This window comes from Miscanthus floridulus, chromosome 16 (assembly GCF_019320115.1).
Source record: "Miscanthus floridulus cultivar M001 chromosome 16, ASM1932011v1, whole genome shotgun sequence".
NCBI classification, from domain to species: Eukaryota; Viridiplantae; Streptophyta; class Magnoliopsida; order Poales; family Poaceae; genus Miscanthus; species Miscanthus floridulus.
In genome coordinates, this window is record NC_089595.1 from 14644021 (window position 1) to 14747946 (window position 103926).

Sequence of the window (103926 nt, forward strand, 5' to 3'; positions counted from 1 at the left end):
GGTGACTCGCTGTCGACGGAGAATGGTAATACTTCCTCCGTTGCTGTAAAGAGCGTCATTTTCACTCATTGAGAATTTAAAGTCAGTAATCGGTATTTATGGGATTCTCTTTTCAACTTTGATCAAATACTTTAAATAAGTATTTATGGGATTCTCTCTTCAACTTTGATCAAATATATATTATATAAGAACAATATTAATATTTATGGTGCCTAATTAGTACAATCAAGCTTAAGAAAGTTTATCGGCATGAATTCTACTGTGGCACTCTTTTTTTTTTGGCTTGCCACTACCAAAGATTGTTGCTGAGACTATGTTTTGCAAACTATATGGTAGCTAATACAGTAATCCCCTCTCTCTCGAAAAAAAAAACAGGTGACATGTGGATGCCTAATTCCTCTCTTTTATATGGGTTGAGTTCATAATTTTAATATTTTACTTGGAGTTGAGTTCAAAACCTTTTTCCTTGCATAGTTCGTATTCTACTTGAAAGTTCTTTAGATTCATAACCTAAAGTTATTTTTTGGTGGCCAACCTTAGATATAAGGACAAGGGCTCAAAACCGAGGCGAAGGATTCTGTCCCGCTTCTTGTGTTTTTATATTCATAACCTAAAGTCACATGATTCAAGTTCAAAGTTTTTATATCAAATTTAATAAAGACCTAAAATTCTGGGTCAATAAAAGTATTAAGCTCGATGTTAAAAAGAATATAAATATTGGAGTTTTAAGTTCAAAGCTCTCTTAATCCAAAATCGGATTCAAGTTGTTGATTTTGAGTTTAAACTTGCCTTTTCATACCTTTTGTTGAAGACCAGGTGAGTCAACAATGTGTTGTCCATTTGAAACATTTGAAATTAGGTCTTGTGAGTTCAATATCTTTTTACTTTGTAACATATTCTATATTATTTTTATTTTAGGAAAGCATTGTCCTATATCTCTTTCTATTAATATCTGTATATCTCTTTGAACTCATAATACCTATAGCTAGGTGTATATCTCTTTCACTTAATGATACCTATATACCTAGCTCTCATCTCTTTCAATATATTACCTATATATCATTTGATGTGAAAATGGTATCTATATCTAACTTTCTATCTATTTCAATTAGTTATATCCAAAACAATATCTTTGTCTAACTGTCGGTGCAGAAAGTGACCAACACGTAAATATTTATAGTTTTGTCGTACGTTGTGATCGGAGGTGGCCTAACACTCAATGACACAGGATTTATACTGGTTCAGGCAACATGCCCTACGTCCAGTTTGAGTCGGTCGGTGACTTTATTCCTGAGCCCAAGTGCTCGAAGTTTGCAGTGGGGTTACAAACGAGAAGGAGAAAGATAGGGGGTACAAGAGGTACGGTTGGACTCTGGTCAGAGGGGCTGAGAGCGACGGGAGCTCCGCTATGTGCTATGTGTTCGAGCGTGTGCTCGAGGTTTGAACCTGGTGGCTCTATTATTGTGTCCTAGTGAACTTGATCGATCTAAATTAACTTATCTGTTGGAAGAGAGCGCACCCCTTTTATAGATGAAGGGGATGGCCTTACAAGTGAGAGGGAGAGAGTATGTTCGCTGCTAAGTCTTGTTGCCCACGCCGACGGGTATAAGATGATGGTAGGCGCCCATAATACTGTCGAATGTCAGATGCACGTGGGAGGTTGCGTCGTCTTCTACAGGTATGGCAGATGTCGGCACCTGCTATACTATTGATGCCCAGAGGCATGTGAGGGGTTTTACCATGTTCGCCTAGTAAGGTAAATGCCGGTGCCCACAACACTGTTGATGCCCAAAGGCATGTGGGGGGAGCCTTACCATATTTATCTGGTATGGGAGTTTGATGGCGCCCATAACACTGTAGGGGAAAATATCAGCGCCTACAACACTGCTTGTGTTCTGTCATGCCAGGGAGGTCGTAGGGTACTGTCCTGCAGATATACAGGGTATGATCCTTGGTATTGCGGTTGACTTGAGTGCGCTGCCTTACTTTCTCTGTCTGTTTTCTGGTCCTTACCGAGCGGGCGTCCCTAGTCGGTTGGTCCCAGTCGACTCTGATTGCGCTAGTTGGAGTGGAGTTGTAAGCAGGGGTTCGGCGCATCCCGTGTCGGAGAAGCGGGTTGAAGTCAGAAGTGGTGTTTGGCCAGGCCTTCCTGTTGGAGAGGTCGTTCGGAGGCGGGCTGGAGGCTGAAGCGAGCGCTCCGGTTGGAGAGGTGGGCCGAAGTCAGAAGCGGGCGTCATTCCTCCTCGGCTAGGCCTTCCGGTCGGAGATTGGATCGTCCTTTTGGCCTATCGTCTAGGTATTTGGGTTGGCCCATGAGTTGCGCGTTGCTCGCAACATCGTCTGTTGGGCCGAGCCTTTGTTGGGAAGCTAGTCCACGAGGAACCCTGGGTTTATGAACCCAATAGGAGCCCCCGGGCGATTCGGGTAGAATCGTCTGGGGTTTTTTGTCTCGACGGCGGGTGCGCGCAAGTGCACCCGCGGGTGTAGCCCCCGAGCCCCCGGGCGATTCGGGCAGAATTGTCTGGGGGTTTTCGTGTTGTCAGCGAGGAAAGTTTTCATTTTGTCAGTGGGTGCGCGCGAGCGCACCCGCGGGTGTAGCCCCCGGGCGATTTGGGTAGAATCATCTGGGGGTTTTGTCAGCGGGCGTGTGTGCGTGTATTTTAGTTGAGGCGAAGTCGGTGGTTTAGTTCAGGGATCGAGCGAGTCAGAGCTCGCGGATCCTGGCCTCGATGCAGCCCGCGTAGCCGAGGCAGTTAGTTTAGGGATCAGACGAGACGAAGCTCGTGGATCCTGGCATCGGTGTGCATCGTGGGATCGGGGCGAGTTGGAGTCGTGGATCCTAGCGTCGGTGCAGCCCGTGCAGCCGAGGCAGTTAGTTTAGGGATTGGATGAGACGGAGCTCGTGGATCCTGGCGTCGGTGCGCGCCATGGGATCGGGCGAGTGAAAGGTCCTTGTTTGGTTTTGGTAATTGAGTGACAACTTAGGTGGACTAATTGTGTTTATGTGAGATACACAGGTGATTAGTCCACAGGTACATGTGTGTGAGCAAGATATGCCATGAAGGTGAAAATGGCTTGGAGATGTTGCAAAGCTCACACATGTGATGATGAAGGAGCTTAAATGCACATGAGACATGACATTGAGTCGTGTGATCAAGGCGGAGAAGATCAAGACAAGACTTGGCTTGATGGACCGGTTGCAAGCGTGAAGGGCAAGTCGAAGGCTTTGGAGTGATGTACCGCGTGGCGGTGAAGCTTGAGCAAGACTTGGCGCCGATGGACGATGGCAACGGTGAAGAGCAAGTAGAGTCAAGATCGATGAACCTATATGATCATGTGATGATATGAAGTGGGTCATATCATTGTTGATTGTGTTGGTGCATGTGTTGCATCGACATTGAAGGAGATGGAATGGAATACGCAAGGCAAAGGTATAACCTAGGGCATTTCATTTCACCGGTCATAGGTGTGTAGAGAAGTTTATGACCGGGTTTAGGATAGATGGCCGTACTATCAAGAGGGGCAAACTTGTTTGCATATCGGTCATCTAGTGCCACTCGAGTGATCTAACTTTGCATTGTCGCTAGGATCGAGTGGCGTGGCAAGTTGAGTGGCTAACATCCTTTGGGAAATGATTGTGAAAATGCTAACACACATACACATGGTGGTGTACACTTGATGGTGTTGGCACATTTACAAAGGCGGTGGTGTTTGTAGGGGTGAGATGGGTTTGGGTCCCTCTCTCCCTCCCGCCGAGCTTGTGAGGCGGGATTCGGCGCTTTCGGGAAAATGGAATGTCTATTTTCTATTGCGCCGGATGCAAGTTCTTGGTGGTTAGCACACTTGAGCAAGGGTGAAGAGAATGGAGAAGATGCTGGCGTCGGTCAACTGACCGGACGCTGGATCTGAATGCACCGGACGCTGGCAGGCTGCGTCCGGTCGCGCTGACGTACAGTGTAGCAGTAGCTGGAGAGTGACCGGACGCTAGCTGCGTCCGATCGCGTTCGACCGGACGCGTCTGGTCATGCTCGGGAGCTTACTAGAAACGACCGGACGCTGGGGGTTCAACGTCCGGTCAGTAGAAGCTGGAGCGTCCGGTCAGGTCAAGTGACCGTTGGAACCGGGACACGTGGTCATCTACGAGCGACCGGACGCTGAGGTCCAGCGTCCGGTCAACACGACCGGAGCGTCCGGTCGGCTCGACCATTGCCCAGTGAAGGGGTAACGGCTAGTTTAGCCTTTGGGGCTATAAATAGAAGTGGCCTTCGGCCATGGCTGGTGTGGAGCACCTCAAGGGACTTAGTGTCCATGCTTGTGAGTGCTTGGGAGCCCTCCATCACACACATACTTGATAGTGATCATTCGATTGTGTGAGTGAGTGATTCTAGTGTGATTGCATCGTGAGGTTGCATCGAGTGGCACTAGGTGATCGAGTTGCAAGCCGGTGGTGCTTGTTACTCTTGGAGGTTGCCACCTCCTAGATGGCTTGGTGGTGGTCTCCGTCGAAGCGCGCAAGAAGCTTGTGCGGCGCTCCGGAGAAGTGCTTGTGAGGGGCATTGTGCTCGCCCCGCGGGAGCCATGAAGAGCAACTCTAGTAAAGCGTGTCATTGAGCTACCCTCACTCAAGGGGTAGGTTCTTGCGGCGCCCGACGTGCGGGCTTAGCGGGTGATGCTAATTAGCCGCCGAACCACCAAGTGAGCGGTCGACACAACGGGGACTAGCGTGTTGGCAAACACGTGAACCTCGGGAGAAAAATCATCGTGTCAACCTTGTTCTTCCCGTTGGTTTGCATCCCCGTTACACAAGCTTGCAATTACTTTTATACATATTAAGCTTGTGTAGTTGCTCTTGTAATTAGATAGCTTGTGTAGCTTGCTAATTACCTTCTTGCTTGTGTAGCATAGAAGTTGCTCCCTTGCGTGGCTAATTTGGTTTTAGTAACCTTGTTAGTCACATTGCTTAGTTTGTGTAGCTAAGTATTTGCGCTCTCTAATTAGGCATTGGTTGCCTTGTTATTAAGCATTGCTAGTGAGCATCGTTAGCTTTGTGCTTTTGCTTACTAGCATGTGTAGGAGCTCCCTTGTCGCTTAAAGTACTAGTGGCCTAGGTTTGTGTAACCTTGCTCCTAGAATTGTTTAGGAGAGCTCTAGCTAGCCCGGCACCTTTGTTGCATAATTGTTATCTTTGCAAGGTGCTAGTGAACATATATAGTGGGGTATAGTCTTGGCTAGACCGATAGTTTTAATTCCGCATTTGTATCGGTTAGCCGACGTAATTAAGTTTTAGAAAAGACTATTCACCCCCCCCCCCTCTAGTCGCCATCTCGACCCTTCAAAGGGCCCCACGACCAACTTTCCTGCCTCTTTGGCCTTTCACCGGTGAACACTGAGAACGGTGCCTCCACCGAGTTCCTGATATAGAACCACTCCCCATGCCACCCCCGGTGGAGTCATAAGGGATGTACGCGGGATACAAGCCCCCTGTGCTCAGTTTCTTCTACAGGGTGAAGCCCCCCACTGGCACGGCCTTGGGCGGATTCCCCATCGACAAAGTTCACCCAGAGAACAGCCGCCGAAAGAAGTCCACGTGCGGCTCCATCCTGAGGAAGGCCTCGTAGACGGTGATGAAGCCGGTGATATGCATCACTCTAGTCAGATTGAGGTGCTGCAACTCCAGACCCCACTCATTGAGGAGCCCACATAGGAACCAGTGCGTGGAGTATCCTAACCCACGCTCATGGAAGGCGAGGAAGGAAACCACCTCGTCGGGCTGAGGTTGCAGGAAATCCTAACTCTCGGGAGCCCTCCAGTGCGCCACCTCCTTTGGCGGCAGAAGCCCCTTCATGGCGAAGGCCTCCAGCACTAACTCCCTCATAGTGGATGACCTCTAGCCCAACATTTCGCTTTGGGTCCATGAATGGATTCGTGAGTTTTCTCCTTGTTGACACCGTTTTTTGCACATGTCAAAATGATCAGAGTGGGCTAATCGGCAGGAGGAAAGTTACTGTATACGCTGATAGCCGATGAAAATTAGCTTGTAAAGATGGTTGCCGATGAATGGTGGTGATCGATGGAAAGGTTGATTTAGACTCGGGCGTTACCGATAAGGTTGAAGATGTTATTGTCGATGCCGATGAAGGAAGGCTTGAAGACTACTGCCGATGAAACAGGAAGTATGCCGATGCAAAGGAGGTCGGTGAGATTTCCATCGTAATTGAGGCGGACAGGGAAATAGATAGGAGTTGATTTCCTTTTCTATATTTGTTAGAGTATGATTCATATAAGAGTCACGTGTTTCCTTAGATATGGACTTGGTGTCCTAGTTGTATTTGGTTATGTCTCTTTAGATCAGGGTATAAATATAGATTAAGGGGCAATGTAATAGATAATCAATCAATATCAAAACCAATTTTTACTCCTATTTGCATCTACTTACTTTTCGGCGACTTCGTCAATTTGCATATTTTTCCTTTTTACGAGTTCTCATTGATTCAGCGAGTTGCATAGCTTCAGTGCGACCTTCGGCGATTCTCGAGTTCCACATGAGTACCTCTTGGCCATGACTTCCGGGCGTATCGCTGTTGTCAGGACCAAAGTGCTTGTATCTTCATCCTTGTCGATTAACAGGTTAAATCGACTGGCACGCTTTGGATATCGATTCGGGTATTAGCTCTTTGTGTTTGTAGATCCACTTTTGCATCAACACATCTTTTGGCATGCCCGGTGGGACAAATCAATCCGATCAATATGTTCAATTCTGAGATCGATTCAGGGAACATTATCGTGGTATCAGAAGAAGATCTCAAGGAAGAGCAGAGGCAGGCTATGGAAAAGGCTGTAGAAGAATACAGGCAGCTTTGTCTGAAATCGTTTAGCCTGAACAAGAGTGGACAAGTCATCCAGAAGCAAGATTTGCCGTTGCCTCAGTAGGTTACCTTTGACTCCAATCTTGGTAAACTTCAAGAGATGGTTAATTCTGTAGTAATTATGCAGTAAATCATGCTTTGATTAATCATTCCAATGTGCTGTCCAATACTATTCATAATGCTGTGGTTCGAACTCTCAAAGAAGGACAAGCGTCACCGCATTACGTTGGGCCTGCCTATCACCAACCAGAGCCAGCATCTGTTAATACTCCATCGGCTCCCTCGGCCATTGTAGGTACAGAAGTTACTTCTCCTCCAGTATCGGCAGGCTTACCTGATATTCAATCTACACCGATACGATCAGATCCGGTGCTACCAGGAGGATGAGTTCAGCTTAATACAGATCTAGCGGCATCAGCTATGTTAGGCCCTGTGTCTCAGAATAGCCAGATTCCTACTAATTGGTGGGGATATGGTATGCCTTCGGAGTCATCTGCTTTCAATCCTAGGTTACCTCAAGTGTTAGATGCAGTAGAAAAAGCTCCTATACCATTGGTTGTTTCACCGATGGCTCAAGTGCCTCAATATGCCACAGCAACTACTGTGCAACTAACTCCAGGAGGTTTCCAGATGCCTTTGGTTCAAACACCCAATTCAAGTTCATCGGCAAGCTTACTGCCGATGCAGCAGAAAGCCCCTGTTATGAGTCAAACTGGGGTTCAGTTCATGCCTCAAGCTGGTTATAATTATCCAACAATGTCAGCAAATTACCAGCCATCGGTAAGTTTTGCACCGATAAGTTCTAATAATGGTTGGTCAGGATAGTTACCTGTTCAACATATAGTTCAGCAAAATTAGCAGATTGCAGGGATTCAACAAGGTCATGTGCAAGCTGGTTTCCAGAATCAAGCATCGGCAGCTCAGCCGATGAATCCTTTCCAACAGGTTAATGGACCACAAGTAACGGCAAATATGCCGATTGCTGGAGATCGTGGGCCACAAAGATATGTGGAGGGATATTAGCAGGCACCTCCCGTAGAAATTTAGCCAGTTCGTCAGTAGGAGGCTGATGCTTTTTGGGCCGATAAGATAGCAGAAATTATGAAGGATCAGTTTAGGATAAAGCCCAAGGTCAATACTTATTCTTATCGGACTCCATACCCTCCTGTATATGATTTAATTCCTCTCCCAAATTGGTACAAGGTACCAGATTTCACTAAATTCTCTGGGCAAGATGATACATCAACAATGGAACACGTCAATCGCTTCATTATTCAATGTGGAGAGGCAGCTAGCAGAGATGAATTAAGAGTTCGATTATTTTCATCATCTTTGTTTGGATCGGCATTTACATGGTTCATTTCATTACCACCAAATTCTATTATTACTTGGGTTGATCTAGAAAAATAGTTTCATAAGTATTTTTTTGCTGGAATCCATGAAAAGAAGCTTACCGATTTAGTAAAATTGAAACAGCGTAATGATGAATCGGTAGAAAGCTTTGTGCAAAGGCTACGAGATGTAAAAAATAAGTGCTATAGCCTGGTGCTGGATGATCGGTAGCTTGCCGATCTGGCTTTCCAAGGGTTATTGCCACATCTTAAAGACAGATATGCTTCTCAGGAGTTTGAAAGCCTCAGTCATCTTGTGCAAAGGATCTCTGATCAAGATACTAGGATTTTTGAACCTAAAAAGAATTGGAGTAAAAAAGTATCATTTGTTGAAGAAGTAGGAGATTCTGATTCTGATGAAGAACCAGTTATCGGCTTAGCTGAGTGGGTTAAGAATAAAAAGCCGATATCTTGTCCCTTTGGTCAGAAAGAACCAGAAAAGTTTATCTTTGATATCACCAAGGCCGACAAGATATTTGATCTTCTGCTTCAAGAGGACCAAATTAAGCTGTCACCTAATCATGTGATCCCATCTGTAGAGGAGTTGAAGAAGATCTTGTACTACAAATGGCACAATACAACTTCACACAGTTCAAATGAGTGCAAGGTATTCAGGCAACAGTTACAGTCGGCTATTGAATCTGGGAGAATTAAGTTTGGTGCTTCCAAGGCCCAGAAGCCGATGAAAATTGATCAATGCCCTTTTCTAGCAAATATGTTGGAGGCCAAAGGGAAGACCAAGGTATTGACGTTAGAGGCTGCTGAGAAAAACGCATCAGTGGATCCCCAACATCTAATAACTACCGATGATGCAAAAAGTAAGGGTTTGCTGGGAGAAAGCAGTAGTTCCAAAAACCCTCCTCGACCTGGCATTGTGATTACCCATCGAAGGCAGCAGGAGGGTTGGCGTCAGCGTAAGGACCGATATCAACAACAGCAAGAAGAGAGACGTCGGGAAGAATGGTATCGGCATAAAAATCATTGGAGGTGCCCGTTTTTCATCTATTGTTGGGAAGAAGGTATTAAATTGCCAACTGTTGAAAATTGCCCTGAGTGCAATGGTTATTATGGGGTCAATCGGTCAGAAAGGAGGTTTCAACCTAGCAATCAGGGTTTATTTATCAATGAGCCGATCAGAGGCAGAGCATCAGTGCATGATCGGCTGAGGGGCAGACTTAGTGTACATGAAAGGCTTGGTAAACACGCTGGATATTTTCTAAGGAATCAAGAGGAGCTTGAGGAGATGGCAAACGCAAGAGTTCCTGATGAAGAAATATTCTACAGGGACCCTAATATACGCCGTGTGGAATCAACTGGGACCTGTTATCAGTCGGTTTGGAAGACCAAGTTTCCTCGATGGTGCCCGAAGGGTCTGACAAAGACACAGAAAAGAAGGATGCAATGTGAGCATCAGGAGGATTTATACCGAGAGGAAAATTCCTCCTATGAGAGGTCTGGTCATTAGCAGTGGCAAGTAAAACATAAAAATAAGGGTCCATCGGCGGATGTTAATATGGTATTCATGTTGCCGATGGAGTTTTTGGCACTATCTAATAATGAGGAAGAAGTTGTTCTCTCTGATCAAGTAGCTCAGTTGACACTAGATACAATGATGGCTGTTTTTGAGAAACCTACTGATGACGAGAAACAGCATCTTAAGGCTTTGTTTGTGAAAGGCAGAGTTGATGGGCAGCCTGTATCTAAGATACTTATCGACGGAGGGGCTGCGATTAATATTATGCCTTATGTGATGTATCAGAAACTTGGTAAGAGAGATCAAGACTTGACCAAAACCGATATGATGCTGAAGGATTTTGAAGGCAATGTGTCACCGGCTAAAGGGGCAGTATGCGTTGAATTGACCATCGGTAGCAAAACCTTGCCGACGACGTTCTTTGTTATTAATGGCAAGGGTGCATATAATCTGCTTCTAGGGAGGGATTGGATTCATGCTAATTGTTGTGTTCCTTCTATAATGCATCAATGCCTCATACAGTGGATTAGGGATAAGATTGAGGTTGTTCCTGGTGATTCTTCTTATATCATCGCATCGGCAGAATCAGATACTTATGAGCGAACTAAATGCATATCAGGAGAAGTTTGGGAAAAAGAATTCCTTAGAGTGGCTGATTATGAAATTCCACCGATCCAAGCAGTCGGTTCTGAAGAAGAGTTTTAATGGATAGGTTTGCCGATGATGGAAAATTAGGTCAAGGGTTCACATTGGCAGATGATTTAGTAGAAGTAGATATTGGTGATGGCGATAGGCCAAGACCTACTTTTATTAGTGCTAAGTTAGATTCCAAGTGTAAGCAGCAAATAACTGATTTGTTAAAAGAGTATAAAGATTGTTTTGCTTGGGATTATACTGAGATGCCTGGATTAGACCGATCGATAGTTGAACATCGGTTACCTGTCAAATCTGGATTTCAGCCACATCAGCAGTCAGCGCGCCGATGCAACCCTAATATACTTCCTGACATTAAGGCCGAAATAACTAAATTAATTGAGGCAAAGTTTATTCGGCAGTGTCGATATGCAGAGTGGATCTCTAATGTGGTTCCTGTTTATAAGAAAAATGGAAAACTTCGTGTTTGTATTGATTTCAGGAATCTTAACAAAGCCATACCGATGGATGGCTATCCAATGCCGATTGCTGATTTGTTGATTGATGCTGCAGCCGGATATCAAATTATCAGCTTCATGGATGGTAATGTAGGTTACAATCAAATATTCATGGCTGAAGAAGATATTCCCAAGACTGCTTTCAGATGTCTAGGTCATGTATGGTTGTTTGAGTGGATAGTCATGACATTTGGTTTGAAAAATGCCGGTGCTACTTATTAAAGAGCTATGAACTTTATTTTTCATGAATACATCGTCACATTAGTGGAGATCTATATTGATGATATAGTGATTAAGTCTGGAGGTATCATAAAACATCTAGCTGATCTACGAAAGATACTGGAGTGCACAAGGAAGCATGGATTGAAGATGAATCTTAATAAGTGTGCATTTGGTGTATCAGCAGATCAATTTTTGGGTTTTATGGTGCATCAGCGGGGCATCAAAATCAGTAGGAAGTCTATTGATGCAATTAGCAAGGTGGTTGCTCCTGCCAATAAAACTGAATTGCAATCTTTGATCGATAAGATTAATTTCATTAGAAGATTCATATCTAATCTGTCGGGTAAGATCAAGGCTTTCAGTCCATTACTTAAATTAAAAGCCGATCAGGAATTTGTATGAGGAGCTGAGCAGCAGTTAGCCCTAGATGAAATTAAGAGATATTTAACAAATCCTCCAGTGCTAGTTCGACCTCAACACGGGAAACCTTTCAGGTTGTATTTGTCAATTGATGATACCGTTATTGGTTCAGCTCTTATTCAAGAATTTGAAGGGAAAAAACATGTTATTTATTATTTGAGCAGAAGATTAGTGGATACTGAGACAAGGTATTCGGCCATCGAAAAATTATGTCTGTGTTTATACTTTTCTTGTGTCAAATTAAGACATTATTTGTTATCTGCCGAATGTACGGTCATATGCAAAGACGACGTAGTCAAGTATATGCTGTCGATGCTGATATTAAGTGGTAGAATCGGCAAGTGGATGTTAGCATTATCAGAATTTGAACTACGTTACGAATCGACTAAGGCAGTTAAGGGGCAAGTTATGGCTAATTTTGTCACTCAGCATTGTAATATAGTGGACTCTCTGGAGGTTGCTCCTTGGACACTTTTCTTCAATGGGTCCACGTGTGGTGAAGGAGCAGGTATCGGGATTGTGTTGATTTCACCTCAAGGAAGGAAGTATGAGTTTTCATTGCCGATTGTTGCTACATCGACAAACAATCAGGCTAAATACCAAGCCTTAATAAAAGGGTTAGAATTGCTGAAGGAGATACGTGCCGATGCTGTTGAAATCTTTGGTGATTCTATGCTAGTTATAAATCAATTGGCTAGGATTTATGAATGCCGAAGTAAAGTTTTAATTTCGTATTATGAAAGATGTTTGCAATTGTTGAAAGGGTTTAGAGATTTTCGTCTTGAACATATTTCTCGACTGCATAATGAAGAGGCTAATCGACTAGCTCAGCATGCTTCAGGGTATCAGCCTATTCAGGAAGTGCTAACATCGGCGGTCGATACCGATGGCTGGAGAAAGGAGATTGTCAATTATTTAAAGGATCCATATAAAAAGGTTGAAAGACATATAAGGTTCCAAGCTACCAAGTATGTGCTCCTCGATGATGAATTATATTATCGAACTATAGATGGAGTTTTACTCAGATGTGTTAGCAGTGATGAATCAAAAAGCTTGATGGGTGAAATTCATGAAGGAGTGTGTGGAGCGCATCAATCGGCTTTCAAGATGAAGTGGATGATCAGAAGGAATGGATACTATTGGCCGACTATTCTTGAAGATTGTTTTAAGTATTTTAAGGGATGTCAGGGGTGTCAAAAGTTTGGTAATATTCAAAGAGCGCCTGCATCGGCTATGAACCCTATAATTAAACCTTGGCCGTTCCGGGGATGGGCTATCGATCTCATCGGTCAGATTTATCCACCATCGAGCAAAGGACATACATTTATTCTGGTTGCTACCGATTATTTCATAAAATGGGTTGAGGCAATTCCTTTAAAAAAGGTGACATCGGCTAATATGATCGATTTTGTGAAAGAGCATATTGTTTACCGATTTGGTATTCCTCAAACCATCACTACCGATTAGGGTATTATGTTTACATCAGGAGAATTTGATGAGTTTGCTGTAGGTATGGGAATTAAAGTTTTAAATTCTTCTCCATATTATGCTCAAGCTAATGGTCAGGCTGAGGCTTCTAACAAAGGGATCATCAAACTCATTAAGCGCAAAATTAAAGAAAATCCTAAGAGGTGGCTTGCAGTATTAAATGAAGCCTTGTGGTCATATCGGATGTCATGTCATGGTGCAACCAAAGTAACGCCTTATCAGTTAGTATATGGGCACGACACAGTATTACCTTGGGAAATTAAAATTGGCTCTAGGCGAATACGTTCTCAAAATCAGTTGACAGCCGGTGATTATGATACTCTTATGAAGGATGAGTTGGAAGATGTGGCGGGTCATCGGTTAAGAACTTTAGTTAGCATCGAAGAAAATAAGAAAAGAGTAGCCAGATGGTATGACAAGAAGGTGAAGGTAAAGGAGTTTGCCGATGGAGATCTGGTCTGAAAATTGATTTTACCGATTGGGACTAAAAGTTCAAAGTTTGGAAAGTGGTCTCCTGATTGGGAAGGTCCATATCGGATAAATCAGTCTGTTCCTAGTAACGCGTATATTCTAGAAACCCTCGAAGGGGTTGTGTTTCCTAGAGCATTAAATGAAAAATATTTAAAGAAATATTATCCTAGTATCTGGATAGATGTATAAAAGTATAAGTGCCGATAACAGTTCTATCGGATAGAATTATACAAGGATGTCAATGTCTCATAAAGTGCCGATGCAATAGACAAGATTTACAAGTTTAACAAGGATTGGATAGCCAATATCACACGCAGGCAAATCTAGTCGGCTTCCTTCATTTCTTTGATGTCTTCATCGGCAGCACCCTCCACAGACTTGAGTTTTTTCTTCATGGCCAAGGCTTTGCGAGCCTGGATGTCTCTTTCTTGCTGAAGGGCCTTGATGGCATTGGGTAGCTGGCTTTCTTCTTGTTGAGCATGAGTTAAGGCTGCCTCGACTTCTTTCAATTCAGCCAATAGAGCCATCTTCTTTGCCGATAAATCTAAGATTTTCTGCTTAAGTTCAGCGCCCAAAGTCTGCAAGTTGCCAATGCCCTTGTGCTTCTCATCGGCAATTTGTTTCAGTTGTAGCATCTCTTCTTTGAGTTGAGCCTGAGCTGCTCTATCGGCAATGTGTTGAGCAGCCCGTTGATATTGCAGTTGGCGGCTTTCTAAATGGGCTGCTGGGAAGAGTACTTCTTCAACATCAGCAGGGACCTAGCCACAGATTGTTTTGAAAATTGCCTTTGCGGGGTCCGAGTCATCTACTAGTTGGGCGGTATCCTGCTGTAACAAGTTCAGGAGAGCTTCCAACTTGGACTTAATTTCTGCCGATATTATTCCCAGTGCAAGGGAAGAACTTGTTTCCTCTCCATCATCGTCAGAAATGTCAATGGCAAAGGAAAATAGGCTGTTTGGGGAGTCTTGTTTCTGAGGAAAAGAAAAAGAGGTCAGTTAAGGATAAGTATGAATATTATAAATCGACTAGGTCAATCGGCTTACCTGTTTTAAGGCAATTTCCTGTACTTGGCTGGAGGAGGAAGCAGCCTGGAGTATGCCGTGTGGAGGATCGGCTGAGCTTGCCGATGGGATATCCTCTGTGGCCTTATCGGTGGTTGGCTCTTGGGGTATGATGACCGATGGTATGTCCTGTACAGGAGGATTAACTGCTTGCTCAGTTGCATCGACTGATTCTGGCCGGATTGTAGACATTGGGGCAGATGTGGGGATCGGCATGGACTTCTGTCATTTTGGCTATGCCTTGGCATCTGTTAAGGCTTTGCGCTTTGCTTGGGCCTCAGCAATGGTTGGCTGGGGGGCATCGGCACTTGTTGGTTGTGGAGCTTGGACATCTGATACGCTTACCGATGTACCCATTTGTTGCTGCAAAACAAGTATAAGGTATGATATTTAACAGATAAAATGTAAAATCAAAGGAATACCTCTGAAGGTTTGTCAGAAGTAGTGGTGCTTGATGTCGGAGGAATTGCCGATGACGATCCAGCAGCGGCTCTTACACCCTAATGATTAATGTTAATACAGTTTGTGATCGGCATGAGTAGAAATAAGCGGGGTTGTTACCTTGAATGCCTTGATCAGGGTTGTAGCAGCAGCCAATGGAGTGGCCCTAGCTGTAGCCAATTTGGACTTGGAGGTGATGGTCTTGGCATGGGTCTTCTCGTGAGTCAAAGCAGCTAAGGTGGGGGCATTATAACCGATCGGTGATATCAGGGAAACAGGCCGAAGATCGAAGGGTTTTCCACTTTTGCTCATAGATGGTGCTGGGTTGTTAACCTATCACGAGAAAGTTAGTTACCGATATATGAAAGGAAAAAGCAGAAGGGAGTTAAAGAAACTTACTGCGTCATCGGGAATGACGTATTCAGGGCCGATCATGTGCCGATATGTGTGAGCAGATGTTGCAAACAGTTGTTCCCTCCACTCTCACCACCATTGCTTATATGATTCGGTGATGAAAGATACTGGCGTCCAGATGGATATATCGACATCTATAATATCGGCATCGGGGGAGAGTCGCACTACCCTGCTCCAATCTGTTCCGCAGGTGATTGTTTCTTTGGGTTTGATCACATCGGCAAAACAAAGTTTGATTGGCAGTTGCCCAAAAGCCAATTGATGGGATACTGCCGATGGGTTGTAAAATTCATACGTGATATTGGTATTTTTCCCGCTACTGAATGTGTTTACTAGGATTGCCCTGGGAGTAATGATGGTCATCATGAGTTCATTATCCTAATTCAGAGTGTCATTGGCAAAGTTGAAAAGAAGGGGGAATCTGTTTTCTTCGTCAATATAAGGTACCCAGGCCCTATGATCACGAGAAGGACCATTGTAGAAGCTTTGAAAGAATCTGCCGATCTGGTCTTCATTGGCCTCTGTTCCAGGGAGGATAATTATGGCTTCACCAAAATTGAGGGGTGAGTGTGTTGCCGATTCCTCGTCCCCAAGCACGTGGTCTTCAGCAATTTCTCTTGGGAATTGTTGGGCAAAGAAGTCCCATTGCAAACGTTTGTGCATATGGGCATTCAGCCACATGTTGATAAACCACCACGGGCCTCCTAAGTTGCCGATGGGTTCGCCAAGCAAAAGTTTCTGAGACACTTGATGAAGAAGATGATAAGTGGAGCTCAGAAGGTATCGGCCAAGAGGGAACCTTACACCATTGGCCAAGAGTTTAGCCGCGGAGAGGAAGGCGTTGGTTGGTCCTACTGATCGACCACAGAAGATAAATTTTTCTAACCACATATTCAAGAATGTGGCATGTTCCCTCTGGTTAACTGTCCCGGTCTTCTGGCATTCTTGAATGTATCCCGTCCAACCGCTGATGTTGTGGGTATTCACCCTATGTTCAGATTTTCTGCCATAGATGGAGCCTTCATCGGTAGTTGAAATGTATTCACCCTATGTTCAGATTTTCTGCCATAGATGGAGCCTTCATCGGTAGTTGAAATATCCAAGCTAGTGAGCATGTAGACATCGGCAAGTGTGGGAGTAGCTGGGCCATGTCCAAATATAAAAGTGTTTGTTGTGTCTGACTAGAAGTAAGCAGCTGCAATCATCATTGACTCGTTCTTTTGCATATCGGCAATAGATAGTCTAATGCATTGGTCTAGCTTCCGTTCTGCCCAGTGTACCTGCATCGACCTATTGACCCTCAAGTACCAATCTTTCCACCCTTTGGTGGTTTTGGGCCAAGATCGGAATGTATCTTTCCATAAATTCAGAGAGAAATTTTGGGCTCTAAAAGGGATTCTGTTAACCTTTGCATTAATCAGATCAGTTGGATCTGGGTTGCCCATTGGTCCTAGGCATTGGACATGCGGCTGATCGGTTGGAATAACTAATTTGTTGCGCAGTTCCTAAGTTTAGAGGATCTAAAGAACAAAAGAAAAGAAAAAAAATTACCAACTGTATGAACTCGCAAAGACCAGAGGAATCGAGGTAAAAGGTAACAGAAGTGGTACGAACCGCAGGGACGTCAAAGTTGATTGCCATTATCTTGAGGTAGATGGGGGCACGAGCCGAAGACTCGAGGTTGACGCTGGAGAAAAGTTCTTGTTGGTTGAGGTCACACAGTTGTTCGTCGGAGTCGCCGTCGGAAAGAAAGAATGTCAAAGATTGGAGTCTGAGGGTAGAAGACGAGCGTTCTAGAGAAATCTATTTATAAGCCGCTTGGAGTAGGGGTATTTTGGACTTATCTCTATGTCGCGCGCATGTAGGTCAATGTGGTTCAGATGGATATGGTAACTATTCGCATGATAATCAAGGGATTATACAGATGATTTGATGGCAAGTAATCATGACTTGGAAGAGATATCGGTACAGGATATTTTAATTCTGAAAGTGGCGGCATTATTATGTTAGGATCTTGCCGATGGATTATTGTTTCGGTATCTTAACCATAATCAAGGCAAGAGTGGTTGGCAATTGTGCGATATTTACTGAGGTGCATGAATCAGGATTAGATTTGATTAGATTTGATAACAGATCAAGTTTTGGCTTAAAGGATGAGTTACGGTAATTGGGCGAAGGCCAACGTTATCTGGAGTAAATTTCAGAGCATTAATGGTTTTATACTCCGAAATTGGGGGGCATGTGTTGACACCATTTTTTGCACGTGTCAAAATGATCAGAGTGGGCTAATCGGCAGGAGGAAAGTTACTGTATACGTTGACAGCCGATGAAAATTAGCTTGTAAAGATGGTTGCCGATGAATGGTGGTGATCGATGGAAAGGTTGATTTAGACTCGGGCGTTGCCGATAAGGTTGAAGATGTTATTGTCGATGCCGATGAAGGAAGGCTTGAAGACTACTACCGATGAAACAGGAAGTATGCCGATGGAAAGGAGGTCGGTGAGATTTCCATCGTAATTGAGGCAGACAGGGAAATAGATAGGAATTGATTTCCTTTTCTATATTTGTTAGAGTATGATTCATGTAAGAGTCACGTGTTTCCTTAGATATGGACTTGGTGTCCTAGTTGTATTTGGTTGCGTCTCTTTAGATCAAGGTATAAATATAGATTGAGGGGTAATGTAATAGATAATCAATCAATATCAAAACCAATTTTTACTCCTATTTGCATCTACTTACTTTTCGGCGACTTCGTCAATTTGCATATTTTTCCTTTTTACGAGTTCTCATTGATTCGGCGAGTTGCATAGCTTCAGTGCGACCTTCGGCGATTCTCGAGTTCCGCGTGAGTACCTCTTGGCCGTGACTTCCGGGCGTATCGCTGTTGTCAGGACCAAAGTGCTCGTATCTTCATCCTTATCGATTAACAGGTCAAATCGACTAGCACGCTTTGGATATCGATTCGGATATTAGCCCTTTGTGTTTGCAGATCCACTTTTGCATCAACACTCCTCTCCCTCGCTCTCTCCATTTTCTCTCCTAGGAACTGCCGCGGCACTCAGACACTCTTGGTGAGAAGGAAGAAAGAGAAGAGATGGTAGATGAGGAATAGGCGAAGGAACTGGGCGAAAGCCCTCTCCCTTCAACTACTTAAAAGGGCACAACAGTTAGGGAAGGCGCGGCGATCAGGGAAAAGCGAAACAACGGGGGCAAAAAACCCTCTCCCTTCCCCATTTAATGCAGATGGGATACAATGGGATGCACCCTGACCGATGAGACGCACTCTGCCCAATGGAACGATGCCTGGTCAGACAGGACGTGGCTTGGGTATGGCCCACCACTACCGCACTCCGGGCGTAAGAAGCAAAGCGCCACCACACACAGGCGGCTCTCCGCCTCCCTAGGCGAGACTTGGAAAAACCCAAACAACGGGATCTCCGCTAGGAGAGACAATCGGGCTTCCTAAGTTGATCGAACAGCTTAGGAAAACACCGAGAGATAGGTAAGGAGCAAAGGAATGCCCCATGTAGGCCATGCTGACTCCATCACGAATGACGAGCATGGGTCTCGGTCGGACATTTTCGATTAGAGCTCTTCAAACCCCATCACTCGAGTCGTCAAGGTAACACTACCGACCCCCACTCTTTCTTTATATAATCATACGTCCATACACACATTCATTCCATACGCCCACACCCCCCAGATGATTCGAGCCCTGAATCATCCGGGGGCTCGGGAACTAAGGCATCGCACGTGCAGCGAAATGCATCACAATGCTCCGTGTTGCGTCACGAAGTGGCAGTTGCCTCATTCAACATGAGCAATGACCAATTGGGGTTCGAAGGCCAGCCCACAAAGGGCTTGAGGCCACCTCACGTCAAATAGAGCCAGGGGAGAAAACGTAGATAAGCCTCATGCGGCCCTCGCCCAGTCTGCCCCAAAGCGGACAAGGTCATCTCAACCTTCTCGTTCGATCCTAAACCTCTCACCAAACCTACAGAATCTCCATCGAGGGGAGGCCAGTGGGCCACCCAGGTCGGTCTCTAGAACGACCAAGCATCTATTGGGTTATAGGTAAAGGAACAATGGAATGTCACAAGAGGGCTATGCCGACCCCATCATGAACGACGGACCTAGATTCCGCTCGATCATACCCGTTAGCGAGCTCACCAAGCGCATCACTCGAGCCCGAGCGATCGAGGCAAGCGACAAAGCTCAGCCCCTCCGATTGCGAGAAATCGAGGACGGGGTAATGCACAAAACTCAAACTGACCCCTACCAAGCCCAACGGGGTTCGGGGGCTCAAGATCCCTAAACTAAACTACCTCGGCTGCATGGGTTGCACCGAGGCCAGGATCTGCGAGCTCCGTCTCATCTGATCCCTAAACTAACTGCCTCGGCTATGCGGGCTGCACCGACGCTAGGATCCACAACTCTGACTCGCATGATCCCACAGCATGCATCGACGCTAGGATCCGTGAGCTCCGTCTTGTCCGATCCCTAAACTAACTGCCTCAGCTACGCGGGCTGCACCGACGCCAGGATCTATGACTCCGACTCGCCCGATCCCACGGCGTGCACCGACGCCAGGATCCACGACCTCCGTCTCATTCGATCCCTAAACTAACTGTCTCGACTGCGTGGGCTGGACCGACGCCAGGATCCATGACTCTGACTCGCCCAATCCCACGGCGCACACCAATGTCAGGATCCATGAGCTCCGTCTCATCCGATCCCTAAACTAACTGACTAACAGCCTCGGCTGCGTGGGCTGCACCGACGCCAGGATCCACGACTCCGACTCGCCCGATCCCACGGCGCGCACCAATGCCAAGATCCACGAGCTCCGTCTTGTTCAATCCCTAAACTAGCTGACTAACTACCTCGGCTGTGCAGGCTGCACTGAGGCTAGGATCCACGAGCTCTGATGCGCCCGATCCCTAAACTAACTGCCTCGGCTACGCGGGCTGCACCGACGCCAGGATCCACGACTCCGACTCGCCTAATCCCATGGCGCGCACCAACGCCAGAATCCATGAGCTCCGTCTTGTTCGATCCCTAAACTAACTGCCTCAGCTGCGAGGGATGCACCGATACTAGGATCCACGACTCTGACTCGCCTGATCCCACGGCGCGCACCGACACCAGGATCCACAAGCTCTGTCTCGCTCGATCCCTAAACTAACTACCTCGGCTACGTGGGCTACACTATCGGTCTAGCCAAGACTATACCCCACTATATATGTTCACTAGCACCTTGCAAAGATAACAATTATGCAACAAAGGTGCCGGGCTAGCTAGAGCTCTCCTAAACAATTCTAGGAGCAAGGTTACACAAACCTAGGCCACTAGTACTTTAAGCGACAAGGGAGCTCCTACACATGCTAGTAAGCAAAAGCACAAAGCTAACGATGCTCACTAGCAATGCTTAATAACAAGGCAACCAATGCCTAATTAGAGAGCGCAAATACTTAGCTACACAAACTAAGCAATGTGACTAACAAGGTTACTAAAACCAAATTAGCCACGCAAGGGAGCAACTTCTATGCTACACAAGCAAGAAGGTAATTAGCAAGCTACACAAGCTATCTAATTACAAGAGCAACTACACAAGCTTAATATGTATAAAAGTAATTGCAAGCTTGTGTAACGGGGATGCAAACCAACGGGAAGAACAAGGTTGACACGATGATTTTTCTCCCGAGGTTCACGTGTTTGCCAACACGCTAGTCCCCGTTGTGTCGACCGCTCACTTGGTGGTTCGGCGGCTAATTAGCATCACCCGCTAAGCCCGCACGTCGGGCGCCGCAAGAACCTACCCCTTGAGTGAGGGTAGCTCAATGACACGCTTTACTAGAGTTGCTCTTCATGGCTCCCGCGGGGCGAGCACAATGCCCCTCACAAGCACTTCTCCGGAGCGCCGCACAAGCTTCTTGCGCGCTTCGACGGAGACCACCACCAAGCCATCTAGGAGGTGGCAACCTCCAAGAGTAACAAGCACCACCGGCTTGCAACTCGATCACCTAGTGCCACTCGATGCAACCTCACGATGCAATCACACTAGAATCACTCACTCACACAATCGAATGATCACTATCAAGTATGTGTGTGATGGAGGGCTCCCAAGCACTCACAAGCATGGACACTAAGTCCCTTGAGGTGCTCCACACCAGCCATGGCCGAAGGCCACTTCTATTTATAGCCCCAAAGGCTAAACTAGCCGTTACCCCTTCACTGGGCAATGGTCGAGCCGACCGGACGCTCCGGTCGTGTTGACCGGACGCTGGACCTCAGCGTCCGGTCGCTCGTAGATGACCACGTGTCCCGGTTCCAACGGTCACTTGACCTGACCGGACGCTCCAGCTTCTACTGACCGGACGTTGAACCCCCAGCGTCCGGTCGTTTCTAGTAAGCTCCCGAGCATGACCAGACGCGTCCGGTCGAACGCGATCGGACGCAGCTAGCGTCCGGTCACTCTCCAGCTACTGCTACACTGTACGTCAGCGCGACCGGACGCAGCCTGCCAGCGTCCGGTGCATTCAGATCCAGCGTCCGGTCAGTTGACCGACGCCAGCATCTTCTCCATTCTCTTCACCCTTGCTCAAGTGTGCTAACCACCAAGAACTTGCATCCGGCGCAATAGAAAATAGACATTCCATTTTCCCGAAAGCGCCGAATCCCGCCTCACAAGCTCGGCGGGAGGGAGAGAGGGACCCAAACCCATCTCACCCCTACAAACACCACCGCCTTTGTAAATGTGCCAACACCATCAAGTGTACACCACCATGTGTATGTGTGTTAGCATTTTCACAATCATTTCCCAAAGGATGTTAGCCACTCAACTTGCCACGCCACTCGATCCTAGCGACAATGCAAAGTTAGATCACTCGAGTGGCACTAGATGACCGATATGCAAACAAGTTTGCCCCTCTTGATAGTACGGCCATCTATCCTAAACCCGGTCATAAACTTCTCTACACACCTATGACCGGTGAAATGAAATGCCCTAGGTTATACCTTTGCCTTGCGTATTCCATTCCATCTCCTTCAATGTCGATGCAACACATGCACCAACACAATCAACAATGATATGACCCACTTCATATCATCACATGATCATATAGGTTCATCGATCTTGACTCTACTTGCTCTTCACCGTTGCCATCGTCCATCGGCGCCAAGTCTTGCTCAAGCTTCACCGCCACGCGGTACATCACTCCAAAGCCTTCGACTTGCCCTTCACGCTTGCAACCGGTCCATCAAGCCAAGTCTTGTCTTGATCTTCTCCGCCTTGATCACACGACTCAATGTCATGTCTCATGTGCATTTAAGCTCCTTCATCATCACATGTGTGAGCTTTGCAACATCTCCAAGCCATTTTCACCTTCATGGCATATCTTGCTCACACACATGTACCTGTGGACTAATCACCTGTGTATCTCACATAAACACAATTAGTCCACCTAAGTTGTCACTCAATTACCAAAACCAAACAAGGACCTTTCACTCGCCCGATCCCATGGCGCGCACCGACGCCAGGATCCACGAGCTCCGTCTCATCCAATCCCTAAACTAACTGCCTCGGCTGCACGGGCTGCACCGACGCTAGGATCCACGACTCCAACTCGCCCCGATCCCACGATGCACACCGATGCCAGGATCCACGAGCTTCGTCTCGTCTGATCCCTAAACTAACTGCCTCGGCTACGCGGGCTGCATCGAGGCCAGGATCCGCGAGCTCTGACTCGCTCGATCCCTGAACTAAACCACCGACTTCGCCTCAACTAAAATACACGCACACACGCCCGCTGACAAAACCCCCAGATGATTCTACCCAAATCGCCCGGGGGCTACACCCGCGGGTGCGCTCGCGCGCACCCACTGACAAAATGAAAACTTTCCTCGCTGACAACACGAAAACCCCCAGACAATTCTGCCCGAATCGCCCGGGGGCTCGGGGGCTACACCCGCGGGTGCACTTGCGCGCACCCGCCGTCGAGACAAAAAACCCCAGACGATTCTACCCGAATCGCCCGGGGGCTCCTATTGGGTTCATAAACCCAGGGTTCCTCGTGGACTAGCTTCCCAACAAAGGCTCGGCCCAACAGACGATGTTGCGAGCAACGCGCAACTCATGGGCCAACCCAAATACCTAGACGATAGGCCAAAAGGACGATCCAATCTCCGACCGGAAGGCCTAGCCGAGGAGGAATGACGCCCGCTTCTGACTTCGGCCCACCTCTCCAACCGGAGCGCTCGCTTCAGCCTCCAGCCCGCCTCCGAACGACCTCTCCAACAGGAAGGCCTGGCCAAACACCACTTCTGACTTCAACCCGCTTCTCCGACACGGGATGCGCCGAACCCCTGCTTACAACTCCACTCCAACTAGCGCAATCAGAGTCGACTGGGACCAACCGACTAGGGACGCCCGCTCGGTAAGGACCAGAAAACAGACAGAGAAAGTAAGGCAGCGCACTCAAGTCAACCGCAATACCAAGGATCATACCCTGTATATCTGCAGGACAGTACCCTACGACCTCCCTGGCATGACAGAACACAAGCAGTGTTGTAGGCGCTGATATTTTCCCCTACAGTGTTATGGGCGCCATCAAACTCCCATACCAGATAAATATGGTAAGGCTCCCCCCACATGCCTTTGGGCATCAACAGTGTTGTGGGCACCGGCATTTACCTTACTAGGCGAACATGGTAAAACCCCTCACATGCCTCTGGGCATCAATAGTATAGCAGGTGCCGACATCTGCCATACCTGTAGAAGACGACGCAACCTCCCACGTGCATCTGACATTCGACAGTATTATGGGCGCCTACCATCATCTTATACCCGTCGGCGTGGGCAACAAGACTTAGCAGCGAACATACTCTCTCCCTCTCACTTGTAAGGCCATCCCCTTCATCTATAAAAGGGGTGCGCTCTCTTCCAACAGATAAGTTAATTTAGATCGATCAAGTTCACTAGGACACAATAATAGAGCCACCAGGTTCAAACCTCGAGCACACGCTCGAACACATAGCACATAGCGGAGCTCCCGTCGCTCTCAGCCCCTCTGACCAGAGTCCAACCGTACCTCTTGTACCCCCTATCTTTCTCCTTCTCGTTTGTAACCCCACTGCAAACTTCGAGCACTTGGGCTCAGGAATAAAGTCACCGACCGACTCAAACTGGACGTAGGGCATGTTGCCTGAACCAGTATAAATCCTGTGTCATTGAGTGTTAGGCCACCTCCGATCACAACGTACGACAAAACTATAAATATTTACGTGTTGGTCACTTTCTGCACCGACAGTTAGACAAAGATATTGTTTTGGATATAACTAATTGAAATAGATAGAAAGTTAGATATAGATACCATTTTCACATCAAATGATATATAGGTAATATATTGAAAGAGATGAGAGCTAGGTATATAGGTATCATTAAGTGAAAGAGATATACACCTAGCTATAGGTATTATGAGTTCAAAGAGATATACAGATATTAATAGAAAGAGATATAGGACAATGCTTTCCTAAAATAAAAATAATATAGAATATGTTACAAAGTAAAAAGATATTGAACTCACAAGACCTAATTTCAAATGTTTCAAATGGACAACACATTGTTGACTCACCTGGTCTTCAACAAAAGGTATGAAAAGGCAAGTTTAAACTCAAAATCAACAACTTGAATCCGATTTTGGATTAAGAGAGCTTTGAACTTAAAACTCCAATATTTATATTCTTTTTAACATCGAGCTTAATACTTTTATTGACCCAGAATTTTAGGTCTTTATTAAATTTGATATAAAAACTTTGAACTTGAATCATGTGACTTTAGGTTATGAATATAAAAACACAAGAAGCGGGACAGAATCCTTCGCCTACATACACAGAACCGCCAGAAGGATGAAAGTTGAACTTTTTGGAGGGCTAAAGTTATCCGGTGACGTGTGATGATGTAGGCAGAGCAGTGTTGCTGGAGGTGACCGGACGCTGGTGCTGCGTCCGATCGTGACCGACCAAATGCATCCGGTCATGTCTGGTACCTTACTAGAAACGACCGGACGCTGGGGTTGCTGCGTCTGGTTAGTTCAAGCTGGAGCGTCCGGTCGTTAGATGACCGTTGAGATCGGATGAACAGCGTTTGAAGAATGGGACACATGGCGTGCATCTCACGACCGGACGCTGAGGTCCAGCGTTCGGTCGATCGGACTAGAGCGTCCGGTCGTCCTGAGTTTTGCCTAGTGAAGGGGTAACGGCTCTATTTATTCGTGGGGTTATAAATAGAAGTCATGGTCGGCCTTGGGCCGGGAGCTGAGCACACTAGAGCCTTGGTGGCTTGTATAGTAGTGCTTGGGAGCCCTCCATCTCACATACACTTGATAGTGATCATTTGATTGTGTGAGAGAGCGATTCTAGTGCGATTGCATTGTGAGGTTGCATCGAGTGGCACTAGATGATCAAGTGGCAAGCCAGTGGTGCTTGTTACTCTTAGAGGTTGCCACCTCCTAGATGGCTTGGTGGTGGTCTCCGTTGAAGCCCGCAAGAAGCTTGTGCGGTGCTCCGGAGAAGAGCTTTGTGAGGGGACATTGTGTTCGCCCCGCGGGAGCCGCGAAGAGCAACTCTAGTTGAGCGTGTCATTGAGCTACCTTCATTTTTGGGGTAGGTTCTTGCGGTGCCCGACGTACAGGCTTGGCGGGTGATGCCATTTAGTCGCCGAACCACCAAGTGAGCGGTCGACACAACGGGGACGTAGCGTGTTGGCAAACACGTGAACCTCAGGAGAAAAATCATCGTGTCAACCTTGTTCTTCCCGTTGATTTGCATCCTCGTTACACAAGCTTGTAATTACTTTCATATACATTGTGCTTGTGTAGTTGCTCTTGTAACTAGTTAGCTTGTGTAGCTTACTAGTTACCTTTTTGCTAGTGTAGCATAGAAGTAGCTCCCTTACGTGGCTAATTAGGTTTGTGTAACCTTGTTAGTCACTTTGCTTAGTTTGTGTAGCTAAGTATTTGCGCTCTCTAATTTGGCATTGGTTGCCTTGTTATTGAGCATTAGGTGGCTTTGTGCTTTTGCTTACTAGCATGTGTAGGAGCTCCCTTGTTGCTTAAAGTACTAGTGCCATAGGTTTGTGTGACCTTGCTTCTAGAATTGGTTAGGTGAGCTCTAGCTAGCCCGGCATCTTTGTGGCTTAATTGGTATCTTTGGAAAGTGCTAGAGAACATAGATAGAGGGGTGTAGTCTTGGCTAGACCGATAGTTTTAATTCCACACTTATTTTGGTTAGCCGACGCGATTAATTTTAGAAAGGACTATTCACCCCCCCTCTAGTCCGCCATCTCGACCTTACAGCGTCCCCGGTAGGTTGGTCCCAGTCGGCTCTGATTGCACTAGTTGGAGAGGAGTTGTAAGCAGGGGTTCGGCGCATCCCCGGTCGGAGAAGCGGGTCGGAGTCGGAAGTGGTGTTTGGCTAGGCCTTCCGGTCGGAGAGGCCATCCGGAGGCGGGCTGGAGACCGAAGCGAGTGCTCTGGTCGGAGAGGTGGGCCGAAGTCGGAAGCGGGTGTCGTTCCTCCTCGGCCAGGCCTTCCGGTCGGAGATTGGATCGTCCTTCTGGCCTGTCGTCTAGGTATTTGGGTCGGCCCATGAGCTGCGCATTGCTCGCAACGTCGTTTGTTGGGCCGAGCCTTTTTGGGAAGCTGGTCCATGAGGGCCCCCGGGTTTATGAACCCGACACTAACTTTCTATCTTTTTTCAGTTAATAATATTTCAATCAATAATACCAAAATTTGTTTTTTTTACTAGAGTCGTTGACTCCTAGTTGAACCTTTGCCTTTCTTAATGTTATCTATATCTCTTATAAAGATAAACCCCACTAACAATTTATCTTATCATGCAAGGTGCCCACATAAGCATCCACTAGAATATCCCACTAGCACATTCAGCTATCTTGACATGCAAAAGTGTCGACATCAACATTCACTATCATATACAACTAACACATGCCATTATGTCTTCATTCAAGCTATTCACATTAGCAAACCACATCATTTACTAACATATATTTAGTTGTCCACATCAGAATGCTAAAAATCATCCACTAACATGTATTATAATATTTATTCAATCATATTAGTAAATATAAGTAGTATAATTTCACCCGCGATTCCCGCAGCGGCACGCATGGTGTTGTTTATTTAAATTTCAATCCCTAGTCCAAGTGATCGCGATGTGTATAGGCGTAGAGGTTATTAATTGTAGGAGATAGAAAGATTGGTTTTCAAGAAGAAAGATTTGGTTATTTAAATTTCAATCCCTAGTCCAAGTGATCGCGATGTGTATAGGAGTAGAGGTTATTAATTAATTGTAGGAGATAGAAAGATTGGTTCTCAAGAAGAAAGATTTGGTGTAAGTTACTACAAGAGATATAAAAGAGACATTTTCAAAAAAAAAAGGAAGGAAATGAAATGAAAAGACAAAATGTCAAACAAGCCCTAAGATGCCAAATAAACCCTTCATTATATCTACTCTTGACAATTAATAAAGTCTATACCTAAGCATATCTGCGTGACATCTTTCTATCAATGACAACCGATGGCACCAGATTCCCTAATCCCTACCACGAGCACGCCTCCATTTCGCCTATAAATACGCAGTACCCTCGAGTCCACGCTCCACGAACAGCGCCGCAGAAGATCCGTGGCCGCACCACAGTGGCAGCGAGCGGTCTTCTCCCTCGGATGCTCTCTCCTCGTCACGAACTCGCCGTGAGGGAGAAGAGAGTCTCTGAGCACCGGGTCCCATCTCCGCCCTGGGCTTTCGCGCCTCGTGCTCGTGCTCCACCCGAGCCTTTTCGAACTCGCTCACCCACGCGCCCGTGCCGGCGTGCCCCACCACCCCCTCGCACGCGCCCGCCGCGGCAGCAGCACTCTCACTGACACCATGCCCCGCCTCGCCCTGTGGCCCATGTGCAGGGAGGTGGACCTGGCGACCCTCACGGGGCCCGCGCCTCCCGCGCCCACCGCACTTTCACGTGGGCCCCCGACCACCCCGGTGCCCCACGGTTCAAAATCTGAATTCGTCAGGGGAGGCGAACAAAGGTCTCCAGCAGCAGAGCCTGGAGGAGGAGGAGGAGGAGAGAGGAGAGCGGAGGCGGAGGCGGAAGCAATGCTGCGCGGCGGCGGGTCGCGTGCCCCGGCGAAGCCACGGCGCCCCCACTCCCACTCCCGACAGCGGGCACCGCCCCCGCCCACCCCGTCGCGCCGAGGTGAGCGACCACGGGCCGAGCTTGCCTCTCCGTTTCCGCATTTATTTTCCGTATCTAACCGGAGAGGCTCTTTTTGGTTTGGTTTTCTCCGTGCCGTGATTGCGCAGCGAGCGGGCCTGCCGCTTCGGCTTCCCCCGAGTCCAAGGAGCCGGCGGCGTTGGAGGCTCCGGTGGTGTCTTCCGTGGAGGAGACATCGGTGAGTAGACCACCACCACCAGTCCCCAATCTCTTCCTGTTAAAAAAAACTTTTCAGTTTCCGCCAAGGTTTTTGATTAGTACAGCTGCGCCTCATATTGTAGGCACTTGTTAATTATGTTTCGTGGGTTTTGAGAAAATAGAATATTTAATTATTTATACTTGGACTAGAGTTTCTCCGAGATTCACATCTCTTGCTAGTCATCGTTTTGGCACGATTGTCTACCTCGATTCCTAGTAACTACAACTGCTACATGATTGCATCAGTTCACTTTTGAGTTCAAGCGGGGGTTCAAAAGGGCAAAGAAGGCAATGCTGCCGCAGCCGGTGGATGCGCCGAGAGGTGAAGACAATTCAAGAGAGGTACATGATGTAGCACGCTGCTGTCCACGAATGCATTTCGACGCAGTTAAATATGTCTGATTAGTGAACTGCGTGCTGAAAGCCTTGTCCGTGCTCTCTTTCTCTGTTTTGCAGGGCCTCTCCAGCAAGCCGAACACTGTTCCTGCGAAGAAAGACGTGCCGAAGCAAGTGGAGTTCACCCATTGCTCGCCTGGTATTGTTGCTAGGCTGATGGGTCTCGACACTGTACCTCACCCCAAGAAAGCTCTTGACCGGTGCCAGAGTGACACCCTGGGCTAACCTGCAGCGACACTTGTCTGGAGTTGTGCGAGATGTGGACAGTGTCTCGTCTGGGGATCAGGCATGTAACGTCAGTTCTGATGAGCTGCCAGCACTGAAGGATGTTTTTGAGGTAACAGAGATGGAGAACATGGCGACGCATGAAGCTGCCGCAGCCTGGAAATCAGGAGCCATATCTGACAAACATTGAGGCTGATCTGGAATTTGTCAGGCAAAAGTTCTTGGATGCCAAGCGGCTTGCCACTGGTGAAGGGAATATGAATTCGAAGGAGTTCAGCGAAGCACTTGATGTACTCCACTCCAAAAGGGATGTTTTCCTTGAAATCCTTCAGGAGAACAGGACTGCAGTGTCAGGATTCTCAGGACACATCCTTAGCCACAGTGGGTTGCAGTGCTCTTCTCATACAAGCAATGCTGCTGCTGCACAATCATTTGAGGAAGAAATCCCTTGTGGCATGGAAGGTGTGTGTGACGGGATGCATGACATACCAAAGGAGTTTGAGAAACCCATTCCTAGCATGCTGCTCAGAGAAACTTCAGTTACACCAGTGGCGCCGTTGGCATCCAAATGAGGGCAAGAGTAAAGGCTCATGCCGTCGCTCTCAAATCGTTGTTCTGAAGCCAAACCTTCAAAGGAAAAGTTTCACACCTGTTCCTATCAAGCCAAGAAGCACCACAATATAAACAGAGGAGTGGGACAGGACATTTGAATCGTCCACACCATAGTAAACAATTTTCTGTGCCACGAAACAATGAAGTTCTTGAAGGAGAAAGGGGTTCTGCACTACAGAAGGTTAGAAAACAAACACCTAAAAGCAGTAGCAGGAGGAGACCATCCCAGGAGAAATATACCTTGAAGTGGATACTGAGAAGGCAAAAGTTAGTTCTACCTCTCATGATGACACCATGCCCTTTTATTCAAGCATTCATTCTGCTGGACCATCAGTAAGTAGAAAGGCCAGAAAGCACCTCTCAGAACGATGGCAAGTGGCCTGCCAATCTGGTTCAGAAAATTTAATTCCTAAAGGCATAAAAACACTAGGTGAAATGCTCGGACTGTCTGATAGAGATGCACCAAGAGAAAGCTCCCACAGGGGAGGATCAGATCCAAACTTCAATCCCTATAATGTGAGGGAGGTGCCAAGCAGCCCTCTTGGCATTAGCAGTAAAGATGGGTGGAAGACAGGGATTTACTGTGAAGATGATTCAAGAGCTGGTATATCAAGGAATTTTCCCAGGTCCAAATCTCTTCCAGCCTCATCTACCACTTCTGCAAAATTGTCAGGCAGGAGGCAGTCTGCACCAACCCGTAGGTTGCCCATTCTGAAAGATATATTGAATTCACCCACTGATGAATCTGAAAATGCACATATCAGGAAGAGATCACCAATCAGAAATGCAAAACAGAAAAATGGAAAATCAACTGTCCATCTAGGAAAGGAAAATATGCTACCTGAAAAAGAGATTCATGTAACTTCAGAAAAAGCTAGGCACAGCATCTGCATTTCTGATATTTCTCGGGCAAGCAATATACATACTGAAAAGTGCCCTGATGATGTTATCAGAACTGAGGATCAGGAACAATCTGATTCTGCTCTTAAACACGATTACACGGAAAAAACACAAGGTTTTATGGGATGCACATACCAGACACTAGCAACATCATCTCCAGAGACAAAAGAAGTTTTATCAATTCAGAATCAGGAGAGCATAGAATTGAAGGTATGTTCCAACAGTGTTATCATCAAGCAGTTTTACATTTACCTTGTCAATGTTAGTTGGTCAACATGCACAAACAGGTTTTCTGCCAAGAAAGAAACGCGCAAGACTTGAGTTGGTGGTTTAGGCGTTAGGGGGTGGACGGTCAAATTATTTTGCTGTTCTAAATAAAAATTGTAATAGTTATTTATTTTTAGCTGTACAATTTCTGAATCTGCTAATCACACCATCTCAATTTCTCAAGTCATTTTAGTTTTGTTATGAAAATTTTTAGCTCCAATGGAATAATTGCATTCTGATCATTAAGATTTAACATACATCTGGTTCTAGGAGGAAAGGAAACCATCAGTGGAGATTGATGATCACGTTGGCACTCAAACAACAGAATCAGCAAGTATTGCAAGTTCTGAAAGTTGTGACTGCTCAAGTCCAACTGCTTTATCGCAACACAGTTCTGGTGAAGAGACTTATTCTGGAATTTTTAAAAGCATCAATGTTGGTATTCAAGGTTAGTATATCATAGGAACTAAAATTTCCTTCACTTAATATGGTTAATATTACTGAATGCTATTCTTGCCCTTCTAAAAAACTGCAGAACTCAGAGAGCAACTAAAGATGCTGAAGATGGAAGACCAAGATGACATTTGTGAAGACTATTCTGGTACTTTGTCAAGCGACGAGTTTGACAATATGAACATCTCAACGTATCGAGCCATGGAAGAGCGGTTATCTATGTTTACGAATGAGGAGGACAGGGATTTCTCTTATGTACAGGACATGCTTGCTAGCGTGTGTGACTTGCCAGATCACCTAGAAGATTGGCAAGTGAGCTCAGATGTGTTCCTGTGTCTTGAAAACAAGTTTAACAAGCTGGTTCTGTGGTCGAAATCAGACAGGAAACTTCTGTTTGATCTTGTCAACTCCATCTTGGCTGACATGACCATTCCAGACAACGGTTTGCATGCAAAGATCATGATGAAGTGCTGGTCTGAAATAGATCACGGACAGTTAGCTGAAAATGTCTGGCAAATGGTGCAGAAGCAAAGTAACAATGGACACTTCTTTTTGGAGGATGTTCAGCCTTTGCCATTGGACGATCGTTCTGAGTTGGAACTGGTCGGAATGAATATTGCCAGGATGATCCATGATGACATCATAAGAGATTGTATCATCGAGTTCATGTCGCAGGAGAACTACCTTGTTACCAACTAATGTTTAGGGCTGTAGTGGTTAAGCTAGACTGTTAGTCAGATGAGTCACATAACCTTCTGCAAATCACTGGTTTGCGAAATGGTTTCTACTATATAAGGTGTGGTAGGCTGGTGGTACCATTTGATTGGCCTGGATGTGTAACCTTGTATAATGTATGGACCTATGGTTAAAATACATCTCGTCTTGTTGCAGTGCCTCCTTTTCAAGCAATGCATACTTTTGCTGCATTGCAAATGGATCATGGTGCAAACAGTGTTGCGATTGCGATAGTGATAACTTCAGCATGTTGCATGGAAGGGATCTTGGATTGTGATCTGTATTCAAACTTTGACAAGGAATTGATCATGGGTATGGAACCAAATGCTTGTTGGATTATCTCTCTTGATACTCTGTTTCGTTGCAGGTTATGTGTGGTGCAGCGCTTTCAGTTGCGATGCTGTCTAGTGGATATTCTTTTAGTATTTTGTTCTCTGGGAGGAGCTCTTTCAAGCGACTCTTGCTCTGAGTTGCTTCAATTGTTCCTTTGGTCAGTTCTGACCAATTAACAAGCTGCTAATTGTCATTACGCATTACGTAATATGCTAGATGACCATGACGGAATGAAAGGAGCAGTTGTGTTGATTGCCTCGCCGGAGACGAGGAATTTCAGGAGTGAGGTACGTAATCTTCTTCCAAGCTAGGCCTCGATTAAATACAGGGTGTAAAGTTTTAGGGTGTCACATAGAATGTCGCATAGGGTGTTCGGATATTAATAAAAAAATAAATTACAGAATCCGTAGATAATCCGCGAGACGAATTTATTAAGTCTAATTAAGTCATCATTAGCACATGTGTTACTGTAGCACCACATTATCAAATCATGGATTAATTAGGCTTAAAAGATTCGTCTCGCAAATTAGTCGCAAACTGTGTAATTAGTTATTTTTTAATCTATATTTAATACTCCATGCATGTGTCACACATTCGATGGGATATTGAGCTAAATTTTAGGGGAAAGAAACTAAACAAGGCTGTAGGTGAGTTCTGATAGGGACTTTGCACTGCTTGGAATGTTGGGGGGCCCTCCTGTGTCGCCTTGCGGTTGACTTGACCATGACCAAGGTATAGACTGCATGCGTTGGAATCTTGGGAAACTTCACTGATAGTCCTGCTAGTAGCCTAGTAGGCACTAACTATTATACCAGCGCTGCATGGGCCAGCTGGTGGTTGACTTGACCCTTGATGGGAGACTAGAACTAACTGCTGTCCTAATCAAGATTCAAGAATCCTCCCCGTCCATGGAGTTAACACCCTGTGCATTGTGCAACCTTTTTCTCTTTCTTCCTATATATGCACTTCTTCTCCTAACAGTAGGGCATCAGCATACTCCTTTCCATCACAAGACAAACCACAGCTAAGACTCCTTCCATCTGCAACGACCGTGGCTTTCTCTTCTCCATGCCCGATGCCTCCTCTCCTCTACACAATACTCGGTGGCCTCCTGCTCTTATCTTCCCTGTAGCACGCTCCTTTGCATTCCGTCATCGTTGCCGCGGCGGCGAATGGCGACACTCTCGCGGCCGGCCAGACACTTGCTGCCGGTGACAAGCTCGTCTCAAGAAACAGCAAGTTTGCGCTCGGCTTCTTCCAGTTCCAGCCACCAGTACCGTCGTCCAGCATCAGTAAGTCCACTGATGTCACCACCAGCTCCTCTCCCGTCTGGTACCTTGGCATATGGTTCAACAAGATCCCAGTTTTCACCCCTGTCCTGGGTTGCCAACAGGGAGAAGCCCATCACTGACCCTGAGCTCAAGCTAACTCAGCTCAAGATCTCACAAGATGGCAGTCTTGCCATCGCCTCTTACACAATGCCACTACTGAATCCATTATCTGGTCCCACAACCCACTTCTTCATCAATAGGTCGACAGAAACCAGCACAAACACTACTAGTGCCGTTCTCAGGAACAATGGAAACCTTGCCCTCATAGCACATAACAACCCATCTTCTGATTCCAACGAAGTACAACCATTGTGGCGGAGCTTTGACCATCCAACAGATGTTGGAATTCCTGGTGCCAAGTTGGGTTGGAACAAGGTCACTGGTTTTAAATGGCAGTACATCTCAAAGAAGAACCTGATAGATCCCGGTCTTGGCTCATACAGCCTTGAAATAGGCAGCAATGGGATCCTGCGCCTCGGGCGCCGTAACCCCCCTCTTGTAGCAACTTGGTCTTGGCCATCCGGAAAACTAGCTACACTTCTACCTGTGCTCAGTGGCCTGCTAGAATCGGATCCATGGACCAAAGGCTTGTTTTAACCCACATACATCGACAACGATTGAAGAGGAGTACTTCACGTACACCTCACTGAATGAGTCGTCTTCCTCATTCGTCTCATTAGACATCTCCGGTCAGGTTAAGCTCAATGTTTGGTCAGAATCAAGTCAGTCTTGAAAGACCATATATTCCCAGCCTGCTGATTTCTGCACTACGTATGCTATCTGTGGACCTTTCACGGTCTGCAATGGCAATTTGGGTCCAAACTTCTGTGGCTGTATGGAGACCTCCCAAAAGTCGCCTCAGGACTGGGAGCTTGGTGATCAAACTGGAGGGTGTGTCAGGAACACTCCTTTAGATTGCACAACTAGTGACAAGAACACAACAAGGTCAACAGATGTAACGAGGATATGTAACTCGAGCTATGGTATGAAACATGTCTGATGAAGAACTTGCCATGTTTTTATTGTTGTTACTGGCTGTGCATTCTAGGGGGGATACTTCTGACGCACCCTCCAGTTGGATTTCCGGCTTCCCAGTCAAGAGGTGAATTGGGGAGAGAAGCTCTCCATACAGCTACAAAATAATGGGCTTGCATTGCCATCACAGACCGTGAAAGGTCCACATACAGCAGGCAGACTGCAGGGATCAGCAGGTTGGGCATATACTGTTTGCCAGGAATGTTTTCCTGTGACCAAATATTCAGCTTAATCTGGCCAGAGACATCTATTGAGACGAATGTGGAAGACGACTCATCCAGTGATTCATACGTGAAGTACTCCTCATGGTTGTTGACATATTTGGGTACGAGCAAACCTTTGGTCCGTGCATCCGAGTCTAGCAGCCCATTGAATGTATGTACAAGTGTATACGCCAATTTTCCAGATGACCAAGACAAATACACTACAAAAGGGGGCTTCCGGCGCCTATGGGACAACACCCCATTGGAGTCTAGTTCAAGGATGTATGAGCCAAGGCCTGGATCAATGAGGTTCTTCTTTGAGATGAACCGGCGGTTTAGACCAGTGACCTTGTTCCAGCCTAACTTGGCGCCAGGAAGCCCAACATCTGTTGGGTAGTCAAAGCTCTGCCACAAGGATGTTCCATTAGATGATGAGCTTCCTGCCACTATGAGGGCAAGGTTTTCCATTGTCCATGAGAACGGCAGCGGCAGCAGCGGCGGCGGTACTAGTAGTGTTTGTGCTGGTTTCTGCTGTCGACCTATTGACGACAAAGTGAGCAGTGGACCAAAGTATGGACTCAGCAGTGCTGGCATTATTGTTTAAGATGGCGATGATGAGATTGCCATCCCTTGAGATTTTTAGCTCAGGATACGTGATGGGCTTCTCCCTATTAGCAATCCAGACAGGGGTAAAGACCGGGATCTTGTTGAACCATATGCCAAGATACCAGCCAAGGGAGGACAAGGGGGACTTACTGAAGCTGGTCCCTGGAGCTGGCTGGAACTGGAAGAAGCCAAGTGCAAACTTGCCATTTCTTGATATGAGCTTCTCGCCAACGACAAGCGTCTGGCCTACCGAGAGACTATCACTAACCATGTGCCATTGCGGCAGGAGGGGTGTGCAGGGAAGAGGAGAGAAGGAGCCCACAGATTAGCATGTAGAGGGAAGCCATCAGATCAGGCATGGAGAAGCAGAAGAGAATGGTGCCGGCCTGAAGTGCAGATGGGACTTGGGAGGGAGAGAGGAGTGTCAGTCTATGAATAGCTGTTGATGGATTACGCAGGAGTGCAGCATTGTGTGCTGCTCTGCTGTTTAGAGACGGAAGAAGAGCATTGCATATATATAGAGAGAAAGGTGTTGAGCGGAATTCACATGCATGCACAGAAGATTTACATATGAACCCTTAGCGACGCTAAGAAAGAATGTATTCAGAGTTTCAGACTGTTGGTCACACAAAAAAAAATCGTAGTTCAGACTTCAACTGCTGATTAGGACACTAGTACGTATACCTAGTACGATGTACACACTTGGTCTACGTACCCACATCATGTACTAGCTAGGTAGTCCAGGTAAGCCACAGCCCACAGGCAGGAAAGGTAATCATGATCCATGCATCAAGCTGCCGTCCAATGCAATCCTCGTGTTCTGTTCAGCTGTTGTGTGTTTAGACTTCAGACAACACAATTAAATGAGCTACCGTACCATTCATCAGGTATCAGAGTTGTAATCGCCACCATTCCTAGAAATCGCCATACAGAAAAATGCTGATACCCAATATGAACTCCATGGACGCGAGTACGCGATTAGGACTGCGCGCATGCATTCATGTCGAGCTGGTAGATGGACGGGGAAGACCGGAAGACATGGCAACCAACCAGGACGAGGATGACATTGGGTAGCTAGTAGCAGCAGTAGCTGAGAATCTTGATTAGACAGCAGTTAGGCCCATGATATATGTGCCGTCACGACCAGGACTGCCAATGAAGTTTCCCAAGCAAGATAAACAGGGCCTAATTTACGTTGGAATCACCGGGCCAGGGGTACTATAATAGAAGTGCAATGTAAATTCGGTCAGCATTGTTGATGCATCAGCCAGATACCATGATAGCATTTCATTGAGTGTTCCCAAATTAGCCACGCAAGGGAGCAACTTCTATGCTACACAAGCAAGAAGGTAATTAGCAAGCTACACAAGCTATCTAATTACAAGAGCAACTACACAAGCTTAATATGTATAAAAGTAATTGCAAGCTTGTGTAACGGGGATGCAAACCAACGGGAAGAACAAGGTTGACACGATGATTTTTCTCCCGAGGTTCACGTGTTTGCCAACACGCTAGTCCCCGTTGTGTCGACCGCTCACTTGGTGGTTCGGCGGCTAATTAGCATCACCCGCTAAGCCCGCACGTCGGGCGCCGCAAGAACCTACCCCTTGAGTGAGGGTAGCTCAATGACACGCTTTACTAGAGTTGCTCTTCATGGCTCCCGCGGGGCGAGCACAATGCCCCTCACAAGCACTTCTCCGGAGCGCCGCACAAGCTTCTTGCGCGCTTCGACGGAGACCACCACCAAGCCATCTAGGAGGTGGCAACCTCCAAGAGTAACAAGCACCACCGGCTTGCAACTCGATCACCTAGTGCCACTCGATGCAACCTCACGATGCAATCACACTAGAATCACTCACTCACACAATCGAATGATCACTATCAAGTATGTGTGTGATGGAGGGCTCCCAAGCACTCACAAGCATGGACACTAAGTCCCTTGAGGTGCTCCACACCAGCCATGGCCGAAGGCCACTTCTATTTATAGCCCCAAAGGCTAAACTAGCCGTTACCCCTTCACTGGGCAATGGTCGAGCCGACCGGACGCTCCGGTCGTGTTGACCGGACGCTGGACCTCAGCGTCCGGTCGCTCGTAGATGACCACGTGTCCCGGTTCCAACGGTCACTTGACCTGACCGGACGCTCCAGCTTCTACTGACCGGACGTTGAACCCCCAGCGTCCGGTCGTTTCTAGTAAGCTCCCGAGCATGACCAGACGCGTCCGGTCGAACGCGATCGGACGCAGCTAGCGTCCGGTCACTCTCCAGCTACTGCTACACTGTACGTCAGCGCGACCGGACGCAGCCTGCCAGCGTCCGGTGCATTCAGATCCAGCGTCCGGTCAGTTGACCGACGCCAGCATCTTCTCCATTCTCTTCACCCTTGCTCAAGTGTGCTAACCACCAAGAACTTGCATCCGGCGCAATAGAAAATAGACATTCCATTTTCCCGAAAGCGCCGAATCCCGCCTCACAAGCTCGGCGGGAGGGAGAGAGGGACCCAAACCCATCTCACCCCTACAAACACCACCGCCTTTGTAAATGTGCCAACACCATCAAGTGTACACCACCATGTGTATGTGTGTTAGCATTTTCACAATCATTTCCCAAAGGATGTTAGCCACTCAACTTGCCACGCCACTCGATCCTAGCGACAATGCAAAGTTAGATCACTCGAGTGGCACTAGATGACCGATATGCAAACAAGTTTGCCCCTCTTGATAGTACGGCCATCTATCCTAAACCCGGTCATAAACTTCTCTACACACCTATGACCGGTGAAATGAAATGCCCTAGGTTATACCTTTGCCTTGCGTATTCCATTCCATCTCCTTCAATGTCGATGCAACACATGCACCAACACAATCAACAATGATATGACCCACTTCATATCATCACATGATCATATAGGTTCATCGATCTTGACTCTACTTGCTCTTCACCGTTGCCATCGTCCATCGGCGCCAAGTCTTGCTCAAGCTTCACCGCCACGCGGTACATCACTCCAAAGCCTTCGACTTGCCCTTCACGCTTGCAACCGGTCCATCAAGCCAAGTCTTGTCTTGATCTTCTCCGCCTTGATCACACGACTCAATGTCATGTCTCATGTGCATTTAAGCTCCTTCATCATCACATGTGTGAGCTTTGCAACATCTCCAAGCCATTTTCACCTTCATGGCATATCTTGCTCACACACATGTACCTGTGGACTAATCACCTGTGTATCTCACATAAACACAATTAGTCCACCTAAGTTGTCACTCAATTACCAAAACCAAACAAGGACCTTTCACTCGCCCGATCCCATGGCGCGCACCGACGCCAGGATCCACGAGCTCCGTCTCATCCAATCCCTAAACTAACTGCCTCGGCTGCACGGGCTGCACCGACGCTAGGATCCACGACTCCAACTCGCCCCGATCCCACGATGCACACCGATGCCAGGATCCACGAGCTTCGTCTCGTCTGATCCCTAAACTAACTGCCTCGGCTACGCGGGCTGCATCGAGGCCAGGATCCGCGAGCTCTGACTCGCTCGATCCCTGAACTAAACCACCGACTTCGCCTCAACTAAAATACACGCACACACGCCCGCTGACAAAACCCCCAGATGATTCTACCCAAATCGCCCGGGGGCTACACCCGCGGGTGCGCTCGCGCGCACCCACTGACAAAATGAAAACTTTCCTCGCTGACAACACGAAAACCCCCAGACAATTCTGCCCGAATCGCCCGGGGGCTCGGGGGCTACACCCGCGGGTGCACTTGCGCGCACCCGCCGTCGAGACAAAAAACCCCAGACGATTCTACCCGAATCGCCCGGGGGCTCCTATTGGGTTCATAAACCCAGGGTTCCTCGTGGACTAGCTTCCCAACAAAGGCTCGGCCCAACAGACGATGTTGCGAGCAACGCGCAACTCATGGGCCAACCCAAATACCTAGACGATAGGCCAAAAGGACGATCCAATCTCCGACCGGAAGGCCTAGCCGAGGAGGAATGACGCCCGCTTCTGACTTCGGCCCACCTCTCCAACCGGAGCGCTCGCTTCAGCCTCCAGCCCGCCTCCGAACGACCTCTCCAACAGGAAGGCCTGGCCAAACACCACTTCTGACTTCAACCCGCTTCTCCGACACGGGATGCGCCGAACCCCTGCTTACAACTCCACTCCAACTAGCGCAATCAGAGTCGACTGGGACCAACCGACTAGGGACGCCCGCTCGGTAAGGACCAGAAAACAGACAGAGAAAGTAAGGCAGCGCACTCAAGTCAACCGCAATACCAAGGATCATACCCTGTATATCTGCAGGACAGTACCCTACGACCTCCCTGGCATGACAGAACACAAGCAGTGTTGTAGGCGCTGATATTTTCCCCTACAGTGTTATGGGCGCCATCAAACTCCCATACCAGATAAATATGGTAAGGCTCCCCCCACATGCCTTTGGGCATCAACAGTGTTGTGGGCACCGGCATTTACCTTACTAGGCGAACATGGTAAAACCCCTCACATGCCTCTGGGCATCAATAGTATAGCAGGTGCCGACATCTGCCATACCTGTAGAAGACGACGCAACCTCCCACGTGCATCTGACATTCGACAGTATTATGGGCGCCTACCATCATCTTATACCCGTCGGCGTGGGCAACAAGACTTAGCAGCGAACATACTCTCTCCCTCTCACTTGTAAGGCCATCCCCTTCATCTATAAAAGGGGTGCGCTCTCTTCCAACAGATAAGTTAATTTAGATCGATCAAGTTCACTAGGACACAATAATAGAGCCACCAGGTTCAAACCTCGAGCACACGCTCGAACACATAGCACATAGCGGAGCTCCCGTCGCTCTCAGCCCCTCTGACCAGAGTCCAACCGTACCTCTTGTACCCCCTATCTTTCTCCTTCTCGTTTGTAACCCCACTGCAAACTTCGAGCACTTGGGCTCAGGAATAAAGTCACCGACCGACTCAAACTGGACGTAGGGCATGTTGCCTGAACCAGTATAAATCCTGTGTCATTGAGTGTTAGGCCACCTCCGATCACAACGTACGACAAAACTATAAATATTTACGTGTTGGTCACTTTCTGCACCGACAGTTAGACAAAGATATTGTTTTGGATATAACTAATTGAAATAGATAGAAAGTTAGATATAGATACCATTTTCACATCAAATGATATATAGGTAATATATTGAAAGAGATGAGAGCTAGGTATATAGGTATCATTAAGTGAAAGAGATATACACCTAGCTATAGGTATTATGAGTTCAAAGAGATATACAGATATTAATAGAAAGAGATATAGGACAATGCTTTCCTAAAATAAAAATAATATAGAATATGTTACAAAGTAAAAAGATATTGAACTCACAAGACCTAATTTCAAATGTTTCAAATGGACAACACATTGTTGACTCACCTGGTCTTCAACAAAAGGTATGAAAAGGCAAGTTTAAACTCAAAATCAACAACTTGAATCCGATTTTGGATTAAGAGAGCTTTGAACTTAAAACTCCAATATTTATATTCTTTTTAACATCGAGCTTAATACTTTTATTGACCCAGAATTTTAGGTCTTTATTAAATTTGATATAAAAACTTTGAACTTGAATCATGTGACTTTAGGTTATGAATATAAAAACACAAGAAGCGGGACAGAATCCTTCGCCTACATACACAGAACCGCCAGAAGGATGAAAGTTGAACTTTTTGGAGGGCTAAAGTTATCCGGTGACGTGTGATGATGTAGGCAGAGCAGTGTTGCTGGAGGTGACCGGACGCTGGTGCTGCGTCCGATCGTGACCGACCAAATGCATCCGGTCATGTCTGGTACCTTACTAGAAACGACCGGACGCTGGGGTTGCTGCGTCTGGTTAGTTCAAGCTGGAGCGTCCGGTCGTTAGATGACCGTTGAGATCGGATGAACAGCGTTTGAAGAATGGGACACATGGCGTGCATCTCACGACCGGACGCTGAGGTCCAGCGTTCGGTCGATCGGACTAGAGCGTCCGGTCGTCCTGAGTTTTGCCTAGTGAAGGGGTAACGGCTCTATTTATTCGTGGGGTTATAAATAGAAGTCATGGTCGGCCTTGGGCCGGGAGCTGAGCACACTAGAGCCTTGGTGGCTTGTATAGTAGTGCTTGGGAGCCCTCCATCTCACATACACTTGATAGTGATCATTTGATTGTGTGAGAGAGCGATTCTAGTGCGATTGCATTGTGAGGTTGCATCGAGTGGCACTAGATGATCAAGTGGCAAGCCAGTGGTGCTTGTTACTCTTAGAGGTTGCCACCTCCTAGATGGCTTGGTGGTGGTCTCCGTTGAAGCCCGCAAGAAGCTTGTGCGGTGCTCCGGAGAAGAGCTTTGTGAGGGGACATTGTGTTCGCCCCGCGGGAGCCGCGAAGAGCAACTCTAGTTGAGCGTGTCATTGAGCTACCTTCATTTTTGGGGTAGGTTCTTGCGGTGCCCGACGTACAGGCTTGGCGGGTGATGCCATTTAGTCGCCGAACCACCAAGTGAGCGGTCGACACAACGGGGACGTAGCGTGTTGGCAAACACGTGAACCTCAGGAGAAAAATCATCGTGTCAACCTTGTTCTTCCCGTTGATTTGCATCCTCGTTACACAAGCTTGTAATTACTTTCATATACATTGTGCTTGTGTAGTTGCTCTTGTAACTAGTTAGCTTGTGTAGCTTACTAGTTACCTTTTTGCTAGTGTAGCATAGAAGTAGCTCCCTTACGTGGCTAATTAGGTTTGTGTAACCTTGTTAGTCACTTTGCTTAGTTTGTGTAGCTAAGTATTTGCGCTCTCTAATTTGGCATTGGTTGCCTTGTTATTGAGCATTAGGTGGCTTTGTGCTTTTGCTTACTAGCATGTGTAGGAGCTCCCTTGTTGCTTAAAGTACTAGTGCCATAGGTTTGTGTGACCTTGCTTCTAGAATTGGTTAGGTGAGCTCTAGCTAGCCCGGCATCTTTGTGGCTTAATTGGTATCTTTGGAAAGTGCTAGAGAACATAGATAGAGGGGTGTAGTCTTGGCTAGACCGATAGTTTTAATTCCACACTTATTTTGGTTAGCCGACGCGATTAATTTTAGAAAGGACTATTCACCCCCCCTCTAGTCCGCCATCTCGACCTTACAGCGTCCCCGGTAGGTTGGTCCCAGTCGGCTCTGATTGCACTAGTTGGAGAGGAGTTGTAAGCAGGGGTTCGGCGCATCCCCGGTCGGAGAAGCGGGTCGGAGTCGGAAGTGGTGTTTGGCTAGGCCTTCCGGTCGGAGAGGCCATCCGGAGGCGGGCTGGAGACCGAAGCGAGTGCTCTGGTCGGAGAGGTGGGCCGAAGTCGGAAGCGGGTGTCGTTCCTCCTCGGCCAGGCCTTCCGGTCGGAGATTGGATCGTCCTTCTGGCCTGTCGTCTAGGTATTTGGGTCGGCCCATGAGCTGCGCATTGCTCGCAACGTCGTTTGTTGGGCCGAGCCTTTTTGGGAAGCTGGTCCATGAGGGCCCCCGGGTTTATGAACCCGACACTAACTTTCTATCTTTTTTCAGTTAATAATATTTCAATCAATAATACCAAAATTTGTTTTTTTACTAGAGTCGTTGACTCCTAGTTGAACCTTTGCCTTTCTTAATGTTATCTATATCTCTTATAAAGATAAACCCCACTAACAATTTATCTTATCATGCAAGGTGCCCACATAAGCATCCACTAGAATATCCCACTAGCACATTCAGCTATCTTGACATGCAAAAGTGTCGACATCAACATTCACTATCATATACAACTAACACATGCCATTATGTCTTCATTCAAGCTATTCACATTAGCAAACCACATCATTTACTAACATATATTTAGTTGTCCACATCAGAATGCTAAAAATCATCCACTAACATGTATTATAATATTTATTCAATCATATTAGTAAATATAAGTAGTATAATTTCACCCGCGATTCCCGCAGCGGCACGCATGGTGTTGTTTATTTAAATTTCAATCCCTAGTCCAAGTGATCGCGATGTGTATAGGCGTAGAGGTTATTAATTGTAGGAGATAGAAAGATTGGTTTTCAAGAAGAAAGATTTGGTTATTTAAATTTCAATCCCTAGTCCAAGTGATCGCGATGTGTATAGGAGTAGAGGTTATTAATTAATTGTAGGAGATAGAAAGATTGGTTCTCAAGAAGAAAGATTTGGTGTAAGTTACTACAAGAGATATAAAAGAGACATTTTCAAAAAAAAAAAGGAAGGAAATGAAATGAAAAGACAAAATGTCAAACAAGCCCTAAGATGCCAAATAAACCCTTCATTATATCTACTCTTGACAATTAATAAAGTCTATACCTAAGCATATCTGCGTGACATCTTTCTATCAATGACAACCGATGGCACCAGATTCCCTAATCCCTACCACGAGCACGCCTCCATTTCGCCTATAAATACGCAGTACCCTCGAGTCCACGCTCCACGAACAGCGCCGCAGAAGATCCGTGGCCGCACCACAGTGGCAGCGAGCGGTCTTCTCCCTCGGATGCTCTCTCCTCGTCACGAACTCGCCGTGAGGGAGAAGAGAGTCTCTGAGCACCGGGTCCCATCTCCGCCCTGGGCTTTCGCGCCTCGTGCTCGTGCTCCACCCGAGCCTTTTCGAACTCGCTCACCCACGCGCCCGTGCCGGCGTGCCCCACCACCCCCTCGCACGCGCCCGCCGCGGCAGCAGCACTCTCACTGACACCATGCCCCGCCTCGCCCTGTGGCCCATGTGCAGGGAGGTGGACGTGGCGGCCCTCGCGGGGCCCGCGCCTCCCGCGCCCACCGCACTTTCACGTGGGCCCCGACCACCCCGGTGCCCCACGGTTCAAAATCTGAATTCGTCAGGGGAGGTGAAGAAAGGTCTCCAGCAGCAGAGCCTGGAGGAGGAGAGAGGAGAAGCGGAGGCGGAGGCGGAGGCGGAAGCAATGCTGCGCGGCGGCGGGTCGCGTGCCCCGGCGAAGCCACGGCGCCCCCACTCCCACTCCCGACAGCGGGCACCGCCCCCGCCCACCCCGTCGCGCCGAGGTGAGCGACCACGGGCCGAGCTTGCCTCTCCGTTTCCGCATTTATTTTCCGTATCTAACCGGAGAGGCTCTTTTTGGTTTGGTTTTCTCCGTGCCGTGATTGCGCAGCGAGCGGGCCTGCCGCTTCGGCTTCCCCCGAGTCCAAGGAGCCGGCGGCGTTGGAGGCTCCGGTGGTGTCTTCCGTGGAGGAGACATCGGTGAGTAGACCACCACCACCAGTCCCCAATCTCTTCCTGTTAAAAAAAACTTTTCAGTTTCCGCCAAGGTTTTTGATTAGTACAGCTGCGCCTCATATTGTAGGCACTTGTTAATTATGTTTCGTGGGTTTTGAGAAAATAGAATATTTAATTATTTATACTTGGACTAGAGTTTCTCCGAGATTCACATCTCTTGCTAGTCATCGTTTTGGCACGATTGTCTACCTCGATTCCTAGTAACTACAACTGCTACATGATTGCATCAGTTCACTTTTGAGTTCAAGCGGGGGTTCAAAAGGGCAAAGAAGGCAATGCTGCCGCAGCCGGTGGATGCGCCGAGAGGTGAAGACAATTCAAGAGAGGTACATGATGTAGCACGCTGCTGTCCACGAATGCATTTCGACGCAGTTAAATATGTCTGATTAGTGAACTGCGTGCTGAAAGCCTTGTCCGTGCTCTCTTTCTCTGTTTTGCAGGGCCTCTCCAGCAAGCCGAACACTGTTCCTGCGAAGAAAGACGTGCCGAAGCAAGTGGAGTTCACCCATTGCTCGCCTGGTATTGTTGCTAGGCTGATGGGTCTCGACACTGTACCTCACCCCAAGAAAGCTCTTGACCGGTGCCAGAGTGACACCCGGGCTAACCTGCAGCGACACTTGTCTGGAGTTGTGCGAGATGTGGACAGTGTCTCGTCTGGGGATCAGGCATGTAACGTCAGTTCTGATGAGCTGCCAGCACTGAAGGATGTTTTTGAGGTAACAGAGATGGAGAACATGGCGACGCATGAACTGCCGCAGCCTGGAAATCAGGAGCCATATCTGACAAACATTGAGGCTGATCTGGAATTTGTCAGGCAAAAGTTCTTGGATGCCAAGCGGCTTGCCACTGGTGAAGGGAATATGAATTCGAAGGAGTTCAGCGAAGCACTTGATGTACTCCACTCCAAAAGGGATGTTTTCCTTGAAATCCTTCAGGAGAACAGGACTGCAGTGTCAGGATTCTCAGGACACATCCTTAACCACAGTGGGTTGCAGTGCTCTTCTCATACAAGCAATGCTGCTGCTGCACAATCATTTGAGGAAGAAATCCCTTGTGGCATGGAAGGTGTGTGTGACGGGATGCATGACATACCAAAGGAGTTTGAGAAACCCATTCCTAGCATGCCGCTCAGAGAAACTTCAGTTACACCAGTGGCGCCGTTGGCATCAAATGAGGGCAAGAGTAAAGGCTCATGCCGTCGCTCTCAAATCGTTGTTCTGAAGCCAAACCTTCAAAGGAAAAGTTTCACACCTGTTCTATCAAGCCAAGAAGCACCACAATATAAACAGAGGAGTGGGACAGGACATTTGAAGCCTCCACACCATAGTAAACAATTTTCTGTGCCACGAAACAATGAAGTTCTTGAAGGAGAAAGGGGTTCTGCACTACAGAAGGTTAGAAAACAAACACCTAAAAGCATTAGTTCTACCTCACATAAACAGAGGAGACCATCCCAGGAGGAATATAACCTTGAAGTGGATACTGAGAAGGCAAAAGTTAGTTCTACCTCTCATGATGACACCATGCCCTTTTATTCAAGCATTCATTCTGCTGGACCATCAGTTAGTAGAAAGGCCAGAAAGCACCTCTCAGAACGATGGCAAATGGCCTGCCAATCTGGTTCAGAAAATTTAATTCCTAAAGGCATAAAAACACTAGGTGAAATGCTCGGACTGTCTGATAGAGATGCACCAAGAGAAAGCTCCCACAGGGGAGGATCAGATCCAAACTTCAATCCCTATAATGTGAGGGAGGTGCCAGGCAGCCCTCTTGGCATTAGCAGTAAAGATGGGTGGAAGACAGGGATTTACTGTGAAGATGATTCAAGAGCTGGTATATCAAGGAATTTTCCCAGGTCCAAATCTCTTCCAGCCTCATCTACCACTTCTGCAAAATTGTCAGGCAGGAGGCAGTCTGCACCAACCCGTAGGTTGCCCATTCTGAAAGATATATTGAATTCACCCACTGATGAATCTGAAAATGCACATATCAGGAAGAGATCACCAATCAGAAATGCAAAACAGAAAAATGGAAAATCAACTGTCCATCTAGGAAAGGAAAATATGCTACCTGAAAAAGAGATTCATGTAACTTTGGAAAAAGCTAGGCACAGCATCTGCATTTCTGATCTTTCTCGGGCAAGCAATATACATACTGAAAAGTGCCCTGATGATGTTATCAGAACTGAGGATCAGGAACAATCTGATTCTGCTCTTAAACACGATTACACGGAAAAAACACAAGGTTTTATGGGATGCACATACCAGACACTAGCAACATCATCTCCAGAGACAAAAGAAGTTTTATCAATTCAGAATCAGGATAGCATAGAATTGAAGGTATGTTCCAACAGTGTTATCATCAAGCAGTTTTACATTTACCTTGTCAATGTTAGTTGGTCAACATGCACAAACAGGTGCTATGATTGCAAAGAACTAGAGTTAACCTCATTTCTGCCAAGAAAGAAACGCGCAAGACTTGAGTTGGTGGGTTAGGCGTTAGGGGGTGGACGGTCAACTTATTTTGCTGTTCTAAATAAAAATTGTAATAGTTATTTATTTTTAGCTGTACAATTTCTGAATCTGCTAATCACACCATCTCAATTTCTCAAGTTATTTTAGTTTTGTTATGAAAATTTTTAGCTCCAATGGAATAATTGCATTCTGATCATTAAGATTTAACATACATCTGGTTCTAGGAGGAAAGGAAACCATCAGTGGAGATTGATGATCACGTTGGCACTCAAACAACAGAATCAGCAAGTATTGCAAGTTCTGAAAGTTGTGACTGCTCAAGTCCAACTGCTTTATCACAACACAGTTCTGGTGAAGAGACTTATTCTGGAATTTTTAAAAGCATCAATGTTGGTATTCAAGGTTAGTATATCATAGGAACTCAAATTTCCTTCACTTAATATGGTTAATATTATTGAATGCTATTCTTGCCCTTCTAAAAAACTGCAGAACTCAGAGAGCAACTAAAGATGCTGAAGATGGAAGACCAAGATGACATTTGTGAAGACTATTCTTGTACTTTGTCAAGCGACGAGTTTGACAATATGAACATCTCAACGTATCGAGCCATGGAAGAGCGGTTATCTATGTTTAAGAATGAGGAGGACAGGGATTTCTCTTATGTACAGGACATGCTTGCTAGCGTGTGTGACTTGCCAGATCACCTAGAAGATTGGCAAGTGAGCTCAGATGTGTTCCTGTGTCTTGAAAACAAGTATAACAAGCTGGTTCTGTGGTCGAAATCAGACAGGAAACTTCTGTTTGATCTTGTCAACTCCATCTTGGCTGACATGACCATTCCAGACAACGGTTTGCATGCAAAGATCATGATGAAATGCTGGCCTGAAATAGACCACGGACAGTTAGCTGAAAATGTCTGGCAAATGGTGCAGAAGCAAAGTAACAATGGGCACTTCTTTTTGGAGGATGTTCAGCCTTTGCCATTGGACGATCGTTCTGAGTTGGAACTGGTCGGAATGAATATTGCCAGGATGATCCATGATGACATCATAAGAGATTGTATCATCGAGTTCATGTCGCAGGAGAACTACCTTGTTACCAACTAATGTTTAGGGCTGTAGTGGTTAAGCTAGACTGTTAGGCAGATGAGTCACATAACCTTCTGCAAATCACTGGTTTGCGAAATGGTTTCTACTATATAAGGTGTGGTAGGCTGGTGGTACCATTTGATTGGCATGGATGTGTAACCTTGTATAATGTATGGACCTATGGTTAAAATACATCTCGTCTTGTTGCGGTGCCTCCTTTTCAAGCAATGCATACTTTTGCTGCATTGCAAATGGATCATGGTGCAAGCAGTGTTGCGATTGCGATAGTGATAACTACAGCATGTTGCATGGAAGGGATCTTGGATTGTGATCTGTATTCAGACTTTGACAAGGAATTGATCATGGGTATGGAACCAAATGGTTGTTGGATTATCTCTCTTGATACTCTGTTTCGTTGCAGGTTATGTGTGGTGCAGCGCTTTCAGTTGCGATGCTGTCTAGTGGATATTCTTTTAGTATTTTGTTCTCTGGGAGGAGCTCTTTCAAGCAACTCTTGCCCTGAGTTGCTTCAATTGTTCCTTTGGTCAGTTCTGACCAATTAACAAGCTGCTAATTGTCATTACGCATTACGTAATATGCTAGATGACCATGACAGAATGAAAGGAGCAGTTGTGTTGATTGCCTTGCTGGAGACGAGGAATTTTCAGGAGCGAGGTATGTAATCTTCTTCCAAGCTATGCCTTGTTTAAATATAGGGCGTAAAGTTTTGGGGTATCATATCGGATGTCGTATGGGGTGTTCGGATACTAATAAAAAAATAAATTACAGAATCCGTCAGTAATCCGCGAGACAAATTTATTAAGTCTAATTAATCCATCATTAGCACATGTGTTACTGTAGCACCACATTATCAAATCATGGATTAATTAGGCTTAAAAGATTCGTCTCGCAAATTAGTCGCAAACTGTGTAATTAGTTATTTTTTAATCTATATTTAATACTCCATGCATGTGTCACACATTCGATGGGATATTGAGTAAATTTTAGGGGAAGAACTAAACAAGGCTGTAGGTGAGTTCTGATAGGGACTTTGCACTGCTTGGAATGTTGGGGGGCCCTCCTGTGTCGCCTTGCGGTTGACTTGACCATGACCAAGGTATAGACTGCATGCGTTGGAATCTTGGGAAACTTCACTGATAGTCCTGCTAGTAGCCTAGTAGGCACTAACTATTATACCAGCGCTGCATGGGCCAGCTGGTGGTTGACTTGACTTGATGGAGACTAGAACTAACTGCTGTCCTAATCAAGATTCAAGAATCCTCCCCGTCCATGGAGTTAACACCCTGTGCATTGTGCAACCTTTTTCTCTTTCTTCCTATATATGCACTTCTTCTCCTAACAGTAGGGCATCAGCATACTCCTTTCCATCACAAGACAAACCACAGCTAAGACTCCTTCCATCTGCAACGACCGTGGCTTTCTCTTCTCCATGCCCGATGCCTCCTCTCCTCTACACAATACTCGGTGGCCTCCTGCTCTTATCTTCCCTGTAGCACGCTCCTTTGCATTCCGTCATCGTTGCCGCGGCGGCGAATGGCGACACTCTCGCGGCCGGCCAGACACTTGCTGCCGGTGACAAGCTCGTCTCAAGAAACAGCAAGTTTGCGCTCGGCTTCTTCCAGTTCCAGCCACCAGTACCGTCGTCCAGCATCAGTAAGTCCACTGATGTCACCACCAGCTCCTCTCCCGTCTGGTACCTTGGCATATGGTTCAACAAGATCCCAGTTTTCACCCCTGTCTGGGTTGCCAACAGGGAGAAGCCCATCACTGACCCTGAGCTCAAGCTAACTCAGCTCAAGATCTCACAAGATGGCAGTCTTGCCATCGCCCTCTTACACAATGCCACTACTGAATCCATTATCTGGTCCACAACCCACTTCTTCATCAATAGGTCGACAGAAACCAGCACAAACACTACTAGTGCCGTTCTCAGGAACAATGGAAACCTTGCCCTCATAGCACATAACAACCCATCTTCTGATTCCAACGAAGTACAACCATTGTGGCGGAGCTTTGACCATCCAACAGATGTTGGAATTCCTGGTGCCAAGTTGGGTTGGAACAAGGTCACTGGTTTTAAATGGCAGTACATCTCAAAGAAGAACCTGATAGATCCCGGTCTTGGCTCATACAGCCTTGAAATAGGCAGCAATGGGATCCTGCGCCTCGGGCGCCGTAACCCCCCTCTTGTAGCAACTTGGTCTTGGCCATCCGGAAAACTAGCTACACTTCTACCTGTGCTCAGTGGCCTGCTAGAATCGGATCCATGGACCAAAGGCTTGTTTTAACCCACATACATCGACAACGATTGAAGAGGAGTACTTCACGTACACCTCACTGAATGAGTCGTCTTCCTCATTCGTCTCATTAGACATCTCCGGTCAGGTTAAGCTCAATGTTTGGTCAGAATCAAGTCAGTCTTGAAAGACCATATATTCCCAGCCTGCTGATTTCTGCACTACGTATGCTATCTGTGGACCTTTCACGGTCTGCAATGGCAATTTGGGTCCAAACTTCTGTGGCTGTATGGAGACCTCCCAAAAGTCGCCTCAGGACTGGGAGCTTGGTGATCAAACTGGAGGGTGTGTCAGGAACACTCCTTTAGATTGCACAACTAGTGACAAGAACACAACAAGGTCAACAGATGTAACGAGGATATGTAACTCGAGCTATGGTATGAAACATGTCTGATGAAGAACTTGCCATGTTTTTATTGTTGTTACTGGCTGTGCATTCTAGGGGGATACTTCTGACGCACCCTCCAGTTGGATTTCCGGCTTCCCAGTCAAGAGGTGAATTGGGAGAGAAGCTCTCCATACAGCTACAAAATAATGGGCTTGCATTGCCATCACAGACCGTGAAAGGTCCACATACAGCAGGCAGACTGCAGGGATCAGCAGGTTGGGCATATACTGTTTGCCAGGAATGTTTTTCCTGTGACCAAATATTCAGCTTAATCTGGCCAGAGACATCTATTGAGACGAATGTGGAAGACGACTCATCCAGTGATTCATACGTGAAGTACTCCTCATGGTTGTTGACATATTTGGGTACGAGCAAACCTTTGGTCCGTGCATCCGAGTCTAGCAGCCCATTGAATGTATGTACAAGTGTATACGCCAATTTTCCAGATGACCAAGACAAATACACTACAAAAGGGGGCTTCCGGCGCCTATGGGACAACACCCCATTGGAGTCTAGTTCAAGGATGTATGAGCCAAGGCCTGGATCAATGAGGTTCTTCTTTGAGATGAACCGGCGGTTTAGACCAGTGACCTTGTTCCAGCCTAACTTGGCGCCAGGAAGCCCAACATCTGTTGGGTAGTCAAAGCTCTGCCACAAGGATGTTCCATTAGATGATGAGCTTCCTGCCACTATGAGGGCAAGGTTTCCATTGTCCATGAGAACGGCAGCGGCAGCAGCGGCGGCGGTACTAGTAGTGTTTGTGCTGGTTTCTGCTGTCGACCTATTGACGACAAAGTGAGCAGTGGACCAAAGTATGGACTCAGCAGTGCTGGCATTATTGTTTAAGATGGCGATGATGAGATTGCCATCCCTTGAGATTTTTAGCTCAGGATACGTGATGGGCTTCTCCCTATTAGCAATCCAGACAGGGGTAAAGACCGGGATCTTGTTGAACCATATGCCAAGATACCAGCCAAGGGAGGACAAGGGGGACTTACTGAAGCTGGTCCCTGGAGCTGGCTGGAACTGGAAGAAGCCAAGTGCAAACTTGCCATTTCTTGATATGAGCTTCTCGCCAACGACAAGCGTCTGGCCTACCGAGAGACTATCACTACCATGTGCCATTGCGGCAGGAGGGGTGTGCAGGGAAGAGGAGAGAAGGAGCCCACAGATTAGCATGTAGAGGGAAGCCATCAGATCAGGCATGGAGAAGCAGAAGAGAATGGTGCCGGCCTGAAGTGCAGATGGGACTTGGGAGGGAGAGAGGAGTGTCAGTCTATGAATAGCTGTTGATGGATTACGCAGGAGTGCAGCATTGTGTGCTGCTCTGCTGTTTAGAGACGGAAGAAGAGCATTGCATATATATAGAGAGAAAGGTGTTGAGCGGAATTCACATGCATGCACAGAAGATTTACATATGAACCCTTAGCGACGCTAAGAAAGAATGTATTCAGAGTTTCAGACTGTTGGTCACACAAAAAAAAATCGTAGTTCAGACTTCAACTGCTGATTAGGACACTAGTACGTATACCTAGTACGATGTACACACTTGGTCTACGTACCCACATCATGTACTAGCTAGGTAGTCCAGGTAAGCCACAGCCCACAGGCAGGAAAGGTAATCATGATCCATGCATCAAGCTGCCGTCCAATGCAATCCTCGTGTTCTGTTCAGCTGTTGTGTGTTTAGACTTCAGACAACACAATTAAATGAGCTACCGTACCATTCATCAGGTATCAGAGTTGTAATCGCCACCATTCCTAGAAATCGCCATACAGAAAAATGCTGATACCCAAATATGAACTCCATGGACGCGAGTACGCGATTAGGACTGCGCGCATGCATTCATGTCGAGCTGGTAGATGGACGGGGAAGACCGGAAGACATGGCAACCAACCAGGACGAGGATGACATTGGGTAGCTAGTAGCAGCAGTAGCTGAGAATCTTGATTAGACAGCAGTTAGGCCCATGATATATGTGCCGTCACGACCAGGACTGCCAATGAAGTTTCCCAAGCAAGATAAACAGGGCCTAATTTACGTTGGAATCACCGGGCCAGGGGTACTATAATAGAAGTGCAATGTAAATTCGGTCAGCATTGTTGATGCATCAGCCAGATACCATGATAGCATTTCATTGAGTGTTCCATGTAAGTGTAGCCATACAAAAGGCAATTTCTTCTAGGATCGCAGTATTAAGTATACACACACATATGATTACAGAGATGAAGAAGCAGTGGCATCACAGTATTATTGAATACAAAATGACCTGAACTTTGCCGTCACCGTCCTTCAGTATGTGTCATATCTGAGAAGACGACCCCTTGTCCTGTGATGCTCATTGTTGAATTTGTTGATGGACCTGCTGCCGAATCCACCTTTGTCTTTGCAATTGACAATGGCACCTCACCATTGCTATTATTTACCCCTGTCCTCTCCTGCAGCTGGAGAGCGACCTGGAGGTTTGAAAGTACATCACCCATGGATGGCCTATCAATGCTCTGATCAGCAACACACTGCTCAGCAGTCTCTGTGAATTTCCTGAAGCACTCAGGAGTTATTTCCCCCTGGAGATGAGGGTCAATGATCTCACTGAGCACGCCGTTCTTCTGGCAAGACAGTGCCCACTCACGCAGGCTCACTTGCTCCTCAGGAAGCTGAATGTTAATCACAGGGCGCGCGCACAGAACCTCAAACAGCACAACCCCAAAAGCGTACACATCAGATTTCCTGGTGAGTTGCTTCCTCCGGAAGTACTCAGGATCGAGATACCCAAAGGTGCCCTTCACCGCTGTGCTTACATGGGTGTCATCGACGTCTAGACTGGCCTTCGATAGCCCGAAGTCTGCGACCTTTGCCACGAACTTGTCATCCAAGAGAATGTTGGCAGTCTTAACATCACGATGGATGATCGTTTGCTTCGCACCAGTGTGCAGATACTGGAGCCCTTGAGCCGCACCGATGCAGATCTCAAGGCGTTGCTTCCAGGGCAGAGGTGACCTTCTTTTGGTGCTGTAGAGTTGCTCCTGAAGGGTACCATGAGCCATGTAATCATAAACTAGGATCATCTCATTGTTCTGCTCGCAGTATCCAATAAGAGATACAAGGTGGCGGTGGCGAAGCATGGACAATGTCCCAATCTCATTTCGGAACTCACGCAGGCCTTGCTGAGACAGTGGGTTGCCGCGCTTAATCGCCACCTGAACACCACCATCTATCTTTCCACGGTATACATTCCCAAAACCACCCTTGCCAAGGAGAAAGGTTTCATCAAAGTTATTAGTGGCTGCCTGGATTTGCTTGAAGGTGAAGTGGTGGCACATAACTGACGGCAGATTGTTGCCCTCAACTTGAGGAGTCATCAAGTGCTTGTTGCCGGTCCTTGTTCTATAGTTCCTTGCTATCTCTTTCCATCTGCTGATGATGTACTTGCCAAAACAGGTCAACAGCAGAAGAGCAAAAGCACCAACAGTTCCAGCTATGGTTGCTGGGACAGCACCCTTTGAGTTTCTTTTTCTTGCACCTGCAGGCTTGTCATTATTAGGTTCCACATGATCAGGTGGTGATGGTGGTGGGGGAAGGGGTGGCTGAAGTGCAGCAAGACTGTTGTCTTGATAATTCTGTAGCTTAAAGACTTCAAGACCATTCAATATTGCATCATAATACTCTGGCCTTGTCGTAAGATCCGGGTGAAGGGCAACCCACAGGTCCGTCTGACCAGTACCGGATGTGATGATAGCATAGTCTGTATACGCTGTTCTGCCGATTCCTCCACTCCATGCAATGACATCCATTTCCTCTTGTGCTGTCTGGTTATTTATGTAGATAAAGAATGACCTCTGGTTGACCTTAGTTATTGGATACTGGTTCTCACAGAAATGGAACCTTAGGAGGTAATAGAACCCAGCATCAATTGGTAATATCCATGTAAGATTATACTTCAGGTTGACTTGTGCATCTTGTCCCATTGACCGAGCAGTAAAATAGACATCAACTGGTGCAGTGTAGTTTGGTACACTGGGTGTATAGGTGACGGTAATATCGTCGTTAATCAGGGGGCAAACTGAACGAGCACCATTATATAAGTAAGGACTGTCCTCGTACCATGTACGGTAAAAGTCAATATCATCATGCGGAGAGATGTACGGCCCCCCTACATTAAGCCGGTACATTGTTTGAAACCCTGTTGCAGGATCAATAGGGAATGGATCAGGGTTTCCACCATTGGCTAGTGTTGGTATTGTTGTTGTGAAAAGGTCAGGTGTGGGCACAATTTCAATCCCATTCACAAATGCATAAGACCCTTTATGGTGGGTGGATGGGCTGAAGCTGAGGTGTAGGTTACCTGAAGTAACATTTAAGGAGTACTCAAGGAACAAGCTGACATTAGCTGCCAAAGAAGTTTGGGAAGCACAGGGGTTTTCAAAAATGACTAGGTTGCTCGCTGTGACACGAAAGCAGGCATTTGAAGGAGCATAGTTGCCATAAGTGGTAGGATAGAAGTAGAGGCGCAGAAACATGCGTCCTGGCCTAACAGGAAATGAGTAAGTGTAACTTGAGGTGAAGATCCGAGCAGTCTTGTAAGGAACAGTGGTGATTAGAAAAGGGTCTAAAGCAATCGCAGAGCCTTCCAGTGATGGTGCAAACTCGGAATCTATGTCACTGTGCCATGTTCGATCATCAGAATCACCATCCGTTGGTGTGGAGGCTCCACAATCTAGACGGATTTGGCCAGAGCCGATGGAGCTGTTATCGGCCTCTATGGTGCATAACAGTGTGAGGGTAACTAGTAGAAAGATATGGCACGCCATTGCTGTGGTCGGTGTCTTAAGAATAAAGTTTGTCTGAGGATCTCTTCATATCAGTTTTGCTGCAATATAGCTCTAGGAAGAACTTCGTCATACCATAGAGTTAGACCTTTCCATGTCGGGTTCTGGGCAAGAAAGAGAATCAGAGAAAGTGAAGGGCGGTTGGATAGTACTTTTCTAGTCTTTGTTCCGTCACCAAGGTGGATTCAGATTTGTCAAGTTATACCTGCAATAAGATAAGAACAGTATAAAGAAATTATATCGAATTTTTTGCAAGAACAATTAAAAAACGATAAAAACTAATACTATGGTCTGAAATCTACAAATGGGACAAAAGTTAGCTGGAGAACAAAACTACTTTTTATGTTCTGGAAAAGAGACGGGATCCTTCCATTTTTTTTAAGTTTCAGGCCACATATAGATTGGAGCAACAATGACCTATATATCAGTTTCCTTTAGAAGGGCTAGTGCATATGGTTGACTGGATGCAAAATGAACCGATAGAAAGACAGCCACCACATTATTATTACGTGCTCCTGAATAAATAGATCCCTAGAGTTGTCTTAAGTCAAACTTTTTAAACTTTGAGCGAATTTATAGAAAAAAATTAAGATTTATGATATTAAACTAGTATCATTAGATTTACTATAGAATATATTTTCATAATATGTTAATTTTATGTCATAGATGTTCTTAGTCTTTTCTATAAAGTTGGTCAAACTTAAAAAGTTTGACTGGCACGGATTTTAGGAATTGATTTATTTAGCAACAGAGGGAGTACCCTGCATCAGATTTCACTAAGGGCTTGTTTGGTTGCTTAGGAATATGAGGGCCTGGAATAATTCATAGTTGGAATGCTTCACTAATTTGCATAGTGGAATTGTTACTGGATCCGTTCCTAAGGCATCTTTGGAATGCTTGCCTAGAACAATTCCCACCAGGAATTATTGTTTCCTTAGGAATGAGGGCTTGTTCGGTGAGCAAGGCCCGAGCAGCAGGATCCGAAATCTCTACTCCTAAAAAGATGAAAGACGCAACAGTCAATTCAACGTGCCTCCCACTCCCTACCTCCCCGATCCCACACAACCCCCGACTCCCCCCGCTACGTGCCTTGCCCTCAACCTCGCCGCCCCTCGCCTCTCGCTCGACTCCTGCTCCCGCCGCCGAGTGCTCCCCACGCCCGGACCCAATCGTGCTCGACGCCGCCGCCACCGTATCCCGTCCCGCGCCACCTTCGCGCCGCCCTCCACTGCGACTCCCTCCGCGCCGCTCAGCAGCCGCCCGGCCCCGCTGCCCTCCCCCACAGGGACTCCCTTCGCGCCGCCAGGACGTCGCCCTCCGCACCGCCCGGGCGCCTTCCTCTGGCCGCCGCCCTCGCTCAACTTCCTTCACGCCAATATTTCATTTGTTTGCTTAATTTAATATTGCAGATAGTCAAGTAACAAAGTGTTAGCGAAGTAGAAATTACGATTCATTAAGGCTGATCTGTGATGCAAGCGCTGTAAAATTGTGGTTGTTCTGTGTTTTACTCTTTTTTAGCAATTGGAAGACACAATTCAATGTCTATAATACTGTTTTGCCAAGTAAAATTCTTACTCAGTTTTTACATGGATATTTAGTTAGAACACTGAACTTGTTCTCATCAATCTATCTATTATTACCTACAGGTTGTCTATATTTTGGATCAAGTCTGTGCTATGGAGAATGAAATGCTGCTGAGGATCAAGCAGTCCCATCTTGACATCACACCAAAGATCCAGTGTGATGTCTAATGTGTTAAAGCAAAGCATGACAGCTTAATCGTTGCAATAATGAACCTTCTTTGGCTTATACAGCTCACCAGGTTGCTCCCTAATGCAACTGGGACAATCTGCGGCCAGCATCTTGAGAAGGTCCTTGGCACTGAGCACTGCCATATCCTTGTGCCATTCAGAACTGAGAATGGAATTGTTCGCAAGTGGATCTCGCGTTTTGAAGTCTGGCCATACCTGGAGACTTACACTGATGATGATGCATTATCTTCTCATACTCAGTACAGAATTTGACATGATCACTTTCTTGTTCTCCTTGTTTAGTTAGTAGGATAAAACCTGATGATGATGCATTGCAAGGAGGTCCTCTCACAAACAGAAAGTTGATGCATTTGTCTACTGATCTTGGTTCAATTTTGTGAGGATGCAATTATTGAATTCTAGATGGCGCACATATCTATTGTGTTTGTGACGTCCTCAAAAATCTGGGCTCAAAAAAGTTTACAGGTATTCCTTTTGATTTCTCAAGGTTTGTTTTGACCCTGGTAATTAGCATATGGAAAAAAACCATATTTTCACTGAAAGTATGAATAGTCTCTTTCCAGTACAACAACAGTTTGATGAATAGTAAGTACTCCCAAGTACTGATTTCCATTTTTTTCTGGTGATGCAGTTACTTCTTAAAGGCTGGTTATGCAGTCATCTTCATCCATCGACGGTAATCCACAAGGCTATAGCAGCTGTGTCCTAGCGCAGCAAGCCAGCAGTTTTTTTTACCTTTCATTTTTTACTGTCAACCGTTAATAAGTATCTATACATGCTGTAAAGAAGATTGTTCTCCATAAGGGTATTTTCAAATACTTTATGCTGTTCTGCATGAGTACAGTGGGCGCTGCCAACCTTTCTGTAGGTTTTAATGAAGCTCGTAAAAGAACACACGTAAGGCAGAGTGCTTATAAAGACCGAACATCCTGTGAAGATTTACGTTGCTCCAGTTTCCAATTTGCTTCAAGCTCAGTTTAGAATTTTATGTTTGTTCTATGAATGATCACTTAGAAGTATGGGTGAATTTGAGCATTGATGATATAATGGCAACGGCTTCCATAACAACGCACGGGCAAATGCTAGTGAACGAATGAAGAAGCTGAGGCAGGGGAGAGAAGCTAGTGGTAGGGATGTCATTTCACGTGCCCTGCTCCGCTGGCCAGGTGAGATGACATGTCATTGCCACGTGAGTAAAAGTAACGTTCTAGCATTGAGACGGTACGGTTAAAAAAATAGAACTGCTATAATATTAAAATATATTTTGTGATAAATCTAATAGTAATGTTTATTTGCTATCATAAACTTTAGTATTACAAGTTTAGTTATATTTAGGATAGTTTAACCTTGGATAATTTGTTAGGACCTTTCTGGAACGGAGGAAATTTACACAAATCATGTATGAATTAGTTCATTTTATAGGAAAAACATAGGAAATAGAAAATTTGCTGAGAGCCTGCTTGAAATGCAAGATTTTCACAAGAACTATGCAGAAAATTTTATGAAAATCTGTTTAATTTCATTGGAGAAACGTGTGAACATGAAATTTTTCTCGCGTTCCAAACATGCCCTCACCTTGTTTCTAAGGGCAACCACAGCGCAGTGATGTTAGCCTCATTATAAAGTGAGAGGCCACGTAGATATATGAGTTTTTTTTTGTTGAAATTTGGTATATGAGTTTTGAAACCACTAATCACATGCTATTCATAGTCATGTTATAGGCACTGCAGGTTTGTAGTTTTTTTTTTGTTGCAGCCTTAGCCTGTTTATTTCTCCTAGTATGGTCTGCTTTTTAGCCACAAGCACACAATGCGCTCTCAAACATCTATTACCTCTACAAGCTACTATGACACCCTGCAAAGCCTCTACAGGAGCTGATTTGGACGTCTGTTGTAAATGTGAAGGCTGGGACTACTGGCCAACAACTTGGAGCGTTCGGAAACCCTAAGAGCCTTAGTTATTTTATTAGAACAAAGAGAGTACAATCTTAGAAGGTATATAGTACACTTGTAGTAAGAACCAAAGATCTTCATAGTGCCTGAACTATACAAAATGAAATAGAAACGTTCCAATCTCACTGGTGAAAAAATATTGCCAAATTGAGATAGAAGCAAATAGACCAGAGAATACGATTAGATTAGGAAACAAGGACTACCAAATATAATAAAGTTAACAAAAAGAAATAGTAGCAGGATTTGCATAGAAACAAAATTTATTGGGCTTATATTGATAGCACATGACGCAGAATTATTAGATATATACCAATCAAAATATATGCAAGCATATGTAAAAACATCACATCCTATCCATAAGAATGCGAGAGAGAACAGTCAAGAAGACAATATGGGGTTTCAGAACATCATGAAGAAAAACATTGCAGAAAACGATGCAATAAACAGGCTAAAGATTAAAAGTTACCTCATAATGAACGTGCTCTATGAAGGATCGAAGGTAGAGTAGCTAGCGTACAGCGTAGGTGTCTGAGCAACTCTTGTCAAAATATATACTCCTACTTGCAAGGTAGAGTGATGAACGGGGGAGGCTCTGCGGAAGACATTGAATGCTGAATTTTATGAAAAACCCCTTTCGTATTATTATTTTTCATAGTTTTGTGCTTTCCTCCTGTTAAGGTCATCTTTGTTTCAGTTTTTATTTGGCTTCTTTCAGCCAAAAGCCAAAAGCTGAAACAAATGAGCTGTCTTTTGGAAAACTACAAAGCTAGTTTACGAGGAAATGAACTTAGTTCTGAAAAGTCTTTTAGCTTTTGGTGCGCCGACAAGCTCAAACTTTATTATAAAAGCCAATAACAAAAAAAAACCAAAACCAAAAATAAAAAAGTTAACTTTTGAGTGAAAAGTCCAAAAGATACAGCTCAAACAAATAAACCCTCAGACGATGAGTGTGAAGAAATGATGAGTGTTAAGTCTGACCTGCGGTGACCACTGACTAGATGTATGGCAATGGCGACCCTCAGACTTATAGTAGGTCATAAACTAGTTCTGTTTGAAATATTTATGGATGAAAACGGATCGGATACGAACGGATATCACTCATATTATATTTGTTTTCATATTTCTATTCGGATTCGGATTCGGACACGGATAGCGTTCGGATACATATACGAATACGGATTAACTCGGTTACGGATACGAATAATGAGTATCGAATACGGTATGAATCGGATTCGGAGAAGGTCGGATACAAATATCTATTCGGATATTGAGTAAAAGCAGCACATATATATATATATATATATATATATATATATATATATATATATATATATATATATATATATATATATATATATATACACACACACACACACACACACACGTGCGCAAACCATTACACCACTCTATGAGTCCATAATCCATCTAGATTAAGCTGAAAGACTAAAGAGTAAAGCAACAAATAAGATAAAGATACAGATACATCATACATCAAATATCATACAAGCACCAATCTTCACGGCATGAGTAGAAATAGCCAAGCTCATGGCTTCATGGGTCTCATGGAGTCATGGTCATGGATTCAAGATCTACAATCCTTATATAGGCCATTTTTTTATTTGAGAAAGTTTGAACAAAATGTAGTTCAAATTTCACAAGTGTGTGACATAGTTTTAGAAAGTCTATATGAGATTTAAGAATTTGTGACTAGTGTTTGATAAAACTTTCTCAAATGGGAAAATGAGCTATATAACAATTGTAGATCTTGCTGAGATGATCAAACTTGGTATTCAGAGTTTTTTCATCTGAGGTCATTTAGTGTCTCATTTGAGCAAATTTGACCAAGTCAAATTTGGTCAAATGAAAAAACAACACTTTGACTCTAGTATTATGAACTCTAAATGACTTCAAATTAAAAAGTTTTGAATACCAAGTTTGTTCAACTCATCAAGCTCTACAATTGTTGTTTTGCTCAACTTTCCATTTGAGAAAGTTTGGATGGTTCAAATTTGTGATTTTTAAATTTCAACGCCTACAAACTAGTTTTCGGAACCCTAGATTGTCTCAAATTGAAAAGTTTTAAATACCAAGTTTGTTCATATCATCAAGATCTACAATCCTTATATAGGCAATTTTTTCATTTAAGAAAGTTTGAACAAAATGTAGTTTAAATTTCACAAGTGTGTGACATAGTTTTAGAAAGTTTATATGAGATTCAATAAATTGTGACTAGTGTTTGATAAAACTTTCTCAAATGGGAAAATGAGCTATGTAACAATTGTAGATCTTGTTGAGATGATCAAACTTGGTATTCAAAGTTTTTTCATCTGAGGTCATTTAGTGTCTCATTTGAGCAAGTTTGACCAAGTCAAATTTGGTCAAATGAAAAAACAACACTTTGACTCTAGTATTATAAACTCTAAATGACTTCAAATTGAAAAGTTTTGAATACCAAGTTTGTTAAACTCATCAAGCTCTACAATTGTTGTTTTGGTCAACTTTCCATTTGAGAAAGTTTGGACGGTTCAAATTTGTGATTTTTAAATTTTGACGCCTACAAACTAGTTTTCGGAACCCTAGATTGTCTCAAATTGAAAAGTTTTGAATACCAAGTTTGTTCATCTCATCAAGATCTACAATCCTTATATAGGCCATTTTTTCATTTGAGAAAGTTTGAATAAAATATAGTTCAAATTTCACAAGTGTGTGACATAGTTTTAGAAAGTCTATATGAGATTCAAGAATTTGTGACTAGTGTTTGATAAAAATTTATCAAATGGGAAAATGAGCTATGTAACAATTGTAGATCTTGCTGAAATGATCAAACTTGGTATTCAGAGTTTTTTCATCTGAGGTCATTTAGTGTCTCATTTGAGCAAGTTTGACCAAGTCAAATTTGGTCAAATGAAAAAACAACACTTTGACTCTAGTATTATGAACTCTAAATGACTTCAAATTGGAAAGTTTTGAATAACAAGTTTGTTCAACTCATCAAGCTCTACAATTGTTGTTTTGGTCAACTTTCCATTTGAGAAAGTTTGGATGGTTCAAATTTGTGATTTTTAAATTTCGACGCCTATAAACTAGTTTTTGGAACCCTAGATTGTCTCAAATTGAAAAGTTTTAAATACCAAGTTTGTTTAGATCATCAATATCTACAATCCTTATATAGGACATTTTTTCATTTAAGAAAGTTTGAACAAAATATAGTTTAAATTTCACAAGTGTGTGACATAGTTTTAGAAAGTCTATATGAGATTCAAGAATTTGTGACTAGTGTTTGATAAAAACTTCATAAATGGGAAAATGAGCTATGTAATAATTGTAGATCTTGATGAGATGATCAAACTTGATATTCAGAGTTGTTTCATCTGAGGTCATTTAGTGTCTCATTTGAGCAAGTTTGACCAAGTCAAATTTGGTCAAATGAAAAAACAACACTTTGACTCTAGTATTATGAACTCTAAATGACTTCAAATTGAAAAGTTTTGAATACCAAGTTTGTTCAACTCATCAAGCTCTACAATTGTTGTTTTGGTCAACTTTCCATTTGAGAAAGTTTGGATGGTTCAAATTTGTGATTTTTAAATTTCGACGCCTACAAACTAGTTTTTGGAACCCTAGATTGTCTCAAATTGAAAAGTTTTGAATACCAAGTTTGTTCAGATCATCAATATCTACAATCCTTATATAGGACATTTTTTCATTTAAGAAAGTTTGAACAAAATATAGTTCAAATTTCATAAGTGTGTGACATAGTTTTAGAAAGTCTATATGAGATTCAAGAATTTGTGACTAGTGTTTGATAAAAATTTCATAAATGGGAATATGAGCTATGTAATAATTGTAGATCTTGCTGAGATGATCAAACTTGGTATTCAGAGTTTTTTCATCTGAGGTCATTTAGTGTCTCATTTGAGCAAGTTTGACCAAGTCAAATTTGGTCAATTGAAAAAACAACACTTTGACTCTAGTATTATGAACTCTAAATGACTTCAAATTGAAAAGTTTTGAATACCAAGTTTGTTCAACTCATCAAGCTCTACAATTGCTGTTTTGGTCAACTTTCCATTTGAGAAAGTTTGGATGGTTTAAATTTGTGATTTTTAAATTTCGATGCCTACAAACTAGTTTTCGGAACCCTAGATTGTCTCAAATTGAAAAGTTTTGAATACCAAGTTTGTTCAGATCATCAAGATATACAATCCTTATATAGGACATTTTTTCATTTAAGAAAGTTTGAACAAAATATAGTTCAAATTTTACAAGTGTGTGACAGTTTTGAAAAGTCTATATGAGATTCAAGAATTTGTGACTAGTGTTTGATAAAAATTTCATAAATGGGAAAATGAGCTATATAATAATTGTAGATCTTGCTGAGATGATCAAACTTTGTATTCAGAGTTGTTTCATCTGAGGTCATTTAGTGTCTTATTTGAGCAAGTTTGACCAAGTCAAATTTGGTCAAATGAAAAAACAACACTTTGACTCTAGTATTATGAACTCTAAATGACTTCAAATTGAAAAGTTTTGAATACCAAGTTTGTTCAACTCATCAAGCTCTACAATTGTTGTTTTGGTTAACTTTCTATTTGAGAAAGTTTGGATGGTTTAAATTTGTGATTTTTAAATTTCGACGCCTACAAACTAGTTTTCAGAACCCTAGATTGTCTCAAATTGAAAAGTTTTGAATACCAAGTTTGTTCAGATCATCAAGATCTACAATCCTTATATAGGACATTTTTTCATTTAAGAAAGTTTGAATAAAATATAGTTCAAATTTCATAAGTGTGTGACAGTTTTAAAAAGTCTATATGAGATTCAAGAATTTGTGACTAGTGTTTGATAAAAATTTCATAAATGGGAAAATGAGCTATATAATAATTGTAGATCTTGCTGAGATGATCAAACTTTGTATTCAGAGTTGTTTCATCTGAGGTCATTTAGTGTCTCATTTGAGCAAGTTTGATCAAGTCAAATTTGGTCAAATGAAAAAAATAACACTTTGACTCTAGTATTATGAACTCTAAATGACTTCAAATTGAAAAGTTTTGAATACCAAGTTTGTTCAACTCATCAAGCTCTACAATTGTTGTTTTGGTCAACTTTCCATTTGAGAAAGTTTGGTTGGTTCAAATTTGTGATTTTTAAATTTCAATGCCTACAAACTAGTTTTTGGAACCCTAGATTGTCTCAAATTGAAAAGTTTTGAATACCAAGTTTGTTCAGATCATCAAGATCTACAATCCTTATATAGGACATTTTTTTATTTAAGAAAGTTTGAATAAAATATAGTTCAAATTTCATAAGTGTGTGACATAGTTTGAGAAAGTCTATATGAGATTCAAGAATTTGTGACTAGTGTTTGATAAAAATTTCATAAATGGGAAAATGAGCTATGTAATAATTGTAGATCTTGCTGAGATGATCAAACTTGGTATTCAGAGTTTTTTCATCTGAGGTCATTTAGTGTCTCATTTGAGCAAGTTTGACCAAGTCAAATTTGGTCAATTGAAAAAACAACACTTTGACTCTTGTATTATGAACTCTAAATGACTTCAAATTGAAAAGTTTTGAATACCAAGTTTGTTCAACTCATCAAGCTCTACAATTGTTGTTTTGGTCAACTTTCCATTTGAGAATGTTTGGACGGTTCAAATTTGTGATTTTTAAATTTCGACGCCTACAAACTAGTTTTCGGAACCCTAGATTGTCTCAAATTGAAAAGTTTTGAATACCAAGTTTGTTCAGATCATCAAGATCTACAATCCTTATATAGGCCATTTTTTCATTTGAGAAAGTTTAAATAAAATGTAGTTCAAATTTCACAAGTGTGTGACAGTTTTAGAAAGTCTATGAGATTGAAGAATTTGTGACTAGTATTTGATAAAACTTTCTCAAATGGGAAAATGAGCTATGTAACAATTGTAGATCTTGCTGAGATGATCAAACTTGGTATTCAGAGTTTTTTTTCATCTGAGGTCATTTAGTGTCTCATTTGAGCAAGTTTGACCAAGTCAAATTTGGTCAAATGAAAAAACAACACTTTGACTCTAGTATTATGAACTCTAAATGACTTCAAATTGAAAAGTTTTGAATACCAAGTTTGTTCAACTCATCAAGATCTACAATTGTTGTTTTGGTCAACTTTCCATTTGAGAAAGTTTGGACGGTTCAAATTTTAGATCATTTCTCCATCCAAGGTCGTTTGAATAATATCCGGATAATATCCGTTTGGAATATCCGGATATATCCGATACTTAATCGGATTATCCGATATCCGCCGGATATCGATGATATTACATCCGTATTTGATATCCGCCTAAGATATCCGTTTTATTATCCGTATCCGAAAAAAATACGGATATCCGAGTAACTATCGAGATAAGTGTTCATATTTATTCGGTCGAACGGACGGTCGAATAAACTAGTTCTGTTATAACCAGGGTTTCACCCAGTCAACAAATGAGAGCTACAGATGCATCTCTTTAGAGCAAGGTTAATAATACAACGGGCTACTGGATGTATGAATCTTTACAGCATACTTCTTAACCCACTCATATAGTAATTATATCTTCACAATTAATACATGGCCCACTTGTCTTTCTCACAGAATAAGGTTACAACCTGTTTCTTCTCTCTCTCATTCATTCTCTCCTCCACCTCAGCATTCAGCCTGCTTATAGCCCCTTATTATACTTTGCTCTTATTAATGAAAGACCCTGAAACATACGGCAACTCCTAGTCATCTATATTTTCAGTACAATAAATTAGGATTTGATGCTTTTTTGTTCATTATGTGTGGACTATTGGCCGTCTGAAGTCGCAGTCTAACCAGAACAGAGGGGCACTGCATGATGATGATGCCCGCGAGGGGAACGGACATGTTCCCGGCCATGATGCAACTGTTCCCTTCATCCACAACCCGCTGGCCGCTGCGCCAAACCCACGGGTGTTGTGAATGGTTGCGGAACACCTGGTAGGTCCGTCTACTGATGCTATACAAAAGATATTTTTTTGAATGTCACCTCTATAAATAACCAGAGTAGCAAAATAGTAATTGATTTGTTTTCTTGTTTTAAATTAGCCTAGCAAAGATGTCGGTGCATTAATTGCAACAATACGTTCAACTTGTTATGCGGCCATCTGAACTTGTCCATAGCGATTATAATGAGCTAGCTATGTATCTTTATTGGATTTAATTAGACTTCGTCTGTCCTTATAGTATCAATTAATTAAATCAAATGAATTACAAGGCCTATAATAAGTGATAGGTGCAACAAAGGATTAGTTCAGTATGGAAAATTGTTTGGAGATTAAAAAATCACTTTAAACAGGTTGCTGTTGTCTACATCTGCTGTGAGGTTGATAGTTGTGGAATGCAAGTCTCATGCCTGAGCGTGCGGAGTCGTGATGTGCATGGACTCAGGCAATCATGCCATAGCATGAGTGATGCCAATGAAAATTTTACAACTCCAAATTATAACTAGAGACGAGGTACACTAGGGACTAGGGAGACTGATGGACCAAGAGAGGTAGAAGTGAGGGATACACTAGAGACGAGGGAGAATGATGAGTATTTTTTTATTATTTAAATCAGATTTCAATTTGCCGAGCTACGTCGCGGCGGAGCTGCGGGGCGGGACGGCCGCGCCGCGCGGCGGGCGGAGTGCACAGGTGGGGCGGCGCTCTGGCGGGGTGATGTCGCAGCGGTGGAGTTGGTCTCTGCCACTCGGGTGCAGGCGCGGTGGAGGTCGCCGTTGCCATCGCCGCTGCGCGTCGGGATGCAGGCGCGGTGGAGTTGCTCGTTGCCGTCGCCGCTGCACATTTCTTGAGGCACCGTTGTGACACGTTTGAGGCAGACGATGAGTTATTGGGCTGTGGGGCCCCGTGAGGGTTGGATGCTGGACAGTGTGGGCGGGTGGGGCTGCTAGAGGAGGGCGTGGCGACCATCTGCTGGGGACATGCCGGATCAGACGGCCAACGCGCATTCACTGTAGATGAATGGGATCTAGGTGAAGGAAATGGCGGGGGACTGTTGATATACAGGAGCAATCACCACGTTTAAAGACTTTTATTTTATTTATAGATAGATGTTACTAGTTGTTTTTTATTCAGAGAACTTCCTATTTTCATTCACTTTTGTTTTTTCCTTTTTAATTTATGATATATTTCTTTTTTTTCATACTAGCCGAACACTGCTTTAACTTCAAGTAAGTGATCCCAACACGAAACTCGCAGTTTCAAAATGGAAAAAGTCTACTTAACCCCCTCACCTTTCATACTTGGTCTACTTCACCCCTCAAACTACGAAACCGTCTGTTTTACCTCTGAACTTTTCAAAACCGTCTATTTTACCCGCTGTTACTGTAGTAAAACCGCCGCTGAAAACCGCCCAGGAGGTAAAATAGACGGTTTTGAAAAGTTCAGGGAGTAAAACAGACGGTTTCATAGTTGGGGGGTGAAGTAGACCAAGTATGAAAGGTGGGGAGTTAAGTAGACTTTTTCCGTTTCAAAATCTGAAACCATTTGAGCTGTCAGCTGTGTGCCCTGCATCTTCTTGTAGAGCTAGCTAGCTACTCGATGAACCGTGTGTTTGTGCTCCACCTCGTTTTGGTCAAAATTGGAAGCAGCCGTTACCTCGGTGGAAGCCTCGGGATTGACACTGACCTGATCATGGCATGGGCAGCTGCCGTTGGAATTGGAACGGAATGGAAGCCTAGCTCATCACTGAAATGGCAAGTGGCCGGGAGATGCTTTGGATTAGCTCGGCTGCATCATAGCCTGCACTAGACTACTAGGAGCCACTGTCTCCGACCAAAGTTGACTTGAGGCCCGCACCGATAGACTAGCTAGCCCGAGGTTTCTCCGGTGATACCACCATTGTAGCCTAGAATCTAGTCTAGAGTCTAGACTAAAGGGAAGGCGCGGTTGCACACTTGCAGTGCCACTACTCAGTTAAATATGTAGTTAATAGTTATAGCACACATAGTTCTTGGTAGTGCTGTCGTAATCAGCAATCTCAGTTTTAACAACATGTCCTGCTTCTGTTGTGCTCAACCTATCTCCTTCTTTATATATAATAACACCGGAGCAGAGCAGCACCCCACACATATTTGCTATTTCTTCATCCATCTATACAAACATCTTCACTCAGTCCGGCTTGCCCTCTGTTCTCCAGTTCAGGCATCCTCTTCACCATGCCTACCCTCAGCGCATTACTCTTTTGGCTTCTCCTAATGTTCTCCTCCCTGCACGCTCCCGTTTCATGTTCTGCCGCGACTCCAAATGATGATACTCTCGCGGTAGGCCAAGCGCTTGCTGTCGGTGCTAAGCTCATCTCCAGAAACGGCAAGTTCGCGCTCGGGTTCTTCCAGCCAGGGCTCAGCCATCACCTGTAAGTACACAACCACCGCCTCCCCTGGCTGGTACCTCGGCGTATGGTACAATATGATCCCAGTCTTTACCACTGTTTGGGTTGCTAACCGGGACACGCCAATCGGTGATCCTGTGGTCAACCTAACAGAGCTGAAAATCTCAGCAGATGGCAATCTTGTCATCTCAACCCACAATGCCACTGAACCCATCATTTGGGCCACTCACATAGTCAATAGGACACAAACAAGGATAGCAAACACTACTGCCGTTCTCTTGAACAGCGGGAACCTTGCCCTGATGGAAACCTCATCTAGTGCGGTTCCGTTGTGGCAGAGCTTTGAGTACCCAACAGGCCAACAGATGTTTTTTTCTCCCTGGCGCCAAGTTTGGCCGGAATAAGGTCACCGGTCTGAATCGTTAGTTCACCTCTAACAAGAGCCTGATTGATCCGGGTCTTGGCTCGTATACCATTGAACTTGACACCAATGGGGGAATGCTTCTAAGTAGCCGGAGCTCATACTGCGTGTTAGGAATTTAGGCATTTTCATTATCAGTTTAATCCAGAAATATAACATCAGCAGGTATGTGATAGTATATATGTGCATGTGTATATTTCTTATGAACGCTACAGCATGCATAGATGACATACTGATTGATACAGTAAGAATACAAAATACAATAATCACAGAGATTAGACTGTACCCAGCGGAGGGTCCCATGCCGAGGGCATCGGAGGCTCCATTCGCACTAGTCGTCATAGTGCGTTGCTCGAAGTCGCGGACCAAAGTCGATGTAGGAAGATGTTCGCAGTGCAGTCCCACGAACGGATCACCAGGAAGAAGATGCCTTGACATTCCACGAAGAAGATGAACGAGCAGTCGCGGATTGCTCCCCAAAAACCTAATCGCCGCGCACCCCGTTGAAAGCTCTAGTTTGGTTTTGGTGAATTGATGAAACCCTAAGTGCTAACCTAGTTTATCAAGTGATCATGACATAGGTAGCACATTCCAAGTGGTGAAGCAAATGAAGATCATGACATGATGATGGTGATGCCATTGTGATGATCAAGTACTTGGACTTGAAAAGAAGAAAGAGAAAAACAAATGGCTCAAGGCAAAGGTATAAATGGTAGAAGCTATTTTGTTTTGGTGATCAAGACACTTAGAGAGTGTGATCACAATTATGTTTGATAGCCGTACTATTAAGAGAGATGAAACTCGTATCGAAATGCGGTTATCAAAGTGCCACTAGATGCTCTAACTCATTGCATATGCATTTAGGATCTAGTGGAGTGCTAACACCCTTAAAAATGTTTGTGAAAATATGCTAACACATATGCACAAGGTGATACACTTGGTGGTTGGCACATTTGAGCAAGGGTTAGGAACTTCACCGGTGGAGTGTCCGCCCGTAGAGTGCGGACAGTCCGACGGTGCCACCGGCACCCTAGACAGAAAAGACGGAGGTCACTGTAAGTGGCCGGACGCTGATCTCTGTAGGACCGGCGCGTCCGGTTAGTAGCAGCTGATGAAGCGCAGCGTTGGTCATCGACCGGACGCTGACGCTGAAACGACCGAACGTTGGCTGGCTACGTCCGGTCACACTGACATGGTCATGCATAGAGGAGTCGTCAAGTGACCGGACGCTGGGTGTGTCCGGTCGAGCATGACCGGACGCGTCCGATCGAAGAAATTCATTTCTGGAACCTTACTAGAAACGACCGGACGCTGGAGGCTCAGCGTCCGGTCACTTATGCCGCAGCGTCCGGTCGACTATTGATCGTTGAGATCGGGTGAACATCATTTGAAGAGAGGGGACACGTGGTACGCATCGTGTGACCGGACGCTGAGGTCCAGCGTCCGGTCACCCCGTGTTGCGCCCAGTGAAGGGGCACAACGGCTCTATTTCGTGGGGGCTTCTATTTAAGCCCCATGGTCGGCTCAAGCTCACTCTCTTGGCCATTTACATTGACATAGCAACCTTGTGAGCTTAGCCAAAGCCCTCCCACTCATCTCCATCATTGATTCATCATCTTTGTGAGATTGGGAGAGAATCCAAGTTCATTGCTTGAGTGTTTGCATCTAGAGGCACTTGGTGTTCATGTTTCGCTACGGGATTCGCTTGTTACTCTTGGTGGTTGCCGCCACCTAGACGGCTTAGAGCAGCGAGGATCGTCGAGTGGAGGGTGGTGATTGTCTCCGGCTCTGATCGTGGTGATTGTGAGGGGTTCTTGACCTTTCCCCGGTGGAGAGCTAAAAGGTACTCTAGTGAATTGCTCGTGGCTTGTGTGATCCTCATCTTGTATTGGTTGTGCGGCACCCTATTGAGGGTTTGGCGTGTGATGCCAATTAGCTCGTGAACCTCCAAGTGAGTGAATCGCCACAACAAGGAGTAGCTTGCCGGCAAGCAAATGAACCTCGGTAAAAAAACATTGTGTTCATCATTTGATTTCGAGGTGATTGGTCTTCATAGTTATTCATTCTTGTGATTGATTGGCTCCTTCCTCGACACGATGGTATAACCTTCTTGCTCACTCCTTTTATATTACCGTAAACTAGTTGTCAAGCTCTTTAGTGTAGCTAGTTATGAGAGCTTGTTAGTTTAGTTACTGTGGCTCTTTAGTTTGCCTTTGAGAGCACATTAACTTAGTGTAGTGACATAGCTATTGTGTGGATAAAAACTATATTAACTAGAATTGTGGTAGGTGGATTGCATTTTTAGTAGGCTAGCGCAACACTTGCTTCGTCTCATAATTGTCTAACCGGTTTGCTAAGTGTTGTTGTAGAAAATTTTTATTAGGCTATTCACCCCTCCCTCTAGCCATTAGGACCTTTCACCCGTGCAAGATTCTCCAGCGGACGAGGGTTCTAGAGGCACCTGCTCTCCCGCTCCTCCGTGCGCGTAGAGGTACGAGACGGGGAAGTCAGAAGGCTGTTGATCTGTGGTTCTCTCGGTAGTGGTTTCAGAAGATTGGATCTGGACTGACAGAAGATAGGATATATGGCTGCTGATGGGGAAGAGAAGATGAAGGCAGTGGAGAATCTCAGAAGACGGGAAGCGGATTTAAGTGGTAAAAGATTGGCCACGCTCGCCTCCCTGCCTCGCCTCGCCACGCCTCGGCCTTGGCCTGGCCCGGCCCGGCCCAGCCCACGACCACGGCCATGGCCTGGCCCGGCCGACGGCGACGGCTGCGCGCACACGCGTGTGGCACGTCTTTGTCCTTTTCTCGGCTTCTCAATTTAGATGAATAATTTCCAACCATATAAGCTGAGTCAGCGTTCAGTCAAAATTCCATATGGTATTAAACCATGCAACACTTAATGTTACGTACTATAGAGTTTTATTTGATTCATTAAATATTATATGGGCCAAGCCCATATTATATCCAACAATCCCCACCAAACTATAGGGTTTGTAACAAAGTAGTCTTAGAACCACATTTCTTTTATATACTAGTGTTTCGATGGAGACTGTTAAGTTGAACATCCATCTAGAATAATAGTTTTACTCAGTCACAACTGAACAATAGACTAGGCCTTGAATTGACAGTTGTGTGAGGTGAATGTCACTAAAGTCCTTAGCTGATACTGGGCTGCAAAAGACATCCCCTCTATTTGAAGCATATAAGTCATACTTCAGTGCCTTTCATGAGTATTTAGAGATCACCCAAATCTCATAGACTGTGACCAGCAGTCTGACTCATATAGGTGTGTTCCTCAAAAGATGTTCTGTAGGACAACATCTTTGCTTTGACAAGCCACTTAAAAAAAAGAAGAGTTGACATTTCTATTCTATCCGTTGGGAACCCCGAGCATGGTGTGAATCTCGGCTTCCATCCGACGGCCGCAGCGCTAATCAGAGAGATCCAATTAAACAGGCGGCTCGATTGGTTTTCCACTTTGGCACTTTCCCTCCACAACACACGGTGAGCCGGTGAGGTTTTCGATTTAGCATTCCGCGCCCCGCCCCGCCCCTTCTGTTTTCTTCACCGGCCGCCCCCATTTCGGCGAAATCCAACAGCCACCCCCATCCATCTCTCCCCCGCCTTCGCCGCATAGGTTGGGGCTCTCTCTCTATGTTCACCCTTGCTTTTCCGCATCCCCATGGCGACGGCGACGACGACTAGGCGAGCAGTGCGGCGCCGCCACTCTACGTCGGGCGCTCAGGCCTTCGACGGGACCTTCTCCGGCAAAACATCTCTCTCGATCACATAGAACATGTTACCACTATAGTAAATTTCAAGTGGGTCTCAAACCCATCTCTCTCGATGCACTTTCTATCATATTACGTGACAGACCCTTAGTGAACTGATATGCTATATTGCTAGACGTGTGAACATAGTCCAATGCTATTACTCCGGAGTTTCTTAATTTTCTGATAGATTTTAGTCGTCTCTTAACATGCCTTGTGGACTTCATGTTATCCTTAGAACTGTTAACCTTCGTAATCACAGTCTGGTTATCACAGTTCATAGAAATAGCTGGTATGAGTTTTTCAACAACCGGTAAATCCATAAGGAGATCACGAAGCTACTCAGCCTTAGATCCAGCAGTGTCTAATGCTATGAGTTCTGCTTCCATTATAGACTTCGTTAAGATAGTCTACTTGCAAGACTTCCAGAAAATAGCACCACCTCCAAGCGAAAACGCATATCCACTTGTGGCATAAAGCTCATCAGCATCAGAAATCCAGTTGGCATCATAGTAGCCTTCTAGCACTTTTGGATGTCTGGTATAACAAATACCATAGTTCATGGTCCCTTTTAGGTAGCGCATTACTCTCTCAAGAGCACGCCAGTGATCATCTCCCGGGTTTGACACAAACCGGCTCAGCTTGCATACTGCAAATGAGATGTCAGGCCTTGTTGCACTAGCAAGATACATAAGCGAACCAATGATCTGAGAATATCTCAACTGATCCCTTGCTATTCTTTGATTTTTCCTCAATAGCACGCTAGGGTCATAAGGTGTAGGAGCAGGTGCACAGTCACTGAACCTAAAGCGACTCAGCACCTTTTCCACATAATGGGTTTGTAACAGAGTTACCCCACCATCACCATCTCTTTGAAGCTTGATATTAAGAATAACATCAGCCTCTCCTAAATCTTTCATCTCAAAACTTTTAGATAGAAATTCCTTCACCTCCTCGATCACTTTGAGGCTAGATCCAAAGATCAGTATGTCATCAACATATAAGCACAAAATGACTCCTTCACCCCACCATACCGATAGTACACACATTTGTCAGCTTCATTCACAATAAAGCCAACAGATGTTAAAGTTCTGTTGAACTTCTCATGCCATTGCTTAGGAGCTTGTTTTAGGCCGTATAATGACTTTAATAATTTACACACCTTGCCTTGTTGACCATTTGCTACAAACCCATCAGGCTGATCCATATAGATCTCCTCCTCCAACTCTCCATTTAAGAAAGTTGTCTTAACGTCCATTTGATGAACGATAAGACCATAAGAGGTTGCTAGGGAAAGCAAAACTCGAATTGTGATCAATCGGGCAACCGGTGAATAAGTATCAAAGAAATCCTCACCTTCCTTTTGAGTACAACCCTTAGCCACAAGCCTTGCCTTGTACCTCTCAATAGTACCATCAGGCCTAAGCTTTTTTTTGAACACCCATTTGCACCCTATAGGCTTGCACCCATAGGGATGATCAACAATTTCCTAAGTTCCATTGGACATAATAGAATCCATCTCACTCTGTACTGCTTCCTTCCATAAGTCAGCATCAGGAGAGGAATATGCCTCTTCAATGGTCGTTGGTGTGTCATCCATAAGGTACACAATATAGTCATCACCAAAAGACTTTGCAGTCCTCTGTCTCTTGCTTTTCCTGGTGACTATAGTGTCATCCTCCTTAGGATTTTACACATAGGGTTCCTCAATTTGTTCTATCGGAGTAAAATTTTTATGCTCATGGAGAATTATAAATTCATGACTAGTTGTGCTAAGTGCATTTTTCATGGAAAACTCATTCTCAAAAAATATAGCGTCTCTAGAATCTCATGTACTCCTTGGGAGCCGTTAGATTCATCAAATTCCACATCATATGTTTCTTCAACCAAGCCAGTGGCATGATTAAATACTCTATATGCTTTGGACTTTGATAAGTAACCAACAAGAAAACCAATATCACAACGTCTTTGGAACTTCCCTAGGTGTTGCCGCTTCTTGTAGATGTAGCATTTGCAACCAAACACCCTAAAGAATGAGACGTCCGGCTTCTTCCCATTGAGCAACTCATAAGGTGTCTTGCCAAGGAACTTTTGAAGGAATATATGGTTTGATGCATAGCATGCGGTGTTGATTGCTTCCGCCCATAGAGCTTCGGGGGTGTTGTACTCATCTAGCATTGTCCTTGCAAGAGTGATCAAAGTCCGGTTCTTCCTCTCAACTACACCATTTTGTTGAGGAGTATAAGTTGCGGAGACTTCATGCTTGATCCCAACTTCATCATAATAAGCTTCAATATTTGTGTTGTCAAATTCTTTTCCATTGTCACTTCTTATCTTCTTGAGCTTCACTTCAAATTCATTTTGTGCTCTCTTGGCAAACTTCTTGAAGCAAGATGCAACTTCGGATTTGTCATGAAGAAAGAATACCCATGTATACCTTAAATAGTCATCAACAATCATAAGACAATAAAAATTTCCTCCCAAACTCTTGTATGTTGTTGGTCCAAATAAATCCATGTGAAAGAGTTCTAGCACTCTTGTGGTTGACATGAAAGCTTTGGTTGGATGAGTATTCACAACTTGCTTGCCGGCTTGACATGCACTACAAAGAGCTTGTCCTTTTCAAACTTCACATCCTTCAACCCTCTCACCAAGTCATTCTTCATAAGCTTCTTGAGTGAGCTTATTCCAACATGAGCAAGTCTTCTATGCCATAGCCACCCAAGTGTTATTTTGGTGAATAGGCAAGTCTTCAAATTTGCATCTTCGGAGGTGAAGTCCACTAGATATAAGTTGTTGTATCTAAATCCATTAAATATCACTTGATTATCATCTACCTTGGATACAACAACCTCCTTCTCGGTGAACAAGCATTGGAAGCCAAGATCACACAATTGTCCAACGGATAGCAAGTTGAAGCTCAATGAAGCAACATATAGCACATTGGAGATGAAATGATCATTTGATATTGCCACTTTGCCCAATCCTTTAACCTTGCCCTTTGAGTTATCTCCAAATGTTATTTTCTTTTGTCCATCTACCTCTTCATCTAGTGAGGTGAACATACGAGGATCACCGATCATATGTTGAGTGCAACCACTATCAATAACCTAATGACTTCCACCGGTCTTGTAGTTCACCTACACACAAGAGATTCAAGCTTTAGAAATCCAAACTTGTTGAGGGCTCTTCACCTTCTCAACAAGTGACTTAGCCACCTAAATCTTCTTAGGCCTATTCTTGTTAGGGGGTCCTAAGAATATGACTTTCATCTTTCCACTAGAATCCTTTCTAAGTATGTAGTGAGCATTGAAGGCAAAGGGTCTAGCATGCTTGGGCAAGGGTTGTGGCGGTGGACTTTGGCACTCATGAGCAAAGTGGCCTTCTTGTCCACACTCAAAACATCTCTTTGGCTTTGGCTTTAGCTTTGATTGTTGTTGTTGAACTTGAGCCTTCTTCTTCTCTACACTTGCCACATATCCAATGCCACTTCTATCCATCTTCATGACGGTGTTCATGAGTAGCTCACTTTGGAGATGCTTGCCTCTTGCAAACTTGCTCAATCCCATCTTGAGATATTCTTTCTCTATCTTGAGTTTCTTGTTCTCTTTCTTGAGAATATCATTGTTCTTCTTTTCCTTGAGCTTCTTGTTCTCTTCTTTGAGCTTCTCATTCTCAAGGATCAACTCTTTATCATCATCAAGAGTTTCTAGCACAATGGTGTTGTGACTTTTCATTTCTTCAAGATCTTTCATGAGCTTTTCATTTGCATTCTTGAGCTTGACATATTCATCATAGTCATTGCACTCAACCACTTTCTTGCCTTTGCCACTAGATCTTTGCTCAATGCTCTTATCAATTAAATCATTACATGATGTAGCTATGTCAAGCTTAACAACATGGTTAGTAGCATCATGTGGCTCATTTGGTAAAAATTCTTGAGCAATAACAAGAGTATCATGATTGATCTTAAGAGTAGTATATTCATCTTTTAGCTTGTTGTGGCTAGTGATGAGCTCATTGTGCACCCACTCAAGTTTATCATGTTTATCTTTAAGCTCTTTCTTAGAAGATTTGAGCTCCTTAAGTTTGGATGATATAGCATCATTTATTTCTTTAAGCTCAACATTAGCCTTTTCCAATGTATCGCATTTAGCTAAGAGTGAATCATTTTTAGCATCAAGCTTTTCATTTTTAGCTCTACTCTTTCTAATGATCTTAGTGTATTTTATTAGTATTTTGACAAGATCATCATATGAAGGTGAATCATCATCATCGCTATCGCTATCATCATCACTAGCTTGCTCATCATCACTACTATCATCATTATTAGTTACCTTGCGTTCACCCTTGGCCATAAGGCATAGGTGTGTAGAGGATGATGGCGATGGTGGCGGTGAAGATGAAAGATCAATAGCAATGGCGGCCACCTTCTCATCTTCACTATCATCATCGGATGATCCACTAGATGAATCAATATCCGTGAGTCAATCACTGACGATGTAGGCCTTTCCACTCTTCTTCTTCTTGTGGAAGTCCCTCTTTTTGCCATCTCTCTTCTTGTATGGCTTGTTCTTTTTCTTCTCATCTTCATCTTCATTGCTTGAGTAATCTTTCTTGCCCTTGTTATTGTTCTTGAACTTGTCTTTCTTGGGCTTTGTGCATTGATGAGCTAGATGGCCAAGTTCTCCACAATTGTAGCAATCCATCTCGGAGATTGGCTTTCTTCTTGAGTTTGTGAAGAACTTCTTCTTCTTGCCGTCAAACTTGATGCCACTCTTGTTGAGCTTCTTTAGCATCTTGGCAGTCTTCTTCACCATGAGAGCAAGGCTTTCATTATCAACTTCATCTTCACTTGAGCTTTCATACTCAAGTCTTGCCTTGCCCTTCTCTTGGCTAGCTTTGAATGATAAGTCTTTGTCTTTCTTCTTGGTAGAGGATGGGCCATCTTGTGGTGTGATGTGCATGTACATTTCATGAGCATTGATCTTTCCCAAGATTTGTGTTGGTGTAGCGACGGAAAGATCACCTTGATGTAGTATGGTCACAATATGCCCATATTTGTCAATGGGGAGGACACTCAAGATTTTTCTCACAATGTCGGATGGTGACATTTGAGTAAGTCCAAGCCCATTGACTTCTTCTACAAGAACATTCAAACGTGAATACATCTCATTAGCACTTTCTTTGGGAAGCATCTCAAATGAATTTAGCTTTTTAATTATAAGATGATAGCATTCCTCATGCTCACTCTTGGTTCTCTCATGGAGCGCATAAACGTTCGACCATAGTGCATGGGCGTCTTTGTGGTTCCTTACGTGGTTGAACATATCTTTGCAAAGGCCTCTAAAGATGGTGTTCCGAGCCTTTGCATTCCACTTTTCATAATTAACCTCATCGCCTTGTAAGTTAGTAGCATCTCGAGTTTTTGGGAAGCCTTGTGAGGTGGCTCTAAGTATACCAACGTCTAGAGCTTCTAAGTATGCCTTCATGCGAATTTTCCAATATGGAAAGTCATCTCCCTCAAGGATAGGAGGAGGTCCATCCCCATGAGACATCTTGCTCAAAGCGATTAAGCTTAAAAATGTGAGTACGAGGCTCTGATACCAATTGAAAGGATCAAGATGCCCAAGAGGGGGGATGAATTTGGCTAATTCTAAATTTTCTTGCAATAATTAAATCCTACGGTTAGCCCAATTAACCCCTTGTGCCTAGAAAAGTGTTTCTATTAATCTAACTCACAAAGGACTTGCAACCTATGTTCCAAACTTACTCTAGCATGGCAATTCTATAAATGTAAAGACAAGTATTGAATTGCTCAAAGTAATTGCTCAAAGTAAATAGAGAGAGAGGAACGCGGTGATATTTTGCCGAGGTATCGGAGAGTCACCACTCTCCATTAGTCCTTGTTGGAGCACCCGCGCAAGGGTGTAGCTCCCCCTTGATCCGTGCAAGGATCAAATGCTCTCTATGGGTTGATTTTTTGACACTCTGTCGCGGTGAATCACCCAAAACCGCTCACAACTTGAGTTGGGTCACCCACAAGCTCCGCCGGGTGATCACCAAGCTCCCAATCACCACCAAGCTGTCTAGGTGATGGCGATCACCAAGAGTAACAAGCACAAACTCTCACTCGACCACGTGAAGCCTAATGAGAATGGTGGATGCACACTTTGCTACTCTTGATTCACTAATGAGGCTACTCTCTTGGATTCTCAAACCTCAATCACCTCACTAAGACCTTGCTCTTCTTGGCACTCACAAATGTGTTTCTCAGCTGTTGGAATGAGCAAAAGTGACTCCACACATGAGTGGAGCTTCTATTTATAAGGCAGCCTGAAAAACGAACCGTTATGAGCCTCTACGGGGTGACCGGATGCTCCGGTCAGTTCAACCCGCACACCAGTGTTTAAGTGTTGACCGAACGCTAGCAGGGTCCGATCACCACTGATCGGACGCGTCCGGTCGCATTAAACCCTCACTAGAACCTTACTGTACTCGACCGGACGCTGAACCCCTAGGGTCCAGTCAGTACTGACCGAACGCGTCTGGTCACAGATATTCACTTCTGGAACCTTACTGGAGTCGACCGGACGCTGCCTCTCAGCGTCCGGTCACTTGACCACTCTAGCGTCCGATCGCGCTAGACACAATCTCCTTGGTCAAATGAACTGATCGGACCCTGCGGCCAGCGTCCGGTCGCACCGGAGCCAGCGTCCGGTCAGCATTTGACCCTCCATTCACTTCCAACTCTCGATCATATGTGAATAAAGTTTGCTCCATTGGATCTTAGGCATATGTAGAAGCTACCTAGTGCTAGTTTTAATAAGTGTGCACCACACCTAACTCACTAGACTCATCTAGGTCAAGCTACCCATCCATACCCCCTTAATAGTACGGCCAAAGGAAAAACAAAGTCCTAAACTACTCTAAGTGTCACTCCAACTCCAATCGACACTTAGAACTAGTCATCCTTAACCTTGTCGTCCATCATTTGAAAACCAAAACGATTTCCATCGTAGGGGCATGACCACCTTGATTGCCCAATTAATCTCCATTACCATGACCTAACTTAATTGCCTCTGCAAAACACACGTTAGTCATAGTAATCTTGTATTGTCATTAATCACCGAAACCCAACTAGGGGCCTAGATGCTTTCATGCATATATATGTCAGCTTGTGGATTTATTTGGATGGACTTGAGCACTTATTATTATATATGTGATATATATTGTGATGGATGTGATATGTGCGGATGGATGTGTGGATGGATGAGATATATATGTGATGGATGAGATATATATGTGATATATGTTTGTATGAATTTATTTGTCATGATAGAATGTAATAAAAATTAAAAAATTGCCGTTTTGGGTCACTTTGCCGAGTGTTGCACTCGACAAAGGACCCCGTTGCCAAGTGCCATGGTCACAGCACTCGGCAAAGCTGAAAAAATGGGTGCTCGGAAAACCATTTTTCTAGCTTTGTCGAGTGTCATGACCATGGCACTCGACAAAGAATTTTTTTTAAAAAAATTCAAACTTTGCCGAGTGTCGGCCATAGGGCACTCGGCAAAGAATTTTTTTTTTAAAAAAAATTCAAACTTTGTCGAGTGCCGGCAAGAGGGCACTCGGCAAAGAATTTTTTTTTAAAAAAATTTCAAACTTGCCGAGTGCCGGCCAGAGGGCACTCAGCAAAGAATTTTTTTTTTTAAAAAATCAAAGTTTGCCGAGTGCCAGCCAGAGAGCACTCGGCAAAGAATTTTTTTCTAAAAAAAATTCAAACTTTGCCGAGTGCCGACAAGAGGGCACTCGGCAAAGATTTTTTTTTTAATTTTTTTTCAAACTTTGCCGAGCGCCGGCCAGTGGGCACTCGGCAAAGAATGTTTTTTTAAAAAAATAAAAAATCTTTGCCGATTGCCTGCAGGGTTGGCACTCGGCAAAGTGACCGTCAACGGGGCCGGTGCCGTGACGATCGCTTTTCTTTGCCGAGTGTCCCCGGGGCACTCGACAAAGCCTTTACCGAGTGCCCGATAAAAGACAAATCAATTTTTTGCCATGTGTTCTTTGCCGAGTGCCGCACTCGGCAAAGGCTTTGCCGAGTGCAATCTGGCCTTTGCCGAGTGCCTCAGGCACTCGGCAAAGAACCTAAATCCAGTAGTGACTCTTCGTAGTATTATCCCTTTTGCATAGACTCCAATGTTTGGGTCCTTTTAGGATTTTGTATTACTTGAACTTTAGTTAAATGAATGAATTGGGCATTACTTGATGCATGCACTTTCTTTTGCATAGACTTGATACATCATGTGGACCTTTGACTGTATGCAACGGTAATTCACATCCTTTATGTGACTGTATGGAGAGCTTTTCTCAGAAGTCAACTTTGGTTTGGGGGCTTGGTGATCGAACAGGAGGATGTGTTAGAAACACACCATTAGATTGCACTAGCAAGAATAACACAACATGCTCAACGAACATGTTCCACCCAATAGCTCATGTTGAATTGCCCTATGATCCCCAGAGCATTGCAAGCGCTACCACTCAAAGCGAATGTGCAGAAGCTTGTCTTAGAGATTGTTCTTGCACCGCTTATTCCTAACAAGAATGATGGAATTGACAATACTTCTGAACATGTTGTTTACATTCGTGATTCGACTTGCCACCAAAGGTTTGCAAAGTTTTAGGTAAAACAGCAAAAGAAAAGAAAACCATGGAGTTATTGTTACTACTACAAGCATCATTAATTGTTTGATGCTAGTGCTCATGATGTTGTTAATTATTTGTAGGAACAAGTTCAAATGTTGTGGTGTACCTTCACACGAAAGTCAAGGTAATGCTCGAATTGCATCTTTTCGATATAACGATCTAAGTCACGCTACAAAAAAATTCTCGCAAATGCTTGGAGGTGGCGGTTTTGGTTCCGTATTGAAGGGAGTGTTAAGTGACTCAACATCTATAGCAGTAAAAAGGCTTGACAATGCCCATCAAGGAGAGAAGCAATTCAAAGCTGAGGTGACATCAATTGGATTGATCCAACATATCAACCTAGTGAAATTGATTGGGTTCTGCTGTGAACATGATAAAATACTACTTGTATGTGAACACATGTTAAATGGGTCCTCTTGATGGACATCTATTTAAGTGCAAAGTTACAATCCTAAATTGGAGCACTAGGTATCAAATAGCTATAGGAGTTGCTAGAGGATTGTCCTACTTGCATCATAGTTGCCATGAATGCATCATACACCGCGATATCAAACCAGAGAACATACTACTCGATGCATCATTTGTTCCTAAAATTGAGGACTTTGGGATGGCAACATTTGTAGGACGGGATTTTAGTCAAATTTTGACTACATTTAGGGGAACTTTTGGGCATCTTGCCTAGAGTGGCTTAGTGGAGTTGCTATTACACTGAAAGTTGATGTTTGTAGTTTTGGTATGGTGCTGATGGAGATCATATCAGGAAGGAGGAATTCACTTGAAGTATACAGTAGCAATAGTTATCACACTACTTATTTCCCTGTGCAAGCCTTGAACAAACTTCATGAGGGAGATGTACAGAGTTTGGTGGTGTAACACCCTAGGTGTTAGCCACTTGCTAAGCAGTGGGTTTGAGCTCAAACATGATAGGTTAAGTGGTAATCAGGAGCTTTAGTTCCTAATCATGAAAGTGGTGATGGAAGTGCTGAGGTCAAATCTATGAAATTGAGTCCCACCTTAACTGGGACAACACACCTTTTCTTACATGTGGACCCTTGTTAAGATTATGCACGAGTAATGTTAAACATGTTTATTTCATGTACATTACATCAACATGCATCCATAGTGAACTTTGGAAAAGTTTCATGAAGTTTGGAATCAAGAAGTCACATGGAATAATAAATTATATCCTTGCTTGAATCGTTTTATTAAGTGAATGATAACATGTGATGTCAACCAAACCTTGTAACCTTGCTCAAACAGTCCTAATTCAACTCATGAACAAAAGTTATGAAAGGTTTATGTTGAGCAAATGTCAAGAAAATGCTTCAATGGATTAAAAAGGATAATTTAAGCTTTATCGTGATGCTGCTTTGACCAAGATGAAACTATGATTTTGGAACCAGATATGAAGTTTGACCTTAAATAAAAGTTGAAGTTTAAGTTATGCGTAGCAAACTTTGTTTTTGAACCCAGCCCTAAATCAACCTAGAAGCAGGTCAAATAGAGGCTCAAAGTTTGACTCTGATGCTATTTTGTCCTTAAATAATTATGTCCCCGAGCAGCAGCAGTGAGTTGACATGTTTGCAACATTTTCTCTTGCACAATTGTATGGTAACTCAATTTAATTCCTTAATATGAGTTGAAGTACCCATTGTGAAGGAAACAACAAAATAAGTCTCATCAAGTTTGGATCACGTTTAGACCTTCAAACTTCAATTTAAAAAATGAATGTTGGCTCTAAAAACCGCACTTTGGTCTGATTGTTCAGAACTTGTTTTTAGTTTCGTTTACTCATCTTCAGAGCTCTAGATCTCTCAAACCAAGCCGAATCTCACTTGGATCCTTTAAGCAAAGTTGTTCACTGCATATAGCTCTACAACTCTTAGTAAGGAAGTTTGATCTGCTACAACACGAAATCGGGAGATAGAGAGTGGAGAAGTTGGGGGGTTCAGTCGGATTTTTCCGGCCGATTTGAATCGACAGAGGATGATTGTGGCCAACAGTGCGCCGGAGGGCAATGCCGTGTGGCTCCTCTGTGCCGCCCTTGCTTGCCACCTCGCCTCCATGCACATGAGAAGGGAAACCTGACTCCCTCCTCTCGCTCTCTCTGTTTCTCTATCTCTCTCAATCTCTCTTCTCTGTCTCTCTCTCGCTCTCGCCATGGATGGCTGAGCAGCAGAGCTCACGCAGCTCCTCCTCCTCCTCCATAGTGGCCTCCTCGAGCCACTCCCACGTCTCTCCTCCAACCGCCTCCACCGCCGTGCGCCGCTGCCGGTGACTGCCTCAGCCAGCCAGAACTTGGCCTCCCCAACGTCCTCCGTCCTGTTTCCCATCGAGGAAGAAGAAAAGGGAGTAAAATGTAGGTAGAAACTCTTTGCTGTGTCCTGATGCAAAACGCCTAGAGACAAAAGATTTACATTTGTGGGCTTAGATGATTTGTGAGATCTGCAGGGTTCCTGATGCAAATGTGTTTTTCTTTTTCTTTTCTTTTCCTTTATTGCATTTAATCGACTGAAATTTTGGAAAATCATTGTAAATCATAGAAAAATCATAAAATAGCAAATAAAGATGTTTTGGAATCCTTGTGAGTAGATCTACACAGTACAATCATAATATGATATGTGTTAGTAGAAAGTCTCTGCTATTTTTATTTATTTTTGTAAATTAAGGTTTTCTAGGAATAAATTCATATCTAAAGTTGTGGTGCTCCAATTGCTGTGAAATTTTTATGGTAGGCTAATGATGTCATATGTGTGCTATGGTAAAAATGTCATGTTCATTGGATGCAATATGACTGAGTTATTGATTTAACTTGCTTAGTGCTTAATAAATAGTTTTAAATGATTTATAATTAAAATAAAGATGCAAAAATGGAAAAGTTGTTCCTTTACCTTGGCATAATGTTGTTATAACCTAAGGAACCTTTATATGGCCATGTGTTTATAGAAAATGTTGAGTTTCACTTTTGTCATGCTCTCATATGTTTTCTTGCAATAGCAATTTGTCTTTTTCATAATAATTAATTTATAAAACCTGAGCATGTAAGATTTGTTCAGTAATCATGTTTTGTCATCATCTATCTCTCATAAAAATTTTAGATCCAAATGAGATGTTTGCAACATCACCTATAATTAATATATAGGTTTTTATATATATGGAAAAGCTAATGAAAGCTTAATAGTAGATAAGCTTATATGTGTTTCTTGTGATGATGGTAATACTTGTTGCTGAGCAAGGTTAGTTTTGGTTGATCCTTGGAATGGCTTGTTTAGATGCTCTCTTGATCGGTATATCAACTCATGACTATGTGCTTATGCAAGTTGCAAACCATTGCTCTAGCTCCTTTTTAAATGTGTTAATGTGTTTTCATATTAGCTATGAATAATGTTAATTAACCATGTTCATAAGTAGTTTATGATCCATGCAATGAGTTGTACATGTATGATCTTGTTAAAGAATCAAGTAAAGCATCATTTTGCTTATATGCTGAAAATGGCTGCATATACAGTTTCTGTGGTGGTGATATTTTCATGATGCAAATGATGTTTTCTGTAAATATGGTGAATACCAAAGTTGTATATAATTTCCTTATCTTGCCTGTCCTAAAATTTCATGATTTTAGGCTGCTGGTTTAGGAGTTATAGATTTTAAAACTTTGTTGTTAGGTTTTGCAGATCCTCGGAACATATCTAAATGATTGTATTGTTTGGTTTATTTAAACATGGAATCATGTATTGGTGATAATAGAAGAATTGTAGTTCTTTTGTTAGGATTTCCAAAATGTCTAAGAGCACTACTTTTGCTGGCCTATAACTCCAGTTATAGCTATTCGAAGTGGAATGGCAAGTTGTGTCTAAATCTGGATAGGGATGCCTTCTTGGTGTTGTTTAACCTTGCTAGTTGTAGAACCATCTTAATATGATAATAAAAAAGTTATAGATAACTTAATAAATTTTTCAGAAAGTTAAGAATTATGTTGGCTCAGTGTCTAGATCTTTAGATATACATTTCTAAAATTTACGTAAGTTTTCTGTCCTTGCTGTGTAGTTCTGCTTCCTAGTGGTTTTCGACCTGGTAAACTAAAGAATCAGCTCTAGGTGTAAATAACAAAGTCTAGGATCACCTCCTTTGGACGCTTATAACCCTAGTTATGGCTAAAACAAGTGCCTTCTGTGTTGCTGTTCAGATTCTAGGCATGTGCTAAGCTAATTGCCTTAGCTTGCTCTTGTTTTGGCTAAACATGTTTAGTTAATTCTTGATTGATGAATGCTTGTAATAGCTAAACTTAAGTTAACTTGTGTGCCATACTTGATGTGCTTGCTATCTTTCTATAATAGATTATGTGATGTTTAGTTAAACAACTCTAGGTGCTTATGTCTTTTGGTGTAACCTTGTGCTTATCTTAAATGCTTGTATGTGATGCATCTCATATTACCATTCTTCGCATTCATGCACTTGCATCTTGCATCATATTTAGGTATGCTAGATGAACCATGCGGGGAACCGAAGGATGTGATGTTGGAGTCAAACCAGAAGACGGTGTTGGTGGATAAGTCCCGAAGATGCTGTGTTAGTGGACGGATCCAGAAGTTGGAAGGACCCCGAGAGTACATGCCTGAACCGGAGATGCTCGCCAAGCGAGTGTCATCTAACAAACACTGACCTAGTGTTGGATCCCAGGCAAGCTCCGGAGCATTCTAAGTCTCCTACCATCTCTTTTTACAAATACATAAGTATAACTTTTGTATGCTACATTAGGTGATAGAAGTTGAATGAAACCGTTGGTGCATAATTCCTACCTTGTCCACTAGATATAAATACCTGAACCCTTACTAATACGAGTAGGACGTTCTATGCTTAGCCATGCTTAGACTGATAGAAGTGGGTGATTTCCTATCACCTGCAATATAGGTGGATACCTGGTCACGATTGGCTATATTTATTGTCGTAAAAAATAACCATGTGGTAATGAATAAATAGAGACCAGACATGATCTGGTGATTGATAGGCAACATGCATGGAGGTCTTGTGTGCATATTTATCCCGTCTGTGTTGGTTAAGGACTGCATCGTTGTGGGCCCTCATGTCATTTTGAACGCAGCCTCTCACTTAGCTAGCCGGATAACTCGTCCCGATCGTGAAGCCGAGTAGCTCAACTCAGGCCAGGAGTCGTTCTGTCCAAGTGGGCACACTAGATGTAGTAAGGATGTGCGGGGAGCCAGATGTGAGACTAAGGGCAGGCCAGGCCTGAACGTCCTAGCAGCTGGTTGGTCCTTGAGGGTGCAGCGCTGATCGAACCCGCAAAGTTGAGTCCTAAGTTGTACCAAAGGTGACCCGACGTGACTCCGACAGGGACGTGTGGGTTTGTGTTAGGATTTTTGCCCAGCTGGTTGTAATTGATTTGAATCGTTGTCTCTCCCGGATAGTGAGAACTTGACTGAGCCTCCTCATCGTAGTAACACTGGATGTAACATGATGGTTATGATGATTATATGATAACCTGGATATGGTTACTAATGTTTGCTTTAGCTTAATTAAGTGATTGCTCTAGGATAGGTGCGAAGTTAGCCATAATAAGCTTCACTAAACTTGATGCTAAAATATTGACTAAAAGATTGAAAGTAAGGACTCATGATAATAACGCTCTTTTTGCAAAGTTATGCTTTTCAACCAGCTTCACTAAATAAGCCTTGCATATCTTTGAGAGTCTTTTTATTTCTCACCTGTCGGGTAAATCTAGCTGAGTACATTCGAGTACTTAGGATTTATCCTGCCATGTTGTAGGTAAAGTTCTTGGCCTGCTAAAGATGGTGGCTAATCGCCGGTGGGCTCGATGACTCTATATTTATTTCTCATCTATATGCTATTGTTGGAGGATGTAACTTATGCTAGCTGTGTATTTGAAACTTATGTTATTGTAACCATTTTAAAGCTATGTTGTTTTAGCTATCATATTTGTAAACTTGGCAACATATTATTATTTGTGAACTCAATTGTAAACATTATTTCCACGCAACTCCGTGTATGTGATGTGTATTTGCTTAATCTATTACTGTCTTGGTTGTAATGTGGATTTACCGAGGTCCTTCGTGACACTCGACGGACTACCGGGTTTATATAAGTGAAAGTATGCGTGCGTCAACATGTTAAACGGGGACAGCCGTACTTGATCTTGTATAAATTGAGCAGTTCTGTCGCAGGTGGATCCACAGTTACACGGTGACTTTGATTTAGTAGACTGAAAGGGCTTGAAAGGTTGCATGCTGGTGCATCCAAGATAATGAGTTTGATCGGCTGATAATGGGTGAAGTGGTCCGGGCTCTTGAGGGTCTGCAAGAGCATATGACCCCATTGCATAGACTACTTGCAGCTATAACGGAGCACTCGAAGTTTCAGTTTAAGAATTCTGTGTACTTCATTGTTTCCAGTGTGTTAAGTTTCAGCAAATTTAAAAGGTGTAGTCTGGATTGGAAGTAATAAAGGAAGGCAATGTTGCAATATCTAAGTTGTATGACAATGCTTCCGTCAAAATAAGCACAAGATATTTTTCTGGTTACTACTGAAAGACAGATTAAGTACCAGAGAGCTACTATGAAGGAGGAACATGGAATTGCAAAGCTACAACTGTATACTTTGCAATGATAACATAGAGGACTCGACAGCTCACCTCTTTTGCAACTGTAACTTTGCCATGCAATGCTGGGGATCAATTGGACTGCAGACTTCGGCAGACCTCTCTCCACAGCAGAACTTAGAACTGATGAAAGCTCAACTCAACAAGCCGTTCTTCATGGAAGTCATAATTCTCATGTGCTGGGCAATCTGGATGTCCAGAAACAATAAAATCTTCAAGAATGCTTCCCCTTAGGTTCAAGCGTGCAGATCAATTTTCAAGATGGAGATCACTTCACTCCTTTGGCGAGCAAAGAAGAAAATCCTACCATCACTTCATGAATTGGTGCAATTCCTCCATTGACAGACAGCTTCACCCCGTTTCTTCTTCTTTTCTTACTACAACTTTTTTTGTTTCTTAATCTGTCCCAAGTCTTTTGGGCCTCTCTTGTAATTTCTTTTGTTCTGAAACTTTTGCCTTAATAAAATCTCAGTAGGGGCTAAAACCCCTCCTGTCTCTTTCGAAAAAGGTTGTATGATCTATCCACTCTCTTAGGGCTCTGCCTAAACTTTGACAAGGTATAGTAATGTGTTTGGATGCAAAACATTTCTTTAGGAAAATACCATAGTTTTGTGAAATACCACTTTGGTTTTGTAGCGCTATGAAGTGTTTTGAAAACCATAGTATTATTTATCATATCTGTAGTTCTAAAAGTGCAGTTTCTTGGTACTATGGACCACAAAAGCGAAGGTGAAGCATTTCCGTCTTTGTTTGGAATGAATGGATCGAAAGGCTGGCCTCGTGCTTTGACTACCTGACCATGCAATGTGCACGCTGCATGGCAGCTGGAATCTTCTTCTATAGCTACAAGTGCTATACCGGCACCGATAGTAGAGTAGGAGTAGATGCCCAGCTCAGTGGAAATTAAAATCTGTCGTTGGCTCGATCGAGGATGACCAGCAGAATAACATGCGCCGGATGCGTCGTCGTCGTCGTCTTGGCGCGGAGAGATTTTAATTCGTGCCGACGCGACGATGGTCGGCGGCCTCTCTGGCCTTGCCTTCCTGTGTCGTCGTCGTCTTGCTGTGTGTACATGACCAGGACGGGACAGCGCACGGCCGGGTCCTTGACGCCATGTCGCCATGCATGTCTGTCCCGTCGCGTTCCCGTCCCGTCCGGACCCCGTAGCCTGTGGCGCGGGGCAAGGACTGAGTCCACTACACTGTTCGATGTGCTTGGTTAGGACGACAGCCCTGTTTGATTAGGACAGCACTGGAAAAAAATGGCAAGAAGAAAGCTAGCTACTAGAAATACCTGTCCGAAATTCTCGTATAGATCTTGTTGCTTTCGAATTATGCATTTAGCTTCTAAACTTGTCCTGAGTTCTCATTCAGGTCCTCATACTTTCAAACTACGCATCAAGATGAGTGTGGCAATGTGGGTGCCGCACCGCATCGACGGTGCAACATAGCCATATGTAGGCATGGGGTAGTAGCTAGGGTGAGCACGGTGCAACGCTACATGGCTACATGGGTAAGGCAAGCGTGTGCGCTGTGGTGGAGATGAGGACGGTGGTGCGGTGTGGATGGACCATGATAGTACATAATACAACTTTAGGGATCTAAGTATGCATTTTGCAAGTACCGGGACTGAGATAAGAAGAATTTGAGACAAGTTTACGAAGCCGAATGTGCAATTTGAAAGTAACAGAACCTGAACGAGAACTCGGACAAATTTGAGGACCGCCCGTGAAATTTACTCATTCCAAAATGTTGGTCTCAGCCCAATTTTGTCCTCGTTTAAGTTTCTCCAATTTCGATCAGACAAAATAGTCTAACATCCGTAGAATACTTACTACAATAAATAAATTAAATGGACTATCAAGGTAGAATATTTCATGACTGATGAATTATGCGGCATCCTTCAAGAAAACAATCAGTGTAGAAAGTTTTTTTGGCTATTTTTTAGCCTGATTTGTAATTTCTAGAAAAATTATTTACACCGGCGGCATCCTTAAAGAAAACCGCAAGTGTATATCGATTTATAATGGCGGCTTCCTTAAGAAAACCGCCAATATAAATATTGACACAGGCAGTTCTTAAGTGTCGTAGTAAAATTTGCTGATTTTTATTGGCCTTTTATACTGACGGTTGCTAAAAATGATAGTAGAAATATGAAAAATATGCAGGTAAAATATTTTTTGTTCTAGTAGACGAAGGATGAGACACACGGAAAAATATAAAGTGAGAACTATTGTTGCGCACGTCCTCCAGTCTCGTCTCCCACGTGCTTTTTGCTTTGTTTATTCTTAATTATTTTGTCCCCCCACATGCTCTCATCAAAACAAAAACACAACTCCAACTCTATCTACTCCTGAATTACACTTTTATTTATAATGTAGTTGCAACCAACACTTATTTAATTATTTAATTGAATCTTACCCTATATTAACCCACCTGACATATACATGAATGCACAATTTTTTTTTCAAGATTCAGATTTTCATAATGTAATATCTCATTAACCATAAGTGCGATTGACAAACCGTTTAAAGATTATTGTTGGAGAAAATATGTTGAATAAACCATAAGTGCGATTTACAAACCGTTTAAAGATTATTGTTGGACAAATATGTCGAACAAAATGAGATTCATAAAGGCAATGTCTTGATTAAATTTTTTATTCAAAAAGGTAAAAAAAGATTTTGAAAGCTTGTGGTCACGTTTCATGTAATAGTGTATTTGTAACATGGATTACTACTTAGTTACAAGTTGATTTAGTCTGTAATTTTAAATATCTTATTCTGTGACCCTTCGAGTTACAATAACGATACTGCAATATCATCATGAGTTATGTTAACATATACAGTGAATATGTATTCTATCACTTTGTAATAAAGTAATATAAACATTATTAATTCTGCTGGACTGAACCACATCTCTGTTCTTTTGATAGATGTTTCTGCTGGCTATACGCACAACCCCCCTGGTTAATTTGGAGACATGGGGTCTTTCTTACCCCATTGTTATTCCAAGTGTAGATCTTGATAGATGAGCATCTTTTCTTTTCCTATAGAAATGGCGTTATGTGTAACTTATTACGTTCTATTTCAGTTGCACTATCTGCTTCAATCTGCTTGATTCTTACGTGCCTTGCTTGCTCAATGTACCGTTGGAAGAAAATTTACCATGTATCCTTTCAAATGTACAATGGGAGCGTTCGTTCAAAAAAAAGGTACGATCGCAATGAATCAAACATAGAGGACATACTGAAAGGATATGATTCGCTCATCCTAAAGAGGTACAAATACTCAGAGGTAAAGAAAATAACGGGATCCTTCAAGCATATACTAGGAGAAGGTGGCTGTGGCATAGTATATAAGGGAAAATTAGAAGATGGACGCAAGGTAGCCGTAAAACTACTAAAAGTGTCGAAAGGAAATGGAGAAGAGTTCCTGAACGAGGTAGTGAGCATCCGTAGGACATCTCACATAAATATTGTGAACTTAGTTGGCTTTAGTTTACATGGATCTAAGAGAGCACTTATTTACGATTACAAGGTAGATCAGTAAGTTATCTATAACTTTGTTGTTAACAAGTTTTACAGAAAAGACCATTATCAACATGAAATTATCCACTCAACCGAAACTATATATGCAACCATTTATTTAAATTATAAAGCAATAATTAATTAGTTGCATACAACCAATTGCTTCTAAGCCTTACTATTAACATCAACAGTTCATATGTATCAAAAGTACCATAGAAAACATCATGGTCAAGCACAATTTATTTATTTAAATGCCTTTATTAATTTAATTAGATAATTAGGGGAAATAACCATCATATACCAAATGTTCACAATAAATTCTCATAAAATTACAGTAGCTTCCAAATGCTCCCAATAGACTACTATAAAAATTTCATACCATTTGGACATGCATAACATCCTCTACAAAAATGACAAGCTAGCAATGTTTATTTTAGTGAAAATAGTTAACCCTATAGAAAAGTGTCAAACAACAGATTCTATATTTTTCTTACCTTCATACTAGTGCCATAATACTGTACAAAAATTTGCATGGCAATATGTTACTCATTCTTATCCCTATAATTTTCCTTAGAAAACACCATTTATTAATAGATAAATACAAAGACCCTATTTCAATCAAGTTTACTGCAAGCTTATTATTTTTACTAGCTAGAGCATGTCAACATAAGACCAGCAAAGTTGGAATCATAATTTTATCACATTCATAGCTCAAGATACACATTTTACAAAATTATAAACATTCAAAAAGCACTTATCTAGCTATATTTTATTCACCTAGTACCCAGGACTAGTTTCACCGTAGATCGAGAGAGAGGGGGGGGGGGGGGGCAGACTGCAGTTAGGCAGCACCAGTTTGGCGGCATGTCCACCATTGGCTCGAACGTGGAGACACTAGAGAGCCGGAGACACTAGAGAGCCTTAGGGTTTCCCCTAGATTTTCCTTACTTATTGCAATAGTTACATCTCCCTTTATATTTATATAGCGAGGATCCAACCTGACTTGACTTGACTTATAAGTAATCCTATCTTCTAGACTCTTCTTAAACCTAGATTTTCCAAATGTAGACAAATAGGGGTATGTATGTTGATGGGAGAGAGTGCACATTTATCCTTGAAGGAATATGTTGGTCCTACTTACTGCAAACTTTCTCTAGTGATATGTCACATCTTTGCAGGTTGTGTGTGGTGGCCTTGTTATCTAGGTCATCAAGGGATAGTTTTTTTCATACTCAGATGTTAAAGTAGACAATAGCATTCTTTTATTTTAGTTGTTCAGCTACCGGTGTTTTGTCATCAGTTGTATGATTATGGGGTGTTGTGTGCGTGAGGAATCTAGCTAGATATTGTCACAAGACAAAAAGGAGTTTGTATAGGTTTAGGCTAGTGTGAGAAGATAACACCCTACATCTTGTTTTGGTGGATTGGATTGCATTGTTTGTGCGGAGTATGAGTGATGAATTGTTGGATATCGAACTGAGGGCTCCCTACCAACCTTATATAGCCAGGGGTACATTGGTAGAGAACAGAGCTTTACTCCCGGTGGGGAACCCCCTCTAGTCCCGGTTCCCCACCCGGGAGCAAGCATCCGGGACTAAAGAGGGGTCCTTTAGTCCCGGGTCAGGAACCGGGACTAAATGGAGACCTTTAGTCCCGGTGGGTAACACCAACCGGGACTAAAGGTGCCTCCTGACATGCCACGATGGCTGGCACCCTTTAGTCCCGGTTGGTAATACGAACCGGGACTAAAGGTTTTTTTTTCTTTTTATTTTTTTGTTTTCTTTTCAAAATAGGTTTTCGAAGTCGTATTGTACGCTGCTAATTATACATTTATACGCGCATATAGTATGTTTCGGTTCAAGCACAATGAACGTATTAAATCACACAATTTAAACATAGAAATATATATATATATATATATATATATATATATATATATATATATATATATATATATATATATATATATATATATATATATGCATGCATGCATCATATATATATTTACATGCATGCATGCATATGTGTATTTTACATTATATTATTTCATGTGCATATATTACAAAAGATTGCATTACAGTTGTTGTGATATAACAAGTTTCCTCTCATCCTCTAGCTTGGCTTCCATGGCAGTGTTGGGTCGAAGTAGAACTCGCCCTTGGAATCGATGACTTGCTTATTAAAAAATCCGGCTATAGACTCTTGAATTGCTTTGATTTGGTCTTGTCGTATGACCTTTTCCTCCAACCATCGAGCCTACAGGTTTGAATTAAAAGAAAATAAATTAATATATGTACATATATATATATATATAAAGACATAGTAACACAATCAATAATAATAATTAAATGAATATATAGTGTATTTTTAACGTACTTTGAATCTCTCTGTAGGAGTTCTTTGGGAGACCACCTTGATAAACTTGTAAACATAGTAACCACAGTAGTTGTTCCCTTGTTCCTGCCTTAGACACCACTTTACGAGAAAAAGATTTGTCATCCAATCTGGTGATCCAGTGAAAGCTATATGTTTAATTAATAAAGATGATACGATTTAGGGGACTTACTTTCAAAGGGATTACATTCAGTGGCGTTTTGCATTTTCCCATGTGTTGCTTCTCAATAAAGGTTTTCCAAACACTGTCCAATAAAAAATTTGCTACATCATCAGATATAGTTAATCATCATGTTTGTGTGTATATATAGTTGCTCGAGATACCAAAATTACCTCTGGATAATATCTATCATATCTTGGTAGTCTTGTTGTGGTTTTCTCATCGAGTCATAGATTATCAAGTGAATTTTCACCAGATCGATGTCCATTAATATCCAGTGATTGCTGCATGTGTTTATAGGATATAATGCATAACACTCATTAATTAACTAGAATCAACATATAAGCCATTAAGGATGATTGACATTATTAACACTCACTTGAAGTTGTAGGGAAAGAGTATATCCTTCTTGTGGCGTTGGTTCACTAAGAAGTTCATGAGGTTACTCTCTGACTCAGACTTCCAATTAGTCTTTGGAGTAACTGGGTCTTTGAATACTATATGGGGATCAACAAAACCAATTTCATTGCGGCCTTCCTTTCTAAGCTCTGTCATTGTAAATCTGCATATATATAGTACTTGTTAGGATAATTTATATGCATATACACACATATGATGAGTTTAATAATAGATCGAAAGAATTATTACTTACAAGCAATAACAGCTAATGATAACTTTGTCCAGAGAGGTCAGGTGGCATAGTTGATGAAATTCTGCAAAGTCAACATACATAACATCATCGCCACGGAACCAATGTTTGTCTCTAATTCTAACACCAACGCAGAAGTCTCCACCGGTAGACGCCTGCATGTACCACTTGTTTAGCAGGTACATTTATGTCCCCAGATCAGATAAGGCTTAAGGGTTGTATAGACTCTGGCCTAGTACAAATTTTTTCTTCCAAATATCAACCTCCGCCGCACTCTCAATGTTTCCATCACCAAACATCTGGTAAAGGTCGAGACTAGTCTCATCAATAAATTCACCAAGGTGATCCAAATCGACATCCGGAGGTATGTTTGCCTGATGCATTAATCCTAAATTCGAACCATATTCATTATCAACAACTAGCGGGGGGACTGATTGGTGCGATTGTTGTCCGAGTTATGTAACTCCTTTCCCTGCCCGCTTCTTTTTCTGTGCTGCCTCAATTGACTTGGTGAGAGTGCGGTCATAGTCCATTAACGTTGATTTGGACGGCTTACGAGATTCCCGCTGTTGTTGCTGGTAAGAAGCCACCTTTTTTCTTAGAATATCTGGAGCTACGAAGAAGTACGGTTTCTCTGGGTTTCTCCTTGCTTCTTAATTCTTTTTAAGTTTGTCATAGAATCTGGACATATCTTTTTTATATGCATCAGTTCCTTCTTCCTTCTCTTCAGATATTATTTTGGGAATAGCCCTTGGTTTCACGGTGGCTTTCTTTGCCGGCGGGGACTGGTTCTTCGTTTGCGGGGCTGGCCTCTTGCTAGTACTTGGCTTCTTGGTAGGCAGGGGCGGGGGAGGCGTTGGAGACCTCCTTGGAGGTGGTGGCAGCGGCGTTGGAGACCTCCTTGGAGGTGGAAGCTGCGGCGTTGGAGACCTCCTTGGAGATGGTGTGGATGCAGCCTCGCCTTCCAACACATTATCATCGTACAGAGCACTATGATGATCTGGCGATTGAACAATTGGATTTAGGTTGGGGGAGGATCTGCTACAAAAAAAAGGAATGACATATTATTATGAGCAGATTGTTAATTATTTAAGCCAATATAAATTAATGATGTAGTGTTTTCATCCGCACCTATGGTGAGGTAGTTCAGGAGGAGGTGGAGGCGACATCCCAGGAATGATGATGTAGCGCTTGCGCCATAGAATGAATGTCTTCTCTGCTTCTCCGAGAGTCTTCTCGCCATCACCTCCAGGAATGTCAAGAGACAAATCACTAAAACCTTTTTCAGCTTTATCTACCGAGATGGTAGCATATCCTTCTTGGATTATATTCCCATGAATCCTTGGTGTCTTGGTTCGGTCGATAGGATTAACAAGACCGATAGCCACCTTGATTGTGGAATTCCCCTTTGGAATGTGTAGCTCACACGATGTACAAGGTTCTGTGACATCATCCACAGGGAAGCGCAGTCCTATGTCCCCTTGATTTGGTATCTCTGTGGAAGCTCAACTGCTTTTCAACTGAATAGATTGGCTAATGTTGATTCCTGGATCTGATGTCTGCTTGCTTGCACTCACTGCTATTTGCACTTGCCTTCTGATTTCCTCCTGCATTCTCGCTTCAAGGTTTTTTTCCCGCTCCTGTGCTTCACGCACCGCTTCCTCCAACCTCTGGAGCCGCTGTGCCTCTTCTTCCTTCTTTCTCTGATGGCTTCTGTAGGAAGGTCTATCCTGAGGGAATCCATACTCCCACACGACACTTCCTTTGCCTCTAGTTCGACCACCGTGTTCAATAGTCCCGATGGCGTATGTTAGTTCATCCTTCTCTCTGTTGGGCCTGAACGCACCACTAGCAGCAGCTCTCTAAGCATAAAACAATCTTTCTGCTGCTTCTTGCAGTCTTGTGCCATAAACACACTTCCCTATCTCCTGGTCCAGTGTTCCCCCATGAGCGAAAACCAATTCTTTGCACGCTCTCCCCACTCGAGTGGTTCTGGTGTGATACCCTTGGCAAGAAGGTCTGCTTCCATTTTGTTCCACTTCTTAATGGCAGTCGGGTAGCCACCTGATCCCAAGTTATGGTGGTATGTCTTCTGTTGGGCATTATATTGATTCTTTATCACCCGACTCACACCCTCTTTTGACGCCTTGTACTGTATAAACTCATCCCAATAGGGCCTCTGCTTTGAGATCGGGCCTGGGACAGTAAAATCTAGTGCTATGTTCTTCTTGACATACGTCGTGTATAGGTGTTTCTTCCAAGTCTAAAACTAGGTGGCCATCTTCTTCATTGCCCAATCCCTAACTCGCTCCTTCAATTCATCACCATCTATTATATCATCATAACCATCTGTTTGGAGCGTGAAATATTCCAAGACATCATTCTAAATTAACGTCTTGTCACGATCGGAGACAAAACTGATATGAGGAGCATTGGTCTTCTTCTTCCATTCACGGGTACTGATCGGGAGCCGGTCCCATACAAGGTAACCACAGTGGTGCATGAATTTTGTTTTATTTGGCCCCCCCTGGTTCACCTGTATCCACATTGAACTCCGAGATGACGAAGCGGCCCTCCAATGGCTTTTTGGGACCTCGAACATTTTTACTCTTCGTTGTAGTTGTTGATGTCGATCCAGAGGGCTACAAAACATAAACATTATTTTAATGTCATGAGCACACATAAGACATATGATAATATATATAGCTAATAATAAAAAATATATACTTGGCCAATATGTTGTTGCTCATTTTGTTCAAGAGCTAAGTACTGACTCCCGTCATCTGCATCCTCTTGCACGTTATTTTTAGCACCATCATCGCCGGCAACTTGAGTGCCAGTGTTGATCAAATTCATCATCAACTCCTCCTCATCCATGTTTCTCGGATCGGCCATCTAGCTTCAAAAAACAAAACCAATATATAGTATGTCAAATCTTTGCTTACATGCGTAAAATCTACGAACAATATGCATTATTAAATCTTGCCCCTCGGTCACGGACGCAATTCGCCACACTAGGGCGAACTACGTCGGTACTAGGGCGAATTAGGGCTATACATAAACGGTCGAGGGCTATATATCAACAATGCGGTTCGCCCTAGTCACCGACGCAATTCGCCCTGGTGTGATTGTTTAGCGTTAACGATAACGATAATACGAATGTTGATCGACTAGGCCGCGAGAGAGGGCGGTGTGACAAGAGTGGCGGTGCTCCACTCCGCCGTATATATGTTTGTACACATGGATGAACGAGGGCGGCGGTGCTCCACCGTATACATAGAAACACATGGGCAAACGAGGGCGGCGGTGCTCCGCGACGTATATATACATGCATATGAATACAAATGACGTATATATACGTGTCGGCGCGGTGGCTGGTGTGCTGACGACGACGACGACGTGAGGCAGGCCGGCATGCTGACGACGATGACGTGAGGCGGGCTAGGGCGGTGTCGGTGCGTGATGTTGTGATCCTATGTACCATGTGAACCATGTAGTCATTCATCATATATCTTAAACTAAACATAGTCACTTTATTAACTATAATATATCTTATGCCGACACATAATATGAATGTTGATCGACTAGGCCGTGAGAGAGGGCAGTGTGACGAGAGTGGCGGTGCTCCACTCCGCCGTATATATGTTTGTACACATGGGTGAACGAGGGCGGCGGTGCTCCGCCGTATACATAGAAACGCATAGGTGAACGAGGGCGGCGGTGCTCCGCGACGTATATATACATGCATATGAATACAAATGACATATATATACATGTCGGCGCGGTGGCCGGTGTGCTGACGACGATGACGTGAGGCGGGCCAGTGTGCTGACGACGATGAGACTCTCTTGTGCATCCTCTCCACACGCGTTGCGCGCTCGCCGATGACACTCTTGTGCATCCTCTCTATGGCTATAGCAAGATGGAGTTCCGCTTGCTCCTCGAACCCCCGTACCCTATCCAGGGCAGGGTCTACGACGGTTGTGACGAGCCCACGCTCGGTCCACGACGGCCGAGCCTTAGAGCTCCGCCGGAAGGCATCGCGAGATTCGCCAGTGACTTCTGGAGACAACAATTAAGGGCTGCCGGAGTAGGTTCGGGCGTACAGGTACCGTACAGCCACTTGGACAGCAAGGCTGTTGACTTGCACGTGGCGTGCTTCAAGGAAATGATTCACGCGCCGCAGCTTCGAGAGGCCACCTACCGTTACCAGGATGTGGGTGACGGCTCCCAGGCAAGCGATGTCCTTATATCTACGGCATGGTTGAGTACATGCTCCCTAGCTACCAACAGAAGGCTTGAACCTTGAAAGGCTTGAAAGGTACGGTAAGATTGCTCTCGTCATTGCTAGCGTTGTCTTCTCACTGGTTTTTGGAACCCGGCCAGTGGCCATGATAGCCGCGAGCCATTGCCATGAAAGCCGAGAGACGAACTCACCTCGGGCGGGCGCGGTGGAGGGCCACGGGCGCGTGCGGTGGAGGGCCGCACGAGGTCGTTGGTGTGAGGTCGTCGGCGGTGGAGGGCCGCACGAGGCGAGGCGTGGGCTCCGGTGTCACGAAAGACGAATCGGCGGCGGCGCGAGGAAGAAGAGAGAAAGGGCGGCGGCGGTGTTCGACGAGGAAGAAGAGGAGGGGATCGATCTGTGCTAGGCACTAGCGGTTATATACCAGGGAGATTTACTCCCGGTGCCAGCCACCAGCCGGGAGTAAAGGTCCTTTACTCCCAGTGCGTATTACCAATCGGGAGTAAAGGTCCCTTTACTCCCGGTGTGTGTTACCAACCGGGAGTAAAGGTATACCTTTACTCCCGGTTGGTAACACGCACCGGGAGTAAAGGGTTTTTTTGGCGGGCCACGAAACTGCAGCCCACCTTTACTCCTAGGTGGGCTTCCCACCCGGGAGTAAAGGTGGCCTGCAGTTTTGTTTTCCACCTGTTTTGAGCAAATTTTTTTAATAGAAATATGGATTTTCTTGTTAAATACATAGTAAATTAAATAAAAGGCATAAAATTATTTTGTTAAAAATATGGATTTTCTTTTTCTTTATTGCACATAGGAAAAATGTATAACCTAACTTTTTTTTATTTTTTTGTTATAATTATAAAACATAATGTAACTAATATTTATTATTTTGTTAATGCAAAAAATGTAGTGTTTAATTAAAATTATTAAAACTATTGGTTTTGGACAGGAAATTTGTTTTCACATTATTTTAACGTTAATATTTTAATTTTTCATCACTCAATATCCTAATTTAACTTTTCGAGAGAGAAATCCCACCAAATCAAACATTGATTTAATTTGAAACACGACATAATAAACATCTGAATTCACAATTATTACATAATATCTCAAACACACACTACATTAAATCACTATATCATCAAGTGGGCACAACAGTGAACTTCTTCTTTATGTATGTCCCTTGGTTATGATCGCGTCGTAACCATGGAGTGTCCTCATCATTTACCAAGATGCTAGGGTCTTTGTTCACTTTGAAGGGTAGAATTCGGTCATACTTTTCATAATCTTCTGACATGTCTGACTTGTCCTCAATTCCTACGATGACTCTTTTCCCTGAAAGAACTATGTAGCGCTTTGGCTCTTTGGTTGAGTCATTATCGTTTTTCCCTCTTTTTGGTTTGGTAGACATATCATTGACATAGAACACCTGATTCACATCCTTGGCAAGGACGAATGGTTCGTCTTTGTACCCAATATTACTAAGGTCTACTGTTGTCATTCCATACTCGTTGTCTACTATTACCCCACCTCCGGTCACCTTGACCCATTGGCACTTGAACAATGGGATCTTTAAAGTAGGTGCATATTCTAGTTCCCATATTTCATCTATGCGGCCATAATATGTCTGCTTATTTCTATTCGGGTCTGTGGCATCTATGCGGACACAACTGTTTTGGTTGGTACTCCTTTTATCTTGGGCTACTGTGTAGAATATGTTCCCATTTATCTCGTACCCTTTGTATGTTACGATATGCCATGATGGTTGCATAACCAATAAATACAGTTGCTCATGGATGCTCTCATCACCTTGACATTTTTTTTGCAACCAACCGCCGAAAGTTTCCATGTGCTTACGCGTAATCCAAGCTTCAGTCTTCCCTGGAAACTTGGATCATAAGAGATCCTTGTGTGTTTCAATATACGGATCTACCAAAGAGGAGTTCTGTAGAACTATGTAGTGCGCTTTATTGAAATAATCATCCTCCATACCAATATATATTTTCCTCCCTAGTGTCCCCTTTCCGCTTAGTCTCCCCTCATGTCTTGATTCAGGAACACCAATCAAGTCAAGGTCGGGAATAAAGTCAACACAGAACTCAATGACCTCTTCTGTTCCATAGCCCTTGGAGATGCTTCCTTCTAGGTGAGCACGGTTGTGAACATATTTCTTTAGGACTCCCATGAATCTCTCTAAGGGGAACATGTTGTGTAGGAACATAGGACCGAGAATGAAAATCTCCTTGACTAGGTGAACTAGGAGGTGTGTCATGATATCAAAGAAGGAAGGAGGGAACACCAACTCAAAGCTAACGAGACATTGAACCACATCATTCTGTAGTTTAGCTAGATCAGTTGGATCAATTGCCTTCTGAGAAATTGCATTGAGGAATGCACATAGCTTCACGGTGGCTAGACATACATTTGGAGGTAGAATTCCTCTTAATGCAACTAGAAGTAATTGCGTCATGAGAACATGACAGTCATGGGACTTTAAGTTACAGAATTTCTTCTCTGGCATATTTATAATACCCTTTATATTCAAGGAGAATCCAGATGGTACCTTGATGTTGTTTAAGCATTCAAACATGATTTCCTTCTCCTCTTTGCTTAGAGTGTAGCTGGCAGGATGTAAGTAATGGCGTCCATCATCTGTCTTCTCTGGATGCAGGTTGTCTCTTTCTCTCAAACAACGCAGGTCCTATCATGCTTCAAATGTGTCCTTAGGCTTTCTATACACACCCATGAAGCCTAGCAGGTTCACACAAAGATTCTTCGTCAGGTGCATCATGTCGATCGAGCTGTGGACCTCTAGGACTTGCCAATAGGGTAGGTCCCAAAATATAGACTTCTTCTTCCACATGGGTGTGTGACCGTTAGCGTCGTTCAGAACAGGTTGGCTGCCATGTCCTTTTCCAAAGATGACTTTCACATCATTGACCATATCGAGTACATCCTCACCGGTTCGGTTGCGAGGCTTGGTCAGGTGGTCTGCCTTCCCTTTAAAATGCTTGCCTTTCTTTCTTACGGGGTGATTTGCAGGAAGAAATCGACGATGGCCAAGGTACACGACCTTTCGACATTTTTTCAAGAATACACCTCTAATATCACCGAAGTAGTGTGTGCATGCATTATATCCCTTGTTTGACTGTCCTGAAAGATTACTTAGAGCAGGCCAATCATTGATTGTTACGAACAACAATGCTCGCAGATCAAAGTGTTCCTGTTTGTACTCATCCCACACACGTACACCTTCTTTATTCCACAAAATGAGAAGTTCGTCAATAAGTGGTCTCAGGTACACATCGATGTCATTGCCAGGTTGCTTCGGGCCTTGGATGAGCACAGGCATCATAATGAACTTTCGCTTCATGCATAACCAAGGAGGAAGGTTATAGATACTTAGAGTAACAGACCAAGTCCTATGACTACTGTTCTGCTCTCCAAAAGGATTGATACCATTTGTACTTAAAGCAAACCTTAAGTTTCTTGCATCATTTGCAAACTTCGGGAATTCTCTGTCGATTGCTCTCCACTGGGACCCATCAGCAGGGTGTCTCAACATATTGTCTACCTTACGGTCTTCTTTGTGCCATCGCAACAATTTTGCATGTTCTTTGTTTCTGAATAGACGTTTCAAGCGTGGTATTATAGGAGCATACCACATAACCTTGGTAGGGATTTTCTTCCATGGACGTTTGCCCTCAACATCACCAGGGTCATCTCGCCTGATCTTATACCGCGATGCATGGCATACCGGGCATGCATCCAATTTCTCTTACTCTTTGCCACGGTACAGGATGCAGTCATTAGGACATGCATGTATCTTCTTGATTTCTAGCCCCATAGGACAGACAACTTGTTTTGCTTCGTAGGTAGTGGCGGGCAATTCATTGTCCTTCGGAAGCATCTTCTTTTGGATTTTTAGTAACTCTCCAAATCCCTTGTCAGATACACCATTCTTT

The 103926-nt window shown here is 44.0% G+C and overlaps 4 protein-coding genes and 4 pseudogenes across 4 annotated transcripts; 5 read left to right on the plus strand and 3 right to left on the minus strand.

The window, feature by feature from the left end:
- Nucleotides 1–28341: 28341 nt before the first annotated feature.
- LOC136514088 (uncharacterized) lies at nt 28342–32620 on the plus strand (annotated as a pseudogene).
- A 23-nt stretch (nt 32621–32643) lies between these two features.
- LOC136510313 (G-type lectin S-receptor-like serine/threonine-protein kinase CES101) lies at nt 32644–34731 on the plus strand. Its single transcript, XM_066504808.1, has 4 exons — nt 32644–32782; nt 33020–33090; nt 33936–34135; nt 34197–34731. Exons 1-4 carry the CDS (start codon nt 32644–32646, stop codon nt 34729–34731), a joined length of 945 nt encoding a protein of 314 aa, XP_066360905.1.
- Nucleotides 34732–35229: 498 nt separating this feature from the next.
- On the minus strand, nt 35230–36325 carry LOC136510314 (S-locus-specific glycoprotein S13-like; annotated as a pseudogene).
- Nucleotides 36326–44705: 8380 nt separating this feature from the next.
- Nucleotides 44706–49038, plus strand: LOC136513818 (uncharacterized). Its single transcript, XM_066507794.1, has 6 exons — nt 44706–45027; nt 45135–45223; nt 45490–45585; nt 45700–47598; nt 47958–48135; nt 48223–49038. Exons 1-6 carry the CDS (start codon nt 44706–44708, stop codon nt 48837–48839), a joined length of 3201 nt encoding a protein of 1066 aa, XP_066363891.1. The 3' UTR covers nt 48840–49038.
- An 891-nt stretch (nt 49039–49929) lies between these two features.
- LOC136510315 (G-type lectin S-receptor-like serine/threonine-protein kinase At2g19130) lies at nt 49930–88833 on the plus strand (annotated as a pseudogene).
- LOC136513492 (putative inactive G-type lectin S-receptor-like serine/threonine-protein kinase SRK) lies at nt 51480–52721 on the minus strand. The gene has a single exon (XM_066507488.1). The coding sequence runs from the start codon at nt 52719–52721 to the stop codon at nt 51480–51482; it is 1242 nt and encodes a 413-aa protein (XP_066363585.1).
- LOC136512807 (receptor-like protein kinase FERONIA) lies at nt 53648–56746 on the minus strand. The gene has a single exon (XM_066506806.1). It carries the CDS (start codon nt 56337–56339, stop codon nt 53811–53813), a length of 2529 nt encoding a protein of 842 aa, XP_066362903.1. The 5' UTR covers nt 56340–56746; the 3' UTR covers nt 53648–53810.
- LOC136513493 (G-type lectin S-receptor-like serine/threonine-protein kinase At4g27290) lies at nt 69321–69997 on the plus strand (annotated as a pseudogene).
- Nucleotides 88834–103926: the final 15093 nt, after the last annotated feature.

Excerpts from the sequence above, each read along its gene's own strand:
- LOC136510313 (XM_066504808.1), top strand. The coding sequence starts at position 32,644 with ATGCATACTTTTGCTGCATTGCAAATGGATCATGGTGCAAACAGTGTT. Across the intron at positions 32,783-33,019 it reads TGACAAGGAATTGATCATGG|ATGACCATGACGGAATGAAA; the intron begins GTATGGAACCAA and ends GTAATATGCTAG. Across the intron at positions 33,091-33,935 it reads CGAGGAATTTCAGGAGTGAG|CACGCTCCTTTGCATTCCGT; the intron begins GTACGTAATCTT and ends TCTTCCCTGTAG.
- LOC136513818 (XM_066507794.1), top strand. The coding sequence starts at position 44,706 with ATGCCCCGCCTCGCCCTGTGGCCCATGTGCAGGGAGGTGGACGTGGCG. Across the intron at positions 45,224-45,489 it reads CTTCCGTGGAGGAGACATCG|TTCACTTTTGAGTTCAAGCG; the intron begins GTGAGTAGACCA and ends TGATTGCATCAG. Across the intron at positions 47,599-47,957 it reads AGGATAGCATAGAATTGAAG|GAGGAAAGGAAACCATCAGT; the intron begins GTATGTTCCAAC and ends ATCTGGTTCTAG.
- LOC136513492 (XM_066507488.1), bottom strand. The coding sequence starts at position 52,721 with ATGGCTTCCCTCTACATGCTAATCTGTGGGCTCCTTCTCTCCTCTTCC.
- LOC136512807 (XM_066506806.1), bottom strand. The coding sequence starts at position 56,339 with ATGGCGTGCCATATCTTTCTACTAGTTACCCTCACACTGTTATGCACC.